Source organism: Globicephala melas, chromosome 10 (assembly GCF_963455315.2).
Source record: "Globicephala melas chromosome 10, mGloMel1.2, whole genome shotgun sequence".
NCBI lineage: Eukaryota > Metazoa > Chordata > Mammalia > Artiodactyla > Delphinidae > Globicephala > Globicephala melas.
In genome coordinates this window covers 57,065,703-57,190,970 of record NC_083323.1, presented here as the reverse complement: position 1 = coordinate 57,190,970, position 125,268 = coordinate 57,065,703, and the positions used below count along the sequence as shown (strand labels likewise).

Sequence of the window (125,268 nt, the reverse complement as noted above, 5' to 3'; positions counted from 1 at the left end):
AGCATTTTGCTGAAGACTCCGCTGACTCATGAGGTAAGGGATAGAGGGCATGGAACTCCCACGTCTCCAAAAGTGGAAAGAAGGATTCAATTGCTGAAGGAAGCTGTATGAGGCTGACCCTTTTCTTGCTGAAAGCAGTCTTGTACTTATTGTGCAAGTTATGCTTAAATTGTTTTATTTAAAAATGCAAATAGGTAGGCTTCTGAAACCCTGCTTCCCCAGATCCACTTGTGTATCTTGAAGGGAGAGACCTAAGACACTATCTCAAGTGCAGCTACACAGTCAGAATGCTAGATTCAAATCCTCACCCCTCCACTTACTATTAGTAGGGCCTTGAACAAGTTGTTTTAACTTTTCCAGTGCTATATCCTCATGGGTAAACTGGATAACTGTACTGGCCTTGGGCGGTTGTGAGGACTGAATGAGCTAACAGGGTGTGTTGTACTCTTAGCACAGTACCTGGCCCACAGGAGGTGTTCAATAACATAATAAACCAGCTGCTGAGTTCTGAAGAGACTAGATGGTACTTGGAGGCAAGAGTCATAGAAGGAATACCAAAAGCTGACCAGAAGCTATTTAGAATGGGAGAGTGGGGACAGGCTGGGGCAGGAGGGTTACCTTTGATTTGATAGGGGTAGAACCTTAACAGCATCAGAAAATGGAGTTCTACAGTTAGACTTAATTGATAGCTTCAGGCCACTACATCCAAAAAATAAAAACAAAAAACAATACACATTCTTTTTAAGTGCACTTGGAACATTCTCTAGGATAGACCACATACTAGGACACAAAATAAGCCTCAGCAAATTTAAGAGGAAAGAAATTATTTCAAGTATCTTTTCTGACTACAATGGCATGAAACTAGAAATCAACCACAGAGAGAGAAACAAGAAAAAAACAATTACATGGAGATTAAACAACATGCTACTAAAAATACCAATGGGTCAATAATGAAATCAAAGAGGAAATTAAAAAATACCTTGAGACAAATGACAGTGAAGACACAACCATACAAAATCTATGGGATGCAGCAAAAGCAGTCCTTAGAGGGAAGTTCACAACTATATAGGCCTTCCTCAAAAAATAAGAAAAATCTCAATCAACCTAACCTACCACTAAAAGAATTAGAAAAAGAAAGACAAAACCTAAAGTCAGCAGAAGGAAGGAAATAATAAAGATCAGAGAGTAAATAAAATAGAAATTTAAAAAACAATAGAAAAAGTCAATAAAACCAAGAGCTAGTTCTTTGAAAGGGTAAACAAAATCGACAAACTTCTGGCCAGGCTCACTAAGAAGAAAACAGAGAGGACCGAAACAAAATAAGAAATGAAAGATGAGAGATAACCAATACTGCAGAAATACAAAAAAACATAAGAGAATACTATAAACAATTATATACCAACAAATTGGACAATCTAGATGGAAGGACAAATTTCTAGAAACATACATCCACCAAAACTGAATCAAAACGAAATAGATAATTTGAAGAAACCAATCCCTAAGTGAAACAGAATCTGTAATTAAAAAAACAAACAAAACAAAACCAAACCAACCCCCTTCAAACAGAAGTCCATGACCAGATGGCTTCACTGGGGGAATTCTACCAAACATACATAAGAAGAACTTGTACTGATCCTTCTCAAACTCCTCCAAAAGATTGAAGAGGAGGGAACAGTCCCAAAGTCATTCTATGAAGCCTCCACCACCCTGATACCAAAACCAAGGACACTACAAAAAGAGAAAATTATAGGCCATCTCTGAGGAACATATAAGCTAAAATTCTCAACAAAGTATTAGCAAACCGAATCCAACAACACATAAAAAAGATCATGCACCATAATCAAGCTGGATTCATCCCAGGGTCACAAGGATGGTTCAACATACACAATCAATGTGATACACCACATCAACAAAAGAAAAGACAAAAACCATGTGATCATCTCAAAAGATGCAGAAAAAGCATCTGATAAAATTCAACATCCATTCATGATAAAAACCCTTACCACAGTAGGTATAGAGGGAACATATCTCAACATAATAAAAGCCATTTATGACAAATCCACAGCCAACATAATACTCAATGGTGAAAAGCTGAAACCCTTCCCACTAAAATCTGGATGAAGACAAGGATGCCCACGCTCACCACTTCTATAGTATTGGAGGTCCTAGCCACAGCAATCAGACAAGGAAAAGAAATAAAAGGTATCCAAATTAGAAGGACAGAGGTAAAACTCATTTATGCAGATTACATTATACTATATATAGAAAACTCTAAAGACTCCACACAAAAACTACTAGAACTGGGCTTCCCTGGTGGCGCAGTGGTTGAGAGTCTGCCTGCTGATGCAGGGGACACGGGTTCGTGCCCCGGTCCGGGAAGATCCCACATGCCGCAGAGCGGCTGGGCCCGTGAGCCATGGCCGCTGAGCCTGCGCGTCTGGAGCCTGTGCTCCGCAACGGGAGAGGCCACAACAGTGAGAGGCCCACGTACCGCAAAAAAAAAAAAAAAAAAAAAAAAAAACCAATCCCTTTTAAGATCATATCCAAAAAAAAAAAAAACTTAGGAATAAACCTGACCAAGACTTAACATGCTGAGCACTATAAAACATTGATAAAGGAAAGTGAAGATGATTCAATGAAATGGAAATATAGCTCAAGCTCTTGGATTGGAAGAATTAATAGTGTTAAAATGGCCATACTACCAAAGCAATCTACAGATTTAATGCAATCTCTATCAAATTACCCATGACATTTTTCACAGAACTGGAACAAGTAATCCTAAAACGTATATGGAACCATAAGAGAATTGCCAAAGCAATCCTGAGGAAAAAGAACAAATCTGGAGGCATAAACCTACCAGACTTCAGACAATACTACAAAGCGACAGTAATCAAAACAGCATGGTATTGGCACAAAAACAGACATATGCATCAATGGAACAGAACAGAGAGCCCAGAAATAAACCCATACACCTATGGTCAATTAGTCTTTGACAAAGGAGGCAAGGATATACAATGGAGAAAAGACAGTCTCTTCAGAAGTGGTGTTAGGAAAGCTGGACAGCTGCATGTAAAGCAATGAAGTTAGAACACTCCCTCATGCCATACACAAAAATAAACTCAAAATGGCTTAAAGACTTAAATATAAGCCATTACACCATAAAACTCCTAGAAGAGAACACAGGCAAGACATTCTCTGACATAAACCATAGAAATGTTTTCTTAGGTTATTCTCCCAAGGCAATAGAAATAAAAGCAAAAATAAAACAAACGGGACCTAATCAAACTTTGCACAGCAAAGGAAACCATAAACAAAACAGAGAGACAACCTATGGACTGGGAGAAAATATTTGCAAATGAGGCAACCAACAAGGGCTTAACTTCCAAAATATACAAACAGCTCATACAGCTCAATAACAACAACAACAAAAAAAACCTGAATCAAAAAATGGGCAGAAGACTTAAATAAACATTTCTCCAAAGAAGACATACATATGGCCAATAGGCATATGAAAAGATGCTCAACATTGCTAATTATTAGAGAAATGCAACTCAAAACTAGAGTAAGGTATCACCTCACACCAGTCAGAATGGTCATCATTAAAAAAAAGTCTACAAATAATAAATGCTGGAGAGGGTGTGGAGAAAAGGGAACCCTTCTATACTGTTGGTGGGAATGTATCTTGCGGCAGCCACTATGGAAAACAGTATGGAGGTTCCTTAAAATACTAAAAATAGAGTTGCCATGTGATCCAGCATTCACACTCCTGAGCATATATCCAGAGAAAACTCTAATTCCAAAAGATACATGTACCGCAATGTTCATTGCAACACTATTTACAATAGCCAAGACGTGGAAGCAACCTGCAGATAAATGGATAAAGAAGATGTGGGATATGGGGCTTCCCTAGCGGCGCAGTGGTTGAGAATCTGCCTGTCAATGCAGGGGACACAGGTTCAAGCCCTGGTCCGGGAAGATCCCACATGCTGCGGAGCAACTAAGCCCATGCGCCACAACTACTGAGCCTGCGTGCGCGCCTAGAGCCAGTACTCTGCAACAAGAGAAGCCACCGCAATGAGAAGGAGCCCACGCACCATAGCGAAGAGTAGCCCTGCTCGCCACAACTAGGGAAAGGCCGCATGCAGCAACGAAGAGCCAACGCAGCCAAAAATAAATTAATTAAAAAAAAAAAGATGTGGGATATATACATATATATGTATATATATATCTCTCAGAAAGAGAAAGACAAATATCATATGATATCACTTAGGTATCTAAAATGTGATACAAATGAAATTATTTACAAAACAGAAACAGATACAAAAGAACTTACTTACAAAACAGAAAACAAACTTATGGTTAACAGAGGAGAAAGTGGGTGGGGGAGGGATAAATTAGGAGTTTGGGATTAGCAGACACAAACCACTATAAATAAAATAAACAACAAGGTCCTACTGTATAGCACAGGGAACTAACTATATTCAATATCCTGTAATAAACTATAATGGAAAAGAATACAAAAAAGAATATATATATATGTAACTGAATCACTTTGCTGTTTACCAGAAACTAACACAACACTGTAAATCAATTGTACTTCAATAGAAAATAAAAATAAATAAATAATCAAGAAAATAGAGTTCTAGAGACCTCACTAGATTTAATCATTGTACTTTCAATAATAAATTCCTTTTTACTTTCCTTTGGCTTCTGGTAGAACTCCCAGCTGCGCTAAGGCACACGAGAGGAGGGGAGCAGGGTGTCTGGCAGATGGTAACCAGGAGGGGGTGAGGAAGAGGGGATGGCGAATGGCAGCAGGAATCCTGGTGAGGACACCAAGGGGAGCTGGGAAGATGGCATGGATGTTAAAGGGCAGCAGCTCCCCTTCAGCTCCCAGGGAGTCCCCTTCTAGAGTCCTATTCAGCTACAGTCTGGAGGGCTCAGTGTTCTGTCACCCCACCCATGACCACCCTTTACATTTCCCGCAGGCCAAGATGCAGCCCATGACAAAAAGGAGCCAGTGGAGTACTTAGTGTGGGGATTTGATGCGGGTGCTGACACCTTGACCACCTTTCTCTGGTAGGAACCGAAAGGAACTTCCCGCTGGCCTGTGGTTCCCTGAGGTCATTTCATTCTCTCCAGGGTCCTTGTTTCCTCCCCACAGTCTCTCACACTCTTGAGCTTCTGAGGAAGGGAGTGAGCTTTTGCCACCGAGAAGGAAAGTGGGGATGGAGTGGGGGAGTCCAGGGTCTCTGATGAAAGAGGGGAGGGGTGGCTGGGCCTTCCAGTTGAGGCTTCTTTGCTACCTGCCTCTCTTCCTCTTGTTTTGCCTTCCCAGACCATATGCCTGCATCTGCACCTGTTACTGCACCTGCAACTCTGAATCCACCTTTTCCTGGGTCAGGGTGCTGTGCTAGGTGGTCACCCAGCCTAGGGCCCTGTAGAACCCGGGCCTCCCATGTGAGTGGGATCTGGGCCTGTTCCTGCAACCAGCTCAGTGGTGCACCTGCAACTGAATGTCCCTCGTGGGGATGAGGGGTGCAGAGGACCAGAACCAACCTTACCGGAGGACGCTGGGCCACAGACTGGTTTGTCAAGGTAGCTGACAACATGTGTGTGGCTTTGCCCAGCCCGTGCAGGCTGCTGGCCCACCGCCGCCCGCCCGCCCCCGCGCCGGTCCCTCTACCAGGTCAAATGCTTTCAGCTGCACACAAGGAACAGCGGGACTGCCTATATGCTGAACCACGAGACGTTGCAGCTCTTGGCGGCTGCGCCGGCCTCAGGCTGCTGTGTCCTTGCAGTCCTGTGCATGACACGGGGGTGGGCAAATGTCTGCCTCAGCTGAACATGGAGTTTGTGACACCAGGGACATCTGTGATTGGGAGACCTTCCATCCCTTCCCTCCCTGCCAGGAGAGGGACCCCTACAATAAAGCTCTACTTCTGGTACCAGGTGCTCAAAGTGGGTAGGCTGGCCTGGGGCAGTCCTCCAGGACTGATGCTGGAGCCCCTACCAGGTGCCCTCTGAACAGATATTGTTCAGATTACAAATAAACAGATGCCACCAAGGTAACCTGCCCAAGATCACCTAACTATGAAGTGGAGGTACTGGTGTCAAAATCAGATCTGACTCCAAAGTTCCTGCTCTTAACCAAAGCTACTCTATCTTCTCACCCCTCCAGCAGCCCCCCTCCCCTGTCCTCTTCTCTAAGCTCCACACCCCAACTCCTTCCCAAAACAGGAGTCATCTTGGGAGTCAGTGACTTCTCTGCTCCCTGGGTCCCCACTGTTGCCCTGACCTGCCCGTCTCCTTCCACTACATGAACCTGGAACTGTTGTACATGATGGAGCATCTGACCTACTGCCCCCGCGCCCTTGGATACTGCCCTGACACCAGCCCCAGCAGGAGGCACCCTCCCTGGCCCTCTCCCACCTCCAATTCCCCACCTTGACCAAGGCCATTCCCTGACCCAACTCTTCAAGAACAGACCAGCAGCTCACCCCCTAGACAAAATCACTTCCTCTTTAATTGCTGTTGAAGAAGATTCACACCACCTGCCTTGGAGGAGATGAGGGGCGGGTATTCCCCCCCTGCCCCCGCCCCTCTCCTCTCCCCAATTACCTGGTCCTTTGCAAAATATTTTAGCCAGGAAAAAAAAAAAATACCGGAAACCACTGACACAGACGGCCCAAGGGCTGGGTTGACTGAGGGAGGCGGGGCTGGGCCAGGTAGATTCACCCCAGCACCCCCTTTCCGGAGATGAGGCAGGGGGCCTGGAGACCCTCCCAGCCACCTCACATTCTCTTAACCCTGGCTGGGAGGGATCCTGGGGTTGAGGGCTGGGTCTGGAGCTGCTCCAGTGGAAGGGAGGGGCTGGACAGGAAGAACAGTGGGGGAGGGGTCCCATTGTAGGGGTGCCGCCTACCCCAGATCACCACGGGCGCTGCACAGTCACAGGTACGCAGTCACGGTCACAGACACTCACAACCCGAGAGCACCCCACCCCACCCCACCCTCTGCCCACCCTTGGCTTCCCCTACCCTGAAACGCCCTCCCCAAGCCCTGCCCGCCCCCGCCCCCTTGTTGGGGAACAAAGCAATAAATTACAAGGCCCCTCCCAAGTCCCCCTTAGCCCGCTCCTGCTCCATCCCTTCTCCCTCCCGAGATGGTAGTGAGGAGGGACCCAGGCTTTAGGCTCCCCCGACCCTCTAGCTTCCATCCATGGGTGGATGTGGGGGGAACGTCCTGATTTCCACTCCTCATGGTCCCTTTCACGGAAAGGGTTGGGGACCCCCTACCCCCATGGGCAGCAGGGGTCCTGCCCCTCGCTGCCCTTCCCCCTTCACTGGGCAGTGAGATTAGCATAGAAAGGGTAGGGTCCCCCTTATTGGCCTCAAGTCCCAGGGCTAGCCCTCCCACTTACTAACACCTCCCTGTGGCGTGACGTCGCCCCAGGAGCCAGCCTGGGTAAGTGCTCGCGCGCCGTGGGACTGTCGAGCACAGGCAGGACTGGGTCTTTTCCCCCACCCCTAGGGGGCGCGAGCGGGCACATCCAAACGGCCAGGAGCAGGGACCGCGACGGGGGCGTCCCCTGCCGCCAACACCCAGAGGGTAGACCCAGAGCAATCCGAGGGTGCAAACAGTGGAGAGGGGGCGTGTCAAGATGGGGTCTCCATGCCTCGTTGGGGAGAGGGAGGTGAGTTTGTGTCTTCTGGGAGGCGTGGGGGCTGTGCCCTCTGGGGGGGGGGGTAAGAAGTGCTCCCATGGGACGGGGTGCGGATTGGAGAGGTGAGTGGGTGCATCTGTCCAGCGGTCCACCCAGTGTGGTCGTGCCCGGCCCGTGGTGGGGTAGGGGGTGTCTCTCCGGCGGCGCAACTATACCAGCGCGACGGGGGCGTCGGCTCGGCCCACGCTGGCGGCGCTGCTCCGGCGACGGGGGCTGGGCGTGGCGGTAATGCTGGGGGTGGTGGCCGCGCTGGGGGTGGTGGCTGTGCTGCCGCCCTCACCCGGGCAGCCGTGCTGGAGGAGGATGTCGGCGCACAGCTGGCTGCCAGCCTGGCGGGCGTAGAACAGCGCCGTGCGGCCCTGCGCGTCGCGGGCGGACACGTCGGCGCCGTACTAAGGGGCGGAGACGGCCGCGTTACGGAGCGTCCCCGGGGCCAATCCCCGCCCGCCGGCTCCCCGGGATCGCCGGGCCCACTTCCAGGGTCCCTTTGGGGCCCTCGGGCTCTCCCGCGCCTGGCTGTTTGCCAGACGGAGCCCTCAGAGACCCCTTTACCATCTCCCCGCTCACGTACCCATAGCAGCAGTTGCGTGATGACGACGTGGGCGAGTTCGGCCGCCAGGTGAAGTGGAGAGCGAAGCTGAGGGTCCTCTGGGCTGGTGTCGAGCGGCCCGTGTCGCGCATGGGCCAGAAGCAGGAGAACGGCGGCCACGTCCTGGGCCTGCACCGCGGCCCACAGCTGGCAGCCCAGCGGCTCCTCGGAAGTGCCCAGCGGCGCCAGGAACAGCAGCTGCTCGTACTTGGCGCGAATCCATGACTCACGCTCCTCCCTGCAGGACCAGGGATCAACGGGAAGGGCTCTAGGGACCCCGCGCCCAGGACCTCTGCTCCCTACCCAGGGGACCCTCTCGGGAGCCGCACACCCTAAGTCTCCCCTACCCCTCTCCTGCACGCGTACCGCGAAGAGTCCCGCGTGGGTTTGGCACGGCCCCGCGTGTCACTCTCCCACACGCGATTGGCCATGTCGTTGCCAATGGCTGTCAGCACCAGGGTCAGCTCCCGCGGCCAGTCGTCCAAGTCGAGCGAGCGAACGCGGGACAGGTGTGTGCCCAGGTTCCGGTGAATGCCAGAACACTCGATGCAGATGAGAGCGCCCAAGTTCAAGCTGGCCCACGTGGGGTCTGGGGACGGAATGCAGGGGTCAGCTCCTGGCCGAGCAGCACGGGAACCCCAGCATTCATCAATTCCAGCGAACCACACTCCCTCCCACGTCCCTCCACTGCTCCCTTGCGCTCACTGGGGGCCCCGCAGTCCACGCAGATAGAGTTCCCCTTGGCGTTCCGGATCGCCTGGATGGCCACGGCTTCGCTTTGGCTATCTGTGCGCAGCTGCAGGAAGGGTTGGGGTTAGTACTGACTCTCCCTCTGAGCCCTTATCCGGACTCCTCAGACACTCACCTCTGCTCTCCGCCCGACCCCCGACCCATTACCTTGACCTTGCTGCTCTCACAGCATTGCAGACTGGCTAGAATCTGACTTTCGATGGCCTGAACCCAGGCGTCCCGCTCCTCAAAACTGGCTGCCTCAAAGTGCCACGTCTGACCAGTGCTGGACACGATCAGGAACTCGAAGTTTTCCTCTGGGTGGGGGGATGGGATGGGGTCATGAGGGACAGAATTCCAACAGGAGCTGCCTTCCCCAAACCCTCTTCCTCCCTGATATCCATCCCAAGCCCCTGGGAGTGGGGCAGAGTCACTGGGGAAGCAGAGGGTGGGGGAGAGCAGGAAGCCCGAGCACATGCAGGGGAAGGCAGGAGCACCCCCGCCCCTCTGCACCCCAGCTGAGCGCCCCACCCAGCTCCCCGCTTGTTACCTGCTTTATAAATATTTCTTAAACTACCAAAGGATTTTAGTTTCCACATTTTGCGCTTGGCTGGTTTCCCGAAGCGAAGGAGATAGAGACAGAATGAAGAGCAGAAGAGAGAAAGAGACGAAGAAAGAAGAAAAAGAGGCAGATGGAGAGATGGAGAGAGAGATAGTGACAGACAGTTCCAGAGACAAAGCAGAACAGACAGATGGGGAGAGAAAGCAGAACTAAAGTCAGTGGCCCCGGAGCAGAGTAGAGCGGAAGCCAAGAGCCATGAGAGTAGGCAGATCTGGAACCCGGGTCTGAGCACCCGGCAGAGAGCAGGGGCGGTGGGGACTGGTTATCATGACCGGTGAGGAGCCGGGTCTCTGGGAGGGGAAGGGATGGCCAGCATCTGAGTGAACACGGGGAAAGGGGACAGGAGTTCACAGGCCTGGGGTGAGGGGTCCCTGGGGTTCAGGGGGAGTCTCAAGGATCTGGGGGGAGTCGCTAGGGGCAGGAATGGGAATCATTGTAGTCAAAGGCTGTTGGGGGAGCTTGGCAATCACAGGATGTTATTGAGAACAGGAGCTGGGTGGTCAGAGCCCAGGAGCTGAGGAGTCGTGGGGGACATAGAGGTCAGGGGCTGAGTCCCTGGGGGTTGTGGGGCCTTCTGGGCGCAGGGGCTGGGGTGACAAGCAGAGTTGAGGGCAGCAACAGGAATGAGAGGGTCATTAGGAGGGGGGGCAGGAGCTGCAGACATGGGGGGTCACTGAGAACGGGCTGGGGACTATTGGGGTAAAAGGCATTGGCTGGGGAATGGGAGGAAGGACAGGGGCTGAGGGGCATCCATCCATTTTTCACTAAATAATGTGCAGAGTGGTAATCATAGTCAAGCACTCAGCTCAGGCACTTTTCCTCCTCCTGCAGGAGTGAGGTCAGGGATCTAGAGTTTAGGGGTGAGGGTGCAGGGTGAGAGTAGAACTGTCCGCCAGGGCCTCACCTTCAGCCTGCCCAGCCGAGCCTTCAGTTTTAGACGGTGTTGTCAACTTTTTCCTCCTCTGCTTCTTCACCATGGGAGAAGGAGGGGGTTCCCGACTCAGGGGGCTCAGGTCTCCAGATGGGGTACAGTCTTAGGGAGGGGGACACAGCTGCCTCAGCTGCCCCCTCCATAGATTTCCTGATTTCTCCATAGCCTGTCTCCCCTGAACTAGATTTGGCATTTTAGGGTCCCCCTCCTCACCAACCCTCTCTAGGAGGTCCCCCTTGGTCATTCCTGGGGAGGAGGGCAGATGAGTGGTTTAGAGTCAGACCTGTACTCAGATCCTGGCTCTGCCACTTACTGGCCTTGACACCTTGAGCAAGTCACTTAATCTTCTGAGCCTCAGTTTCTTCATCTCTAAAATGGGGATAATAATCTTGACCCGACAAAGTTGTTGTGAGGACCATTTGTTACGATGTTACTCGCTATTTTTAAAAAATACGTATTTCCAAACATTCCAAATATTGATGGCTGGCTATGTGCTGCACAATGTCCTCAGTATAAGCCTCAAAGCAACTGTCTGAGGTAGAAACTATTATCTCCCTCTTACAGATGAGGAAACTGAGGTGTGGAGAGGTCAAGTAACTTGCCCAAGTGGCAAGCCAGGATTCAAGTTCAAGTTCAGGCAGCTTAGCTCTAGAAGCCAGTTGTGTTAGCCATTATGCTAAACATGCCTGGGCACCCAGTTGATGCTCAAGGTGTCCACTCACGCATTCAGCCTCCAAGCTCCCACCCCAATTTCACTTCCCACTGCATCCCATCTGGATCTGGAAGACAGTGCAAGGAGGGTGAGTCCTCACTGACCGGTGCTGAGCGCTCGGGCCAAATTCCGGTCTGGCTTCAGCAGGTGCTTAGATGTCTGGTCTGGTGGTGGCTGCAGGGAACTGGGGCTGGGGCTCGGGCTTGGGGTAGGAGTGGTGGCTTCTGTCAGAAGGGGAAGAAGATAAATCCTCAGTGAGCTACTCAGTCTCTGGGCCCCACTCCTTACATGGTCCCTCTTCATCACCCACCTTCCCGCTTAACCAATCCCACTCCCTTCTTCCCTACTACCCCTCCTTTTCCTAGCCCTGGCCCCTCTCCTGCCCCTTTGTCATCAGCCCCACTCACCAGGGCCTTCCCCCATCTGGACAGTGCTCATGTCCTTCACCAGCCCATTGATGCTGGCTGAGGGGCCAAAAGCAGAGATGGCCCGTGGCGGCCGCTTGCCGGGGACTTTGACTGTTGTTCGTAGCAAGTCCATCTCCTTGCCATGGGTACTGTGGATGTAATCCTGCAGCAGTATAGGGGTTGAGAGTATAGGGAAGGTTGGGGTCCTCAGTGGTGCTGGGAAGCAGCCAATAATATCGGCTAGAGAAGGGCTGGAGAGGGGGCTCTAGGAGCGGACTGGGTTGGGATGAGCTCTAGGGGATGAGCTCAACAGACCGGGCCCAGCACTGTCTCCTCCAGAAAGCATCCCCGAATGGCAGGCCAGGTGGAGGTCCTTCCTCCATTTTCTCCCACTGGACTGCAAGTCCTAGGGAGATGTATTCACATTTCCATCTCCTGCATGGGCATATGGTAGGTGCCTAACAGATGTTTGCTAAACTGAAAAGAATAGGACTAGTGCTTCCGAGAACCGATGTTGGTGTTTGTCAGAGGCACAGACTAGGAGACCTAGAAGTGCATCCAAGGCCAGCCGGTGTGGCGCAGCCAGTCTCTAGCACTTACGTTAATGCTGGGATGGTAGAGTAGGAAGCCGTTACTGGACAGGGTCACATATTTCTTCTTCCATTCTTTGTTCAAGGAGTTGCCACTTCGCTTCAGTAGGAAGCTCTGGAGAACGGAAAGAGGCATATGGGAGAAAACCAGTTAAGAGCACCTACCCCCAGCCTGCCCCCGGTCCCTGGGCCACCCACCTGTTTGATGGGGATGGCTCGCCCACTCCCCGTTGTCTCTCCCCGACTGTCCAAGCTCCGCTTCTCAGAGTCACTGCCCCGACGATTCTGGAATGGTTACTGGCATCAGTTAGAGGGTGGATAGAGGGATATGCTGACGGAAGGACAGGGAAGACAGATGAAGAAGGGCCCAACAGAGAGGTCTAGGGATGAGGGAAGATGGGCAGGTAACAGAGGACAGGATGATAGGAGGTTACAATGTCCAATACCGCAAAAAGGCTGGTCCTGCGCTTGGCTGCCCGGTGCAGGGACCCTGGGGTGCTTAATCCAGCCACAGCAGCTGCCTCAGCTCGGAGCTCCCGGTGACCAACATTGGGTGAGGATGGGAGGGAAGAAGAGTAATCGCTAGTGTGGCCCCCGTTACTAGCCTGCAGGCAGATGGAGGGGTCAGAACAGTTGAGATGCCCCCCCCACCAAGCTACAGTTACATCTAGTTCTGAGGAATTTGAGATATTCCTTCATCTCATCACCATTTATTTGTATTATCATTAATAATAAAACTCCTCACTAGCATTGCCACAGTGCTTTAGATTTTGCAGAGGCTGACTTCACAAGTATCATGCCATACAACGTTCCTGACAACCTTGGGACGTTTAGGTGAGTTGCTCAAGGACGCTGCAAAGGGTGTTTCAAGCCCGGTTGATTTCCAGTCCAACGCACTTTCTACAAATGGTATCACTGCCATTTCCATCTGCCCCCCGCAACCTCCTTGGGTTCTCTGTACCTGTCCTTGGATCACCAGCCCTTCCTCTGATTCCTACCGGCCCCTCTGTGGACCCTGAAACCCCAACTCACCTGCCCAGCTACAGGAGTGGAAGCAGCTGAGTGGCTTGGGGAGCTGGGCAGGGACTTGCAGGCAGCCAGAAGCTGTTGCTGTTTGCGCAAGGTCACCACCTTCTGGGCCACTGAGGGGAGGGGGAGGAGGAGGAATGAGCGGGGCAGACACCCAAGACCACCCTTCGTTGCCCAGCTTTGAGAACTCCCCAGGAGATAACATAGGTCCCAACTTCCTTGTCACTGTGGCCTTCATGCCACCTGTAGCCTAGCCAGCTCCTCCTGTCCAGAAGGACCTGTGGCTATGAAGCAAACCTTCTCTGACCTCCCTGGTCCCTCCTCCCTCCTATGCAGGTTAATTTCCTGTCACTCACAGAGAGAGGCCTGGATGTGTGACCTCCAAGAATATCCTAGTCCCCAGCTCCCTGATTCCCACATATGTGTGGATCGCCACACTCACCCTCTTGGAAGACCCGGTCCACGTTGAGCCCATAGGTCGCACAAGTCTCATAGTAGCTGCAGCGCTTCATGTCGGCACACAGAGCCCTGGCACGAGCATCGCCCACAACCCGAGGGGAGGAAGCACTGATCCGGTCTAAGGGGACAAGAAAGGGGGAGGACTGGATGAGGGGGGCCCATCCCCACTCTGCTGCTTTCCTTTCTCTTGGGCTCTAGTCCTAGACTGGGACCACTAGGACAGGGTATGAGAGAATATCCCTCCTATGACCCAGGGCGATGGGAGCATATAAGCCTTTTGTGAATGCCGAGCCCAGCTCACATGCCCCGCTGCAGCATGAGTAGGGTGGGTTAGCCCTGTGTGAGTGTCTTCAAAGAATACTCCAGAGGTGAACGGAACGTCCTGATAAGGTCTGAAATGGCCGAGACTCATGAGTGACAGTCACCCAGCCTTGCAAATTCAATGAACCCTGAGCTGAGTGGGAGGACACCTGGCATATGAACCAGGAAGAGGTTGAATGTCCACGGATAACAGGTGGACTGTTCATCTGCAGCAAGAAAGCAGGAGGCAAGCGACAGGTGGAAGCAGCCACCTGCAAGACAGGCATCCAGACAGAAAGTCCTGCCGGCTTCATACAGGTGGGTACCGGAGAAGCTTTTCCTGGCTCGGCTGGAAAAGATGGCCTGGTGGCCCTCTCTGTGTTTTCTCCATCATTTCATTTGTGTCTTCTCTTTGTCTTTAGATAAGTTCCTTTGAAAAGTGTCAGCCTGACCCAGCTGTAGCAAGGGGAAGATGCAGAAGGCTTTCTAGCCACACTAGGGCCTGAGGTTTTCACTGTATTTACCATGGTGGTGGCATCAGGAAATGGCAGCGTGAGAAACACAAGGTAGGTGGCATCTCAGAGGAATGAGGACTGCCACTGTAGCTGTCCCTTCCATCCTGGAGAGTCCTCTTTTCTCTCTCAGACCTTGGTAAGTTTATGCTTGCTTTAATGACTCTCTTATTTGGGAGATCAGGCTCCTTCCAGAGGGTTACTGAAGTTATTTGGAGACGAGGCTCCTTCCAGAGGGTTACTGGAGTCCGAGTAGCCGTGTCCACACATTACCAAGCTCTCACCTATGTTGGGTGATACCCAGTAGGAACTCCCCTGAAAGCAGCACTTCCCCAGCCCCTCCTTACCTTGTGTCCCCACCAATGCCAGGGCCAGGCCTCCTCGTCCCTCCCCCCGAAGGGAGCTCAGCTGCCCATGAAGACGGCTCACGGCCTGGAAACTGTTCTCATCCTCCAGGCTGAAGACGAAGATCACAGCATCTGCCCAGCCTGAGAACTTGCGGAGCGTGAGGGAGCAAACGGATGGTCAGACAGGTCCACTCCTCTGGATGCTATTCCCAAGGAGACCTGGGAAACCAGAGCCCTCTCCTTTGGCTAGTGCTGACCCCAGCCCACCTGCCTACCCCATCATCTCATCCCTCACCTTGGTATCAGGTGCCCCAGCTTCCTCTCGGATCAACACCAGATGAGTCTGTCCATCCACTAACATTTCTTTCTTGTGCTGCTCACCTGTCCAGAAGAGTTGGATGTGGTAGGAGGTCAGAGGTCACAGTCACCAAACCTCCCCATTCTCCGTGTACTTTAGCTATTCTGGCCTCATTCTTCCCTCTGGTCTCCATACCTGCATAGTCATTGATCACACTGCCTGGATCCCTGACCCCAATCCTTAGCTTACTATGGCTCCTGAGAACTCACTCTCTGTCTTCTCCAGCACCTGGTATGAACCGGTCAGGAATCGGTGGATGAGCGATGACTTCCCACTCCTGGCATCACCCAGCACACCCTGAGGACAAGGTTGTAGAACAGAGATTTCAGGAATTAAGAGGAAGGAGGATAATTGAGTCTGAACACTCCAGAGAACTCAAAGGGACTGGCAGTGTTAAATCATCCAAGCAGGGTCCTACAGGGCCTGGCTGACAGTCAGTCAGGAGACAGCATTTGGGAGGATCAGGCCATGCATGTATAAGAAATGATCTCAAGCTGGAAGTGTACAACAAGCTGAAGAATGTCAACAACTCAGTACCTTTTTTTTTTTTTTTTTTTGGTGTTGTGTTGTTTAGGAAACATACTAGATGCATGTCTGGTGGGGGGCATGTCACACCTCTGGGCACTAGTTGGAAAATTTTACCCAATTCTAGGCAACAGAACATGAAGGGCTAGAGGGGAGATGTCAGAAATAAGAAGCCTAGAAGAGGACCATGGACAAGCAGGAAGAAGGGAGACTATAGAAGAAAAGGTTGTGCGGATGTATCAAGTCCTAGGAAGGTGCCATGAAGGTAGAATCTCAGGAGAACTGGAAAACTATTCCCCATTCTCACAGAGAGGGAAGGGAAGAGGTGAAGAAGAGAGAGTTGAGAGTTTAGTGGCGGGCGGGGTTGGGGGGGGAGGTCAATCTTCATACAGACAAGGGGACTGGGTTACCTACCAGGCGCAGTTCAGGAATGGAGCGGCTCAAAGTCCATTCCTGGCTATTGACCACAGCTTCTGTAACGGAAAAGTTGTAAGAGGGGATGCTCCAGGCCAAGGAGGGCTCCCAAACCTCAGCTAGCCCTCCTCCTTTTGTAGCTGCCCAGCCTGGACTGGAGAGCTCTGTGGAAAGGCTAGGTTTGAGAGTGGTCCCCAGTCCTCCCATCCTAGCCACTCTCCCCACAGCTGTTGCTGCCGCTCAGTGGTTGCTTAGCAACGGAGCCAGCAAGACAAAAATACTTCGGTTGGCATCTCCCTTTAAGCACATCCCCAAACGTAGGTCCCTGCTCCAGACCGAGGGACCAAGGCTCTGACCGTGGCGGGTTCTTCCCTCGGGAAGGAGAAAAGGTGTCCTCTCCACCGGCCTGACAGATTCTCAGGGCAGATCTCAGGAAGAGGGGCTGGGACATAGAAGGGAGTGGGTCGTCCTCAATCTCCATTTCACAGGACAGAAACTGAGGTGAGGATATCCTTCCCCCTTTTCAAGGTCAACGGCACGGTGGCCCTGACCCCTCTCCACAGCCCAAGAAATGGAGCTTGGATTTTTTCTATACCTCCCTCTCCCATACCCTTCCCACAAGCACCCTCCAAGAGAACGGTGGGGAAGGGCTCCACTCCCTGGCCGAGAGAAGCCACAGGCCTGGGGAGGGATGGGGGGCACGGGGGAGGGAAGGATGCTCCTTCCGCCCGCCGGGTCCAGCCCCCGCGCCTGACACTAGCCGGACGTTCCCGGGGCGCCGCAGCTGCGGCGGGAACTCTGGGATCCGGAGCCATCTGCTCCCACCCGCACCAGAGCCAAACCCCGGGGGCCGCCCGCGCTCTCGGACCCGCCTCCTCTCCCGGGAGTGTGAGCTGAACCAAGACGCCCTCGCCTCTCTCTTCTAGAAAATAAATAAATAAAGACACCCCCCTCCCCGCAAAAAGACACTACTTTTTCCGCACCCTCTCCCAAGTCTCCAGGGGTAAGAATTGCCTTTGCAGCAGTTCCACCCCCCTGAGTCACTCCTGGTCGGTCCCCTGCGGGTTTCAATGCTGCTAGGGGGCCGGGGTGGGCGGTGGGGGAAGTGAGGCTTCCTATCAGCCCCTCTCCCTTCACATTCAAGTATTCAGCATGTTCCAGCCCCCACGTACTCCCGTACTGCCCAATCGGCCTTCACTGCCTGGAAAGAAACCCACTGCCTCCCTGCTGCCTCACTAGCCTGCTCTCAGCCCAGGAAAAGACCTGTCCCTGGCGAGGAGCTGCCTGCAAGGTCACGCTCATGCCACCTACCCCAAGTGCTCAGGAGAAACTGAGGCTTCCTCATCCCTTTCACCTTCAGTGTTCCTCTGGGTAAGGCAAAGCCCAGTTTCCATCTCCCAGAGTCCAGCTGAGGCTGGAAGTGGGGTCTGGGGCTTCTCTGGGAGCAATTTCCTACAGCCACGCTGACCAAGGGCATTATTTTCCCAGAAAGCTCTGAGGCTTTCTGAGTCCCTCTGAAATCAAGTCTTCTCTCATGTCTCGCAATGCCTACTCACCCCTCTCCAGGACCTCTCATCCTTTGCCCCAGTCCTTGGCAGAGAATTGAGCCTGGTTCATCCACCCACCCAAGAAAGAAGCTTCTCTAAGTCAGTCCTGCACACCGCTCCCCCACCCCAAGCTGAGCATTTCAGGTGCCCTCCCCTCGCTGTTCTCAGGCCCTGGTCCTACTCACTAGGGGAAGCGCGGAGCTCTGCACCCAGCAGCTCCCTAGACCCGCTGCCAGAAGACAGGACCGGGGGTCCGGGAGGAGGTCCGGAGCCAGGAGGGCCCCCTGTGCTCTTGGTAAAGATGCCGCTGATAAACTTGAGCATCTTGCGATCTCGAGTGGATGCTCGGCCCCCCTCCCGGCCCCGTTTCAGCCCAGGAGCTGGAGGCTCCAGAGTGATTGGAGGTGCAGGCCCAGTGGGCAGCGCGGAGGCGGCGGTGACAGCAGCGGCTGGAGCCAGGGTTGCTGGGACGGTTAGTGGAGGAGGAGAGCCAGCAGGCGGTCCCGGGTGCAAGTCACTGTTGTCCAAGGTCTTACTCTTGCCTTTCCGAGGGGACAACTTCCCGCGGGCTCCGGGCCCAGCCCCGACCCCACCTGCGGTCGTGGCTGCCGCTCCCCCTCCCCCGGCGGCGGCGGCGGCGGTGACAGCAGCAGCAGCGGCAGAAGCTCCAGTCCCGGTGCTGCTCTTTGACCCCTTGACCCTGGGCTTGCCCTCGCTTTCGGGCCATGACAGGCGGCTACCGGTGCCCTTGCCCCCGCCGGCTTTGGCGCCACTGGTGGTCACGGTCTTGCAAGGCTTGGGAGCCGGCGGAGGAGGCGCCACCTTGAGCCTCCGGCTGCCGGTGCCGGGGTGCGGGGAGGAAGAACCGGGGACGCCGCCGCCCGCCCGGCCTTCGGGTTCCGGACCTCCCCAGCTCGGGCTGCTGAGCAGGGGGCGCCGGGAGGAGGTGGGGGCGCCCCCGGGCTTAGGGTCGGGACTCAACCCCCCGGAGAGTGGGGGCCCGGGAGGGGCGGCCCAGAGGGAGAGGCGGCGGCCGGGAGCCGGGGAGACGGGGCGGGCCGGACTGGCCGGAGCCGGGGACAGGGCGGGGGGCTCGGTGCCCCCGGCGCCCGCGCTGCTCGTGCTGATCCACAGCGCATCCTGCCGGTGGAAGAGACGCTCGTGCCGCTTCTTGCCCGGCTCCTCCGCGCCTCGGGGGCTACCAGGATCCCTGGTCTCGGTACCTCTGGTCCCCGGGGCACCAGCTGCGGCCGCAGACGGAGAAGGCGGCGGCGGAGGCACCGACTCGAGCTTGACCAGGGTCAGCGAGATGAGGTAGGTCGTTGTCCGGCGCTGAAGCGCGCCCGCGCCCCGGCTCATGGGGCCCCGAGACCCCCGAGCTGGGGAGGGGAGGGGACTCCCCCGGACTGCCTCAGGGGGGCCCGGCCATGGGGCCGCCCTGCTCGCTGCCCCCAGCCCCCGGACCCCGCTGAGCCCCCGGCCCGGCTCCGCTGTCGCCGCCGCCGCCGCCGCCTCCGCTTGCGCCCCCCTCCCATCACACGGGGCGCCCCCTCCCCATGCTCCCCGCCCTGCCCCCCCACCCCTTTGGAGCCCCGGGACCTTGGTGCTGCTCCAGGGAGGCGCGCCGGACCCCGCACCCCGGCCTGGGTGGCGGCGCTGAGATGGGCGGGGGAGGGCGGGGAGGACTGTAGAGGGGCAAAGAGGGGAGAGGGAGGAAAAGGGGGCAGAAAAGAGGAACCCGAGGCTAGGGAGAAGAACCGGTGCGGGGGAGGCGGCGGGGATGGGGACTCAAGGGGCAGAGGCCGCGGATGGGGGGTCGGAGAGGGGGTCTTAAGGAGGGTGGGAAGCTAATGGGGCTGGTCGTGCGGGGGATTCGCAGGGGCGCGGGGAGGATGCTGGGGATGGAGATACAGGCGCCGGCGGGGGAGGAAGGAGGGAAGCCGGAGGGGGTGGGCACCCACGGGTCTGGGGTCTAGGAGAGGAGGGGCGTGAGATCCGGGCGCAGGGTCTGGGGGGCTCGCCGGGGCTCGGCTTGGTCCGGATGCGCGCTGTGTCCGGGCGCTCCCCTCACAGTGAGGAGGAGGCGGCCCCCGGCCCCCCTCCCCACTCTATCTCCCCCCGCACCTTCTCTCCCCCAGCACGGCTGTCTGCGAAGGCGGTGCAAAATCCAGGACTGGATTTCCCTCCCAAATCCTGGGCTGGATTTCCTGGAACTTGGACCCACCTACTCCAACACTCCAGCACCCTCCCTTAGCACACCCCGGTCAGGGAGCGCTACTGTTGGGTATGACATTTAGGCGCGAGAGTAAAGATCGGTGTATGGGTGGACAATCCTCGGAGAAAACGGAGCAAATGCGGGTTCACTGCCAACTCTGGGGAAGCTAATGTGGGAAAGTGGGGAGCCCTGAAATCCCTTTCCCAGGACCCCTTGTTTCCCCCAGGTACTTGCACGAGTCCCCTTCCCCATGACCCAGCCCCCTCGCCCACCCCCACCCTCCATACGCGGTGCATTGACTGGGCCGTACTTGAGCCTAACTGTCCCAAAGTGAACTTGGAAAGTGTTCCCTGGGGATGGGGACAAACATGGAACTTAGCAGGGTGGGTGGAAGGAGGGGGTGCCTCAGGAGAGGAAAGATCTGAGGAGTCGAGGAACACAGGCCGAAAAGTGAGTCAAAAGACTCGAGCTCGGGGTGGAAGGAGAAGGAATACGTCTACAGACTGACACCACCCCCCATACCAAAATTCATCCGGTCTCCATAGCAACCGTAGCTCCAAGAGTGCCTCCGAAACAGCGGGGATAAGCAGAGAGGAGGATCGGTGTGCGTGGTGGGCGGGGGCGCCCGCCAGGGGATTCGGGGTTAATGGAGGCGCCACCTTCACACCTGGCTACCCACGTGTGGGGTATTTAGCGCCCCGAATATAAAGACCGCCCTCAGTTGAGGCAGAGGGTACAGGCCTCTTCTGGGTTTCCATTCAATCTCCTGAGGTTTTCGGGGTGGGGCTTTTTTAGAAGGTTAAAGAGGAGACAGACAGCAAGAATGGAAAACGTCTGCTCTGTGTCCTCCACCCCTTTAGGGACCTTGGAGTTGAAGGCTTACTGTCCTCCAGCCCAGGGAGAAGGTTGAAGTGGGTAGGCCGATGGGGGACAGAGGCTGAGACCAGCAGTTGTGGGGTGGGCGTCGAGGGAGGCCTCCTCTCAGCCTTGGAGACCCCTCCCTGGGACTCGGGGAGTCTCAGCGCTCCCCTAATTTGGCGTCCCACCCTCCTGACGCAGCGGAGACTATAATAAGTGCTGCCGTGGGCGGCTCTCGGAGGCTGGAGCCAGCGGCATGCTCGGCCTGGTAGGGGGTAAGGTAGGGGGGCAGTACCAGGATGCTGGGTGCCCTTTCCCTCCGCGGACCTGTCCCGAGGTCAGCACCGCCCCCCAGAGCCCCCCTCCCACCGCAGCATCAGGATGACACCATCCCCAGAACAGAAGACCCTTCAGCAGCCTTTTCTGAAAGAGAAGGTGAAGATTTGCTGATTCTGGCTTAATTCTCCTTCCTTCCTTTGGTGGCCTCAGTTTTCCTTTAAGTTCAATGGGAACAGAATACTGACTCTTAGAGTGGAACAAAAATCACTTATGAAGAGTGGTCTTCTCAAAGAGTTCAGCCTCCACCCCTCCTCACTCCCTCCTCTCCAGAGCTAAACTGAGTTCCTCTACCTGACTAAACCTCTTTCCTCCCCCACCCTTTTCTTTTCCTACTGGGGTGGAGCTTGGAGTTCCTCCCTAGGAGGCCCCATGGGGCCACTCCCCCCTAGGTCTGCCTTTCCAACAGCTGTAGGGAAGGTATCAGCTATAGTTCTTGGCAAATGGTGGGGGACAGGAGGTGAGAGGGGCACTACTGGAAGAAAGGAAATGGGAAGGAAATCAGACTGTTCCCTTAGGAACCTGAACCAAACTGGTTCTTCCCCAAGTTATGCTCTGACGGCCTCTACTATCAGAGGGGTCTGGCAGGAGGTATCCTTGATGGAAAGAACAGTATCTTGCCCATCCCCCCACCCCAACCCCCAGGTAAGCAGCTAAGAATGGAGAGGCTGGAAGAGACCAGGATGTGATGGAGGATGTGCTTCTCCCAGACACCTTTCATGAGCAAAGCAGCCGGCTTTTATTGGCTCTTTGCAGCTTCGGGGCAAATTAGATGACACCAGACCAGAGGTGACCTCCAGTTCCACCAGTTCCTTAGTGGTGGGGCCTTGTGGATAGAGAGAAGCTGTTCCTGCCAGGGCCCCACCACAGGATTGAAGGCTGGGGTGGGCAGGAGGATGTGGCGGATGGTGTTGCCATAGCAGCACTTCCTCCCTGTGTTGTCATCACTTGCTCTAATGGCACTAAGGACGAAGGGCGGAAGGTGTGGGGGGGGCAGACAGGAACGTGAGCACGGGGAGGAGAGGGGACCGAGGAGAGTCCTGGGAACTTCTTTGCACTTCGGCTGTGCAGAGCATGCTATGTGAGCGTTAGTGTATGTCTGGGAGCCTGAGATACTCTGCGTGGTGTATTTCAATCTGTTGTGGTGTGTGTGTGCGTGTGTGTGTGCATGTGTGTGTGTGTGTGTGTGTGTGTGTGTGTTCTCTCTACAGCTGGAGAACAAGAGGTCACTGATCCTTCATGGGTCCTGGGAATGACCACGTTATCCAGTCCCAGAACCTCCTGCCCCAAACTGCTTCCTGCCCCGGACTCCCCAGGCAGGGTCCAAGTCTACCATGGGTCTGTCACGGCCTGTCTTCCCCATGCTCACCCACTTCTCCATTGTCAAGTTCAGCTCAGCAGTGACCTGTATTTTGATCCCCTGGGAGAAGGATCAGAGTTGGGGAAAGAGGAAGAATGATACCTCCCATGTCTTTTTCCATTCTTTCCAAATATATTCTTCCCCCAGAGTCCCAGCTCCATCTTGAGGACTAGAAAGTGGCTGATTGGGAAGTGCTGTATGATCCAGCAAGCCCTTATATGCCCCTGCTGGTCCCTAATACACCCAAGATGGGAGCTAATCCTTCTCTTACCTCGTATGCGGTCCACTGAGGTCTGAATGCTGTCCCGAAGTTCAGGGTCGCTCACCCTCTCTGCCAGCTTCCTGAGGCAGCTTAGAGCCTGCCTGGTCACCTCATGTCGTCTGACTTCTGCTCTCACTGCAGCTACAGCCAACTGCCTCTGGGCATTCATGTTGCCCAGATCTGTCTTGCTGGGCTAAAAGCAACCTCTGGCCCTGAAGCCCATGGCCCCACAGCCTCCAAACCCCAGAAGGCCTCTTCTGCTGCGCCCCAGAACTCCCCTCCCCTGCCTGCCCTTCCGTCTGTCGACTTCACTTCCTGACTGGTGAGTTTCAAACCCACAGCCTGGGTCGGCACTACCTCCTACACCACCCACCCCCTCTAGCGTTGGCCTATCAGCTCTGCCAGCTGGTCCCTGCTACGATTCCCCAGCCAGGTGGATGGAGAGACCTTAACAAGCATCCCAGGGCATCCTGCGGGAGGTGGCTAATTAAGATGGGTGTTGGTGCTGGGAGAATGTGGCACACCAGGTCCCAGGTGTAATCCCAAACTCTTGATGACCTACAGGTTTGTATTCAGTCTCAAACTCTTACAGGAATCCATACACACCCGGTCTGCCACCTTTAATGCCCTGCATTCCAGCTTACAGTTGTACTCCCCACCTACTCCGCACATCCAAAGAGTTCAAATACTTACCTCTTGCAATGTAACCCTTCCTTAGTCGGCTTCCCCACTGCAACCACCTCCTGCTTTAAAGGGCCAAGTAGGTACAGGGAGAACAGGTTATGGAGGACAGTAACCTATAATCAGACAAAACCACAAGGCTCCATGTTCAATTAGTTTCATAATAATTAACTCATCTATAACACTTAATAGTTTACAACACACTTTCACACATATAGACTTCACGACAGGCCCAAGGGGTAGGATTTTTATCCCTATTCTGCAGAAAAGGAAACTGAAGCTCAGAGAGGCCAGTAAGAGGTGACACAAGGATACCGATCTAGGTCTTCTGATTATAGTCCTGATACCCTTTTCACTACACCAGCCAACTAAGATGCTTGCCAACAAGTTCCCCTTATCCCTAATACCACTGTCTTGCCCTTGATTTAGGACCTGAGAGAGAAGAGGGTGGATGAGGAATTGAAGGACAGAATGAAGATGCAGGGGTGGGTGAGGGGGGAAATAGTGGATAGTTTGATGTAATCATTTTGTTTCAGAGCTCAAACCTTTCTGGCCCTGCCAAATGCCTCTTCTCCTGCGTATCTAACTGATACTAATTCGTGAAGGATAGCGGATTTTAATATATTAATGTGTAGCTGGAGAGGAGAATTAGGGTTAGGATTACCCACGGGCAACTGTAAAATAGCCCGAACAGTAATAACTAACAATGAGTGTTTACTATGTGCCGGGTACTGTTCTAAGCATTCTATATACATATATTAACTCATTCAATTTTCACAACAACCCAAGAGGTAGGTGTATTGTTATTTATCCCCATTTTACAGATGAGGAAACGGGCACAGGCCAAAGCTTAAGTAACTGGCCAAGGTTACACAGCTAGTAAGTGGCAAAGTTGGAACCCATGCAGTCTGACTCTAGCGGTAAGATGATGCCACTTACGCAGTCATAGAATCTAAGTACGCACAAATGTAAATCATTCTGTGGGTTTGAAGGGAGGTTTTTCATTTGTGTTCCTACTATGACTGCCTCTTTCTCTTGGGGGAAAGAGGAACTATGCCCTTTCCCATCCCCACGAAGAAGGCCGTGTGTCAAAGCACTTATTTAATAATAAACAAATATTGATCAACCACTATGGCCGCGCCTAGTGAAAATGTGGACTCCTCCTTCCCCTCATATTTATGCATATTCCAGACCCCTCCCTTTGTCTTTTTTTTTTTTTTTTTAACGCGCCCAGGATCAGGCATGTACTCTGAAGACTCCAGCACACTCATGTCTGTACCTGTGGCTTTGTCACATACAGGAATGCGCTGGCCCGAGGCTGCTGTTTTTCATATTGAATGTCTAGCATGTTCACACATCCCGTTAGGAGGGGATATGGAACAGACTATGTGTACCAGTGGACGCACTTGCAAACATGTATTTGCTAGGTGTCGCTGTGCCCAACCCGGGGCCTCTGTAGCCGGGGTAAATAGCTCAATATTTTGCTTCTCTGGGTGTTCCAGCGTGTGACGCAATAGCAGCGAACGAGGGCGTCATCATGAAGTCACTGCAGGAGAAGGGGAAAGGGGCGGGAGGGCACTCCCTTGAGGGGAGGAGCCCTTTCACCCGGCCCTCGAAGCGGCACCTTCTCTCTCTTCACCGGCACCTTCTCTCTCTTCACCGGAGTTTCTCTAGAGCCTCCTCCCTCGGATAAGACCTCTTCCAGCTGCCACCACAGAAAGCTCTGTTTTCAATCCGGGGTTTTGAAGTTTAGGCTCTGGTCACTTTGAGAATCTCTGGAAGCCCTGCCCCCAGTTTTAAGTTTCATCCAATAAAGAACCTAAAGGAGGGGCCGGCAGGCGGTTCAGTGACGCAATGCAGATTGATTGGCATTCAGGCCATCGACGTCCTGGATTAGCCCCGAGTTTCGCCAATGCAAAGGCAGGGGTGGGACGGTGCAGGCGCAGAGGATTGGGTTTGGCTGGACTCGATTTAAAGAGACAGAAGCTGTCGGGGTCCAAGAAGACGGTACCCACGACCCTCCCCCCAAGTCCTTGGGACCACTTGGGTCCCCAAAGCTGGGGAGATGGTTTGCGGAGGCTTTGCCTGCTCCAAGAATGCGCTGTGCGCGCTCAACGTAGTCTACATGGTGAGGTTTTGGAGGTGGGGGAAGCTTCAGGGCGGAAAAGCGAGCAGGGAGAATCTCTAGGGTACTTCCATGGGGAGAGGGGTGTACTGGGGATTCCGGGAAGATTCCCGGGAACTTCCGGCGAAGAGGGAATTCCTGGGGACTTCCGTGGGATGAGGGGAGACTTCCGGTGATCAGAGGGTTTGTCTGGGGGTGGGGGTAATGAACTGAAGGCTGTGGGCTTAAAGGCCCAGCCCTCCCTCTTGTGAACTTAAGTTTCTCCCAAATAGAAGTGATGGATGAAGCTAAACGTTCCATTTTACATTCATAGACTCTACTATCCCTGCCACCTCCCACCCCTATCCCAGCCGTTCTGACCTCTGATGGGAGGAACGCCCAGGGATGCTCCCGGCCCTGATAGTAGCACCTCCTCTCCTTCATTCACACAAAACTCAGTTCTTTTTTGTCCAACCTCCGGGCCCCGCCCCCCCTCCCCGGCCATGGCCTTTGGCTGTGGTGCACACTAGAATTCTTTTGAGATGTACCTGCTCTGTTTCCCATAGCTGGTAGGCTTGTTGCTCATTGGAGTGGCTGCTTGGGCTAGGGGCCTGGGTCTGGTGTCCAGCATCCACATCATCGGAGGAGTCATCGTTGTGGGAGTCTTCCTTCTTCTCATCGCGGTGGCTGGACTGGTGGGTGCTGTCAACCACCACCAAGTACTGCTGTTCTTTGTATCCTGACCTGAACTGATGGGGGCACTGGGGCTCGTGGGAGGGCCGAGTCAGCTAAGAAGTTAGTGACAAGGGTAGGAGGCCTCAGGCACCTTGGGGATATGCCTCCTTGCCCTCCCTTATACCATACTCTATGAAACAGAAGCTGATGATTTTATTGTTTCCAACTGACATAATTTTATAAGTTCTATGACTAGATCAGATAGTTATTATAGGTGGAACATAAAAGAATCTAGGACTTTTTTTTTTTTTCCCATAACTCTTCCTCTCAGTACATGATCATCCTTGGTTTGGTCTTCATCTTCCAGTTTGGAATCTCTTGCTCATGTCTGGCTATTAACCTAAGCAAACAGGTAAGAGGGTGCCCTTTCAGGTACTTGATTTTTTTCCGCCTCTAACCTCTAACTCTACTCTCAGTCTGGCCCCAAAGGTCATTCTTAGGTCCACTACTTCCAGCATCTGGAGCCATTTGCTTCCTCTGGGATGTCTGGCTAATTGTCCATGAGGACGATCCAGAGGAAGTGGGTAGCTATCATTGTGTCTGCACCTTTGCTTCTGAAGGATGTTAACTCCCTTTACTCGAACTGGGATCACGATGTAGGGGGTTCTTAAGGTTAGCAGCAAGTAATTTTCTTCTGCCTGTACCCTGCAGACAGATGTCATCAATGCTTCCTGGTGGGTCATGAGCAACAAGACCCGGGATGAACTGGAAAGAAGTTTTGATTGCTGTGGCCTGTTCAACCTCACAACCCTAGACCAACAAGATTATGCTTTCTGCACTGCAGTGAGTTGGTGTGGGAAAGTGTGCAGGGTGCCAGGGCGGGAATGGACTGACACTGGGCAAGGCCAATGCCCAAATTGGCAGATTTGAGTTTGAACGTGATTGCCTCTCTCTAGTAGCTCACTTGTATTGGGGCTGTGTGCTGGTGGGAGTGGTGGGGTGGATACAGAGACTAGAGAATTAGCCAAGTGAGATTCCAGTCTGTAGGGTACTGATCAGGAACTGGAAGATAGTTTCTAGGGTCATTCACCATAGATATTAGGATAGAGCACTGTAACGATTCTGCATCCTCAGACACACGTACGTGTGTTTTATCCTCAGATCTGCAAGAGCCGGAGCCCCACGTGCCAGATGTGTGGAGAGAAGTTTCTTAAGCATTCCGACGAAGCCCTGAAAATCCTGGGGGGCGTTGGGCTCTTCTTTAGCTTTACAGAGGTAACATTCTCTAGTTCCCTTATGTCCTTTCTCTGCATCTCTAAGGCTTAGCCCCAGAGATTCAGAAATGGTGCTTATCTCTTTCCCTTTGCTTCTACAGATCCTTGGTATGTGGCTAGCAATGAGATTTCGGAATCAGAAGGATCCTCGAGCCAACCCCAGTGCCTTTCTATGAGACTTTGGATCCTTCTGACTTCTCTCCTGCTGTCTGCTTTCCCTAAGCTTTTTCTTCCTCCCTTAGGGAAAACCTGGGGTCTACAGCCCTTTTTGTTTGAGAAAAAGGAAAGGCCCTTTGCTATGCTCCCTAAAGATGACTGAATAGCTAGGCTTTATGCCTTGGCATCTTTTGTTGGGAGTAAGATTATAAGGAATAAAGAAAAACCTTCCTTCCTCTCTCCCTAAGTGAATATGGGAAGCTCCTGGCAGTGCATGAAATGGGATGGGGATTGGAGTCATTCTTGGCTGTTTCCCCTCTTCTCCCTTCCACATACTAGACCATCTCAACACATCTTTGCTCCAAGAGTAAATCAGGGACAGATCCAGAGAGAAAACCAAGCACTCTTGTAATAAGCAGGACTCGGTTTGGGGAAGTTCAGTGAATATAAAAATAAAAACCATTTAAACTCCATAATCAAAGAAGCAACGTAAGTGCCTTTTCTTCTCTTTAGTTAGTTGAGGGGCTCCACTGACTATGTAGGCCCTGTGACCTAAGGAGAATGTGCGGGGAAGTTCCATCTTCCAAATGGTTTTTTCAAATCCCCAAACGGCAAAGCCAACCAGAGAAAGAAACATTAAAAAAAAAAAAAAAAAAAAGACCAGATTTCTTTGTTTTGTTGTTTTTCCTGTATAAAAAAGGATCCCAATATCAAGGTATAGGGAAGGGGAAGAACAAGGGACATACCCCTTAGCGTAAGGACACAGAGGGGGCAAGAGGAGGATAAGCCTCAAAAGGAGGGGTGGGAGGGGAATGTCATTAAGGCAGCAAAATATTCTCTATAAAAAGTTGGAGTCGTCTCCATAGCCTCAGAGATGAAGGCAGAGGATCACCTTCTTAGTGGGGGGCTCTCCACTCAAATGTTCAAAGGAAGGGAAATGTTGGCTTCTCTTCTCTTGGTTCTGCTGCAACCATTCCATGGCTCACTCTGGGTTACCTTCTGCCTTATGTAGATAGGAGTGCTGCAGGGCTCGGAAGGCAGAGATCCGCTTGTGTGGGTTAAAAGTCAGCATCTCCTGAGAAGGGAGGCAAAGGTCAGAAAACCATGAAAAAAGACTTCCGCTCACCCCCAACAATACCAGGGATGAGCTATTTTCTATATCCCTCTTTGTGGACAGCCATTCAAAGCAGCAATAAAAACTAGCCCATCCACCAACAAGTCTCAGTAACCACCATGTGTTTGGGTCCCTTTTATCCTGCTCCATTTTCCACCCCAATCTCACCCTATGCCCACGCCCAAGCCCAGTACCAGCAGCAGCTGTGCTCCAGACTCTTCCATCTCAGGTACCACCGACTGCACGGGGCGGGGCCCTCTAGGGGAAAAGGCTCCTCGGGGTAGAGACACATCTCGGGGCCAGTCATCCTCTGGGGGCAGTCCGATCAGGCTATGGGGAACAGGAGAATTCTGGTCAGGAGGGCCCTTCTCCAGCCCCCATCTCCAGGGGCAGAGCCAGTTGCCATTCAGGGCTCAGCAGAAAGAGAAGGACTCAGAATGGAAAACTCTTCCCCTCTGCAGGTCACTTACTCAAAGATTTTGCCTAACTGGTCAGCTTCAGAGTTTCCACAGAAGAGAGGCCTAAGGTGAAAAGAGACATTCATTTAGGTAGCAGTCATTTTCAAAGATACGGTAGTAGAACGACTACTGCTTAGTGGCTCAAAACATAGGGTAAGAAGAATAAAGGGTTACGAAATTCCTAATCCCACGACATTTCAGACCTGCTGGTTATGGACCAGGTGGCCAGAATTCAAGTGGAAGAGTGGGCAGGGGATGGATGTGGTTTACGAATATGAGATTTGGGAAATTCAAGATGTTCAGGATACTTGGGCCCCATACTTTCGACGAAACATCTCTGCAAAGATACAGCCAACACTCCACATGTCCACAGGTGTTGCGTATGTAGACTGCAAAAGAACTTCCGGAGCACGGTACCAGAGTGTAACAACCTAACGGGAATAAGAAGAGTGGATGAGGGCCCTACGAATTACCCTGAAGCACAACTGCTTCACTAAAGTCAAGGATGTGACAAACACATGCCTTCTCAACTGCTATGGGCAATCACTCTCCTCCCCCAGCCAGAACCCATTTTGGCTGCCATCATTCTACTGACCACAGGTGTAAGTGCCATCTGGTAGCTGTAGATTCTGGCCAGGCCGAAGTCGGCCAGCTTGACTGTCCCACCACTCGTCACCAGAATGTTCTCTGGCTTCAAGTCTCGATGAACGATGCAGTTGGCATGAAGGAAATCTAGGCCTCTTAGAAACTGGCGCATCAGATCCTGGTTTGGAAGGGGGAGGTACAGAGAAACTGAACTAGGTACCATACCTGAAATCACAACAGATGCTACTACAAAGGTCCCAATCTACCTCTCAGTGTCTGCCCACCTTACTCACCTTGATGGTCTCCACTGGCAAGCCTGGCGGGGGTGCCTTGTCCAGATATGTCCTTAGGTCTTGGTCCACATGCTCAAACACCAGGGTCACTTTGGTCTCCCGGTCAGTTCGGGCTGTGGCACAGACGTCCATCAGCCTGTCCGGAACAAATGGTAACTCACTGTGCAATCATCTTTGACCCAACATGGCCTCCTCTATTCCCTCAGGGTCCCCACTTCTCTCCTGACCACCACTCCACACCTATAGGTTAGGTTGTCTTTTCCCTTTTACTACCCACTCCCAACCCTCCATCTTCTCACCGCACAACATTGGGATGCTCAAAAGCCTCCAGCCGCCGCAGTAAAGCCACCTCACGGACTGTGCTGATGGGCAGGCCCCCTCCAGCACCTCCTCCATTGGGGACTCTTACGCTCTTGAGGGCCACAAAGTGGCCACTGTGGGGATCACGGGCCTTATACACCGTCCCATAGGCACCAACACCAATCTCAGCCACTGGCTCATATCGAGGGGTAGCCATTCTCAGACCAGAGGAGACCCTACAATCACAGAGACTCCTACCACCGAAATTCCTTCCACAGTTCGGATGGTATGAGCCTGCAGCAACAAAGTGACTCCCACAAAAGACATCACAAAGACAACACCAACAGCATCCCGTCCCTTTCCCAAACTTCCATGATGCCGACTCCCAGGTAACACAATGACCCTAACCCCAACCCCTCCAGCCGCGTGAGCTCCTAGAATAAAAAAATGCATTTTCCTTTGGGGCGATCGAACCCCGCACAAGGTAAATGCCACACGACACACTCCCTACATCGAAGACCCTACACCCAGTCCCTGAAATTGCACCTTCCTACGGCCACAAAGGCACATATCACACCCTGCCCCACTTCCCGCCCTCGAGCGACCCTTCCATAACCAACCCGCGTAGGAAGCCGTGGAGGGCGAGTATGGTCTCCATTCCTGGAAAGGGCTACACTTACCTCACCCCGTGTCTGGAGCTGCGGGGGCGGCCCGTTATCGGGGCCCCGGAGCCGGTTCCTGCCGCGCCATACACTAGAGCTCGGTTCGGGGCAGCTGGACGCTACGGGCCCGACCATAGACACAGGCCACAGGCTAGAGCGGCCCCCTTTACCCCCACCCTCACCATGTGACCAGCTGCCAAAGAGGCGCGCGGAAATCGAGGGGGCGGGGAGAACGCCGGACGTTCGGAGCACGTGACCATACTACTCAGGCGCAGAGGGGCAGCCGGGAGCGGCTTTGAACGGGAAGGGGGCGGGGAGGGGAAAGGGGCGGAGGGGCGATGGCAACCACGTGATCTGTTGCTATCACACGTGACCGCTTGACATTGCTTGGAGAAGCAGAGGTGTGGTTACGCAGCAGGGCACGTGACTGGCTGCCGTAACTCTGGATCGGGGCTGGGGCGGGAGAAGAGAGAGGGTGGAGTCCAACGCGATGCCATGGCAACCTGGGCCACCCAGGATTCCCAACACTGGGCTGGAAGCCGAGCCTGAGTGCATCTCCAGTCTCACTACCCGTCTCTCACTCTCTCTGCTTGTGGGGAGGTGGGTCGGGGGACGGGAGGTGGTGCTGTCGTCTTTCTGCTCCACCGCTATCGGAAAAACATATTCTCATTTGTGTCTTTGTTTCACTCATTCAACAAATTTTTACTGAGTCCTGCTTCCTGTATTTATGTGGGGGTTTTGTTTGTGTCCTTTAAACTAGTGATAAGGCTATCTGTAAAGATATAGCCACATATTTTATATGTGGTCATATAAAATAGGGAGTAGACAGTACCCATATGAGGGCGAAACTAGGATTAAAGGATTGATGGAAGGAAGATTAATACAGTAATCCAACAGGAAGAGTGGCAAGGTAATACCCTTCCCTCTTCTCAACTTTCACCTTTTCCTGGGAGTGTTAAGGCAGAGACCAGATACCTTCTGGCAGAGAAGTTATTGATGAGCTGGAAACAGGAATACTTGACCTTTAAGGTTCTTTTCTGCAGTAAGATGCTATGACATATGTGTGTATGTGTATATATATGTGTATGATACTATATACAGCACATATAGATGGATAGATATAGGAGTGAGCATGTGCAAGGAAGTTACCACCACGCTGCATGAAAATGACTGTGCCCTTCTGCAAAACCTTGTGACTCCTTATATGGGGTCATTGTGTTTCCCTTTTTTCCCCTATCGCAAGCTTTCTTAGCCCTTGCCCCTCCTCAGAACAGACTTTTCCCAAATAGCCTCTGTTCACAGACATCTAGGTAGACAACAGGCAAGTTTCTCTGACTTCCCTTGTCTTACCGGCTCCAACTTCTTTATCTCCCAACCCTTTGGGTGAATGGGAATAAGGGAAGGAAGGAATCAGTGTCTCATGTATGATAAACTGTCTAAAATCTGAAACCATTCTATTACTCTATTTGCTCTCCTTGTGCCCTAACTTCTATTCTCCTTAACCATCTGCCTGAGGATGTAAGAGTTCAGGCTTGAGATTCATATAAACCATGCTCCAGGGCAAAATGGAAGACATGTCAGTATAGATTCCCCCTCTTTGCATTCTGCTGGTTGTAGTTCTGGGCCCTTGCTGGCAAAGGCAACTAGGACACTAGTAAGAAAAATCTCAAGGTCCTAACTGGCTAAGGGGCTTGTGAGGAGTATGTTTCATTGGCTATTTTGCTAGGATTGGTTGGTTTGTAAACCTTCTGGAAGGCTAAGTGTCTCTTGAGTGTGTCAAACTTCCATCCTACACCAGCAGGGTCCACTTTAGCCTCACCCTCCACTCACTGTTTTTAAAATAGAAGTCATCCTCTATGTTGACTTGGGTTCCAGCCCCTTTTTCTGATTCATTCATCCACCATCCAAAATATTTGAATGCTTCATAAGAGCATTACTCTCCTTAATCACTTTCTGTTGAGGATCTTTAGTTTGACAGTCTGTCCCTGATTACATACCCTCCCTTCTCCTGTTAATTACTCTTTCAGTAATTAGTTTTTTCCATTGTGTTTGATACAGTGAGCTCCCCTGGAATTCCTTTTCTCTAAGCACTGAAAAGGAGAGGAGAGGGAGAATGTAAGTGTAAGGCAGAAATAATGTGATGAGGGGGTACAACTGGTTCTCAGGGTCAAGACCCCCATAAAAGCAAAGAGCTAAGCATGTGTGTGTGTTACGTATTGTTCACTTCAGTTGCAGTGGTGGTGGATCAGGAGAATACCAGGAAAGACACTCATCCCTTTAGCACTCCAGTCTCCCTTGCTCACTCACCTCCCTCACACATTACAATTACACACTTCTGTTTCTCTTACAATCCAATTCGATCTCTTACACACTCATCTCTTTTCCATAGTCACACACCGTGCACACTTTTCAGTCTTTTGTGTAAAAGTGTTTATTGCTTGAGTCCATCTCTTGCTCACTCACCTCTGACAGTTGCATAGCTTGCTTTCGTTGCACACTCCCATTTTGCACAAGCCTCTCCCTCCCTGGTGCACCTGCGTCTTTAACCACTCACCTTCCATCCTCACCCGCTCACCCCCCCCAACACACACACACCCATTCACACACCTATTCTACCCGAGCGCACACCCCTTTCCTTGGCCACTCCTCTCCCTCCACCCTCCCCCGGGCTCGCACACTCGCCCCCGCCTCTGGGGACACCTGCTCGTGCCGGGCAGGGCGGGGATGCGCAGCCGCGGCCACTTCTCCTCCTCTCCCCTTCCCCGCCCCGCCCCTCCCTCCATCCCTCACCGGCTCCCCGGCTCCCGCCCCGCCCGCCCGCCGCTCCGGGGGGGTCTCCGCCGCCGCCGCCGCCGGAAGGAGCCGCCATTTGCCACCGCCGAGCGCACGGGCCGAGCCGGAGCCGCGAGCCGGAGCGGGACTGGGGCCAGGAGGACGGCGATGGGGGGCGGCCCCGCCGCAGGAGGACCGGGGCGCGTAACCCCGGGAGCCCGGCCCGCCCCGGACCCGGACCCGCGGGGCGCGACACCCTGAGCCCCCCTCCCCGCCCACTGCCCCGGCCATGGCTGCCCGCCCCCCCGCCCCCGGGCCGCCAGCCCTCTCGGCCCCGCAAGCCCCGCAACCCCGGCTGTGGCAGCAGTGAACGGCTCTCGCAGGCCCCGAAGACCCCGGCCGGGCTCGGCTCTCCAGCGCGCGCCCCCTTCCCGGCCTTGTCCTCTCCCTTCCCCCAGCCGCCCGAGAGTCCCCCTTGCACGCCGCCCCCCGCCCCCCGGCGCCCGGACGATGCTCAAGTCTCGGCTCCGCATGTTCCTGAACGAGCTGAAGCTGCTGGTGCTGACGGGCGGGGGGCGGCCCCGGGCCGAGCCGCAGCCCCGGGGGGGCGGGGGAGGCGGCTGCGGCTGGGCGCCCTTCGCCGGCTGCTCGACCCGGGACGGCGACGGAGACGAAGAGGAGTACTACGGGTCCCAGCCGAGGGTCCGGGGCCTGGCCGGCGACAAGGAGCCGCGGGCCGGACCCCCGCCGCCGCCCGCGCCGCCGCCGCCGCCCCCGGGCGCGCTGGACGCCCTGTCGCTCAGCAGCAGCCTGGACAGCGGGCTCCGAACCCCCCAGTGCCGAATTTGCTTCCAGGGCCCGGAGCAGGTAAGGCCCGGGCATCCGGCGGCGCAGGGAGGGGTGGGGCGCGCACCTGGGGCGCCCGGGGAGACCGGGAACAGGGGGCGGGGCCTGAGGAAGCTGGGCGGGACCCAGCGCCCGGGGTGGAAATGGAGTGAGGTTGGGGGGCTTGGCTGGAGACTCCGGGAGCGCAGATTTGGCGTGGAGGGGGATCAGGGGTCCCCAGGAAGGGGTGGGGCTTTCTCCTGGGAGGGTTCAAAATCTCTCCCCTTAACCGAGACACCCTTTCTCGCCCACTTCTCTCACCCCAGGGTCTCTGTAGGCTGAGAGGGCCTATCCTCTGAGAGGTGGGCAGAGAGAATAATGCTTCTTGAAGGGAGGGGTCCAGCCGGTGCCCTTGCCTTCCTCGATAGTTCTCTACGTGGGGCACTTTTCTTCATTTCCCATTCCACAACTTTCCTTCTCATTCCGAAGAATATCCTCTGTTTAAATGTTATGGACAAAGTTGTCCCGGGATAGTATGGGGGGGGGTCTCTATGTCGTGAGAAATTACTCTTTGATTAAAGGGGAACACCCTCCACTCACACCCTTAGGATTTCCCCCTTTTTGATACGTGGAAACTGAGGACTGTAACCTATCCCAGTCTGCACCACATCTGTGAAATACTTTACAGTGATGAGGAGTGGGTTAGGAAGGCATGGCTCAGAAGCTCTGACCCTGCCCTCCTGTCTCTCCAGATCCTAAGTGGTAGCCTTCCATTTGGGAACCTTTAAAGAGCACCCTTCTCAAACTCTGGAAACAGGGAAGACCCAGTATTCACCGGCCAACCCTCCCCCGCCCCCCAGTCCCTTTCCATGTCTCTTCTATTGGGCCAGGGAAGTTTACCTTGAGCTCTAATTTTTTTCTTTTAGGGTGCAGCCTTAGCTTCTTGCCTTGTTTTGGGTGAAAAGCCTGATTTTTTTTTTTTTTTTTTTTTTAAGGTGGGAGACTGACCTGGAGAGGAGGTTTTCCTCTCCTGTAGTGGAGAGGACTGGGGTCGGGTGGCGATAGCTGACAGGAACCCTCCTCACTCTTCCTCCAGGGGGAGCTCCTGAGCCCCTGCCGCTGCGACGGCTCCGTGCGCTGCACGCACCAGCCCTGCCTCATCCGCTGGATCAGCGAGCGGGGCTCCTGGAGCTGTGAGCTCTGCTACTTCAAGTACCAGGTCCTGGCGATCAGCACCAAGAATCCCTTGCAGGTGAGGTGCAAGGGGAGAACTCTGAGACTGGGGCAAGGGCCTTTCAGCAATTAGAATCAAGGACCCTCCAGGAAGCCTATTTATCCATTTACTCTTGATTTCAAAGTCACCCTCCCTACCATTGCAATAATTTAGTATCTGTCTGTAAATCCTCCCTTCCTTCATTTACTCACAAAGACATTTATTGGGCGCCACCTGTGTTCCAGGCCCTGGGATAACAAAAGAAGAAAAGATGGTAGTGCTGCTGCTACTGCTGGTAGCAAACATGTAGAGTTTTCTATGGGTCAAGTTCTTGGTGTGTATTAACTCTTTTAATCTTCATAATAATCCTAATAGTTATGTTACTCAGCCAGTAAGTAATGGAGTAAGGATTTGGAATTCAAACCTAGATGGTCTGGCTTCAGAGCACCTGCTTGATCATGCCTTTCTAAAATAAGACAGAAAATGGTCTCAATGTGAGAGATGCCACATTCTAGATGTGATCAAGGCACAGAGAAGCAGATTGTTAATCCTGCCTGAAGGGTTTCTGGAAGGCTTCTGGTGTATCCTTCTATTCAGGGCCACCCTAATCTGGCCCTCTGTCTCTTTCTGTGACTTTTTGGAGCCTTTTCTCCCACACAGTGGCAGGCCATCTCCCTGACGGTCATTGAGAAGGTCCAGATTGCAGCCATAGTTCTGGGCTCACTCTTCCTTGTTGCCAGCATCTCCTGGCTCATCTGGTCCTCACTCAGCCCTTCAGCCAAGTGGCAACGGCAAGATCTGCTTTTTCAGATCTGCTACGGCATGTACGGCTTCATGGATGTCGTCTGCATAGGTGAGGATACCTCTCTCTCTCTCACCTGCTCAGCATCTTTCTCCAACTCACACACTTAATTTTCCCTGCCCATTCCCTCAGTTTCATGGCCACATTTTCTACCATTGGGGGCCTTTAGGGCTATCTCCCTTCTCTGCTTCTCCAGGCCCTTTGCAAATTCTGTCTCCTCCCCCTGGAGAAATGCTTGCTTAAGTACCTCTGGCCTAGGTCTGGGCAGCAGTTGACCCTGGATTTCTTATCCTCTTGCTCAGGCCTCATCGTCCATGAAGGCTCCTCTGTCTACCGTATCTTCAAGCGCTGGCAGGCAGTAAACCAGCAGTGGAAGGTCCTGAATTACGACAAGACCAAGGACATAGGAGGAGATGCAGGGGGAGGGACGGCAGGGAAGCCGGGCCCCAGGACCTCACGGACGGGCCCCCCCACTGGGGCCCCCAGCCGCCCCCTGGCCGCCCAGCGCATGCGGACGCTCTTGCCTCAGCGCTGTGGTTACACAATCCTGCACCTACTTGGACAGCTGCGGCCACCAGATCCCCGTTCCAGTTCCCATTCCGGCCGCGAGGTTGTCATGAGGGTCACCACAGTCTGAACTAAACTCCAGGAGTGGGGATCTTGAAACAATGCATCAGCCAGAGATAAGCTGTCATGGCTGCTGGAGGTACCACCTGGACAAGGTGTTTGGGGCACACTGCCCCACCACTGAGGATCTCTGTGGGCAGCCTCAAGCTGGAGACATTGGCTTCTACTGCCCACTGGGTAGAGGTGCCTGGATGACATTCCAGCCCCCACTGACAGCTCCCCACACTCATCTTGCGGCAGCCAGTGGGCAGGTGGGGAGAGCATCTTTTCTTCCCTAGAGAACCGTCCTTACCTCAGCTCCTAGGGCCTCCAGCCCCCCAGCTCCACTATGGTGACTTGGTGAAGGGGGTCCAATGCGAGAAGAAAGGGGCTGTAGACCCCCCCAATCCCCACCCCATGGCCACAGGGCAGCTGGCAATAAGACTAGTATACATTGACCTCCCATTCCCTGCATGAGGGTGGGGGTACTTCCCCTGCTCCACCCCCCATTGCATGGGGGGAGGGCATAAAGAATCATTTATATGCACGTGGAGACTCCTTTCTCATCTGGGGCTTTTCTGGAGGGTTGGGAGGTGTGGGCAGTTTTCTCTGCAGAGGCTGCAAATCCCAAATGCAGCAGTGGATTCTGAGTTGGAGGTGTAACTCCCACTTGGTGGTGAATAATTCACATTGGCTGCTAGGTGGCAGTGCTCAGAAGTATCTAAGGGGTGGACCTGACACCTGTGTGTTGTGTGATTTAGAAAAAAATCTCTCCACCGTGGTTTTCCTGTCTACCTCATAGGGTTGGACTGAGGATAAATGAGGGATAGGTTGAATGCCATTGCAAAGAAAATCAGTGATGGCATAAAAAGATCTCTAGACTAGTTGATGGTCCATTTATTTCAAATAATAGCTGGTTAACAAATTCCAAAATGTTTTTCATCTGGAGTTGCACAGAGCCTTGGAAATTCGTGTTAAATGTTATAATAGATATGGAAAATATGAGGGGAAATAGACACTGCACATGTGAAGGATCGTGGTTATTTGCAAGAATGAGAGCTCCTCCAGCCCCCCTAAACACTGGGGAATGGGAAAGGCTGGAGCAATCCTTCTAGTTCTGGGGATCTTGTGGGTTCTAGTAATCCCTACCAGGTAATGTGCTCACCCAGAGAAGTGGTATGCAGTGAATTTGGGCTCGTTTGGAGTAAGACAGACAGAATTTCCTAGAGTTATGAGTCTCCAACCCCAGTTTAAGCTACTGCTGTGGCAATTCAGGGTCACAGGTCTGATCCTGCTGTGCCCCAGCTAGTGATATTAACTGGAAGATGTGCTTGGAGGCAGCAGCATAGAGGGCTGTTGTTTATAGAGAAAAGGTTTGGGAAGGACTGGTTAATTGTCAGCCTAAAGCCTGGTCCCTTTCTCTCGAGGCCTTGGGGCTGTGTATTATATGAGTGATGTCTTTTATGTGAACTATCCCTCAGCAATTAAAATAATTACTTCATAACATTGCTTAAGTCAGATCCAGAGACCTTTCCTATTATTGGTCCTTCTCTCAGGGAAGATTCTGCTCTGCCTTCTCCCTGGAGATGTTTTGGGGACAGTGCTTCTCTATTAAAGGTCACATATCCTTGCCCAGGAAATGGTCTTCTCCATCCCTCTCCAAAACGGGTCTTGGTCGCTGTCCACGGTGCTGGCACCCAGACTCGCCTGGGAATATAGGAACCAAAGCTGTACTTGGGTTTGAGTTACCTGGAAGTGTTGAAGTGCATCACCTCCAGCCTTGGAGGGGATCAAAGTGGAGAGAGGACTGAGGCTGAGCCTCCCATTTTTCCAGTGGGAAATCGTTTCCCAGAGAGAGAACCTTCCACATTCCCCACCTGGGGAGACAGAAGGGCCAAACTTCACTGATTTGCCTTTCACAGAATAGCTGGTGGAGACCAAAAGGGAGACAGTAAATCCAAGTGACTCTTAGTTCTTATCCTGGCAGACAGGGCTTAGGTAGCTATGACACAGTTGAGGCTTGTGCCAAGCCTGGGCTGTCCCCTACAATGGCCGCACATGGAGGCTCAGACATGCCCAAGAGCATAGGCACGCTTACACACAAACACACCGCCTCTGTTTCCACCCTGCGTCCTAAAACGAGGCCCAGTGAGAAGGTATGTTCCCCTCCCCTTCAGGACCATTGGAGGTCTCGGTATGGAAGTTGGGAACAGCGATCTGTAGGGTCCTCTCTCCTTTCCTTTTTCCACCTTTAAGAGATTCTTGTCCAGGAGAGGGGTCATAAGAACTGCTGCCCTCCTCAAGTGAGCCATCCTATTTTCCCATGAGGAGTGTGGGTGTGCAAAATCTTCCCCAGTGATTCCAGGGGAAAGAGTCTGAGAGGAAGCTGGGCGTTACTTCCCCTCCAAGCTCAAAACTGCTAAATATCGGGTCACTTAGGTTCAAGTTGAGCTTAGTGGTAGGGAACGTGAGTGGAGACTGAGAACCCAGTAGAGAAGGAGCTGAGAGGAGGGGCAATAAGAGCACACAAACCTTGGTCTCTGCACAGGGCCTTGGGTATACCCTGCCCCTCTGTAGGTCTTACATAAATAGATACCTCCCAGAAGGCCAGTGGCTGACGGAGTTTCTGCAGTCAGGGAGCCATGTCTAGGGCAGGGGCTGAGGTGGTGAGAGGAGGGGGAAGTGTGAAGTGAAATCTCTGTCTCCATCTGCTAATTGGAGTGGAGGGGAGCAGGAGGAAGGGGAACAAGTCCTGACACGGGGAGGGTAAGCTAGGCTACAGAAGGAGCTGCAGGGAATGTGCTGAGAGATGTATTTGGATGGAAGATGAGTTAATCTATATACATCACAAGGGGAGAACGGAGCCCAGCCTCTGGGGGGCCAGATAATGCTGACTCAGGGAAACAGAGGCTCCTGCTGCCCACCCCTCTTCTCCTGCCTCGGTGCCCTAGGGCTCCTGGCCACCTCCACACTTGGCTTTCATCCTGTCTGTCTGACTTCACTTCTCTGTATCCCTGTCTTTCTCTGAAGGAAATTGCCTTGGAGCAACTTCTCCAGAGAGGACAGAGTGTCCATGCTAGGGTGTCCTTTGGTCCTGGCACTCCAGGTTCCAAAAGCACTCTTCTACCAAAGAGTCAGCCGTCTCTGGCCGTCTCAGCAAGTCCCTATCCACCCTTTTAACAGCCTAACCCTCGAAGCTACTTTTCACCACCATCCCCTTCATCTCTTACAGGGAGCCAGACTTGGCTGTTCCCACTACAGATAGAAATGTGTCTGGCAAAACTGACCAAACATAAAGAATAATTTAATAATTAGTCCTCTTCATGTACCTGTGATAGTCCCCCAAATTTTTATAAATCTTGTCCTCAATGATCTTCTCTATATTTTGGAGATAATTAAATGTAGAATGACAAGTGAATAGTAAGTTCTGTGGTTAGTCTTTAAGTTAAGATAATAAAAAATTAAAATTGCTAAATTACCTAGACCACAGTTCTGTAATTTAAATCACTGCCTCAACCTGTGATGGCCGTAATTATTAAAAGTATCTTCATTAATTAAGAAAAGAAAAGAAAAGAAATGTGTCTGGGTTTGTGATGCAAACCATTCTCCCAGGTGTCTAGACCTCCCACTGTTATGGGGTCACTCCCAGGACCTAAGAAACCAAAGTGGAGGATTTGTATGATGGTCTGGCCTCCAGGTCTTCTAGGAAATGAGAGTGGAAAATAAGTCAGTCAAAAGTCAAGGATGGAACATTCAATTTTTTTTTTAATTTAAAAACTGAATATTTAAAAACTTCAATATATAAAAGGAAGGCTTGGGCAGGGACAAGTCCAAAGATATCTCTGCCTGTGACCTAAGTGGTGGGACAAGCCAAACCTAATAGTGACCAGAGAGCCAAGGAGAGTTTTTTAAAAATCATACACCAGGTGAGGATAGACTCACCTTCCTAGGGGCAAGATGAGAAAGGAGCAGGGTAGACAGAGCCTGGTAAGCTCTTATCCCTTCTGCCACATTGCCCAAATACAATCTGAGAATCGATATGGTGTCAACCAGTCAGGGATAGGCCCTGGCAGGGTGTATAAAGACAGAATAAGACCTCATCCTTCCTCTCAAAGAGCTCACATGCAAGGAGAGAGGATCAACCAGGTGCAGACCAGATGCACAATTACTTAGCTCATGCCATGATAAGTGCTTAGCCAGCAGCAAGAGTGAATACTGTGAAGCCCCAAAAGGCCAGTGGTCGAATTCTTCCTCAGGCCACCCAGCATTATTAGTTAAAATCAGAGCTGGCCCTTGAAGGATGCATATGATTTGACCAGAAGGGCTAAGCAGGCAAATGGACCATGGTTTTCTCAGGGCTTGCTGGGTCAGGCCAAGTGCATATTTCACACCTCGATCAGGGCTGCTTCAAGCACTTTGCTATGGTCTTTTAACCAGTTTGGTCAGATAGGCCACAGGGGAATACACATATCTTGGTCTTGTGCCTGATAAACGCCTATGATGAGAGAAACGGTGATGATGACAGTGTGCTTCCACGGGACTATCTGTCCACAAACTGTAGGTTGATGCTTCTCTCAGGTACCAGGACAGTCCGGGTCATGGGTCTGACGGGGGCAGCACCTGGCTCAGGCTGCACCTCAAAGTGGATCAAGATCTGGAAAGGGAGGAGGAAGGCTATCACTATGGGAGGGGTCTACAATGGTGGGCTTGATTGGTAACGGGCATTATTAGTGTTAGGATGGTCAGTGTTGGAATGGCACCTGTGGCGGGTAGGGGATGTCTTAGTTAATGACGGTAAGAGATTGTGGTAGGGAAAAAGATAGTCCAAATACCCTCACTCACCCTCCAGGCCTATGATGGGATTGACATATTTCAGAGGATTAGGTCTCCCAAGTCTTATATATTTTCCTATGCCTATCAGGAGAAGAGCTCATGGCTTTAGAGCTCCAGTCTGGGGAAGGTAGAAGATCTAGATCACTCACCTGGGCCAAAGCCATTTGCAGCTCAAGCTCTGCCAGGCGTCTCCCCATGCAGCTGCGCTTGCCAAAGCCAAAGGGGAGAGAGGCAAATGGGTGGGAGGCTGGACCATCCCCTAGCCAGCGAGCTGGACGAAAAGAATTTGGCTCTGGGAACTGGGCGGGATCCCTTGAAGTGGCATAGTGACACAGAGTGACCAGCGTCTGGTGAGGGAGGAACACAAACTTGTCAATTTGGGCTCAGGAACAACGCCAGGAGGGAATTAGAGAACAGACTCTCTGGACTGGGACAAAGGCAGGCTCTGGTTGGTTGTGATGTGGAAGTTTTCTGGGGCTACTTTTCTCTACTGCCCCATTATATCCTAGAGAGGCATTGAGGCCAAGGAGAGGGTTTGAAGGGCTTATTGGGAGTATTTGAGAACAGGAACAGTCCCAAGGTAGTGAGGGTTGGCTTAGCAAAAGGGGCCCATAGGCTCTACTCACATTTTTGGGGATAATATATTCACCCACACAAATGTCTTTGTCTGGGACACGGGAATTTCCAGGTACCACAGGGTACAGTCTGGATTGCAGGGCACAAAAGGGAGACAACAAGATGAAGCTGGGGGCTGTAGCCTCCCTCTCATGCCCACCCCCCCAACTTCCAAACCCATTCTTGGCCAGGCGTAAAGTACCATTTTCCTCTGATCTCTCTCCCTGCTCCCATCTGCTAGCTGCTTCCCCAGCCCTTCCCCAGCATCTTCTCTAGCTCTCCTCTTCTGCCCCCTCACCTTAGCACTTCCTTGATCACAGCCTTCAGCAGGGGCATTTGCGACAGAGCAGTGGCTGAGGGGTGGGCACTGGAGCCGGGGCCCAAGGCAGCTGTGATCTCAGAACGGAGTGCCGTCTGGACTTCGGGGTGCCGAGAAAGTTCATACAGAGCCCAGGAGAGCGTGTTGGACACCTGAGGGGACAGGTGAGAGCGTCAGAGGGGTTGAGAGTGGGGACCCAGCATAGGGGGCAGAATCTGAGGCAGTCTGGAACCCAGGAGGTGCTAAGCCAGGCTGGCCTGGAGGACCATAATGGATCCCCTGCAGCAGGAAAATGGCCCCTGAGATTGAGGAGGTTAAGCTGCGGAAGTGGGACTCCCAACATGGAGGGAGGACCTCACCGTGTCCACTCCAGCTAGCAGCAGCTCCGTCACATTCCCTAGGATGGACGGGGCAGGCAACTCTTCCCGGAACAGGAAGTAGGTCAGGTGCGCCCCAAATCCCGTGTCCCCCTCAGACTTTCCCTGGCTCCTCATGGCTACTTCGGCCTCTCGCCGCTCCACGTGCTGCTGGGCTGCGGGCACAGGGGACAGGGACGCCTCACTACCGCTGAACAGCTCTATGCTCCCCCACTCCTACTTCATTTCTGTGCTTTACCAAATGCAAACATCTGGTCCCAGTCTCGGCAGAGGCGGTCCCAGGGTCCGGGCACGAGGCGGTGCAGCCAACCGGGCATCGCCATGGTCAACAGTGTGGACACAAACACCGATCTCACCGCGCGGATGAAGGTCTCTGTGTCTGGCGGCACTTCGGCCTCCAGGCAGCCGAGGCGGGAACCCAGCAGCACCGCAGCGATGCCTGGCCGGGAGGGGGCGCTGTCAGGGCACCGGGAGACCCGGACCAGGTGCTTCCTACACTTGCCCCTGTCTAGGGACTCACCTTCTAGTCCAAACTTGTAAAACTCTCCTGCCACGTCTCGAACCAGGGCGGGCGGCCCAGCGCCCAGTCCCCGCTGGCGCCGCAGTCGCCTCACAAGGTCACCGACCACGTCGTGCAGGGTCCCGGCATAGCGGGCGGCCGCCTGAGGCCGGAGGAGGAGCGGGGCCAGGAGGCTGCGGAGCCTCTGCCATTCTTCGCCTTCCCTGCGGGGGTGCGGAGAAGGGGCGCATCAGGGCAGACGGTGTTGTGTAGAGGCGGCCCGACGGGGCTGGCTGCGCTTGAGAAGGAGCGTGTTGGGCTGGGGTGGCCAGGAGGGGGGGCTGCGTCTGTTCCCTTGGGGGTACAGAAACCTGCCCCTGCCTGCACCCGCTTTCCATCCACTCTCCCCCCCCCCTCCTCGTTACTCATTTCCTGCCCCGGAGGGGCCTGGGTTCCTGGGTAAGCTGAGTCACAGAATCTTACTTTACATCTAGATCCTGGTGCCTCAGCCCCTTCCGTGAGTTCCCAGGATTCTGGCTTCAAAAGAAAAAGAGCGGAAAGCGAGGCGAGAGCCGGGCTCTACCTGAGCTTGGGCGAAACAGACTGGGGTGGAAACGTCGATTTGCCAGAAGGTTGGGGGAAACGACCGACCTCCCTCCACATCCCCAGACTGCCTCCAGACCGGCCACAAAAGAGCAACGCAGCTGGGCGTCGGGGCTTTGGGGCCAGAGGACTCACGCGGTGAGCAGTCCGCAAGCCCGCTGGCGGCGGCGACGGTGCTCCGCCCAGGGTGAGAAGCTGCAGCGTTCGGGCCGGGGTCCCTCCTGTCGTAGCAGCTGCTCGACGAGTGTAGGGGTCGCCACGTACACAGTGCGCACCGTCCCGAAGCTGGCCAACCACACCGGCCCAAAGCGCGCGGCGCCCTGCACCTAGGAGTACAGGAGCAGCGGACACTGGAGACCCGGGCCGGCAACTGCCACCTCGGCTCGTGCCAACGCCAAGGGCGTCGTTTGGGGTTAGAAAAGGGGAGCTTCTGCTCTCAAGCAGTGTAAGGCTCTGATGCTGCAAACCCCTCCTCCTCTTTCCCTCACTTCCCATCCCTAGGAAGTTTGAGTGTGTTTGGCAAAACGGGGGGCTGGCGGGGAGGAGGGACTTGGTGCAAAGCTGACATTCTGGATCTCTCTTTGGTCACCTGGGCGGAGAAACCCCTAAAGGTTCCTCACGTGGGCTGTCCATCTCAGGACGAGCCTCCACTGAATGTACAGGAACGCACTAACTTTAAGCCAAACGTGCCTCCCGCGCACTTGTCCTGGATCTACCGAGTCTCCAGAATTCTGCACAGCGAGAAGGCGCTCTCTGAACGCACTCCTCTGCTGGGTGTTGGGACAGACTCCGCCCCTGGGGAACCACCGACCCCAGTCCCAACTTGTCTTTTCCATAATTCATGGGCATCTGTTCTCACTGGCCCTCCCTCCTACGTTCTGCACTAGGGTGTTGTTAAAGCCAACCTCCCCAGCTTGCAGTCCCGAGAACGGTGCCCTCTACCTGAAGCTCGTGTAGCCGTGACAGTCCCCCCTTGCAGAAAAGTTCAGCAAGGAAGCCCGGCGTGGAGGGGCCTGGGATGTCCGCCAAGCCCCGGGGCGCTGAGTCCGAGCCTCTGGAGCCCAGTGAGGCGCCCAGCTCAGGAGGGCAGCGGACGCGATGGAACACTCTGGAAGCGAGCTTGAGGGTCTGGGTCATGGTCTGGCTGGGGAACCCGGGAAAGAGTGCTTCTCCGGAGCGCCTTGCCCCAGCCCCTATTTAACTCTTCGGCGCGACAGTGGCGACGCCCCCTCTTCAAGCTCCTCAGCCAATCCCCTCTCCTGAGTGGTCTGTGCTGGGGATGAGCACCCAGGAATCGTAGGCGGGGCCGGAGCTGCCACAGAGGCTCCCGTGGACCTCATGTTGCAATGACCATCTTGGGAGGGGAGGCTTCTCCTCCCGGGCTGGTGCCCTAGTCCAGCAGCCTAAAGATCTCTTCCTCGGAAAGGCTATTTGGTGAGGCTTAGGTGACCAAGATACAGGCTGGGTCCCTGGTATTCCCATCACTTCCTCAGGCCCACTGGGGCCCATCCTCAGGAATTCCCCATCCTCCAGCTCCTCCGGGAAGGGAAGCAGGGGAGAGGCACAGCTGTAGCTGTCCTCAGATTCCAGGCTCATCGGGATGCACCTTTTTGGTATGTGAGCACAATTTTCCTGCATTACATCTCCCCCTCCCCCGTACCTGACACTGGGCAGATAGCAGGTGGGTTAACGGGTTAAGATGGTTCCAGGAGCCTTCATCTTTATTCCTTGGGAAGGGGGCTGGGTCTCTTCTGTCAACAAGCCCTGTCCCTCCAGTCTTGGTAATTTGGTGCTTGAGGAGCACAAATGAAGGAACTTTTTGCAAATGAGAAAAGTTGAGAGATTTATCTGGGCTCCTGGACAGAGCAAGGGCTAAGCGAGTGCTCTGAATCGCCAGCTGACTCAGTCCCCTTTGTGGGGCTTTCTAGTCAGCAGCCCCTTTCCACTTTTAGCCTCAGAATCCTCCCCAGTTCACCTCTGCTCCTCACTCCCGCGCCCCCGGCCCTGGCAGGCTCTGTGTCAGCAAGACAGCTCTGAAGTTCTGGGATCAAAGCAAAGGTCAACATGAAGAAGGAGAGGGTCTCCACCACCACACCCTCCCAGGATCTCCAGAGACAGTAACAATAAACGGAACACAGATTCCCCAGGTCAAGTCTTAGGCAGGGAGAGGACAGGAGTGATACACACTCTAGCCTTTCCTGAGAAACAGCAGCATGGGATGTGCACACATACACGTTACCCCCTGAACTGCAAAGTAAACACGAGTGGGCAGGTGATTTGAGCTTAGAAGGCAGTTTAGATGGACAGTGGAGAACTGCGTTCTTCACTCCAGCTGAGAAGGAGAAATCCCAGGAGAAGGGACTGCTAAGGGAGAGCAAGATTCCACTCCCTTCCAAAGATCCCTTCTGGTCCAAGGTCTTGTGACCTTCCCAGTCAGCTGCTTTTGCTCTCTGCTGCCACTGGAAGGGTGAGAAGGTGAGAGGAGTCAGGGGTGGTCATGAACTCCAGGGTTCTGCCCTGGGCAGCTCCTCAACTTCTTTGAGAGACTGTTGCCGCTCAGCCCTAGGAGGCTCAGCTCGGAAGGTCCAAGGGCCCAGTCTTCTTTCCAGTCCCTGGAAGATGGGGTCCAACTAAGGCAAAGTCAGCAAAGGCAAAGTCAGTGATCAGGAAGGGTAGGATTGGGGGTCACTGCCTAGAAGGTGGGATCCTGTATTCTTCGGAAGATAGCTGGGAAATTCTTTCCTCCATTGCGTAGAACTTTCTTCCCCTCCTCGGTCGAGGTGCCCAGATGTCCCACAATGGGATCTTCACTCTGGGAGAAGGAAGGGTTCAATAAGTCCTTGCCCTGGTCCCCAGACACCCATCCCATCCTCCTGGCATTAAGCTAGATTCAAAGCATACAGAACCACTCTGGAAAGGACCTTTCCAGAAATCTTTGCAATTTCCCTTAGGCCCCCTACTTACCAGCTCCTCCAGAGGCACGCGCTCAAACAGGGGGTGCCCTTCAAAATGGGTGCACATCCAGTCATGTAGCTCCAGCACATCAGTTATGGTGTATACCAGCCCCTGCACGGCAAAGTCACCCTAGATGGGGGGCTGCATGCAACTGAGCAGCAGGATCACGGGGGTGGTGGTGAGTCCTAAATGCACCCCCACTGAATTCTTAGTGGAAGGTCCCTTATTAGGTCCCTGACCCCATCCTCCCTCCCACTCTCGACTCACCCCAACTCTCAGCACGTAGGCGTATTCTGCCAGCAGCGTGGGACTGATGATTCGCCACTTGTGCTTTGTCCGCTTGAAATGTGGGTCAGGGAAGAGGAAGAACATCTTTGTCAGCTGTGAGACAGACGTGCAACAACAGGATTGTGAGAGCCTGGCCTCCATGCCCCACCTGCTTACCAGCCTAACCCATGGGTGCCCCTCCCCACCTGGCCCTTGCGGAAGAAGTTAGGAAGGTGTTTCATGGCATTGCTACGGAGACAGGCGATGTTCTGGAAACCACCTCCAGGAGCCGCTCGTAGGGCCCGAATCCGGTCTTGCACATAATCTGAGACTTTCACCCGGATCTCCAGACCCAGAATCAGCGTGTCTGGGAACAGCGGTGACAGTTCCACTGGTCACAGAAATAGGAATGGAATCATCAACCTCATACTTGCAGGATATTCAAAGGAGTCAACACAGGAAAGGAAGCCTCAATCTGCAATTACCAAAATCAATAATGACAAGTGTGGCAAGAGAGCTACCTGTATGGATGGCTCTGTGCTGTAGGAGTGGGCTGGGGGAGACCCAAAAAAAGTCACCAGGACTGGAAGTGGAAGGGCCTGGGAATACATGTATCTTTGCATGTGCTTTAAAGTCTTCACAGTGTTTTCACACATGTCTCATTTAATCCTCATTACATTCTGTGGTAAATTGCAAAGATGAGAAAACTGAGGGTCAGAAACGCCCAAAGTCACAGAGCTAAGAAGAGGTAGAATCAGAACTTGAACCATGGTTTTCCGCCACCAAGTACCATGAGCTTCCTCTCTGTCATGCTGTTATTTCTATGGAAGATCTAAAAACAGAGAAGTCGGTCCAGCATGTATGGCTGGGACAATACAGACAACACAAGAGAAATTAGAAAATATGAGCATGGAGAAGGAATGAGTTCTGGTGAGGAAGGGGGGAGGGGGAGGGGTGGTGGTGGAATCCCTGAGAAAGACAGTTCAGGATCACTGGCCACAGTGACTAATCTCTGACGCTTGTGCTGACCAGCTCACTGACCCGGCACCTGGCAGGTGAAATGGCTCACGTAGGGACTGGGGCCAGGGGCAGGGCCAGACAAGACAACCCAATTTCTAAGAGGCTTTGAGGCAGCCCCCTCCCTTCTCCAGGGCAAAGGCCACAGACCCAGAGTGGAGGGAAAGTGGAGGTTCTCCACACTGATGTCACAGCACCAATGTCTGGTCCGAAGGGGAAAGGCCAACTATGCCCCCGCCCCAAACCTGCTGAGTTGGCAGAACCTAGGCGTTGCCTCTCCTTGCTCCAGAGAAAGGGCCAGAGTGTTACCTAACAGGCCGCCATAGCCACAGCCTATGTCTGCAAACTCCACTTGGGCTTCAGCTCTCTTTTCTTTCTTATCTTTTGGGTCATCGTGGCTCTGATTTTGAGTCAGTGGAGCAAAGAACTCTGGGTATAGCTCAGACCAATCCATGTCCTCTGGCTTCACAGGGCTATTGGAGAGAAGACGTGAGAAACATGAGAAGGTTGGTCATACCATTGCAGAAGCAGTACTGTGTGTGTGGGTGGATGGGTGAGGGTGGGAGATGGATGAGAGAAGGGTTTCTCAAAAATTCTGTCAGAGCGCGCCCTTTGGCCTCTAGGAAGCACAATGGAAACCACCCTTAACCTCCCAGTGTGAATCATAGGCCTATCAAGTGGCCCATTATTGCTGATCTGCCTGTCTCCATTTCCAGGGTTGATGTGACTCTGGCTGCGCGGCTCTCCTTTCTGGGGCTCAAGTTCCCCTTGTCCCAGAGACTGGCTTCCTAAGGCATAGGGACTTTGCTTTGTTGAAGTTCTCTGCGGGAAGAGGATGGAGTAAGGTGTGGGCAGATTGTGTATAAGTTTGTCTTCCTTTTTTTTTTTTTTTTTTTTTTTTGCGGTACGCGGGCCTCTCACTGTTGTGGCCTCTCCCATTGCGGAGCACAGGCTCCGGACGCGCAGGCTCAGCGGCCATGGCTCACGGGCCCAGCCGCTCCGCGGCATGTGGGATCTTCCCGGACCGGGGCACGAACCCGTGTCCCCTGCATCGGCAGGCGGACTCTCAACCACTGCGCCACCAGGGAAGCCCTGTCTTCTTTTAAAATTAATTTTTATTGGAGTATAGTTGATTTACAATGTTGTGTAAGTTTCTGCTGTACAGCAAAGTGAATCAGTTATACATATACATATATCCACTCTGTTTTAGATTCTTTCCCCATATAGGTCATTACAGAGTATCGAGTAGAGTTCCCTGTGCTATACAGTAGGCTCTTATTAGTTACCTACTTCATATATATAGTAGTGCATATGTCAATCCTAATCTCCCAATTAATCCCTCCCCCCAAGTTTGTCTTTTTTTAAATCCCACAGATGAAACTGAAAGATGGAAACGACATTCGGCCTCCATTACTCTAGTCTCGGTAACAATTTCTTTCTCTTCCCAGACTTGCAACCCTACCCAGCCTTCGGCCAGAACGCCACGCCCCCTCCCAACCCGCCAACTCCGCCCTCTGCCCAATCTCCCAGACCCACCCTCCGCAAACTGACGTCACCCAGCTGATCCTCCCGAGCCTACCCTAAACCCTCCAACCGTCGCAGCACAATCGCTTTTCCCGGCTACTCTGAGAATTCTGCCCTACTCTCCCTCCCCCGCTCGCCCCTGCCCTGCTCACTCACTAGCGCAACGTATGGTCCGCCATGGGGTTGGAGTGAGCCCGCTGCCGATAGTAGCGCTTCTGAGGCTGAGGGGCCTCGGCTCCTGCTGCGGCGTCCCCAGTCTCTGTTCCCGCCATGATCCCCAGCCCGGGTTTATCCACCGAACCCACGTGGACCACGACCGAGGCTCAGGGCGCACGAGGATGACGCACGAAGGCACGTAGTGAGCAGAGCCCACCCCTTAAAGCTCCAGGAGTGAATTCTAATGGGCTGGGCAGGGAGGAACGCAGAGGGGCCGCGCGGGAGGGCGCCTCCGGGCCGCTGGTCTTTAACTGGGCTGGCAAGGCCAGACCCCACCCAGCCTCTTTCCTTAGCCTGCTTCTGTTTGGTCTGGGTTACCACCCCGGTTGCAGGCCCCCGTGCACCCCGCAGGTGAGAGGGGTCCAGGGACCCCGCTTCCTACGGTGAGTTAATCCTCCCTCCTCTCCCCTTCTCCCGCTCTCCGAGCAGTCGACCGAGTCTGACCCCCGTGGTGCGGCGTGAGTCCCATCGTGTGTGCGCTGGGGACCGGAGCTAGGGAGGCAACTCCTCATTCCATCTCCAGGAAGTCAAACTGGAGGAAGGAGGGCAAACTCGGGGAGGCGGGGCTCGGTGCCACTGGGCAGCCGAGACGGCCCGCGGTCCTCAACCCCCACGCCGCTTCAGATCCGGGATCCGAGCGCTGGCCGGCGACCCGGCACTCTCGCGGCCAGATGGCGGATCCCCGCCCAGATCCTGAATCAGAGCCCGAATCCGTGTTCCCACGGGAGGTCAGACTCTTCGCCGACTCCTACTCGAAGAAAAGCCGGTTCTATTTCTGTGGTCACGTGCTGAGCATCACGGAGAACTTCGGGTCCCGCCTCGGGGTGGCAGCGCACGTGTGGGACGCGGTGAGGAGTGAGCGGCCCTGGGCTAGGGTCCGCGTAAGGTCAGACCCCGGACTCTCGCTTTCCCATATGGAGCCAATCCCCGCTGCAGTCTTATCTTTTCTCTCTTTTCTCCCATAGGCTCTAAGCCTGTGCAACTATTTCGAGAGTCAGAATGTGGATTTCCGAGGCAAGAAAGTGATCGAACTGGGCGCTGGGACGGGCATCGTGGGTATCTTGGCAGCGCTGCAGGGTGCGTGAGCTTTCCGGTGGGAGGGGGTGGGGGGGAGGACGGGGATGTGGAGAAGTTGTCACTTCCTGTATTCTTGGGAGAGGGGAATGGTTTGGAACCAGCCTAGTCCCTTTTTTTTAACTTTTTTCATGTGTGTGCCCCTACTTGCTCCTGTGTGCCAGACAGCGCTGATTGGCTGTCAGAGCACCCAAGGTGGTTAATTTGGGGGCAAGGAATAAAAATCGGCCAGGCCTTAGTAGAAGGAGTTTTTCCTAGCTTTTTGCTCTTTGTGATTTCATGGATATTTACAAGGAAAAATCTCCTTTGCTTTATATATGGTCTTCTGTCAAAATGCATATATGGGTATATCCTGTAGGGGGAGCAATTTGCAGGTATTAAACCTCATGAGTACTTTATGACTTCATTGTGAATATATTTTTGATTCTTTAGGATTTCATTGCTTGGGAGGAACAAGCTTATGAGTTTCTGAGGGTTAGGGTGTGTTTTGTGGGAAGTGGGGTAGGAATTAGGCACTGCAGACTTGGGAAAGGAAAAGGTAAGGAAAATTTTGCTCCATTTTTGTCAACCAAAAACTACAAAGGAAACGGTTCCTTAGTTTATAATCTAACGGGCAGGCAAAACTTCACACCGAAAACGTTCCTTTAAAAACACTTATGATGTCATCTCCCTAGGAATGCAAATTAACATGTCCTTGTTCATAGGGACATAACACGAAACACATTCAGGGAAGTCTTCCCAGAGGCAGGCATTCTTTCTTCTATTCATCCAGCCAACATGTATTTGGAGTCCCCTATGTGCCAAGAATCATGCTAGGTATTGGGATACAACAATGAGTAAGATAGATTTCCTCTCCCCAAGGAGTTTATGGTCTAGTGGTGAAGATGGGGAAAGATGTTACTGGATGAGAACTATGGCGAGGTATGTGCAGAGCCAGTGGACATGCTCTGGCCGTGTCTCCCTTGACTCTCTGGGAACCCATCAGGGAGAAGCTCTGTCAGATGAGGAATATGAACATAGCAGGATCAGAAAGAACCGAGGGAGTGTCAACAGCAGCTTTGCATGAAGGAATGGGTGGATGAGAAGTGGGCAGATATGCTAAAATGGGAGAAAAATGGGTGTAATATGGATGGAAACATCTTTCACTGGCTCCCAGACTGGCTTCTCCTTCTTTTGCTCCCTATTCTGCTGCCAAGTCGGAAATCTGGGTGTCATTCTCATCTGTTGCCCTCTCCACTCTCATCCTGGCAATCAGTGAGTCCTTTGGGTCATATGAACTTAATACTTCCCGAGTTCTCTATTCCTCTTCCCTCCATCTCTAGCTCAGGCCACTGCCATCTTTTCCCTGGATTTTCACAAGTGTCTTCGAGCTTCCCTATGGGGAAGTTTGGCTTGCCCAAACTAGATCTTGTGCTCTTCTGCCACCAAACCTGTTTCTCCCTCAGCCTTCCCCATCTCAGTGAATCAAATTACCATCCACCCAGTGGGACATCTAGACCCACAATTGACACGTCCCTTTTTCTCACCCCCAACTCCATTATCCAAGTCCGACGGATTTATCTCCTAATAATCTCTTGAATCTCCTGTTTTTCCATCCACACTGATGGCTCCCCAGTCCTTGTCACCATCACTTGCCTAGAAGGCTACAATTAGTCAAAATGGTCTTCCTGCTTCTACCCCTTGCCCACACCTAGACCTCTGCCCATTCCACCCGACTGGCAGAGTGATCTTTCGGCATCTCTTGCCCATCTTTCAATGGCTTCTTGCTGCTTTCAGGATAGAACTAACCCCTTTGGCATGGCCTCCAAGGCCCTGCGTCTCCCTCTAGCCTCTTTCTCTGCCTCTCCCTCTCCCTCTTGTACTCCTTGTGCTACCTAGTGCCCTCCTATCAGTTCCTCAAGCCTATCTCGATGTCCCCTTCCTTGGAGCCTTCACACTGGCTGCACTCTATGTCTGGAACCCTTGTACCACCTGGTTAATGCATATGCCTTCTTCAGCGCTCAGCTCAAACATCACTACCAAGGGAAAGCCTCCTGGACACTCCCACCCGCAGGCCCTCCTAGTATAATATACAACTGTGTTGACTGGTTTTATTTTATTTATTTATTTTGGCTGCTCCTCGCAGCATGCAAGATCTTCGTTCCCCAACCCGTGACCCCTGCAGTGGAAGCACAGAGTCCTAACCACTGGACCGCCAGGGAAGTCCCTGGTTTCATTTTAAATTTGTTGTCACTATCCTCAGATGCGTCCTTAAGCGCTGCCCAGCTAGCCTCTTACCCTGCCCTCACCCACTTATTCTTCTGCTCTCCTAAACATCGTTTCTTATCTTTTTGCCCTTCAAACTTCCAAATGTCTCCTCAGCTGATGACTTTGTTTCCTAGCTCTTCTGATCGCTTCTGTTTTCTCATAGCAGATATCCACATGTTCTTATCACAGCATCTCTTCCCCAGCTGTGTCTGTGTCTGTCTGCACTGCCTTCTCTCCTGTTACCATGGCAGACGTGCTGTGCTCCTAGTTAAGGTCAAGTGTGTGTCATGAGACCCCAAACCTTCTCATCTACCTAAAGACATTGTTCCTGCAAACACCCTGCTCTACCACCTCTCCTGCATTATCCGTTTTCCCTTCTCTCGGGATCATTCCATATGTGTGTTTGTGTGTATTATGCACCTAAATAGGCTGTAATGTCTCCTATCAGAGAAAACGCTTGATCCCACACATCCCTCCAGTTCCCACTCCATTTCTCTGCTCTGCTTTATGACAAAACTCAAAAGAGTTAATGCTCATTGTCATTCCTCTCTTCCTATTGTTTCCTCAATTCCATTCTAGATTCTACCCCCCTCCCCAGCCCAGCCTGCCCCCTCCACTCCAGTTGCTCCAGAAAGGCTGTGAGCCTCACTTCTGACTCCATGTTGTTAAGTACAAGAGTCAGTTATGAGCCCACCTTACTGGACTTGGCAGTGTTTGTCTCTCCCTCCTTTGGCTTCCAGGGCACCCACCTCGCTGGCATTTGTTCCATTCTCCTTTGTTGGTTCCTGTTCTTCTTCACAACTGAAAGTCTGAGCGTGCCAGGGTTCAGGAGCTGTCCTCTGACCCCTCCCCTTTTCTGTCTACACTCACTTCCAAGCAGTTCCGTCACCTCGTGGCTTTAAATGCCCTTTCCATGCTGATGACTCTACGACTCTCCCATTTGTATCTCGAGATTTGTTTGTGTAATCAGCTACCTACTCGATATATTCCTGTGGTTGTCTGATGTACATCTCAAGCTTAATGTGCCCAGAAATACACTCATGATTTTCCTGTCCATACCTGTTCCTCCTGCAGCCTTCCTCACCTAAATAAATGACGACTTAGTCTTCTAGTTGGTCAGGCCAAATATCTTGGAGCCATCCTCAACCTCCCGCTCCCAGTGTTTTGTATCTAATCTGTCAGCAAATCCTCTTGACTGTACCTTCAAAATATATTCAGCATCTGACCCATTTCCTAGACATTGCTGCCCTGCCTAGAATCTGGCCCTACTATTATTTCTCTCACTTACTCTGCTCCAGCTACTGGCCTTCCTGCTGGTCCTTAGACTTGCCAGGCACACTCCTGCCTCACGGTCTTTACACTTGCTAGTCCCTCATTTGGTACATCTTAACCTGAGAGACCCACAGAGTTTGCTCCATCACTTCCTACAGGTCTTTACTCAAACATAATCTGCTCCATGAGGCTTTCCCTAACTACCCAATTTAAAATGACATTCCTGCCCTGTCCCTCAAGCAGTTCTTATCCTCCTTCCCTGCTTAATGCTTCAGCGTAGCATTTATTACCATCTGACTTACAGTGTGTTTTGTTTGTCTCATTTTGTTTGTTGTTGTAGGTCTCTTGCCACTAGACTGTAAGCCCCGGGAGCAGAGGGATTTTGTCTGATTGGTTCACTGCTGTATTCTCAGCACCTGGCATAGAGGCACATAATGAATATTAATGAATGAATTCTGAGTATTTTCTCTTTCTGTAATAATCACCATGATCGTGATTAAATAGTTTTGCATTACCTCATTTGTCTCTACCTCTATAACAGAACTCAAGGGAGGCCAAGGTTTTGTTTTACTCATGCCTGTACCCCCAGAACTTAGTAGATGTTCAATAAATATATTTACTGCATGAATGAAGCTTTCTGAAGTCCTAATCTAATCATCTTCACCCTCTGCTTCTGCCCTTAAAACCTATTGCTCTCGGGATCAAGCCTGAATCTCCTTAGCATGTCATAATCATTTTCCTCTGTACTCTCCTGTTTTGACACTTTTCTCTTCCCTTCCACATCCTCTGAGATCCAGCCTTCCTTGAATACAGTGTGCTCTCTCCCAACCAGGCCTTTGTACTCTCTGATCTCTGCTTGGGAAGCTCCACTTGACTAACTCCTCCTTGTCCTTTAAGGCTTGCTGAGGTTATGTCTTCTGGGAAGCTTTCCAGATCCATGAGGGCTGGTTTGTGTCAGTAAGGGGTGGATGTGCAGCCCACCTCCAGCTTAGTCCTGCCCAGGCTTCTGCTGACATCTAATTGTCGTGTGTTGGGCAGAGAGGTTGAAGATTAGCTTAGAGAGAATGTTGATGTTGTAGAATGTAGAGTAATGAGATGGCTGAGGTTGAGGTTAGGGCAACTAAAATTCAAAGTGTGGACTTTGGGCTGTCCAAACATTATCCTCTAAGCCCTGAGGTCCCTGCACCTTCTGGGCAGGAGCCGAAACCCCTTGGTTGGTCCCTCTGACTTGCATTTCTTCTCCTTCCTCTCTCTCAGGGGGGGATGTTACCATCACTGACCTGCCCCTGGTCCTAGAACAGATCCAGGGCAACGTCCAGGCCAATGTGCCGGCTGGAGGCCGGGCCCAGGTCCGCGCCTTGTCCTGGGGGATTGACCAGCATGTCTTCCCTGGAGACTATGACCTGGTGCTGGGGGCTGATATCGTGTATCTGGAGCCCACCTTCCCACTGCTGCTGGGGACCCTCCAACACCTGTGCGGGCCCCATGGCACCATCTATCTGGCTTCCAAGATGAGAGAGGAGCACGGGACAGAGAGCTTCTTTCAGCATCTCCTGCCCCAGCATTTCCAACTGGAGCTGGCCAAGCGGGATGAGAATGAGAATGTTAACATCTATAGGGCCAGGCACAGGGGACCAAGACCTGCTTGATGTCACCCTTCTGCTCCTCTGAACGCCTTGTTCTAATGAAGGAACTGCCATATGTCCAGAGCCGTAAACATAAGGACCAAAAACGATGGATTTCCCTTGCCTCTGTCTTTCCTCCTTCCCTTTTTGTTTCCTGAGATACTCTTGGGCAGGTGCAGGGAGGTGCTATGTGCTAGGAATACTAGAGCCCTAGCTGTACCGGGCTAGAGTGCAAAGGAAATTCCCAGTTCCTGTTCTCAGCAGTGGAAGATGGGAGGGTATCCAGGATTTTACGGGGAGGGGAGGTAAGTGGGATGTGTGAACAGTGGCTGCAGAGAGACAGTCATGATCCCATCTAGTCCTGCTGTTGTCTTTTTATACAGAATGGATTTTTTTTTTCCAGATTCTACTGGAATTTTTTAAAAAGGAAAATAGGGCTTCTCTGGTGGCGCAATGGTTGAGAGTCCGCCTGCCGATGCAGGGGACGCGGGTTCGTGCCCCCGGTCCGGGAAGGTCCCACATGCCGCGGAGCGGCTGGGCTCGTGAGCCATGGCCGCTGGGCCTGCGCGTCCCGAGCCTGTGCTCCGCAGCGGGAGAGGCCACAGCAGTGAGAGGCCCGCGTACAGCAAAAGAAAAAAAAAAAAAAAAAAGGAAAATAAATAAGCATTAAAGATCTCTTCTGCATCCAGAGAACTCGGGCTTTTACTGGGGGGCTGGGAAGCAAGAAAACTCCGACCACCCACTTCTTGCTTCTAGAGATAGTCTGGAGGAACCATGGCTCTAACTGGGTTAAGTCCTCCCAGCCCGGAAGTTGGGGATAGGCAGCAGAGCTGTCCTTTGGACCATAGCTCCTTCACTCTTTCTGGAGTTGGACCCCTGATCACTAAGTACCAGGTTCTCTTTGATTTTTCTTTAGGTTTCCAGTCCCTATCAGTCCTTCCTTCCTAATGTGTTTTGCCTTCACCTCTTTTCTCCTCCCACTGTGGGGCCTCTGATAGGGGCTCTCCTGACTTACTCCTTGGGCCACACATCACCTCCTGGGGCCTCCTGGCCTCCATTCACTCCCCTTCAAACCATTTTGTAAACTCTGGTGATCATCCAAAATCAGCTCTGATTAGCTTCTGCTGCTGCCCAACAGAAGCAAGAATAAGCTCTTCTGCTTGGTACTCAGTGTGTCCCGTGTGATCCCAAATTATCCTGCTACTTCATTTCCTACTGGTCTCCTACATGTATGGCAACCTCTGGCCAAATTACAAAAGGTCTACTCTTTGTTCCCTAAATCCACACCAAGATTCCCTGGCTTCTTCCTTCATTCTTTTTGATGATTCCCTGCCTGGAAGGGCTATTTCTACCTCTCAAACTCTTCATTATTCTTAGCTTCTCTCCTGAAGAAAGCTTTTCCTGAGCCTCCTGTTTGAATGTGATTTCTTTCTCCCTTGAGACGCTTTAACTAACTGTTCGTCTTGTGAGGCTTACCTTGTCTCGTGTGATCATTTATCTGCTCCCTATTTTCTCACCATTAGATTACCTTGGAGGGCAGGGCTATGGTTCCTGGCACACAGTTGGTGTTCATCAAATATTTTTGTTCGTTCAACAAATATTTACTCCTCCTCCCTGTGTGACCTTGGCCAAACTTCTGAACCTCACCCAACTACCTCACAAGTTTGTCATGAGTCATAAATGGATAATGAATATGAAGTACATTGGAAATAAACATGAAGTGTTACCACGTGTCTTGTATTGTTATTTTGTGACACTTCTGTCTCATGCTTTCTGTTATTTTACCTGCGGGGGGTAATTCCCTTGTGAAATGTAGTCTCAATACGCCAAGTAGAGGAGGCGAATGCACCCCCCGGACAGCAGGTGGCGCCATCTCCTCTTGGCGCGTTCCGGTGGAGAGTTTTGGCCGCGCCGCTACGCCGTAGGCCCGTGGCCTCACGGGTGCGGCAACAGCGTACGGCCCCCGGAAAGATGTCGCTGCTGCGCTCGCTGCGCTCGCTGCGCCTCTGTTTGGTCGCGCGGGCCGGGAGCTGCCCAGTGAGTGCTCTTGGTCCTGGCCCCGTTCTGCCTTCCTTGCAGGTCTCCCGTGCGCCGGGCACGCTCACTCCCCTTCCGCTGGCTGCGTTCGGCTCCATCTCCCCCTTCCCCGCACCTCAGTCCCTCTTCATGGTGCAGCGTCCGGGCGCTGCCTTTCCCCCACCCCCGGGTCTGTCTCTACTAAGGTCGCCTCCCGGCCGACGTGCTCCCACCCCACGAGTTCCTTGCTGCTTCCTGCTTCTCATGCTTTCTTACTCCCTCCAGGTGGGGCCCCTTCTGCTTCAGTCGCCGCAGCCGTGGCATACATTTCACGCTGGGCCCTGGCTGTCCTCCTCGGCTTCCAGCAAGGAGCTCCTCATGAAGCTGCGGCGGAGAACGGGCTACTCCTTTGTAAACTGCAAGAAGGCTCTGGAGACTTGTGGCGGGGATCTCAAACAGGTGTGGGAGAGGAAGTAGAGGGGAGCAGGCGCGGGGGTGGGAGTGGGGTACTGGGGCCCGACCCCAGTGCGTTTGGGAGGTCGCGTAGAAGTCAGATCTGCTGCCCAGTGATCCATAACGATAGAGTCCTAGATAGGATTCTGACTTCAATGACAGTCTCACCCATTGACTCTTACCTATTTCGAAGCAATTGACTCAGGGTCGCAGGGCTAAGAAACTATTCCATGCAAGGCTGCTATGAGGTTTCCTGCTGCTTGGGGCTGAAAGGGCTCGTGGGAGCTTTGGAGTCAGACCGACGACTAAGACCCAAATCGTGGTATCCTCACACTAATCCTGTGACCTTGGACACCTTACTTAATATTTCAGAGTTGCATTGGTTTTTTTTATATAAAGAAAATAGTACTATCTTCCCCATAGAGTTGTTGTGAAGATTAAACTTATTCAAAACACCAGGCACAATGCCCACTGTTTGTCATTTAGTGGTAGGCTGCCAATAAATGGTAGATTAGTTTCTCTTGTAGGGCTGAGGGGAAGGAGAAAGAACTGGGGAACCTGAGGTATTTTAGAGCCCCATTCTGTTCTAAATTCTGTGCCTTTGTCATCTGCCTTTTATCTTTTTTATTTATAGGCAGAGAGCTGGCTCCACAAACAGGCCCAGAAGGAGGGCTGGAGTAAAGCTGCCAGGCTCCATGGCAGGAAGACCAAAGAAGGTCTGATTGGGCTGCTGCAGGAAGGAAACACGACTGTGTTAGTAGAGGTGAGTTGTCAGAGTTCCAGATGCCAGGAACAGCTGTCCCTTGGGTGTAGGCTTTGTGGTAGACCCTTTGCATTCTTAAAGAAGAGGTGTTTGAGAACCATAAAAGCTAGTTAGAATTAAGCCCGTGAGACCGCAGTTACTAGCTATGGATTCATTTAAGTATAGAAATGCACAGGTTGTGGGTGAGAAAAGGCCTAGTAGTGTAGACTGTTATTCCTAAATGTGAGTCAATTGTGGCCTTACACCTCGTCACTGATTGTTTCCTGGAATAGTTAGATTTTAAAGCTAGGAATTAGACTAATCAGATGATGAACAGCAAGCAGCTGTTTTAGAGGAGGTTTAGGAGCCCAGCTGGTGAAGAATCAGGTGTGGATTAGTCTAGAGCGAGAGAAGAGATAAACAAGCTGATAAAAGTGGTTTGGCATTGGAGGAGCCTAGGGAATGAGGCGATTATGGCATGTGCCACAGGCAGGTGGTGAACTTGTAGTGAATCCTTTGGGGGACGTTATGGAACCGTCCTGTGAATGCACAGGTTATTGCTAACTCATTGGCACAGCAGGAATCACTTCATTCAGTTTCTGGCCTCAAGCTAGTAGAGGAACTGTGGATTTAATCTTAGAGACATTTATTTCTGTTTTGTTGCGTCTGCTGCCTGTATTACCAATACCTTGCTTTAAGGCATTTTTGGAGACTATTAGTAAACAGCTTATACAGCAACATCAATTTCTTCCCACAGGTGAACTGTGAGACAGATTTTGTTTCCAGAAATTTAAAATTTCAACAATTGGTCCAGCAAGTAGCCCTGGGAACCCTGTTGCATTGTCAGAGCCTAAAGGATCAACTGTCTACATATAGTAAAGTGAGTTTGGGGGTTGTCTCCAACATGCTGGATTTGTTCCTCCCCTCTTAGGGTCTTTGCTATTCCATTTTTTCAGACATTCTCATGTCTCACTTCCTTATTTTATGTTTCTGCTTAAATGTTATCTCTCTGGAGAGGAGTACCTTCCTCCTATTGCTCTATCCCCTTATTTTGCTTCATATAAAATTTGTTGTTATAGTTCTTATATATTACGTTTTAATTTATTTATTTCTCGTTTGCCTTCCCCAATAGAATGTAAGCTTCATAAGGCAGGAGATTTGTCTTTTCACTAGTGTGTCTCTGGTGCATGAGGAGTGGGCCCAGCGCTTGCTAGGGGCTCTGTTGAATGAATGAATGAATGCCAGTGCAATACAGTCCATAAATCAGGTGAAGCTTTGTGTTCAGAAATCTAGAATGGCCTGAGGAAAGGATTTCTAAATATAGATACTGGAGAAGGCACAATTTAGGAGACTAAGCATATTCTTATCTATAGAAGGATCAAGGAAGGAATTGTATCAGTACGCCTTTGATCCATCCTTATGGCCAAGGCAAAAATGAACCAACTACTCACAACAATTTTTTTGTTTAGTACCACCCTTTTCCTTCTGTTTATCTTTCTTTTGAGATCTTGTGGTAAATGTTAATTATTACTGCCATTAAATAGTCATATTACATGGAAAACTATGTTGAGATTATTTTTTAGAATTGTACTGAATAGATGAGTCACTTGAAGTAGAAATTCTAATCTTGACTTTGCCAGTAGCTGTTTGTAACCCTGAGCTATTCACTTACTTTACTGTGTCTCTGTTTCATTATCTGTAACAAGGGACTTTGGTCCCTTTTAGCTTTATTAATTTTTTCCTTTTGGGCTTTATCTTTTTAAAACTTTTATTTTGAAGAAAATTCAAATTTGCAGAAAAGTTGCCAGTAGTAAACTAGAGAGTAAATTTATCTAGATTCACCATTTGTTAACATTTTGCCTTATTTACTTTATCACTTTTTATATTCATATTATCGTCATTCCTATTGTTTTTTTATCCTTTTGGGAGTATGTTGCGGACATTTAGAACCCTTTATCCCTTCAGCATGTATCTCCTAAAAACAAGGACATTTTCCTATATAACCACAGTACAGTGATCACATTCAGGAATTTTAACATTGATACAATATTTTTATTTAGATAATATACAATATACATTCCGTTTTTGGCAACTAGCAGTTTTCTTGTGATCCAGGATCCAGTCCAGTAGCATGTGTTGCAATTAGTTGCCATGTCAGTTTGGTTTCCTTTCTTTGTTCCTCAGCCTTTCTTTGTCTTTCATTACATTGACATTTTTGAAGGGTACAGGACAGTTGTGTAGAATGTCCTTCAATTTGGGTTCAACTGATGTTTCTTCATACTTAGAATATGGATTTTTATAAGAATCTTAAATAAATTACCCTCTGTTTTTCTCAGAACATCACATCAGGAGGCACAGGGGGTTAGGACTGTGGTCTTGTTATTGATGGTGCTAATTTTGATCTCTTGGTTAAGGTAGTATCTGCCAGGTTTCTCCACTCTAAACTTACCATGTTCCTTTTTTGTAACTAGTAAGTAATCTGTATGGGAGATTTTTTTGAGACTGTGTAGACATCCAGTTCCTCAAAAAACTTGTGCCTAAAAGTTTTAGCATCCCTTGATGATTCTTGTCAGGACCAGTTGTTACTGTGATAGTTGCATAATGGTTATTTTTCTAACCCTTATAGTTTCTTTCACATGGGTTAGTTTTATTAGGTGGCATTCTATTGTAATAAGGAGATATCTCCTTCTCCCTTTATTTAGGGATTTACTTAGTAGCAACACTGACTCATAGATTCTTTTTTTATACAATTCATTATACAATCCATTAGTCTTTTTCTTTTTTAAAAAAAAATATATGTATTTATTTATTTATTTTCGGCTGCGTTGGGTCTTTGTTGCTGCACGCGGGTCCATTCGTCATTTTAATGCTCAAATTATCCCCGGATTTGGCAAGTTTAAGCCAAGCCTATGCAAGCTGGCTCCATTGTCTTTTTGGTATGGCCGTATTATTTTCTGACTATTTCCGTACTTTTTGGCATAACAGAGTATTCTGGGTTTATGTCATACTTTCCTTGCCCCAGCCATGGGATTGGCAACTTCTCCAAGGGGTCCTGATCCTTTCTGGTGGGGGAATGGTTTTTAGAAACCAAGATCTGGGCAGCATTAGGTATGCTTAATTCTACTGAGATGTCATTGCTGCTCTGCTCTTTCAGCAGAGCTAGGAAATGTGTGTGTGTGTGTACGTTTCGGTTCTAATCTTGCACCACAGGCTTCTTTCTTTTCTTCCCCCTTTCTGTATTTGTACCTTCCTTCTCTCATAGTGAATACACTGGCTTCTAGCAATTTCAGTATGTTTGCTTATTTACTCTCTGTAGGGTACACACTTTGTTTCAGAGTTACTACCCCTGACCGCTGCAAATAACAAACCTACTAAGGAGTTCAGGATTTCTTTGATGTTCTTTTTGTCCTTACTTTGAAGTTATGTGGCCAAAGGATTGTATCGAAAGTAACTTGGATTAGTTTTTTCCCCTCTTTTGAGATTGTGTTATTCCTTTGAAATACAGTTAGAATCTCTGTTTCTGTTTAGTCAGTGTTTGTTTTCACCCCCAATCCTTGTTAATTTAATTTTATTTTTGTGGTTTGTTTTGTTTTGTTTTGTTTTTTTGCGGTATGTGGGCCTCTCACTGTTGTGGCCTCTCCCGTTGCGGAGCACAGGCTCCGGACATGCAGGCCCAGCGGCCATGGCTCACGGGCCCAGCCGCTCTGCAGCATGTGGGAACTTCCCGGACTGGGGCACGAACCCATGTACCCTGCATTGACAGGCAGACTCTCAACCACTGCGCCACCAGGGAAGCCCCTAATTTTATTTTTGAATATGTAAAACATTAACAAGGTTCTGGAAGTTAAAACTCTCCTCCCCCCTCCCCCAGCCACATACACAAGTCTTACTTCCCTCCTCTCCCTTCCACCCCATTCCTGTCCACTCCTGTGGATAACCATCTCCACTAATTTCAGGTTATCCTTTTTGCAAAAATAAGCATATTTACACAAATATTTATTACACAAGTGTTGGTATAATATGTATGTATTCTTTTAATTTGCTTTTTTCACTTAATATATCCTGGAAATACTCCATAGCAGCTCATGGAGACCATCTTTTTTTCTCTCTCTTTTTCCAGCTGCATAGTATTCCATTTTGTGACAGTACTGTGGTTTATTCAGCCAGACTCTGCCTGTTTGGACATTTAGACTTCCCAGTATTTTACGATTAGAAATAATTGCTCAATGAATAACTTTGTGCCTATGTACTTTTGTATTGTTGGAAGTGTATTAGAGTAAATTTCTAGAAATAGGATTGCAGGGTCAAAGGATAAAAGTATATGTAGTTTTTTTTTGTTTTGTTTTTTTATTTTATTTATTTTTTTAAAAGTGTATGTAGTTTTGTTAGCTATTGTCCAATTCCCTGCCATTGGATTTGCACCATTTTTCATTCCTACCAACAATCTACAAACCTTTTAGTTTCAACATTTTATGATTGTATGAAAATATTGTTTCTGATTTCTAGGAAACTGCATTCTAAGAAGTTAGGCCAGAGATTGGGATGGCATTGGGGTGGAGCGCTTAGCAATTTTTTAACGTTCTTGGCTTAATGAAAACAATGTCTATTTATACTTAGTTGTCTTAAATCATTTTCTGAGAAATAGACTATATTTTTGCTTAGTCTCTTGGTAATTTTAATTACACAGACTGACTCGTGTTCATTTTCTTTGTGCACTTAGGGCTTCTTGAATTCCTCTGAGCTCTCTGAACTTCCAGCTGGGCGTGAGAGAGAAGGCTGTCTCAGGGATCAGCTGGCCTTAGCAATTGGTGAGTATTTGTAAGGATCTGGAAACGGGAGATTGATAACTGGATCTCCTGGTATCTTTGGTATTCCTCCAAATCTAGATCAAGAATTACAAGGTCAAGTTCCTTCAGGGGTCTGATAATCTGATTGCGAGAGGTGGGTTGTGTGTTAGATATTAGTGAGCAGTGGACACCCTGAAAAGCTCACACTCTGCTGAAGAAAACCATTACCAAGCCACCTGTTATTACTTTGAGGGAAATGGGATCCCAGTGTCATCAGAATTTCTAAATTCCTTTAAAAGAATTTGGATTTGTATGAAAAAAAATTTAGTTACTAGCTGTTTGCAACTACTTAAAATTAGTAGGCATCACTGTGCTGACCAAACAAAGCATGTCTTTAGGCAGAGATGGCCTTTTGACCTCCGGTTGACTACCTCTCTGTACACTATGAAGGAAATAGTCCGTCAGAGGTCATTTCATCTTCTTTATGAAGGGATCCAGGAGTATTTCAGGGCATCATGTTTAGGAATTTGTCCTCTCTTAAAAAAAAAATCTGATCCTGAATTTGTGAAGGTACATTCTTTCAGAACCACTGGCTATAGGAGCCGTATCTGGATCATTGGCAGTGGGAGTAGTAGGGATTTTGCCTTCTTCGTACATGTCCTTGATGGAAGGAGGGAGGTACGGCTGGGGTTGGAGCTTGCTGGGAATTTACTGCTCATCTGATGTTTCCAGTCAGGACATCAATTCTGTTTTTATCAGGTCATCTTGAAGTATGTATGATGTTTCAGTGAGTCATGGTTGAAAAACTAGATAGACAGCCGTGTATGGAACTTATTAAGAAATTCTGGAAGAATTGGGTGTTTCAGCCTTGCCAGTTTCTGGGAATTAACTATTGGGTAGATGCTTTGAGCTGTTTTAAGATTCCTTTTGGTTTCTGGATACTTCCCTTTTATGACTTTTAGTTATAACAATGGCTAATTCAGGGATATTTACCCAGACCCCTTTGTCTATTCTCCTACCCCTACCTACCTTTTGGCTTCTTTGGACTTGTGTTAGAGGGGATAGCATCCTAGAATCTGTTTTTGGTTCTTATAAATAACTCTGAAAATATTATCTTTTAATTTTTGATGAGGGGAAGCTGAAACCACCATATGACACAGGGCTTTGGATTTTCTGGGGCTTTTAGTTTTGGACTTTTTCCTGTTACAATGGATGATCAGGAGTTGTCTGTGTCAGTTATAGTGGTTTTTGGGAGGGATGGTGATTTGGTGGGGAAAAAACACAATTGGTTTGGAGTCAGATCTGAGGGGGTTATTTTTGTTTTTTTTGTTTTTTTAAAGATTTTTTTTTGATATGGATCATTTTTAAAGTCTTTATTGAATGTGTTACAGTATTGCTTCTGTTTGACTTTTTTTTTTTTTTTTTGCGGTACGCGGGCCTCTCACTGTCGTGGCCTCTCCCATTGCGGAGCACAGGCTCCGGACGCGCAGGCTCAGCGGCCATGGCTCACGGGCCCAGCCGCTCCGCGGCATGTGGGATCTTCCTGGACCGGGGCACGAACCTGTGTCCCCTGCATCGGCAGGCGGACTCTCAACCACTGTGCCACCAGGGAAGCCCTGTTTGACATTTTTGTTTTTTGGCTACGAGGCATGTGGGATCTTAGCTCCCCGACCAGGGATTGAACCTGCACCCCCTGCATTGGAAGGCGAAGTCTTAACCACTGGACCTCCAGGGAAGTCCCTAGATCTGAGTTTTAATTCCAGCTCTGCCATACATTAGCTCTGTAGCCTTAGGCAGCTTCCTTAAGCTCTCTAAGCCTGAGTTTAAGGTAGTGATGATAGCCAGATTGGAGCACTCACTATGTGCAGATACTGTAATAAGTTCTTTTACACATCTTATTTATTTCTCCCAATAACCCTGTTTTCAGGTTATTTAAGTGGCATCCTCTCCATTTTACAGAAGAGAAAATGAAGGCTTGATGAATTAGTAAATGGGGTTATATCATTAAGTTACTTGCCTAAGGTCGAAGCCAGTGAGAGGCAGAACTGAGACCCGCGCCCAGAATATGTGTGACACCAGAGCCTGTGTTTCTGAATACCAGCATGGCGCCTAGTTGGTGTTCACTCCATTTCTCCCACCCTCTCCCCCCACACCCCTTTTCCTGTTTACGCTGAAAATGGTATCTCTCCCTCTGTGGCACATCCACGGTGTGAATGCGGAGGACCGTCTCCCAGACTTGGCTGCTTCTGTGCATATTTTGGTACTACCACGAGCATCATATTCTGGAAGTGTGTTTTTTGTTTTTGCTCTCTCACAGGGAAGCTGGGAGAAAACATGATTCTTAAACGAGCTGCATGGGTGAAGGTGCCAGCTGGGTTCTATGTTGGCTCTTATGTCCATGGGGCAATGCACAGTCCCTCGCTCCACAACCTGGTTCTGGGGAAATATGGGGCCCTGGTCATCTGCGAGACGTCTGAGCAGAAAGCAAACCTTGAAGACCTTGGCCGCCGCCTTGGGCAGCATGTGGTGGGCATGGCTCCTCTCTCTGTTGGCTCCCTGGACGATGAGCCTGGGGGAGAGGCAGAAACCAAGATGCTGTCCCAGCCGTACTTGCTGGATCCCTCCATCACACTGGGACAGTATGTGCAGCCCCAAGGGGTGTCTGTAGTAGACTTCGTGCGGTTTGAATGTGGAGAAGGCAAAGAGGCAGCAGAGGCTGAATAGTTTCCAGAGACTTTTGGCCCAGGAGAAAATGTTTATTCTTAACTCTGGACATTATTACAAAAAGGAGTTATTTCCTAAGCCTCTTCAAACCCAGCATTTGTTTTTCATTTGAGTTTATAATGAAATTATATACTTCATGGGTTAAGCTAATAAATAAAATTGTTATATAATAAAGAGAGTAGAATCTTTTCTTTGTTTGTGTAGTGCTGGGTCTAGCTTTTTTGTGCCTGACTTGTGACAGGTTTTAGAAAACAACAGGTGGGTCTCACTGAAGTGACTGACAGTGTCTGGGAGAACAGGCGTCACCAACTGTGCTGCTGCCCCCTTCAATGCAGATTTATTATGGTGTCCCTAAAATGTCTACCTTGTTCCATCCTACTCCTGTGACATAGAACTCTCTTGTTCGGTTTTGCTTTGTGACGCTTTGGACTATGCTTCTATCCTGGAACTTCCCCAGTTACATTACTTGTGCCACATGGATTCTTTGGAATTGTTGACTCAAACTTGGAGTTGTCTGGAAAATGTGGTTCATTTGTTGATGTCCATAGCGTGCTTTGAATTCTCTCTGCAGTGGTATACACATTGATTCTGTCCTCATTACTGAAATTAATAACACATGGCCTTGTTTCTCCTCTGGATAGCGGGGTGGGGATGGGTGGGGACTGAGGTTTCCTGGACAGCTGTAAGGCAGATTTTGGCATTCTTAGGTCAACAGGGATTCCAGTTATCCAGAGAGCTCACTCAGCAGTGTCTCTTTACTTGCCCAGTACTGAGACATTTCTCCCAGTAGAACAAAATGGTTATCATAATGGGCAGACCCAAAATACTGAAAAAAAAAACTCCCTTTTGCTCTTACAGGTATCTTTATTTGAAAATTTCAAAGTCTCTGGCACATACAGTTCTGAGCATTTAGATTTTGACTTCAGGGTGTATATGTGAATAACTTCAGTGATTTGTGGGTTAAACAGGAAATACCGATCTTAAGATTTAAAACAAACTTAGGCCCTTGCCCCAATATTAAATACTTTAAACTTAGTTTTTTTGTTCTCTTACTTTTGACTTCTCCAGATTCCTGCAGTTTTAGTGCTTTCTGCTGAGGCCACAAAAATTAAAAAGTGGGTAGCTAACATTTTAGGTATATAACAACGAAGGAACGCAGGGATGAGAAAAATGGAGAACATGCTGTGATTTGCAGAGCCTACTGTATCAACATTAAGTAGCTGGATGTTAGGCAGAAATTAGTAGAGAAATTCTTTCCCGGTACTGGCACTATCTGCTTTCTCCTGGGGTCTCGCAGTAGGCAGATGCCTTCTTGCCTCAGAAAAGCCCCTTTTCTTTCTTCATCTGGAGCTGTTTCCAGCCAGGCAGAGCAACAAATTGCCCTCTTGTGATGCCAAACACAGAAACAAAGTCCTGTTCAGAGAGGTAATTCTAAGAGAGAAGACAAAGTTTCTAGTTAGAAGGAAGACCTAACACCTGTCAGTGCTAACGGGGTCGGGGAAATGGGGCCAAGAGAGAGTCCCAGGTAGTTCCCTGAAAGGGGAAGTAGAATGATTTCTTCAGAAAGTTTTTAATGGACTTAAATTATTCATTGGAGAGTTCTTTGGCTTGTGGAGTCCCACCTTGGCCTCTGAAAGCCCTGGCTGGATTTGCGCACAGTCCCACCTGGCACCAGTGTCTTGCCAGAAGGACAAGAAATGGGTTATATATTATGTACAAGTTCTGAACATTAGGCTTTGGCTGAATGGAGAACTAAATCGATGGTTTTCCTTGCTTTCTGCCCTTATCTGCCATTTTTTATCTGGACATTTTCAAATGCAAGATCAGGTGGACCTTAATGAGAGCATAAAATTCTCCTAACATGTATTTATTAATGATTAATGAATATTTACTGTGCAAGTAAAATTATTAAGATATGGTCTCTGTTTGCAAGAAAGTTGCAGCCCAGATACTTAAGAGTTGGTTAGATAAGACACTGTGGAAAATCCAGAGGCCCTTCCCCTTCAAGGGGGAAATAAATTAGTTCATTCAACATGACTGTTAATTCAATCAGCTGAAACTTAAGGTGTGCCTGTGATCTGCTGGGCACCATTCTAGATGCTGAAAAGCTGAGAATGTGGGCGTGAACAAAACAGACAAGGTCCTTGCTCTTGAGGGTATCACTGGAGTGGGGCAGATAGACGGTGACCCAGTATAAAGGGACTATAGGCGGTGAGGGAGGCAGTGTCGGGGTGGTCAGGGGAGGCCTTCCTGGGGAGGTGGCATTGCAACTGAGACCTAAATAGTGAGGAGGAGCTGTTTGTCTGATGATCTGGGAGAAAAATGTTTTGCTTGCTCCTGAAGCAGGAGCAATAGCAAGCATAAAGGCTCATGTTCGAGGAACGGAAAAACAGCTACCGGCTGAAGGGCGGTAAGTGAAGAGGGTAGTGGTCTGTGAGATGAAGTCAGAGGTGGGCAGGGGCCAGATTGTTTGGGGCCTTGGAGGCCATCAGAAGAACTTTGGATTCTAAGTGTAGTGGGAAGCCATTCAGGGTGTTTTAAATAGAAAAGTATCATCTGTTGTAGAAGCCTATTGGTTGTTATGTGGGGAACAGATTGTAGGGCAGGGGTGGAAACCAGTTGGGGGCCTATGGCAGTGGTCCATGATGGCTGGACCGTACTGGCAGCAGAGAGGTGGAGAGCAGTGAATGGAAGCTAGCTGATGGATTGATGTGGGAGGTGAGGAAAAAGAAGCAAGAAGGAGCCCTGGGTTTTCGGCTTGAGCTCCTGGGTGACTCAGATGTCTATTGAGTGCTTTACAGTGTTCCAGATCTGTCCTAGGCTGTATACTGAGAAGGTGCTTTACTCACGGAGAGCTCCACGTACATCACATGCAGCCACTCACCTCCTTTCTGGCAGGGTTCACATCCTCAGGCAACTCCTGACTCTGATTTTTCAACAGAACTTCTACGGGGTAATATTTTGGCTCAGAATTTAGGGAGAGGGTTGTGTCCCTCATATCCTAGGGAAGATAAGAATGTAGACACTGGATAAGACTCTTCAGGTCTGTGCCGTTGAAGTTCTGTGTTTATAATATTTAAATTTTGGTTTTTACCACTTCATACTTTATAATCATCCTTTAGAACAATGGTCCCCAAAACTGGCTGCATGTCAGAATCATCTGGGAATCTAAAATATTCAGATTTTAGGGTCCTTCTTGGGAAGGTGGTTCAGTAAGTCTAAGGTAAATCCTGTATAGCCAGTTTGGCGTAGATGTTTTGCTTAAACATCATTTAAATACTGTGATCACATTCCTTCTATTGGTACTTTTACTTGGGCTCTACATTTCCAGTCTTCAAACGACTTCAAATTCAAGTCATACTTCTTTTAAATATTTTTTAAAGATGCTACATTGCCATTAGCTTTGGAATCTTGAGTTTGTACAGCACAAAGGACAAAACTGCCAGATGGTTCGGACAGTGGTGCCATGTACTTGTCCTGATGTTAAAGAGCTGTTGGATTCCTGGCCAGAAGCTCCACTTCTTTTGGCCATTAAAATAGGGGTAAAAGGGCTTCCCTGGTGGCGCAGTGGTTGAGAGTCCGCCTGCCGATGCAGGGGACACGGGTTCGTGCCCCGGTCCGGGAAGATCCCACATGCCGAGGAGCGGCTGGGCCCGTGAGCCATGGCCGCTGAGGCTGCGCGTCCGGAGCTTGTGCTCCGCAACGGGAGAGGCCACAACAGTGAGAGGCCTGTGTATCGCAAAAAACAAAAACCACCACCACCAACAACAACAACAAAAAAATAGGGGTAATGGCCTGAGTTTCTGTGGACGCCTCTGTCAGAAACTGATAAACATTATCATGTGGGTTAGAAGCTTATTATTTCTGAAAAATACTAACAGTAAGTTTAATCTGTCCTGAATGACAGAGTTGAATAATAAAATTTGGTTTTGTTTTCATTGTTTTTTTAAACAGCAAGTCTGTTCTAAATTCTGGAAGGCAGTAAAATAAGGAACTTGGCTCTGAGACCTGCATTTCTACCGATTAAAACAATCTTCATATCAAAATAGACCACCAGAGTCATGCTAAGAAGGACATGATAGGATTTTGGCCATGTTGCATCTGTAGCATTTACTGTTTCTCTCTGGCTCTGGTTGTCTGTGAATAGCTCCTCCAAGAAACTCACAGCAGTGATTCTCGTGATAGCAGCAGCGTCTCCCAGCTCTTCTTTTAACTGTTCATATGATTTCCCTGCCTGAAAAGAAGAAATAGAAAATACAGCATGAGATGCTGCTTATAGGGGAGGGACATGTCAGGCCTGGTCTGTACCCTCGAGAGAAGCAAAAAAGCCAGGGGACAGAAGACATTTCAGGATAAGCAAAAATGAAAATCCCCCCTTCTGGGTCTATGCAGGGTTGGGAGGTACTTAAACATGGTCTGCATTCTTTGCTGGTGGCCCCTCAATGCTCCATACTAAAAGCAGTTGACTAGGAGTCAGTAAACCTGGCTTCCTTCCACTGGTTAATTGTGACTTCAGACAAATAACTTCTCCTCTGAGATTCCTCATCTGTTAACACAGGAAACTGTTCCCTAGCTATCAGGATGTAGAGCTCAAAAAGTAATGTGTGTGGATACACTTTATAAACTTTATTACTTTTTCACACACTGCTTGTTCCTGAGGCAAGCTGTGAATTCTCTAACTGGACTTAGTGCCCTGGTGGGCGCGAAAGAGAAGGAAAGTAAAAAGCGGGGAGGGGAAAGGGAGTGGGGGAGATGCGGTCCTGGGTTTACTAAGCCCTTGAGTACCCCGCCATCCCACTGAGCTCTTAGTGCCGAGCGCCCTGGCAGTAAGAACATCTTCCCGGTCCTCTCTGTTCTTACGCTCCAAATGTGGGGGTCCCAGGCCAAGAACCAGCCTGTGAATATGGGAGGCTCAAACCCCTGTTTAATGATCAGGATTGGTGTGCCGGTGTCGCGGCCGCTGGGGTGAGTGTGCAGGTACTCCTGGGCGGTAGCAAGAGCGCTCTCCTTCTCTGTGGCGTTGGCCTCAGCCCCAATCCACAAGAACACCTGTTGTGGTAGAGATTGAGTATTTGTTATTGAGCTCATACCAAGGGCTAAGTATCAATACTAGATCATACGTGCTGCCCTGTCTTTACCTGTCAGCAGTTCACAGCCTCATCAGAGTAAAGCTTTTCTCAGATTCATTTTGATTTATGTATCTCCCCAATCTACATCTCCAGTCCTGAACTCTCTCTCTCTGAACTTTAGCTTCCTGGATCCAGCTTCTTGCAAAACACCTCCTCTTGGCTGACTCCAAGCATGTCAAGTGTAACACCCCCCAAATGTAGCTCTTTTCTAAACTTGTATCTGTGTCTCCATTCTTGGTGAATGGTGTCCATTCAGTCACCCAAGGCAATAACCTGGGAGTCATCCTAAATGCCTTCCATAACACCAGGACTTAGCTAATTTACCTCCTATGCTTTTGTCCAATCTGTCACCATCCCTCTGTCTCTACTCCACAGCTCCTGTGTGGGCCAGCAGCTGCTCTTACTGGACTAGGACAGTAGTCTGCTGATTGGTCTCCCAACATACAGTCTTTTTCCTCATAAGCCATCCCTCCTTTCCTGCACTCGCCAGAGTGATCTATCTAAAGCACAGTCTGACCATGTCACTCGCCTGCTTAAATTTCAGTAGCTTTCCCGGATGAAATTCAAACTTCTTGACGTGGTAGGTAAGGCCCACCCCTACTTCTTTAGCTCCACCTCTAGCATGCTCTTTAACTCTGTCTTATGCTCTGACGATACTATTTGTAGTTCCCTGTATACTAGACTATTCATGCCTTGGTTTTCCTTTGCCTGAATGCCCTCTACCTGATTAATGCCTGTTTATCCTTTGAGTCTGGGAGCCATCTCCTCCAGAAAGTCTTCACTGAGCCCCTAAACTGTGTTGAGTGCCCCTTATTTGTGCTCCCATGGCACCTCATACGTACCTCCCTCATACTAAAATGATGTTTCTATGTCCGGTCTCCTCCACCCCCGCTCAGCCTGTAAACTCTGAGAGTAGCATGAGGCCCTTGGCCTTGGTGACACCACACCCAGCACAGTGATTAGAACAGACAAGGTGTTGCGTATGTTTGCTGAGCCAAACTGAAGAAAATGGGATGTGGCGAAGGGGTGGCCTTGAAGATACGCTTTCATATCCCTTTGTTCCCTAAAAGGCCCATATCCCTGGGTGTGGAGCCTGCTGCCCTTGGTCCTGAGAGAATGGGGTGCATGATGATAGGATGGCGTGATTTTCCTAAAGCAAAGTGGGAAAATTCCCAGGATGGTGAGTTTTAAACAACATTCTATTCTCTCCAGGCCTGGCAAAAAGCAGGTTCTTCCTTTGGTCACCACTGACAAATGTTTGATTGGCTTGGGGATGGTCCAGGGCTACCCTGGCTTTATCTGGGGGGGTTGGGGAGAGGTACTACACAAAAAATAGCCTAAAGCTTGAGGATCTTTGTCATTTGTTCCAAGCTCTTTGGCTGTCTTACCTGGTCCCAGGTATCCAGGAGCATCACGTCATCTGGGTTCAGGTCATCCTGGGTGAAGTCTGTGATCTCAGTGACAGTGAAATGGCCAGTCTTATTGGAACATTCAAAGAGACGGGACTGGACATCTAGGATTTCCTGCTGTAGTCTGCAATACAGTCCATTTAGTAGAGGAACTGAGCTGCTTAGAAATCATGTGCAGTTCACAAGTCTGTAGGCAGGGGGAGCCAAGAGGAGGGGATGCTGTGGTCCTGTACCTTTTGTCATTGGCATAGGGAGTTTTTCCTCCCAGCAGGTCCCAGAACTCAGCTGGCTCCTGGCCCTCAGCCACTGTGTTCTCGGAGCCATCACAGAGAAGCCCGGCCAGCTCCTTAGCCATTGCCCGCTCATCCCCACTGGACCCCTGAGAGTGGGGTGGGGAGAACACAGATGTTAGCTGCACACAGGCACGTTGATGTGGGAAAAAAGTGTCTGAGACTAATAGCTCAGTGCAGCCAGGATCATCTACCAAGCCACAGTACCTCAGGACGGGGAGATAGATAGGTTTGTTCTGGTGCTGGGAAGGGCAGGGGGCAAGGGGCGGGGACACGGAGGAAAACAGTGGTGGCAAAGGACAAGACTAAACTCTGAAACCCACAGTGGATATTGACAAGTCACCTTTGTTTTGCTTTCAGTTGGAATTTTAGCACCTACTTTTGACTATTTTTTAAGAGAAAATTTAAGTGTATTTTAAAAATTATACACAGGAAAATTCACTTTTTTTGCCGTGGAGTTCTATGACTCCTGACGAATGCATAGAATCATGCTACCACCACCACAACAAAAACAGAACAGTCATCTCACCACAGCAAAAAATTTCCCTCGGGCTACCTACCCCTTTGTAGTCAAACCCTCCCTGAATCCTTAACCTCTGGCAACCACTGATCTGTTCCCCATCATGATAGTTTTGCCTTTTCCAGCATGTCATAAATGGAATCATACACTATGTGGCCTCTGTGCTAGTGCACTGTGCACTTAGCATAATGCATTTGAGATTCATCCTTGCAGTTGTGAGTATCCACAGCTTGTTTCTGTCCATAGCTGAGTAGTATCCCATTGTATGGATGCACCGCTGTTTTTTTATCCATCCTCCAGTTGGTTTGCTTCCAGTGTTTGGTGATTACAAATAATGGTGCTATAAACATTTGTGTACAGGTTTTTGTGTGAAGATAGTTTTTTATTTCGCATGGGTACATACCCAGGAATGGGGTTGCTGGGTCATACGGTAAGTGTATGTTTTATAAGAAACTGGCAAATTGTTCTCCAAAGGCCATATTTGCATTCCCACCAGCAGTGTGTGAGAATTCCTATTGCTTCGCATCCTCACCAGCACTTGATATTATCTTTTTTTTTTCAGTCATTCTAATAGGTGTGTAGTGGTATCTCATTGGGGTTTTCATTTGCATTTCCCTAATGACTAATGAAGTTGAGCATCTTTTCCTGTTCAATTCTCTTTTGCAAAACAATTTTAGTGCTTTCTAATACAGATGCAATCTAAATTGACAAAAATCACATTTTTAGTGTTTCTGTTCAGTGTTCATGGCCGTCCTGTTACAGTCCACCAAACTGGTGTGGAAAGATTGACTTATCCAGCCTGCATCCAGCCTCCATGTGTTCAGAGGTTTATGGAGGGTCTCCTGGATGTAAGCAGTGTGTTAGTGAGTTTCTAATTGGAGGCCTGATTGTGGGGAACATTGTCAGTCCCTTTGAAGATCCTTTAGGAAAAGGCTTCTTTTTCTGAGGACTGCTCCAGCCCACTCTTTAGTTCCTTTGCCCTTGCTGACAGGAGGGTTGGTACAGCGCTGGGCTCTGAGGGGCTGGTATGACCACTGGGCCAGCCATCCTACCTTGCCATACCACAGGTAGTGCTCTGCCTGGGTCCGTAGCAGAAAGACATCATTGGAGTTCAGGGAGGAGGTGAAGGCTGGAACCTCCACCGCTTTGGTGTTAGATTTGTCATTTCCTTGAATCTGGAAGAGGCTTACCGGAGGATCGGGCTCGGCATTTCCCTTCCTGGAAGTCCCACCCTAGAGAGAGAGAAAAGCAGCGTCTGGAACTAAGGTGCACCATATGCGCCGGGCACTGGGCTAGCATTGTGGAGAACATGGATGTGTTTGACACGGTCTTTGCCCTCAAGGAGCGTCTAGGCTAACTGGGAGAGGTTGAGGTGAGCTGGAGTTATGGTACCAATAGTATTAGCTTTCATTATGAGACCCTGGTTATATGCCAGGCTCTTTGCTGGTGCCTTATCTACATCATCTTATAGATCCTCATAATAACTTTGTGAAGTGGGTATTATTATCCCACAGTGCAGATGGGGAAACAGGCTTAGAAACTTGGCTAATAAATGACAAGACTAGGACTTGACCACAGACTTGCGTATATCAAACATGTGACATTATACATTTGGGGTAGTGCTTCAGCCAGGGCTTCATGGAAGAAATGGAACTTGAATCTGAAGGGGCACATTCTCTGGGGGAGGTGGACAGGTAATGATATGGCACATGTGAGGTCTAATGAGGACACCCACCTGACTGGCGTGGAGTGTGTAGGCTAGGGAGCTGAGGGTGATGTGCCTGCACAGGTAATACGGGTCAGATTATAAAAGACCTTGAACATGAATTAGGCAGTGGTTTGGACTTGAAGCCCTAGGCAGTCGGGATTCACTTCAATGTCTTAGAGAGATTCACCCGCTTCTTGTCTATGTCTTCCCCAAGCCCTGCTCTCTACCCCTCCTCTCCTCTACTGTAGTCTCCTGCTGACCTGCTGGTTCTGAGCATTCTGCTTATGGTATAATTTTATCTGAGGGCTCTCACCTCAAAGATAACCAGCTTTCCTTTGAAGATGGCCATGAAGTGGCGTGGCTCCTTCCCCATGGTAACCCGAACCTGCACAGGGGCCCCATCAAACTGCCGGTCCACCGCCACCGCCTGGTATGCCGAGGCTGCCAGCTCATCCTGTGAGGCGTGGCGGCCCTGTAGTGGTGAGCGGGTGCGATGGGTCCCTGCTACCCCCGGCCCTAGCTCAGTGGCCAGAGGAGGCGCCAGGATCCAAAGCTGAGAGGCTGCCCCAGGCCTACCTGCCAGATGTACAAGATGTAGTGCGGCTTCCCGTGCACCTCGTACGTATAGAGAACCAGATAGCAGTCTCCCCCATAAAAGAAGCCATACTGCTGATGCTCCACGGGGACCAGCTCTAGGTTTTCAATTCTCCAGACCTAGGCATAGAAGGAGACACAGTTCCCCAGAGATGGGAGTCCCGTGAAGAAACAGCTACCTGGAGGGAACTGGGCCATGCTTAGCAGAGAATCCAGGTGGGTGAGGCACTAACGTCCATTCAAAGTATACCTTCCCGCTCTGGTGCTTCTTTCCAGTGGTGAGGGCTTATCACATTTGCATGATTTGAATCCCAAGAACTGGATCGTCCCTGGTCAGATGCATCCCCATCATGGCTCAGAGATGATTTGAATATGTCTGCCAGGTGAGTTATTGATAGCACACTGGAGTATCTACCTTTCACTTATGTGAAGAATTGTGGGAAAACCCTGCAGACTCAGACACCTCTTTGAATAGTCCTGAGGTGCCAGAGGTGGAAAGGAAAGCAAAGCAGACACGGAATCACGTGTCTCTTCTGTAGAGCAGAGCAGCCAGGAGGGCCAGTGCTGCCGCCTGCCCTGGGATGTGGGTCACTGGGCTTACCTCAACGTTGCCGTTGCCGTCGTCGACCATTCTTTCCTGGGCTGCCACCTCTGGTTTGGTGTGCAGCAGAGTCACATCAAATTTATCCTGGGAAACGTTAGCTGCACGGAAGGGGTTAGGAGAAGCCAAGTGAGCAAAAAGCACCTGTGCCTGCCTTTCTACAGAGTCCCGGCAGTGAAAACACGATCTGGGGGCAATCTTACCGATTTTACCAATGCTGCACGTTTTCCCCAGACCCACGGTCTGTTCCTTCACTGACCACTTCTGGAACAGCTGCTTGAACATGGCTGACTCGGCACCGTCACTGACGGTCTCCACGTTGGTACTGCTGGGGTAGCCCTTCATCTCGATGAAGTTCTGCGGGTGCCCCCCTGCCCCCAAAGGACAGGTCAGTCCGGGAGTGCACTGGGCTCTTGACTTGGCTGGTGATTCAACCCTGTGAAGCCAGTTGGTAGGACTGTTCCCTTCTCAGAGTTAGAGTCAAATTCTAACTCACTTCTGTCTAGGGACCAAGTTACCTGCCTCAAGGAAAGGACTGAGTAGAACATTTTGACATCTCTTCATTGGCCTGTCATGGTTATTACTGATTTTTTTTTTTTTTGTAAGATCCTCTATTCTGTGTTCCTTCAGCACTCCTGTACTCTACTGACTTTGTATCACCTTCATTTGCCCCTTTTTTGCTTTGTAAGTGCATCCTGCCTGGTTCATCTGCATGGGTCTGCACAATGTCATAAGCTCCTTGAGGACAGGGCCATTGACCTTGATATGTGATACCTCCTTCAATAATAACAGCCACCTTTTACTGAGCAGGTGTGTGTGCCAGGTATTGTTCTGAGTGCTTTATAAATGTTACTTAATCCTCGCAACAACCCCAGGAGATGGCATTAAACCTGGATTTGAATCCCAGTTTGTCTGTCTGACTTTGAAGTTATGTATGTAACTGCGATGTTCTATGCTCTGGTGCCTAATATGGCTCTCTGAGCACATCTGATGTGTTATGGACAGAATTTTTTGGACAATATTGCACATCCATAGCTCCTACCAGAGCTTTAGACATGGCCATCTGTTTCTCAACCTTTGTGGCTCCTCTTCCTTTCCACACATAGATCTTGGTTCCACTTTGGTCCAGGATGTAGCAGTCCTGAAGCAGACGGTCAGGGATAAAAGTGGTTACTCCTGCCCAAGACCATGAGGAAGGCCTTTCCCTAGAGTCTGCCTCTGAAGCCAGATCTGGCTACCCCAAGCCAAGCCCACCCAAGCTCTACTTACATCATGGTTCAGTAAGCCCTGGACCAGAGGCCTCGTTGCTACATCTGTGACCGCCAGCTGCCCAGCTGAGTCTGAGACACTAGAGAAGGGGAGAGGTTAGCCTGTACCTTCTCTTCTACAAAGCATCGTGTAGTCAATCTGATATTTCATGGTTTTGTCTTAGAATGGAGTTTCTGGGTAGAGTTCAACTTCTTGTGACAGGCATGGCTTGAATGCAGACAGGAATGTGATGGACTCTGTTCTGTGGAGGAGACTTTTGTGCATCTCTCTTCCGAACGTTATCCTGTCCACATCCCTAGGCACGTATAGATCTGAGCAAAGAAATGGTCTCCCCCAGAGACGAGGAAGAGTTGCTAACAAGAGCAGATGGTAGCTGCTCAGGGAACACCGAGCTCCTTATAGAAGCTGCATTTGAAAAAGACCGAAAGAAAGCCAGTCACTTGCACCCCAAACGAGGAGCGAAGCAGAAGTTTTCTGGGGGGACACCTTTCCCCTACCCCAGCTTCCAGCCAGCAGCCAGGCTTAGCTACTCACTGATACAGCGTGATATTTGATTTCTGCTGCTGATCTGTGATCTCATCGGGGACCGCAGGCTTGATAATGGAGTGCTGCCCGAGGGTGTCCTGAAGGACCTTCATCAGCTCTGGACTGGCCGCCTCCTTGTCTCCCTCGATCACTCCTATTTCAGCACGGCCCCCTCGCTCCCTGTCCCGAATATGCTTTGCCAGGAGCATAGCCTGTAAAGAAGCCCGAGGACCGGAGGAGCAGCCTGGATCCCAGACACAGAAGTTACCCTGATGCTGAGTCGCAGGCTCACATACGTGGCCTGTCTCTGAAACAGATGCTGCTCAAAGGCAGGGGTCTGGCTTGAAGGGCAGGAAAGAGCCAGCGAGGAAAGAAGAAGGAAAGGGCAACTGAGGGAGTGCAAGCCCGTGAGGCCCCGCGGCGGGTGGGGGAGGGAGCAGCAGAACAGGCCACACCTTCAGACGCTCCCTGCTGCTGCTCTCTGGGCCATTCCACTGGATGATGACCTTCCCAAGGTCCAGCAGGAAGACATCACCTCGGTTAAAACTATCCCAGCTCATTTCCACCTGCAGGAGAGAGGTAGACATTATGTAGGAGGAGTTCTTAGGTGCTAGGCGGAGAGGCCCTGGGCCCAGGACAGACAAAGGGCAGGACTTACCTCGGTGGCCCTGATGTTTCTCTTCCCCTTCACGTGCAGCAACCGCTTCACATCGCAGGTATTGGTCTCCACGTGCTTCATCCCGGAGGCCACACCCCCCTTCTTGTAGCTGAGGGAACATCCGTTATTTATTGAGCACCTGCTATGTGCTAGGTACTGGGGAGACAGTTGTGGATCACACACATGCAACCTCTGCCCACGTGGGTGACGACAGTAAATGAGCAGGTAAACATAGATGCTGGTCACCACTGCCACAGAGGTGCACTCAGACAGCATGTTCAGGGCAGTCTTCTCCGAAGGACTGACATTTGAGCTGGGATATTAAGAGTAGGAACCAACCACCAGAGGACTAGTTCTCCAGACAGAGGGTGCATCACTGATGAAGTCCCCAGAGCACAGAAGAACTTGTTTTGTTTCGTTCTAGAAACTGTGTGAATGTCGCGTGTGATGGGGAGAGGGGCATAAGTCAGGCGGGAGCAGAAACATTAATGACACCGTGGCCTTAAAAACCATCTCACTCCAAGAATCCGCTCTCCCGCCCCTGGCCCTCACCCCAGCCCAGCCTCCCCCAGGGGTCCCATACGTGAAGGGCACGCAGAAAGCCACGGGGAGCAGAGGGTTCCTTGGTGACTCAGTGTGGTGCTCTGTGCCCAGTAGGTCCTCAGTGGGGACTGCTGACCTGCAAGAAGCTGGCCTTGGACCAGCCTCAGAACTCTCAAGCTCATTGGAATTCCTTTTTCTTTTCAATCTCAAGTGCAAAGTTTTGAGGTAATCAAGCTCCTCAGTTCGTGGAAGGTTTTCACCATTGGCCTTTATTGAGACCCCTCTCTTGTAGTAAGTATTTATGTGTTCCCTTTTATCTGCATACCCTACCCCGCTTTCTCTCCCCGCCATAAGCATCCATTCTAACAGTTTAACATCAGTCTTTTTATTTTCATTCTGGTAAAATGTGGCCTGTTGTTTTGAGTTTATGTACTTTTTTTAAAACAGAAATTGGCATTCTGTTCTATATTTCAAGCCTGTTTCTACCTGTGCTCCCTAAGCCCCATGTTTTTAAGGTCTGTCCACATGTCAAATGTGCCTCTAATCTGTTGCTTCCAGCTGTGGCATTGTACTCCGCTGTGTCGCGGAGTGTTTTTCCTGTCCGCATTGCCTGCAGCTTCCCACCACCACTAATGTGAACGTTCTGGTTCATGTGCCCTTGTGGACCTGGGAAGGTGAGCGCTCCTTTGGGTCACACGCCGGGGGTGAGATCTGCCCCAGTGGCAGCAGACTACTCTCCGGAATGCTGGGCCAGTTCTCACTTGCACCAGCAGGGCACCTGTCTCCCCAGAGCTTCGAGGACACTTGGCGCCTCTCAGCTCTCTGAGTTACTCTGCTCTAGTAGGCGGAAATGATGGCTTTGTTTGGATTTGCATTTCTCTGATGACTTTCTTCATATACATTTTGGCCCTTTTGGTTTCCTCTTTGGTAAACTGCGCTTACGTCCTTGCTCTGTGCATAGCTACTCACATGATGCCCTGCTTGAAGTAGCCGTGGAAGGTGTCGGACTCGTGGCACTGGACCTCCCGGTGCTGCACAGGGCTGCCCCCCAGGTAGTCATCCAGCTGCGTAGTGTAGATGGCTGCGCAGCTCTTCTCATCCTGCGAGGAGTCCTTCCCAATCCAGAAGTGGATGTCCTGGGAGAGGATGCTGCCCACTCTCCGGGTCTGGGATGTAGTCAGAGAGATCAGGTCAGGGGCCAGCTCGCCTCCCCTTCGCTGCTGGCCCTTCTGGCGTGGGAAGAACGTGGCCTACGGTGACTTGTGTCCTGCCCTTGGCAGGCTCGGGGCCTCTCCCTCCCTGCAGTGGCCCGGGTGCAGACCTCCTCCGTGGCTCAAGCCCTGGCAGCGCAAATCCCTCCCCACATTTGGGGAATGTTGACAGCTTATTGTTCTCAAAATAAACAGAGACCAATGGGGATCTTTTCCGGGTTGGACTGCAGGCTTTTCTTGCTGCTCTTTCGCACCCCTGCACTTGCACATCTGGCACAGCGCTGCTGTCCATCTGCATGGCTCTGTCAGTGCTGTCCACGTGGGAGATTGTTTCCTCCGCTAGATGAGTACTTTGAGGCTAGAGGTGGCCTTGTATCCACCTGGCCTTCCTTCACAGCACTGTAATCTGGGGTCTGGGTCCCAGAGGGAGAAGTGCTGCTGTAGGCGACTCGCTGAGGTTCAGACTGAGGGCCACACCCATACCCTCTGATGCAAAATTTAAAACCCTGGCCTAAGAAACCCTTTGATAGTCAAACTGGAGGCCTGTTCTATATAAAAGCGAGGAAGAATCAAGATGGATACCAGATTAACCTCACGGGCAGATCTCCCAGTGGGGCCCCAGAGCTGGCTCTCAGGGGAGCAGCTCACGGGAATGGGGGGCATGGTGCTCACCGAGAGGATGATGTAGCAGTCCCCCTCATAGAAGGTGCCGTGGGCATTCAGGGGCACCAGTGCCAGCTCCATTTTCTGGAAGGACAGGGGGTGTGTATAGGCTGCATTCTCTCCCTCCTCCCCCGACCCCCCCAGGCCTCCCCCTGCACGCCGTCATTTGACACAGGCGGCAGGGGAGAGTGGGGAGATGTCCCCACGGGGCGTAGCGGCCAGCCACAGGATTAGCGCGGTCACCCCTCTGGCTTCTGCTGAACTCCACCTGCCCGGCCCTGGGTCTGGATCCGGGTGCCTGTCCTCACCCCATCCTCCTCGCACCGCCTGCCCGGCCTCTTCTTGCTACACTGTGAAGAGCCTGTGCGCCGCCTCAGTCCTTTGCAGAGTTGGGTGTAAGCCCTCAAGTAAAAGCCCATCTCTGAGCCGCTGCACCAGAGTGCCTCAGCGCTGACTCTGACCACCCAGAGCTGGCCAAGTTCTGACAGAATGGGGAGCCAGGATTCTGTGAGGCTCTGGGGGGGACTGCCGGCCATGTGCAGGCTCCCTGCCAAGGGCTCTGTATTTGGAGTCTGGGTGGGAGCCCTGATGCACCTGTCACCAGCATGTGTGGCTCGTCCCAGGAGAGCCATTCCCATGGCCTCAGATGTGGACTTTCATCATACCTCCTAGTAGGTAAGCCTGCAGTCATGTTTGAGTGTATTCTGTGTAAAATACGTGTTAAATGTAAAAATGTTAAATATCCCACAGTTTGCGTAACTCTTCTAGTACCTATTAGTTTTTAAATCAACTGGGAGCCTTAAAACAGTGGGAGTGACCTGGGCTCTCACAAGCTCTGAGCTGCTTGCTAGGGGGCTGTGGCCCCCCTCGTGGTGGAGGATGGTGAGGTGGGGCATCACCTCTGGGTTTTCTGCAGCAGAGCCACTCACTGGGCTCAGAGCAGGGAGGTGGGGTGAGGCTGCCAGGCCAGGGCGGTTCCCAACTATAGACCGCTAGAGCTCGAGGTCAGCCAGAGGGGCTCAGGCCCCGAGTGGGAGCAGGGCACCGATCTGTGCTGTACTCGCCAAATCTTCCTACCACCTTGCAGGAGCCAGAGTGCCCCGTGGAAGACAGGTTCCATTGTCCTGACAGAAGCGGCCAGGTGTCTCAGGGCTCCGTGGGTGGGCCTGGGCCCCACCCATCTCTCCAGGGCATTTACTAGAAGTGCAGATGGCTAGATAAAAGGCAAGCCTATTTTTGCTTTCCTCCACCTGTCACCCGCCTGCTCTGAGCACCCAGGAGGGGTCAAGGATCGGAAAATGTGCCCTTTGGAGCTGCCTCTCACTGTTGATGAACCACAGACAGGAGATCGAGGCATGTGGAGGGCCTTCAGCAGACCACAGTCTCCTGCCCCCATCCAGCCCAGCTCACCTCTATTCTCCAGGTGATGATCCCAGGGTCGTTGCCCACAGCCTGAAAGGCACTGCTCAGAGACATGGCGCTTGTCTTCCTGGGACTGAAACATCACAGAGCAAGCACGGAGATGACGCCTCTCACAGCAGTCATCCAGCCAGTTTTCCTCCTAACTCACTTCCCAATCTCTTGTCAGCCATCCTGCCAGGTCCTTGTGGTGCATCCCTGCACTATCTCACAGTGATGCGGAAAATGACTTGTCCAAGTTCATGTCGTAAGGCTGGCTGGCCCAGGGATCCCCACCGGAAATTCTGCTTCCCACTTGCCACTTTCCTTGTTAAGAGCTCTGATAACACAGCCATGACTATTTACTGAAGGGGTGACAAATATGCTAAGCCCTGTGTGGGTTCACTTTATGTTCTCTCATTTAATTCTCATGAGCTGAGTATATTTTCTTTGTCTTACATTGTGCGAAAATTGAGGTTCAGAGAGGTTAAATAATTTACTCAGTATCAGTAGAATGAAATCCATACCTGATCTTAAAATCTGTGCTCTTTTCTAGTTTCTGTGATGTACTGCAGCCCTTCCTAACTTACGTAAATTTAGTGGCACATGGGATTGAAAAGCTTATGTCGGAATAACTATTTCCAAACTGGGTTTCCTTCTTTCATTCCCAGTCCCTCTAACTCTCCCAGACTCCCTGCTTGCCAGGTCCTCTCCACAGTCAACAATTTGAGCTTTTACTTCCCAGACTTTTTTAAGTAAACTATCCTAAAACTCAGACAACCCATTCTGCTTCTGTCACATGACTAATATATTCCCTGTGCCTCACAGAAGAGGGAAAGTAAAATGGCAGGGCTGGGCCCGGGACAAAGAGTGCAGGGTGCCAGCAGGGGCAGGTGGGCGTGGCCTGTGGGCAGATCCTCCTCCCGGCCCCTCCCACACAGACCCAAACAGTCGTGCTGTGGCCGCCCACAGACAGGGTGGGGAGAGGGAGGAAGAGGTAAAGAGAAGTATGGATTGTGTACCATCTCTGTTCGAAGTGTGTCTAGGGTTATTAAGCACCTACACATGTCCATGGCCACACAGGCTTGAAATAATGAAAATTCCTGCCTGGTTCTTTTTTTTTTTTTTTTTTTTTGCGGTACGCGGGCCTCTCACTGTTGTGGCCTCTCCCGTTGCGGAGCACTGGCTCCGAACACGCAGGCTCCGCGGCATGTGGGATCTTCCCGGACCGGGGCACGAACCCGCGTTCCCTGCATCGGCAGGCGGACTCTCAGCCACTGCGCCACCAGGGAAGCCCCTCCTGCCTGGTTCTTGCTCTCAAGGGGCTTGCAATCTGATTGATACACATCACTGATGAATGTTTCCAAGAGGCAAAGGAAAAAGGAAGGGCTTGACGAAGTTACATAGGATAAAGAAAAAGAAAAATAAAGAAAAAACAACCCCACCCAGAAAGGACTATCTGGGGTTTTGCTATTTGGAGGCATATTGTGCTTGTTAAGAGGAGCATGTCTGGCCATTCTTTCTTAAGCCTTGGTGGATGAACCCAGGTTTGGAGAGTATGTGCCATTATCTAGTATGGACGTTGGCAAAAAAACAAAAGAAAAGACAAAAAACTCTCTTTGTCTACTGCTACAGCAGGACTACAGCAGAGCAGTGATGTGGAGCTGCCAGTGTTTAAGGATTTAATTTGATAATTGGCACTGCCCCACCCTGTGCTGCTTAGAATTGCCAGGAAATATTTGTTCAGGTTTTCTTCAGACCCTAGATTTCAGTCATTAAAGGCAAATGCTGTGACCCAACTAGGGGAAGGGGACAAGGAATTCATTCCTTGGAGAGAGGTAAGAGTAAACCTGGTAAAAGTCAAACCAGCTGGCACTAATTAGAACTGTGAGTCCAGAGGCCAAAAGCAGTCCCATTTTCCAGCAGGGACTTGGCAATCAAAATGCTCACTGGGCCAGGGTCCCTGAAATGCAGGAGAGGACATGCTCAAAGCAGGGACTTTGCCATACTGGAAAACCCAGGAAATGTGATTGGGGGACTGAGCAAAGTCCCCCAAAGCTCAGTCTCTCCCTCCCTCCTCCTCAAGTCCTAATTTATCAACTCAGCACCCTTTGAGACCACTGCACAAACCGCTGGGCGGGGTGCAGTTTTGAAATCCCAGCTTAAAAGCTGGTGGCCCTTAATTCTTACCAATACTCCTAGGAATGGACCCCAAGCAGAGGAAGCTGGTGTAAATTTCTGCCTTGCCCCACACCATCTCTTTGAGATGGGTGAATCTTTCCAAGCTTTTGAAACTGTGTCCTATGTTTAGTGGTCTCTAGAAAGCACCTCGACTTCTCAGCAGGAAGTTTGCAAAACTGGCCACAAACTCCTGGTTCAACCCTTTAAAAGCCTCATCCGAGAACACAAAGCCAAGGAAATTTTAATCTCCTCTCTTTTGTTTCTTTCTAGTTCAAGTAAAATTGCTCTATTGACGTGCATCCATAAACCATATAGAACTTACCTTGCCTTCGCTCTCAGCGGTCTTCCCAGTTTTCTGGCGGGTAAGCACTGTTGAGGAACCACCCAATGCTGGAGGTTCCAGGTCCTGCTGCCTTACCTTAGTAATGGCTGCACATACACTGGGTTATATTTGCTTGCATTTGCATCCTAACTGCATTTTCCTAGTCCTGGCCAATCACAGCCAACCTAGCCCTGGGCTTGACTTATTCAAACCAGAGAGAAAGCTGTATCTGTTCCTATTCAAAACAGCAAAAACAAGAGCAGACTTTTAAAGGCTTCTTTTAACTCCAGCTCCACACCCTGATCTAATTGATTTTTTTAAAGTGCACAGCCCATCAATAATGCAGGAAAGAGGGTGGGAGGATATGAAATTTGCCATATTGTAGATATGAATGCATTACACCGATGACAGGAAGCAGGGGCTGGGGCTGCCCCCCGCCCTCCAAGTGCATGGGATGTCCAGGCTGGCAAGCACCTCCCGAGAAGCTCCTGGGCATTTCTCAGAGGGGAAGTCTGGGAGAAGGACCTGGAGTGAGTTATTAGGTCATTCTGTTTTGCCCCTTGGGATCTCCCTTGGGGTCATAGATCAGCCCAGTCAATATCTGAGTGCCTACTATGTGCCAAGAACCATGCCGGGCTCTGAGTTTCAAGGCTCCTAGTTTGGGGAAATCAGTAAGGGGCACAGAAGGAAGACTCTAAATCCCTTGGGGCTTCTGGTTCCTCCCCAGAAGTCAACAGGACACCAAGCATATGCTTATTAAGCACCTGGATGGCAATGCGGTTGATTCCACATGGGGGCCAGGGAAGAGCTAATGTAGCCCGACTTCTGTAACCTTGAGCAAAATCCCTGTGCTGAGTGTGCGGCTGGTCCCCCAGCTTGGGCGCTCCAGCCTCGTCATGACAGAGGCGTTTTAAGGGAAGAAGGGGGGGGGTAAGTGCCCGAATGAACAACAGGAGGGTCAGGAGGCAGTGCCCATTCACGGATGGGTTTTTTAAACCCACTTTTATTCATTAATTGTAAGTAGTACAAATATTCCAAAAATATAAACAGACACTTAATGGCGTCCTACATTTCAAGTTTTTGAATACAAGTTTATCAAACCATGAACCTGTGAGCAAGGTAGTCAGAACCCCACAGCCCAGTCACATTGGGAAGCAGATCTCCCCCACCCTCCAAACGGTATCTTGAAGGGGGTTACGTGGCACGACGTGGAACATGTAAAATCTGAGATACAAGCAAAGAAGCTCACGGGGCGCAAAGAGGAGGGTCTGCTCCAGGGGCAAACCCCACAGCAGTAAAGGAATGGTGCAGGGGGCCAGACCCCTGCCTTCCCTCCCCTGCTTGAATGCAAGTATTTACCAGTATTAAAATAAAAGGACAAAACTAAAACCCCATTTTACAAAAAAGGCGACTGAGGGACAGTAGTGGCAAGTAACTGACTGAAGACCTGAAGGGGAAAACAGGCTTACTTTCCACAGACACTTGACCTTTCTGGGACATGGGATACAGGACAGCCTTACGGGGGGGTTGCCTTATTGAATGAGGCCTCATGAACAGGGTAGGGGTAGCAAAACAGGACGGGATCCATTTCCCAGGGAATGACTGCCTTTAGACTTCCCATGCTTTTAGCACAGAGAAGTTTCTGGGCCACTGTTAACAGAGGTGAATTTGTAAAATGGTCAAAATCTTTGGGAGGCAGGAGGGAATTAAACAGAAGGTCCCAGGTTAACTGAAGGCAAATTTACTCAACCTCGCTATAGTAAGGGACCCATGGACCTACAGAGTGTCCCCTCTACAATGTGCAGAGTGGAAACTCTTACCTGACCCTTTCCAAACCGGTCCTGTGTCCAAAGCTCCCCCTATGAGAGGGACACGAACATCAGGCTTTTGATTTAGAAGCCCAATCAGAGAGACACACTGTGTCCCTGAAGAGGCACCTTAAAGAACTGAACCTGGCAGGTGGGCAGATTCCTGGCACGGCGTGAACTGGGGTCGACCAGGCCTGGTGGCCTATTGCTTCCCGAAGACCAGCCTCAAACAGGAAGGGCTGGTAGGAAACCCCGGAAGAGATCCTGGGGTGAACTGGCTCCCTCTCAAGCTTGCCTTCCTCCAAAACTGAGTCTGGCCTGATTCCTCTAAGGAGCACGTCTTGCAGTCATCTCTTGCCCCTAACACACTGTGAAACTGGAGACCAGAAGGTGCATAATGACTTCAGGCTGGCTCTGGTCCACACCGATGGACCCTGCCTAGACCTATTTGGCTGAGCTGCCTCTCCAGGGAAGGGAGGAGAGGGTGAGTGGGGGTGTGGCATTTCCGGTGAGGAACTGCATGGGGGCAGGGCAGGGTTCTGGCGAGAACGAGGCCTATGGAGCCAGGCTTCATGCAGAAGCAGCGGGGACACTCCCACCAAGCCATGCTGGGCTCTGGTCATGAGTCCCTTGGAACACCTGGACAAGTCTGATAGGAAAGCGGGTGGCACCAGCTCTTCCTTCACCTGGAGGCAAGGAGACGCAAAGCAGGGCAGAAAGGGGCCTCGGAACTGGATCAGCTTAGAGCCTCTTATTGCTTATTTAGTCAGAAAAGCATAGCTGGACCCCATGGCAGACTTGGCCCAAGGGCTAATCCTTAGGATGGGGCTTGGGAGAGAGGCCCCTCCTGCAATATTAGGATAGAGGCCTAGGCCAGGGCCTCAGAATCAGAAGCTCCCACTTTCCTTCAGGAGGTGTCGCTCCCGGCCAGCCCTGGAGCCCTCTTCCCCTACCTGCATGAAGCAGGATCCCACAGGCACCAGGGAATGATGCCTGGGAAATGATCACATGGGCTTTGGGGACCCTGTTCTACTCATGTGACACCAAAGGGAAAGACAAAGCCTCACAACCTTGGGACAAGGAGGGGAGGTGGCATCACAATGCTAGAGAAGGATGCTAGGCGCTCAGAACGCCACGCTGCTGTTCCACCACCTGGTCCCGGCTAGCTCCTCACACTGCCCTAGTGTGTGGCCAGTCTGAAAAGGATAATGGGGGTAAGTCCTGAGTGGGCGGTGTTCTTGCACCTGAAGCAACTTACAAATGCTTTGTGACATCTGCCTCCAGGGAAAACAGAGAGGGGGATAGGAACCCCCTCCCGCCCGACGGAGGGAGGGGAGGCCATGGCTAAGGCAGTGATGCTGAAGTGGGGCTCCCTCTAGGGGATCCCTTGTGCTCCCAATTACAGCAGCACTTCCCCTTTTGTTTTCCATCCTGGGGAAACTTCCTTTGTGTGACTTATTTTTTAAAGCATTCACTATTAAGAAACTTTGAAAGCAAAGAGACACGCAAAGCGCAGGTGTGTGAAGAGCTCACTCACACCTGTTACCATTGGCAGGAGGCACGTGCGTTACGTTGGCAAACTAAACGGTGAGAACACCCAGCCCCTCAGCCCAGGAAACGCAGGAGTGCCTGAGACCCTGGAGAGAAAAAGCAACAGCCAGGAAGGACGAAGACACCTGGCCCTGGGGGAAGACACGAGAGAAAAGAGCCCTGCCCAAGAAACACGTGGGTGGGACCCAGAGCGCCCTTCCCAGGCTTGGGGACAAAGTCCCTGCGGCAGCACCAGCACAGAATGCCTGAAGAGCAGACTTCGGGACACATCCCGAGCCCAGCTGACCTACAAGCCAAGGGGACACACACACTCATGCCCTTGGGATTCTCCTCTTCCCTGCACCACCAGGGCCTCCCACGTTCACCTCAGGCCCAGGGCTGTAGCTCTGTCAGAAACAAAACAGCCCAACACTCCATATTTCGAAAGAGAATTTTAAAACAGAGTCAAAAGAACGGAAATCAGTTATCTGTCCTCTTCCAGGGCAGGGAGAAGACCTCCTTCCCCACAGGTTCAAGACTATGGCTAGGTGGTGAGGAAGGCAGGCCTGGCACCCAAGCCTTGGGGAGACACAGAAAGAGCCCGAGCCAGGCACTCGGCCAGAGGCTAGTGCAGCCCTTGGGCCACAGGACCTGATGGCCACTGGGGCTACCAGTTCTGGATACAAGCTTTCATCTCCCCAGAAGTGTCGTCTTTCTGTCTGCAGCAGTCGGCGAGAGAAAGGCTTCAGGAAGATGTGTGCCTGGGGCACCCGAAGGCAGCCTCTGACCCTACCTTTCTCCGTGGCATAAGCCTTACAATGCTGAGGAAAGGCCATAGGTTTGGCGACGGAGCTTTCAATGGTCTTCATCCCTATAGAGCTCGGTGGCTCTCAGGGTGACAGGAGAGGAGACAAACTAACTTGGGGAGAGTCTTGATCATTCACTTTCTCCCCCAACCTGAAACACTTATATCCCGGGACCACAGTTGAACGCAAGACACACTCATACACACACACACACACACAAATACACTTACTCACATCTCGGGAACCCAACTCAGGGAGCAGGCAGCTCTGGTATCGCTGGTCTGATATCTGCCCACTCAGCATCTAACCTGTCCTAAAGCTCTTTGCAATCACTTCTATTTCCAGGTCTCATTTGGTGAGATGCTCCAGATTCCGCTCTGTCAGGCTGATCATAAAGGCACAGTGTAGGAAAGTCCCCTACTGGGATGGCCATTGCTTGGCAGCAGGGAAGGCTAAGGGGCCCGCAGCTGCCCAAGGCTGGTGTAGACATCCTCTGCTGCGCTCAGCTCCTCAAAGATTGGGATCAGGTTCAGCAACTCAGTGTCTGCCATGTCATCAAACCAAGACTGCACAGGCACCTGGAGAGGGAAAAGGCAGCGTTAAGTCTCCCGACCGCCACTGCTTCCCTCCCTTGCCCCAGACCCCCGGAGGCTGGCTGGTCCACCTGGGGTGGTGCCCTCCTCTGGTAAAGCCCATGGTTCCACCACCATCCCCTTCTCCCTCCTCCTTCCAGGGCAGGGACTCTCCCAATCCCTGCAATATGGGTGTATCTGGACCACTCACTGCATTCTCTGGGTGGAAGATGTAAGAAGCAGGCGAGTTGTCCAGAATGAGGGTTTTCCTCAGGTCCCTTCCCAGGCGGCTGAGGTCCTTGACATAGCAGCCCTGGTGAAACACACAGGACTCACGGAACAGGCGGGCCCGGAACACCCCACACCTGTCCAGCAGATCCGTCACAGGGTCAGCATACTAAGAAGAGAGCAGAAGCTTTTTGTTTGGATGCAGTCCTGGTTTCCCCGTGGCATCCTGTGACCTGCAAGGAGCTGCCACACCTGCTCCCAGTTCTTTACTCCCCTCCTGCCCCCAGGTACCTTGGCTAAGCTGGCAGTGAAGAGAACACATTCAAAGAGTTCCCCCATTCGTCTCAGGAACTCATCCACGTAAGGCCTCTTGAGCACGTACACCTGAGGAAAAGCAGAAAGGCTTGTTGGAGGCATCCCTACGAGGGTGAAGCCTCACGGCATCGGTCACCATCACCACCTACACAAAGAGCAGTAAGTCGGTTCAGACCTTACTCTGTCTGGACTCCCACACCCCAGCCTCTGGGACCACCTGGCTGGAAGCCTTCTGCCCCGCAGACCAGGGCACGAGCGTCACCTCCTCACCAGGCTTCTGCCGGCTCAGTGGTCCCAACCTTGACCCAGCTCAGGAAGAAACAAAAACACCTAATGTCCCAGGAGCCATCTGTTTCCGGCGGCGAACCATCAGCTGCCTCCAGAAACAAGTAATCAAGAATAGGCCTCACAGATGGAAACAGCCTATCCTGGATTACTTGAATCCAGCCACAGCCTCTGTGGGAGTTTCCTGTCCTTGGCTCTGACAGGACAGTTAGTCCAGGACCCCATCAGGCAGGGTCGCAGATACTTCCTGAAACCTCATGCCCTCGCAGAGCTTCTCTGAAATGCACCAGGGGAAAGTGACTTTTTCCCCTCAGTGACCACAGATCTGACACCCTGCAGCATCTCGCTCTAGTGACGCCCCCATTTTGTGCTTGCCCCTGACAGCCACCCCTAACCCTGGTGTCCACCTTTCATAACCTTGCACATTATGGCCTAAAAGCTTCACTGGCCGCATGTCCCTCATGGGCCTGCTGTCTGTTGCTTCCCTGTCTCCATCCAGGTGTTCTCCTCTCAGCCAGCCTACACAGGGGCTACTGGAACCACTCCTTCAAAGTTCTTTTCATCCAGCTCACTCCCTGCTCAAGTGTATGTGCCTGCCATGACTCTCCCTCCTGGAGACGGCCTGGACTGGCCATCGACTCACCAGACCCCTCCCAGCTCTGCTGCAGGAACCCTCTGCTCCAGGTAGCCACAACCGGGCCTCCTTTCATTTACCATTTCTTTTTTTTGGCGGTACACAGGCCTCTCACTGTTGTGGCCTCTCCCGTTGCGGAGCACAGGCTCCGGATGCGCAGGCTCAGCGGCCATGGCTCACGGGCCCAGCCGCTCCGCGGCATGTGGGATCTTCCCGGACAGGGGCACGAACCCGGGTCCCCTGCATCGGCAGGCGGACTCTCAACCACTGCGCCACCAGGGAAGCCCTCATTTACCATTTCTTTAACCTTCAACAAGTCCCTCCCTCCTCCTGGCTATTCATCAAGCTTGGCATCGTCTCAACACTCTTTGCTGAAAACGCACCTTCTGCAGGTAGACACCTCACCCCCACCCCCCACTCATGTAAATGTCATCCCTTTTCCATTATTCACACCTCTCCTTGTTAGCCAGGAGTTCACAGTGTTTGAAGATACGCCTTTTTAAAAAATCTGTGGGTTCTGTATATTTCTCTATACCCTCAACTAGACTGTAAAGAGCTGCTGTGCAGAGTCCAGCACTGGGACTGGGAGAGCACCTCAGCTGGGAGGAGGGTGGTGGGGTGAAGAAAGCTTCTAATGGACACAGGATAGTGCTGACCACCCATGGAAGCCTCAAACCCCATCTCCCTACAAGTAACTCTTCTATCTGACTATCAACACCACAGGATCCTTAACCCTGGACTGAGCAGGTTGTGTAGGGCCAGAGCCTCACCTTATTTAGATTCAAGCGCTGTTTGATAGATGTGTACTGAGTATGTATTGTGGCAGAATCCAGTGTAGGGACCCCAAGGGGAGGGGAATTGGAGAAAGCTTTACAGAGGAGGAGATGCCTTTTCTGGGGAGAAAGAAATTCACCGGCTAGATGGAATGGGTGGGCAGGGGAGGAGAGAAAACAGCTAGTACTGACTTCCTTGTCTGTAACAGGCAGATACACCAACTCTTCAGCTTTAGAGAAAATGTATTAAGTCATATAACAGTGCTGGTCACATTCAGTAGGACCAGGGGAGATAAATAAATGATAGCTATTACTACTATTAAATAATTTAATTTTAAACAGCTTGGCTGCAAAGAGAAAAAAAGTGACAGCTAGAGGGGGATGAGGGGCTGCATTTTTTAAGATGCGAAAGCCTCGAATGTGAAAGGTTACCAATAAAAGCAGAGAGGCTAAAGTTACAGGAAAGGATCAACTGATGGAACACAAGCCCCGAGGAGCAGAAGACCCCGAGTTCCTGGGCTGGGCGTGGCCTGGCAGCAGCTCACCTGGTGAGTGGTCCCTTCGATCTCTACAGGCACTATGAAGTCAGCGTTGTTGATTGGCTGGAAGACAGAAGAGTTAATGAGTCAGCTAGTGGGAAGGGACAAGAGCCCAGCCACACCCCAGTCCCTGCCACAGCCAGTGCTCCACCCCCTGGGCGGGGTGGGGAGGGACAGATATCAGAGGCCCTAGGAAGCTCCTGCTGTCCCAACTAAGTGGCTCTCACCCAAGTACAGGCTGCGACACCCCTTCTGGTTTTCCCTACTTACCACCACCTGCAAATTCTACCTGAGCTCAGACAGTCTCTGGGCTTTCTTGAGTTAACAAACATCCTGATAAAATGGATAGGGGCATGGCCCAAGGCTGACTTAACCCCTCTTTTGTACCCCTGTACAGAGCCCTGGTGGCTGTGCTGCGACGGGGCTGGGGGGCAGCTGTAGCCTGTTGTCAGCAACTGCGGAGAGCAGGGGCTCCCACTCAACATCATTCTCTGGTGGGGCCTCCAGGTATCTGTGATGCGACTGTGGCCAAATGCCAGAGGCCGGCCCTCCTACTTCTGATCACTCTTCCATCATCAACTTTAGGCCACTTCACTGGCACCTGCAGTCAGGCTTCCAAGACAGCCCAGGACGAGTGTAAGAAGAGCTCCAGATGTCCAGTTACCTTAAAGGAGCTATGCACAAGGGTTTCATCCAAGTCAATGACCACGCAGATTCTTCCTTGATCTTCCTCTGTCACCTCCGGGAGCAGACAGGTCCCTGGAATCTAAAACCAGAGCCAGGCTACTGAATCTGCCACCAAGAAAGACTAATTTTCCCCAATAGAACTCTGGGAAGAGCTGGGCCCACTGAGGAGATGGAAGCCCCCTACTTCAACCCAAGAGAGGCGACACTTAAAGGCCAAGAGGTAGAGAAAGAAGAGACTGAGCTGGCTCCTTCCTTCAGCCTGGGACTGTGAAGTGATCCGGATACTGGAGCTGGAGGCCAGAGCTGGTGATGGATACCGGCTGTCCCCCGCACAATCTAATGCCTTGCACGTGGTGGGCCCTCAGCAAATATCTGGGACAAACAGCTTCCAAGGGCAGGGAGTTAGCCAGCCAGACACAGAGGAATGAGGGCTTCACTGCATGGGGCATGGGGTTAGAAGGTATCACTGGGTGTTGGGGCTTCTGAGGCCATACCCTGTGAGATTCACATACCTGATAAAACTGGTACTGGAGACACTGGAGCAGGTCCGACTACGGGAGAAAAGAAGGTGGTCAGTGCCAGCCCACTAATGCCTTTCCTGGTTGTCTAAAGCCCACTCAGGCCTGGAGGGGAATTTTCTCCCCAAGACCCCAGCCCCCTGGAAAGCTCTGACACGACAAAAGTGACTTTCCTTAAGAGCTGGGCAGGAAAGGGGCCAAAATCTTCTTTCCACACTCGGCCTGATGCAGGATGGAGAAGGAAGTGTCCCTGTTCTCAGCTGCCATTGCCTCTCCAAGGAACAGGGGACTCAAGCAGCTGACGCAGGGACACAGAGTCAGAGGCAGAATCAAAATCGGAACTCCTCACTGTGGAGGTCTGGCCTCTTGCTTAGTCCCGAAACCCAGGCTTCTCTTTGAGAACATGTGTTCTCTCCATCCTCCTTGGGGGCCTTGATTAGGGGGAGGTGCACTGAGCCCCTACAAAGCACAAGTAAGCCAATGTGAGCCCACACTGTGGGTCCTGAAACGTGAGGGGAGGTAGAGTGCAGAGAGCTCAGAAAGCCTCTTCCCGCCTTCGGCTAATAAGTAAAACGTTATAATGTAACAAGTAAGTGATCTTAATGGAAACCCTGAAGAAAAATTAAAATCCTAGCACTTAGAAAAACTTAATGTTGGCATTTCAGTGCATTTCCTTCAAGCTTGCTTTGGCAAGCAGTCTTTTTTCTTCATGACATATAATTTTGCATTCTGCTTTTTTTTTTTTTTTTTTTGGGGGGGTGGTACGCGGGCCTCTCACTGTTGTGGCCTTTCCTGTTGTGGAGCGCAGGCTCCGGACGCGCAGGCTCAGTGGCCACGGCTCACGGGCCCGACCGCTCCGCAGCATGTGGGATCGTCCCGGACCGGGGCACGAACCCGTGTCCCCTGCATTGGCAGGCAGACTCCCAACCACTGCGCCACCAGGGAAGCCCTGCATTCTGCTTTTTGACTTAATGTTGCAACTCAATACTCTTCCACATTGTTGTGAACTCTTAGTAAAAATTAATAGTTCGGTTAATACCGTCATGTTGTACTTCATTTAACCATTGTCCCCTTTTGGATAATGAGGTGATTTTTCACTGATGTACGTATCTTTAGCCTGGTTTTGAAAGAGAGGAAGGACAGCTAAACCTTGGTGTTTCAGAAAGAAGTACAAATGGCACTGCAGAAAGGAGGATTTCTGTCCCCCGCCTCTGAAATGCCAGACGTATCTTCTGGTAATTATAAGAATCAAAGACACCCACACATTTCCAAATGTCTCTCACAGGTACAGGTGATAGTGCTGGAAGGGGTTATCAAGAATGTGATAGAATTTCAATTCCTTGGTTCCCTGAAAGCCTAGTAACTTGGAAGGTATTTTTGCTTAGTTAAAAATAAAAAACAACAATCACAGGACTTACAACCAGAGAGATCTGAGTTCAAACCCTGATACTACCACTTATTAACCATTAACTACTCAGCGGCTACACACACCCTCTGAGTCTCAGTTTCCGTCTGTGAGGGGAATCCTGTGGCTCTCCTCGCAGGGCTGCTGTGGGTCACATGAGACAACCTACGCAAAGCACCCTGCACGGTTCCTGGAACCTGGAAGGATCTGGACCGCGGGGCCCCTCAGAAACCACAGGGACACCCAGATGGCCCACACCACAAATGGGAATCAACAGGAAGAAGATGGACCACTATGGGAAGGACAGAGGAAGGGCCTCCTCCGGGCCACAGATCTTCCAACTCAGGCAAGGCTGCCCTGTCTCCCTGCCGTGGTTGCGGGGACCCCCACTCACTCACAGCAGTCCCGTCCTTGCTGGCATCACACCACCCTGGATCCAGCTACCTTAGCAATGGTGTTGGCTTCCTCCTTGTATGCGGAGAGCTCAGTGGAGGAGCTTGACTGGCCAACATGCTGGGCGCGAAAACAGCAGAAAAGGGCCTTGAAGATGTTACGTCCACGAGGCTTCTTAGGAGAGGACTTGGAGACCAGGCCTAGAGTGGAGGGAACGACAGAGGCGTTAGCTACAGGGCGTCTGTCCACAAATACCCACCCCCATGCTATATCCCCTCTAGTTTATAAGCTCCACTGGGGCACAAGTCACGTGCTTGGCGAACAACCAAATACAGTCAATGGTGAAATGTACATGTTTATTCCAACATCTTCTCTGTAAACTAGAAACAGCAGGAATGCCCAGTCCCTGGTTTGGGAAGTGAACTGCAGAAAACTTGCTCTTCGTTCCGTGGGGGTGAAGGGGCACTGAGAGATGGGCCAGCTATAGAATCTACTTTGGTAGCAGCACACTGAGGGAACACTCCAAGGTAATTCACAAAAATCCTCCCTAACACCAGTTCCCAGAATACTACCCATTCTAGAGAAGGGAGTGAGCTAGACCGCTTCAAGTCGGTGCAGCTACAGCCCTGTTCTAGGTCAGCTTCCTTCAATCCGTTAGTTGGCAGCACTGAGCCCAGGCTAGAACAACAGACTAGAAAATAGAACAGCTTCAGCCCCAAGAAACTACAAGTTTCATTCACACCCTTGCGTCCATCCCACACTCCAGTCACTTTCCTTAACACTCCCTCCCCTCAAAGACCACAGGCATATCACTCTCTTGGGACACATACATCCAGCGCTGGGTTCTGCGTTGACGTCCCTGCTTCTCGGCTACAGCTGCTAAGTCCTGCCTTGACAGTTTGGGCTTTGGAAATACAAAGCCATTTTAATAGAAGGCTTGGCAAGGCAGCCCCAGAATGGCCAAGCTGATAGAAAAAGCTACAGGCATTTACAGGATCAACCAGAAATGGACTTCGGAAAGTCTTTTTCAGGTTCCTTTTATTATTATTATTTTTTAATTGGAGTATAACTGCTTTACAATGTTGTGTTAGTTTCTGCTGTACAGTGAAGTGAATCAGCTATATGTGTATATACACCTCCCTCTTGGACCGCCTTCCTCCCCTCCCCCCACCAAGCTCCTTTTATTTTACAGGAACTGTGCCGGCAACTGTTGAGGATGAGCAGGGAGCCAGGATGGGTACTGTGGCCAGGAGGTGGCGCCGCACAACCGCTGCCAGAATGGTCCTCAGCCACAGGTCTCCTCTCCGGGGGCCAGGGCGGGGGCCAGGCCTTGGGATGAAATCCACCCCACTCGGCTTTAAAGCACAGGGCAAACTCCTGTGCAGGGAAGTAAGTGCCAGAAATGTCTCTGCCTTTATGTAGGCGGGGGGGAGACAGAACGTGGCACTGAGGATAACCTTCCCCGTGCTGTTGGGTTTAAGAAGGGAAAGGGGGGGCAATGTGGTGAGCCCCCCACCCCAGCAAGGCCAAGCTCCCTGGCTCAGTCCTCAGAGTACATGCTGTACCTGCACGGAGGCGGCTCTGGCAGAAGAGGTGATGGGAGAGCCATTAAACACCCAGTTACTGGGCTGCCTGAGCCCCTGGAGAGGAGAGAAAACCAAACTGTTCCCTGGACCAAAGGTGAGGCCGCTGACCCTCAGTCAAAGGGCAGCCAGCACTGCCCCAGGACAACCGACTCAGCTGTGGCTCAACAGGAAGGCTGAGGGCTTCCTGCAGGTGCAGGCTGGGCACCCCAGTCCGTCTGGTCCAGTGCTCTCTCCTTTCCCTCCCTGGGTCAGACAGATCCCTTGACACTGGTATGACCATTAGAAACCTTTTAGAAAATGTTCAGGCTTCCCCAGCAATTAGCCTAAAAACCTGGATATCACTCTCAAGCTCCTGGCCCTGCTGGAAGAGTCAAGATTTCCAGGGACTGGGGATTTTGCCCTGAAGGAAAAAGTTGCGTTGGAGGCCTCGCCCAAGGCCCCTGAGTCCAGGAGACAAACTTGAGAGCAGAGCCCAGTACTTAAAGACAGCAAGATGAGAGGTTCCTCGGACCCTCTCCTACTCTGAATAATCTATCCAGAAATCGGAAGGAAAGGACAGCTTCTCCACCTGCCTGTACGGCCCACCCTCAATTCCGAGCCCAGGGACGCAAGCAGACGCTGACACAAAGCTCTAAGACCAAAGCTGAACCATCCCTTTTCCTTTGGTTTACGGTTTCTTCATGCAGAACCACAATCAGAGGCTTAACCCGGGCACTGAGCCTTTCTTAAAAGGCCACACAGCCCAAGCCTTTCCTGAAGAGAGGCCATCAAGAACGCACTCAGCATCTTAGTGACAGACGCTGTGAAGGCTGAGTAATCCTGAGAGGCAGGGGTTGAAAGGGGCAGCTGGCTGGGGCCGTGGAGAGGCCTCGCCGGTGCCCCCTGCGGGAGGCCCAACAGGCAGGAGCGCTCCAGCCTCAGACAGGGAGCTTGGGAGGGGGCAGGGGCGCTCCTCAACTGGTTCGGACTCTGCAGGGGATGAGGTCTTCTTAAAACACAATGCAGCCAGGCAGCCCCTGGGCCTCAGAGACCACAGATGCCTTGACCCTGGGGGCAGGCGCTCAGAGCAGAGCAAAGAGCTGTGGCGCCTGGGGAAGGGACCCCAGACCCACAACAGCAAGGTCAGCACCCCAGGTGTTCCTCACTACCCCCTCCCCCACTGGGGCCCCACTTCCCTCAGTCCTTCTCCAGGCTGTGTGTCCTCCTCACCTTTACAAACACTGCCACTGACAATCAGTGGCCATCAGGGCCTCTTCAGCCTCCCCCTAACATGGCTGCCTCCTGACGGGGCCTGCAGTGGCCTCAGCTGGGTACATTCACTGGCCTCTGGCTTCTGAGCAGCAGGTGCTCGTGACTCTGGCTGAGTGAATAACTCTGGGGCCTCTAGGGCCTTTGTTGCTTCTACAGAGCCAGGACCTGTGGAAGCCTTTGCTGGTCTGCAACCGCCCAGAAGAGTTAGAAACAGAAAGACTCCCTCCCTTACGAGGACAGGGAAGTGGGCTATGACGAGCTGGGCACCTGAGGCAAGCCACTCGGTCTTTCTGGGCCTTGATCATGTTTACTGAGCACCAGTGATGGGCCAGGCCTGTGTCAAGACACTTGACATCATTACTTCATTTAATCCTCACTACAAACCCATTTCTAAGCACTAATCCCCCATTTCACAGAAGGGAAACCAAAGCACAGAGAGCTTAAGTAACCTGCTTGAGGTTACACGGGTAGTAGGACAGCAGAGCCAGGATCTGAACCCAGATCTGCCTGAACCCAGAGGCAGGGCTCTTAACAACTACTCTGTAGGGTCCCCTACAGCTCAGGCATCGTGTACGATTACTCCTGCAACAGGTGGGAAGTGGCAGTGCACTCTTAAGATCTCTCAAGTGTGTGCCCTACTCCTCTCTAGGCTGGGCTGGTGAAGGATCACTTTGGGGTCCAGCCCCCCTCCTTTGCTGTCCTCTTGGGCAGTCCATGAAAGGTGTAAGGGGTGAAATAGTACAAGGCTCCCTTCACCGCCACCCCGGCCCTGCACCTGCTCCGACTGGCAGATACCTCTGGGAGATCAAGAGGACAATGTGGGTGCGGGGGGAGGAACGTGAACCAGGAGATTTGGTCCAAGAGCCACTTTGTTGAGGGGGTTTAAGGATGAGGGGATACACCCAGAGAGGGATCTGAGACTCGTATCAAAGAGCCTTTCAAAGGACTCCTTTCAACCAGCGCTCAGCACTGTGTCCCTGACAGCCAGGTGCAGGTCACCCCCACCCCTCCGTGTGTGACAGGAAGGGGCAGTGGCCCCTCCCGGGAGACGAACACTGGCACAAGAGGGTTTACAGGCCGGTGAGGATTTCATTGCACAGGTTTCCCCAGTGAGGGAGGGCAGGATTCCAGTGGGTACCACAAAGCTCCATTACTGATGTGCATCTGTTCTCCCGGCTCCGAACATCTGGTTTGGGGCTGAATGTCGGAAAGGACCAGCACAGACCTAACGGGGGGAGCTCTGGCTCAAGAAGCAAGTGCGCAGGTTGCTGAGAACAGGGAAGCCAAGCCACCCCTTCATCTCACTGCTGTGAGGCTTCCTATGGAGGCAGGATGTGAAGAGAAGTGGGGATGTGGGAGGTATTCCCCCTCCCCCTCCCCCCAGGATCACCTGGGCTGGGGTCCAGGCTCTGCCAGTTACTACTCAGCCACACAGCCTCTTTGCGCCTTAGTTTCCTCATCCGTTAACTGGGATAACAGCAAGACCACTCTGACTGAACACAGTAACGCACTGTGCAGACTAAACTTAAATGCCGTGCTCATTTTCACATTATCTAAGGGGAGATGACCACTCCTTGGCAACACTGTGGCCACCCACCCAGCATGTGGTTGAAGCTCAAGAACAGAAGATGAGAAAGGTGCCAGAGGAACTCTGATCGTGAGCAGGTTTCAGAAAGTCAAAACCACCCCTATACCTTCTCCCAAATTCACCACAAAACTTGTTTTCCAGTTGCAAACTCCTTGGCTGGTCTCTGCAAGTAACAGGAAAGCAGGTGAGGTTGTTCCACTTGAGACAAAGAATGCCCTCTCCCCTTGTGTCCACCATCACTGGCCCCCAAGAGGCACCAGGTGGGGATACTATTTGCCTCTGACTCTCAAGGAGCCTGTGCGCATACATGTATGCGTGTACACACACATGCGCGCACACACAGATGAAGACTGGCTTTGCCTGGACAACACTATTTTTAATCTTCTTCTGAAGGTCAGGTTGAGATATCACTGTTGCCAACAACACAGCTTTGTGTCCCAGCAAAGGAACTCCTCACACATCCGCCTGGGATTCGGCAGAAGGCAAGCTCTCAGGCTGTCGGATTTTAACAAGCCCATTCATGTAGAAGGATGCTTTCTTGGTTCATCTCTCAGAGTACTTCTTTCTCCACCATCTCTCATTCCCCCCACAGCAAAGGATTTAGTCTGGCTATCACTATAAAATGGCCTCCCGGAGGGGCCTCCCTCCCCTTAGCTTTTGGAGGAAGGAGAGTATTTGGAGCATTTCTGGCCTTTCTTGGCCAGCTGCCTGGGCCTTGCAGCCAAGATGCATGTGATTGGGGCTCCCCGTGGAGAGGAGTCCTCCCAGGTCCTCAGCAAGCGGCATCTGTGCCTTGGCTAAGGACAGGCCCTAAAGCGCCAGGTGGACAGAAGGACTCTTGGACCATCAGGTGAGTCAGCAGGGGAACAAGAAGGTGAGAGATGCCTAGACATCCCCCACACAGGAAAGACTGGAAGCCAGACGCAGGGTGTACCAGTTTCCACAGTGCGCAACTGCTGACACTGCTCTCTTCAGGTGACAACGCAGGGGGGCCTCACCCAGCTCGGCACCAGTTCCTGAAGTTCCAGAAAGCAGCTGTGAAGTTGACATCATGGACTTTTTTTTTTTTTTTTTTTTTTGCGGTACGTGGGCCTCTCACTGTTGTGGCCTCTCCCGTTGCGGAGCACAGGCTCTGGACGCGCAGGCTCAGCGGCCATGGCTCACGGGCCCAGCCGCTCCGCGGCATGTGGGATCTTCCCGGACCAGGACACGAACCCGTGTCCTCCGCATTGGCAGGCGGACTCTCAACCACTGCGCCACCAGGGAAGCCCAGCATGGACTTTTAAAAAGTAGTTTTAGCCATGTTGTTTGGCTCACACCAGCATGTTCTACACTAGCACCCTCCCTGCGACCAGCAGCCAGGACGTCCTACCTACGCAGACGTCCCCATTAGTTCCCCTTCCCTGGACAGGACAGCTCCCTGCCTCTACCTGTCTTCTAAGAGAGGAGGGCTTCTTTCAGTCCTGGGTCCTTAATGCCACTTGTGGGGTGAGGGTGGGGGACCCGGTCACTCACTGCCTAGCCTGCCTTTTCCCTGCCCCTCCAGCAGTCGTCACTGATCTCAACATAGGGCCTCAACTTCAGGACCTTCCCTCAAGAAGCACTAAGTTTTGGAAGCACGGGATCCCTAGCAACTTCTAAAACAGGATCAAGATACTCTGTCAGTTTCCAAATCAGCCTTTAAAAGAGTTATTGGCAGAACACCCGCCTGGGCAGCTGTAACATATTTTAGAAACATGCTGGGGCTGGGGGTGGGTTCCCAGAAGCAGCAACAGGCCCTGGACCAGAGCAGTTTCCTCACGGATACGTCAGCAGCAGGCTCAGCCCCCAGCCCCACACCAGAGTGCTCTTGGTGGATGTCAGGAAGTGATCTGAAGTGATCTGCTCACAGCAGCAGCAGGGATAGACCTGAGATGCCATCCAGGAAAACCCAAAGGGCTGGACCCTGCCCTTGTTTTACTGTATGCAATGCCTGCTAGAGCAGAGATGTCATTGTGGGGGACTGGAAGCCATACTTGCCCGCCTTGAGCCTCCCGCTCCTCCTAAGGAGGTGCGGAGCAAGGCCCTGTGGGAGGCCGGGAGGCTAAAAGAAACCTGCCAGCAGGACACAAACACCCTCTTAGTGGCTGTTTCAGCCCCTGACTTGGTTCTCTGCCCGATTCCTGAAATGCTTGGGTCTGGTGGAAGACCTGAAGAATCTAGTGCCTCTTTCCTCTCCAGCTAAGAAGCCTGCTTTAGGTGACATATGCATGAGAGTGAGATGGAGGAAGAAGAACGAAAGCTCAGGACAAAGCAAGGGACCCTCAACCGTCTCTCCTCTGACCAGTGAACAACAGAGTGGTTACATAGGTGCCATGGACTTAGGCTTAAATCCTGGCTCTGCCACATATAAGGTGTGTGGCCTTGGGCCTCAGTTTCTTCATCTGTAAAATGGAAAGACTAACATTACCTATATTACATAGAGCTGTGAGAATTACAATGCGGTCTGGGTGTGTCCTGACCCTAGTAAAACGCTCAGTAAATCTCAGCTGCTAGTCATTCAGTACAAAGCACTTTCATACCTTTATCTCACTCAGTCTCAATCTCAAAATGTTCACAGTGAAAGAGAGCACAGAGATTTCTTCTCATTCCAGAGGTCACAGAGGAGTAGTGGCAGGGTCAATCCTGGGAAATGGCCTTTTCCAGGACTCCACAAAAACCAATCCCAGTCACACACACACTCTCTCTCTCTCTCTCTCTCTCTCTCTCTCTCTCTCTCTCACACACACACACACACACACACACACACACACACACACACGCGCGCGCTCGTTGAGGGTGGCCAACCGGTTCCTTCCGTCCTTCCTCTCATGGCTGGCCCCTGCAGAAGGAATGGAAGCAGCCTGCCAGGGAGTCTGTCCCACCTACAGGGTCACTCACCTACTCCTCCCACACCCCAGCTGCATCTGGGACCAGCCCACCAGTATAGGTGTGTCCGCTGAGAGAGCGCTGAGCTGGAGTCAGGAAGCCTGGCTCTTGCCCCACTTCAGCCGCTCAAGCAGCCTTGTGGTCTCACCTAAGGCACCACCACCCTGGGTTGTTTCCTCGCAGGCCGATCAGAAAAGGTCTACACTGCATGGTGTCTTACAAGGTGGCTTCAGATCCCCTGAAAGCTTGAACAGGCACTCTAAAAAGTGGAATGCGCAACGCGAATGAGAGGCAGTGCGGGTCAGCGTTAGGTTTGACTCTGAGCCAGTCCTAGCTGACACGAACCAGCCACGTTCCTGTGGACAAGGTGCTTGGGGTTTCTCAGCGGAGGTTTTCCTCACTTGTCAAGTGGGGATCATTCCTATCTCACAACGTCATTGTGAGGCTCAAGTGAGACACTATCAATAGATATAAAAGGCTAGGGCAGTGCCTGCCCCACAGTGAGTGCTCTATAAATATCACGTGATCATTACTGGTAAGTGGGGATCACGACTCTGTCCATTCACACTCAGAAAACTTTTGGACTCCCCTTTAGGAGCCGCAGGATCTTTAACAAACAGGAAAACTGGATCCCTCCAGGGACTCTTCCTGCTCAGGGCTAAACAGGCAGCTGGGGCCGCTGCTGCGCTCACCTGGCTCTTCTCCAGGGACACCTGTCAGAATCACAGGGAGCATTTGGAACACACGGATGCCCGGCCCACCTGCTCATGCTCTGATTCAGTTAAGACCCAGGTGGGGTCTGTATTTTTAGTAAGTGTCACAGGAGTTTCTGATGTGTGTCCCTGGCTGGGAGCCAATGTCTAAAGGTTGCCAGTGGTCCCTGACTAACCCCTGCAAGACTGGAGGGTGATTCAGCCAGAGTCCCCGTGGCCCCTTTCCCCACCACATCTCACTGGCTCAATGTCTCTGCAGGTCTCAGGGGACTTGCACCCCAGAGCCTGATTTTCCTTTCTAGGGGCACTCGCTCTAATCCGTCACAAGGCAAAACACCCAAGCCTCCTGTCTCTTCCTGCAGGTCCCTGTTCCTGGGAAGGAGGAGCCCTAGCCCCATTCTGCCATGGAGGCAGAAGAGCTGGGACCCACGTCCTGGGAAGGCACTTCCACACACCAGCGGTATGTGCTCTGAGCCTTCCCATGAATCTGCTTGGCTCTCATTGGGGTTGGGGCCACATTTGTTCCCTGAGAACTGTGTGGGTGGGAAAGAGCAAATTCTACAGGATGCGAAAACTATTCATATGTCAAGAGAGAAAAAGAAGGTAGTGAATAAAGAGAGAATAAGAGCAAAGCCTGATTTGGGGTGGGGGGCAGGGTGGGAGGGGAGGACGGCGCACCTGGGAAAAGAAAGGAAATGCCCGCAGGTCCACTGAGAGATCGGGTTTAAGGCTATAACCCTTAGAACAGCTGACGAATATAAAACAGGACATCCTTGCACCTCCTGCCCAGAAGGCCATGTGCTCGCTGGAGTACCCATTCTGTAATAACAGACCTGGTGCAGGCACACTCAGACCTGAAGGGCTGGGCACTCTGCCAGACAAAGAAACTCTGTTCTATTTGGCCTCTGGTCCAGAGAGGCTTCAAGTTCTAAGTCAACTTCTCCACTTTGATTTCTACTAGTTCCTTCATAAGATTTGCACGTTAATAAGCTCATCTGCATCCCAGTTGGGAACTATTCCTCCATTTCAGAAGAGGGAGGGAATCATGACAGAGCCACACCCAACCCGGTGTCAGCAGGACAAGTGAGTTAATTCTGTGCTTCCCGAGCTGGCTGGCCTGAGACAGGGTGAAAAGCAATTTAATGCTGAGTTTGTGCTTTCTCAAGGTTATACCCCAAAACCACAGCAGCAAAGACATAGCTTAAGAACATCTATTTCTCTTCAAAATCCCAGCTTCTCTTTCTTTCCTTGTTACTAGCATTCCTTAAAGAAATCTGAATCTCACTGGGTTCTTTAACTCTCAAAACAAATGCAGACGGTAAGAGAACGCAGCACACAGTTGTCTCAAGTCTTCATTACATCCACTTCTGAGGGGCCGAGCAACTGCTCACAAGGTTTAGACTTCAGAGACTCTTCATAGGAGGTGCGTGGCTCCCCGGCCTCCTCCCATCCCAGATGCCCAGGCGCCAGGCAGGATGGCAAAAGCCCCAAGGCACATGCTACTCACATAAAATCCCATCCTATGTAACAGGGGCACAAAGAAGGGGTCTGTGCAGCAAGGCTGTTTGTCAGTCTCAAAGGGTGATTCTTCCAGAAGGCCCAAGCCCTCACATTAGTGTCCCCTCTGACCCCCGGCCACCTGTCTTTAACAATAAAACCCACATGACCGTGTGCTGTTTGCACTATGTCCTTGGGGGAATGGAGGAGAACCGGAGTGGTGGTCTAGCTGTCTAAAAAGGAAGGACATTAACATCTATCAATTATCTGCTAAGTACAAGGCATTGGAGAAGGGTAGAGACCGATACTCCTATTTTATAGATAAGTCACCCAGCACAGTAAAGTGATTCGTCAAGTCTCACTGCAAATAGGGATTTGCATCCAGGCCTGAGGCAACCAATTTTGCTCCTGGAGCAATTCTTCTGAACACTTCTAACTGCTGCCCCTGCCCCCCAATCCCCTCTTCACCCTGAGAGACAAACTTCCCAAGATGGTAATAAAAGATAATAACCCAACTTACCCAAAAGCTAGGAGGAAGAAAGTTGAGGAGAAGGGGAAGAGATATATACTTACATATAAATACGTATTGTCTTTCTCTTGCTTAGTTATGAACACATGTATTAATTTTCCACAGAAAGGCTGGGAGCATCAACTCACCTTGGCTAGAAATGTGACTTCTATCGTATTTACCGTTTTAACAAAGTCCGTGTTCATGAGGGATTTGGAAGGTCCCACCGAGAGCATGAAACGGGACCTCTCTTCCACCCAGTTTCTTTAAGACCCCTATAGTTGGGAAGGAGGAGACAGGATTCAGGGACACTACCACCCCTTGCCGTGTCTCAAGGGGTTTTCACAGCACTTCCTGAGTCCTGGTCCGTTGCAAGCTCTGCAAGTTAAACTCAGCAGCAGAACTGCGAACTCCCAGTCCCGGGATGGTGGGCATTTACAAACGTTGCTGAGTTAGCAGGGCTCCCTTGGGTTGCTTCGGGAGAGAGCAAACACAAGCTTAAGTCACCACACAAGCCCCTACCTCACTCCAAGATGGGGGAACAACTCCAAAGGAGACAGAGGAGCGAGACTCAGCAGCCACAGAGGCCAAGGCTGAGGCTGCGCAGGGAGGGGAGAGGCTCCAGTGGGGCGGGAGGAGCCAGCTGCGCACACACACCCTGGATGCTCACAGAACAAGCTAAGGAGGAAAGCCCCAGGGAGGCTGAGACTTGGTCTAAACTTTTCAAGGTAAGGGCCTAGCTACAACCACAGCGAAAGGTGTTTAAGCTTTTACATGAGAGAGAGAGGCAGAATTTCTCCCTTATGGGGAGAAAGCAAGAGTTAGAAAAACCTGCCACCTGCCTAATTCTTAGGGGTGCTCAGTTACCAGAACCTGTTGTTCAGTTCTACATGTGAAAAGACAACTCAAGGCATCATCATCCCCTCCCTGAAAGGAAGGGGCTCAGGCCTCACAAAACAAAACAGGTCCCAACTCCCCCAGAGGGGCTGTGGGTCACTCAAGCTCTGGAGGAACTTGCCTCCGCCCTCTCATTTCACACGGGGAGGTTATAAGGTGGGCCCACTTCCCTGGTTTCTCCCCATCTAGCCTCGAAGCCCGAGGCACAATCTCCCAGCAATGGGGCGACACCCTCGTATGGGGCTGCAATAAATGGCCATTTTCTGGCCACACTGATATTAACTTTTCTCTTTTACTTTGGTATCGTACACACCCCTATCCTTGCTGTACCAGGAAGCCATTTCACCCTTCTGTTTGGGAAGATGATCCAATTTGGGTCCTTTTATCATCAATGCTTTCAGCAACTTTGTTTGTTCTGCTTCCCCTACTATAATTACTTTTGAATCATCAACACACCCAGCCAGCCTTAAAGCTCCCAGAACAAAATGCTAAAAAAGAAGAAAAAAAAAACCTGCAATGGCAAACAACTGCACTAAAAAACCGCCCATGCTAGGAGCAATTTGTATTTTTCTAGAAATTTACTGATTAATAAACTGCCTCAGTACTCCTTCCCCTTTTTCCAAAGGGAGGCAGAGCCTAGAAATGGGACACTGTGGGGAGGGGAGAGGGCACGGAACTCCAAAGGAGCTAAATAAAACATCTGCTCCCCACCCCTACTTTTATTTTATTTTATTTTATTTTTTTAAAGATGCAGGGTTTGTTTGTAAGTGATGAGGGATTCAGAAAGTTGGTTTGCTGGTTGCTGGATGCCCAAGCAGCCTAGGAAGAAAGTATGTCTTCTCTGGAATGCAGTCAAATTACACAGGGGGGAAAGAGAACCCCAAGCTGTCCGCTTGAGAATTCAGATTCCTCCAGGGATAAGTCTGAAGGACAAACCACACAAAAAACGAAAAACATAACTCTAAGAAAAATCCAACCAACATCAGCAGCTGAACACTGTCAAGAAGCCAGCTGCTTGCCTTCTACTGTCATCTATTCTGTTCCCTACCACTTGCCCTGGTGGATGAAACTTCCAACTCTGATTTGTAAGCTGTCCCTTCAGAAGTCCAGCTTTCCCTCATTCCTGGTGTGGTCCCCTCACTGGGAAGGCACCCTCCTGAGCCCCACCAGGAGGAGAGGACCAGAGTAGGGAAGCTCAGGACTCTTCTTTCCCTTCTCATCAACACTGCCCCCTCTGGAATCCTTCCACATCCACATTTCTTCCTTTCTGGCTAGCACTTGGAGTCCCTTCCTGAGATGAGGTTAGGAAGAGAGCGGGAAGAGTCCGAAGTTAAGTTATAAACACAGAAAGCCTCCCTTCTTCAGCCCTCAGCACAGCTGAGCAGGCAGTAGAGGGGTGAAGTTGTAGCCTGGTTAGTGATGCAGTCAGGAGAGCATCGGGTCAGGGTCTTTTGCGGGGGTTGGGATCTGAGCAGGCAAGGCTTATTGAAAGTAGGGCCAGCGATGCAGGAAACACACACTACACCCTGCCGCCCCCTCCCCCCCCACTGCACCGGGGAATTAGGGAATGGCTGAAACCACCAGGCCAGCCCGTTTGCCCCTAGGCAAGTTGGGGGAGCTCCTTGGGACCGGGAACCCCTGAAATAAATGATCTGCTGACTAATGTTGCCAAATACGGGGATGTGGGGCTATACCCAGGCTCCACAGCTGGGCCCCCCCCGCAGGCTCTAGGCCTCAATATGTTCAAGTGCAGCACTGGCCCTTCTTGCCCTCTTCTGGGGGCGTTGAGGGGACGGGCAGGGACGCTCCGAATTTGGGCCCAAGAGCGTGATCTCCCCAGCCTCAGGCCAGGTGGCCCCAGTCTGGGAAGTTCTCCAGAAAAAAAACGCTAGTCCTTACTCCCCGCGGAAATTCTGTCCACTATTTTAGACACATTCCTCAAGGCCCCGAAGAAGAACGTTCGGGAGGGGAAAAGAGTTTCGGGGCCTCCACCGTGACCAAACTCAGAGATTCCACCCTCAGGCCTCAACCTTTCCCCCGCCCCCAGGAGAGGCCTCGGCCTCATCACCCTCCGGTCCCCAAATCCGCCCCCGAGAGGGCCCGCGACCCCCCTCGTGTCTCCACCCGACCCGCAGGAAGGCGGGGGCCGCGAGCCGCTGCCCACGAAGAACTCGCACTTTTTCGCGGCGCGATTCAGAAACACGCCGGGTCTGATGCCATCCGGCGAATTATATAACCAGGGACACCAATCTCGGGCTAAACAAACGCGGCTGTGTGTGTGCGGCGGCGGCCCCGGGGAAGCGCACCGGGGCAGGGAGGGGCTCCGGCCGGGCCTCGGGGTCGCGCTTGTTTGCTCAGCGAAAGAGGCAGGAGGCGTCCGGGCCAGAGTCCCGCGCGCCGAGGTCCCAGGCCGAGCGCAGGGCCGCGCGCGGACCAAGTCCGGTCAGCCAGAGCTCGGCCCCTCCCCCACCGCGGCTGCCCCCGCCTCCGGGCGGTGAACTTGGTCCCAAGTCCCGCCGGACGCCGTCACCGACCACTGCCTGAGCAACCTCGGGCTTGGGGGCGGGAGGGGTGGGGGCTGGGAAGTGCTGGACTCCAGTCCCGGCTCCATTCTAGCTCGGGATCGTCCGGGACCCCCTCGTTCCCCTCCCCTCCCCACCTCTCTCCCCGCGGTCCTGGGGCAGCCGCGCGCTCTGGTGCGGGAAAGTGACGACCCCACCCCCCAACTCTGGAGAGGATGGGCGCGAGTGGACTCGCGCTACGAGCGCTTACCCCTCTGTCTCTCTGCCCGGGGGGAGGGAGTGCAGGACAGAGTGACAGCTGCGCGGATGACGCCCCTCCCCCTCGGGCGCTGGGAGCCCGGGGCCCCGCGCAACCCTCCCCGGGGCCTGGGTGCGCACCAGGTCGCAGAGGTGGATGGAGTAGGGGGTCGGGTGGGAATCCCCCACTCTGAGCCCCGGGAGATCTGGGGCCGAGACTCGGGTTCTGGGCTGTACTAGCCCCCTCCCCGCCCCGGGGGCGACGCAAAGTTTTGGGAAGTTGCTGCCCCTACCTTGCTTGGTGAGCACCAGGGCGTCTTCCCTCCGCGCCTGGGTGATGATGGAGCCGTGTTCCATCTAACAATCCCGCGGGCCCGGGCTGGCTGGGCGGGAGGACGCGCGGGCGCACAGGCTGGGCTGGGCTGGGCTGGGGGGCCTGGGCGGGGGCCCGCTCCGGCTCCGGCTGCCGAGACTCGGACTCCCACTGCTGTTCACATCCCTGCTCTTGTTCCTCCCCTGGGCCGGGAAGGGAGGCGGCCTGTACGGAGAGCGGGAGGCCCGGGCAACGGCTCCCCCGGTTGCCCCCGGCCCCGATCCCCCGGCAGCAGCTCCGGGCTCCTCAGTTTGGGTCCAACATGGAGAATCCGGAGCGAAAACAAGAGGAGGAAATGGGACACGGGGCGGTTTCCAGGCTCCCCCCTCCCCTCCGTACTCCAGATAAACAACCCGCGGCTGCAGCGCCCACCCCCGCGCGCCTCCAGGATCTCAACCCGGCCTCTCTACAGCCCGCTGGCGCCTCCCGCTCCGAAGCACCGTCATAGGCCCCGGGATCCTCCACCTGTGAGCGGCCCGGGTTGCGGAACATCCGGAGCTTTGCAATTTTGTTACGGAAAAAGCGAATCCCCGAGGGGGGTGGGGTAGCGGGCGGGCAGGCTGGCAGGGGAGACTTGAAACCGCTCCGGCGTTCCGATTGGCCCCCTCCGAGAAAAGGGGCGTGACCCCTCCTTACTATGCGGTGCGAGGACCCAACAACATTCCAGACGCTACGGCCACGCCCCCGGGCCACTCCCCCCCTCACCGGGCTGCGGCCTCCCAGCCTCCTCGGCCACACCCCCTTCCCAACTACTTAAAAGGACACTCCAAAGCTCACGTTTCCCTACTTTGTGCTGGGGTGTTCCCGTCTGTGCAGTTCTACGTGGGTAAGGTAGAATGGTTCCGCCCTTCCGGTAACCGAGCAAGCCGCGAAGCCTAACTCACGTCGGGCCAGGATGAGAGAGAGGGTTCGGACAGTTGTTTTACTTACTATTTGGCGCTCGAATTGTGGACCCACTGTTTCACATAAGAGTACAACCATCGAACCCTGAAAGGGATATGTGTGTGTGTAGGCGGACTCAGGACCTCAGAGAATGAGAGCTGTAACTGACCTCGGGATGGTCTGACCCCCCCCCCCCCGCCCCACTTCAAATGAGACCTAAGGAGCCAAGCTTTGCTCAAAGCCACTCACTTATTCCCATTCAAGTCTTCCCCCGCTTTCTTCCCCTCCTCCCAATCCAGCCCTGCCCGCCTCGCTCCCCCTCCCTCACAATCCCAGCCTCAGTTTAGATGGATAGAGGTCTTTAAGGGTAGAGCTTCAGCTCTGTGGACTCTTGCTGCCCTCCCTCCTTGCTTTTAGGCCCCAGGCACCTTTCGCTCCTGGGCTCTCGTGAGCCTCCGGCTCAAGATACTAGGTGAGGGATATACATTTGTTCCCAAGAAGTGGGAGCTCCAGAAGGGCAGGTTTCAGCTCAGTATCAGGTCTTTTCCAGTGAGCTACAGCTGTCCACAGGTGACACGGGCTGCCTTGGGAGAAAGGGAGCTGTTCACGTCAAGGCTGGTGAGAGTATTGTCCAGTGAGATTGCACTGGGTGACTTCTGAGCTACTTCCAACCCCCGTAGTTTATGATTCAATGGAGCTCACCCTGCCAAGGAAGGAACTTTCAGGAAGGTCAGGATTTTTCTGGTCCCTGGGGGGGTGGGGGCAGCTGATGGCCTTCCTGCTGCAGTTCCCATTGCCCAACATGCACCAGGTCTCACTGGGGGTTGGAGGACAAGCAAGCGGGTCACATCTTAACTCACCAGGAACTATCAAACACCTGCTCCCCATAAGGACAGGTGAGGTTGTGATGTGTATGTGCCTGTGTGCCTTCACAGTGCTCACGTGTACCTGTTCCTTCTGTTCCTACACATACATACATAAAACCTTTTTATATAACACCATTTTAATGGAAATGCAGTTTTTCCAAAATGAAAGTAGCTGGTACAGATCTGAATGATGCTTATGTAACTTTAAACACTGAGTTTGGGTAGATCCTAATTCATTAACAGAAGGGGAAAGGGAGGAGTTCTCACATATTTACCTCCCATCTTTGTCAGAAGGTCAAAAGGTCATGAATAGAAAAGGATTTTTGAGGTAAATCTTTAATAGGTTGCTAGGGGGCCTTTTGGGGCCCTCCCCCCACCCTCTAGTGGGGTAGTTAAGCTGCTGCGGTGGGAGGAGGGGGGAGTGCAGGCAGGAGCTGAGGACTGAGGATTGAGGGGTACCTGCTCCCCCCCACCCCTCCCATCCCACTCTGTAGTGTTGGGCGGGACACTTCACCTCTCTACACTGTAATTTTCCTCCTCCATAGAGACAATCCCTCCCCCTTTTATAGTTTACAAAGTACTTTTCACATACATTTTCTGTCACATTTGATCTCTTATTGCTTCGAGGTTGACAGAGCAGATATGCCCATTTTGTAGATGAGGAAACAGGGTTTGGAAAGGTTAACTGACTCACCTAAGGTCTCACAGCTTGTTAAGAAGAGGAGGCAGGACTAGAAGTTGTCTTTTTATTTATCTATTTATTTATTTTTGACCACGCCACGCAGCTTGCGGGATCCTAGTTTCCGGACCAGGGACTGAAACTGGGCCCACGGCAGTGAAAGCGCTGACTCCCACTGGACTGCCAGGGAACTCCCTAGAAGTTCTCTTTTGACTTTAAGACTTGAATCTTGACACTTCACCTAGTTCCTTTCCTATCTATAAGATGGAGGAGATACCAGAACCTAGTCACTGTCCTTTCTTTTTTTTTTTTGGTCACTGTCTTTTCTTGCTAAGAACTCTGACTGCATCACCTCCTCTGGGAAGCCCTCCCAGATACCCACTCTCAAGCCAGAGCTTTATAGCCTCCTACGTACTCTCTCAGAGCACTTAGCATCATTTCTTGCAGATAGTTTGCTTACAGACTTCCCCACCAGAAGATGGATTAAGACTGTATTATTCATTTTGGATGTAGCATAGTGCCTGACACAGAGCAGGCAGACTTTCTTTATGTATTTGTGAGTCTATGTCTTAACCAGTGCTCTGAACCAGGGGTTCAGTAAGACACACAGCAAGAAATACATTTTTTGTTGTGAGATAACTGAAACAAAAGTTCCATGGGACAATACTTATCCTTGCTATGTGCATGCACTCTGATACTTTCTATTTATTGTATTCTGTTTTTTTAAGATGCTGGTCATGACTCTCTAAATGGATCTCATGACCCACCACCAGGTTGTGACCCATAGTTGGAACCACACTGCTTTCATCTCTGTGTGCTGTGGACGCCTTCCGTGTGTACGGCTCTAGCTGTCCCTGAAAGATACAGAGGAGGTGGCCCTCAAGTACCTCTTGCTCTGAGGTCAAAGAAAGGTTCATTTTTAAGAAAACACACAGAACCCTTCTAAGACCAGAGGCACTGGGGTGCTAATAGAACCAAGGGCAGAGGAGTGAGACAACGGAAGGTCCCTGTGAAGCCTGGTGAGCACCTCTGTGCCCCCAGAAACTACAAAAGCAATGGCAGCTTTACTGGAGCCTGGAACACAGACAGGCAGGGCTTGCACTCTTGATGCCATGGGCTTCTCACTGCTCTGTCCCCAGATTACAGGTCTTTAGCCCAGAAAGCTGTCTGGGGTCATGATGGGCATCTTTCCTACAGTTAAGGGGGTTGGGGAAGTGGGAGGCCTAACTTCTGCCTCAAACAGCCTCAGAAATACCCTCCTCCCTCCAGGCCCTGGGCCAGTTGCTGGTTGTGTGACTTTGGGTGGGCCCCATTTAATTAGGTTCAAGGGTGACAGCTGAGGCCAGGGCTCTCAGGGCCTAACACCTCTCCCAAGAGAAAGCTTACAAACTATCTCTGGTCACCTACCTGTGTCTTCCCCGTATCTTACCTTTACCTCTACCGGAAGGCTGTTGAGAGGCAATCTGGAAGCAACGGCCCCTTCCTGCCCCTACCGCCACCTGAATGCAGGCAGTGGGGTAGTGAGGGTGTGGCTCAAAGGAGTGCCATTCCTGTCTCCCATGGCTCCTCCGGTTGGACTGGCTGTTCCTGAGCCAAGGTTTGGGAAAGGGAAATAGCTGAAGGAGCTTCCTCCATGGGAGGTGCACGCTTACTCCAGAGCCCTGCCCCTTTCCCCACAGAAAATAAACACAGGGTTGGGCGGAGACAGACCTTTCCTGACCCTCTGATGTCATTGAAATGTTCCATTAAAATGTTTTAAGAAAATTTTTATTACAAACAGAACACATCCATGTTCTTGCTTTCTCTGATTGTTCCTGGCAGAGTCTCAGTTCCGTTTTGTATTGTAACTGGGAAGGTGGGGTCTCAGCACCAGGGTTCCGGACCCCTGTGCCCTCCTGCCACAAGGCTTTTGCCTGGCTGTTTCAGGCAAGGTCCTGGGGGTGAGGTGGGGTGGGATGCAAAGACAGATCTGGTGACAGTGACTGAACAGTTGTGGGGGGTGCCAGATGTGGAGGCTGGGGAGGGAGGGAGGAGCCAGTGGTGGTGAGTATAGCTTCTAGGTAGAGTAGCCGGGGGAACCTCACTGGGGCTTCAGATTTGGGATGATGCATTCTGCAAGGTGCAGGCATGTTCATCATCCCAACCCTACCACTTAGTTATTGAACCTCTTGATTTAGTTTCCTCATCTTAAAATGGGGATAATGTTAGTACCTACTTCATAGAGCACTGTGACGATTAAATGAGATAATATGCAAAGCAATGAGCGCCTGAAACACCGGAGGTGCTCAATAGATATCACTCTCATCCTCATCAAGCTTGCCTTCTGCATCCATCATCTGCCCAGTTCCCCACGCCAGAAACCTGAGGTCACCCAAGACTCCTCCTCCCCACTCATACCCACCCCCACAATCCATCCTGAGGCCAAGTGGCTCTTCCCCTCGCAAGTATTTGTCAGGCCTTTTCATTCTCCCCATTCCCACTACCTCTCTCTCAGGGGACGCTGGCATCAAGCTCTCTCCTCCTCTAGGGCCCAAATCCAAATCCATCCCCAGCTCTCCTAGAAGATGATGCAAATCTGATCCTGGCTATATGGAATGATTCAGCAGTTCCCCACGACTTTCAGAACAAGCACAGATGCCTGGCTCTGGCTCCTGGTGGCTTACCCCACCCATCTCGCACACCTTCCCCACACTCACCCGTGATTCCGTCCGGAGGAAAGAGGCACCTGTGATTCTTTGGCACCGTGTGCTTCCACGCTTTTGCAAAGGCCGGTCTTTCTGCCTGCGTGCCCTTCCCCCTCCGGTGTGTGATGACTCCTCAACCTTTAACATACAATTCAAGTGCCACCTCTTCCTCAAATCCTCCCAGGTCCCCAGCGGGACTTAGATGCTTCTCTGTGCTCCTGTATTTTCATTCTGGTTTACTTGACGGTTGCCCCCACTCCAGAGTAAGCTCCTTTGAGGGCAGGCACTGTCTTTTTTCCTCCACTCCCCTCATGCCCTCACAGAGTGGCAAACAGTAGGCTCTGTTGGAAGCCAGTCCCGCTGGGCACTTTCCTCCCCGGGCACTGCCGGTCTCCCGGGCCAGTGAGCCAGGGAAGCTCGGAGGCAGAACGCCAGCCTCCTAGACACTTTCTCCACCACCCAGGACAGGGAGTCCCAGACCCGGAGCGGAGCCTCGGAGCCTGACGGCCACCACAGGCACAAGAGTCTGGAACTCGGAAGTCTGGTCACATCTAACCCGGGCTTTGCAAACGAGGCCGGAGCCGACTGAGGCTTGGTGAAACCGACAGACACACCTCGCCCAGCACTCAGAAAGGGCGCGTGCCGTGGACGAACCCGCAGCAGGGTAGACCCTCGACCCTCCCACCCCACAGGCAGTATGTGAGCGTGTAAGATAAGGACAAATGAAACTATTTGGGACAGGAGCCGCCGGGCCTGGCCGGGATTTCGGCCTCCCTAGATCCCGGTTCCTCGGGAGCACTGCCTCCCCTCCCCCCACCTAGTCCTGGGAGGCCACGTGACCTGCGCCCCCAGGAGCCACTAATCGCCTGGCTCCGTCCCTTCTCCTAAATAGGGAAGCGACAAGAGTAGATCGAGTTTCTCGGCCCGTATTTACAGGTTTCCTGGACGAAGCCAAACCACCTCCTTCCCTCGCTCCCCCAGCGCGCGCACTGGGGAAAGGAGAGAAGGGCCCCCTCCCGCGCCCCACCCCCACCCCTCCAGTCCTCCGAGCCGCGGGTGCGGCCACTACTTTCTCCCTCCCTCTTCCCTCCCTCCCTCCCTCCGCAGCCGCTCCGCCGGCCCCTCTGGGGGCAAAGCAGAGGTTGCCGCATTCCAAACCCCGGACGGCCCTTTGAGGTCACGTGGCGCGATGGGGGTGGGGCGGCAGGACGCCCCTGACCTAGGCTGGCGACCTAGAGGCTTTGCAGTGAAGCGGATCCTGGTGCCTTCTCCCCAGGCCTCTTGGAGGCCAGCTTCGTTTGGGGAGTGATGCAAGGCGGATTTTTACCCTCCAGCGCCTACTGTGTGCCTGGCCGGTGCTGAGTACTCACGCTTCTTACCTCCAGGCCTCCCTGCACCCAGGCAGGGGGCTCACGCCTTTCCCACTGGAAACACTGGCCGGGAGTCACCAAGGCAAAATGGATAGGGAGGTGAGAGACTGGCTTAGTTTATGCCAAGGGTCTTTGTTAGGCCCAAGTCCAGAGCTAACCGTGTCCCCTCTGCGTAGCCTGGGACCCAGCCTGACCTCTGAGAGCTGTACTTAGGGCCCCGGGGACAAGAAAACTTAAGAGGGGTGTGCTTTCCTTCCGGGCTGTGCAGACAGTCTCTGAAGTGCTCCGTCAATTTTAGTGTGAACTCAGTTGGAAATCCCTTTCCTGGAGCTAAACCTGGTCCCGTGAAGGGGCCTTGGCTGCCTTATGAGGTCAAGGCAGGAGTGGGTAGACGGGAAGTTGAGGCACTGGCCACAGCCAACTTGCCTGAGAAGTTTGACCTTGTAGGGGAGGGAGAGTATGGAGGGTAGAATGGAGATGACAGGAGGGAGGCATATTTTGGATGGAGGGGGAGGTCCGCGTCTGAATATTTATTACTCTTTCAAATCTTTATTGAGCCCTTACTAAATGTGAATCACGTGTTTAGCCATTGGCATGATCATCGGCTATTTTACCAGTCACAGGTCCTGACCTGGAGCTAGAGTGATTAAGAATGAATTCCTGTCCTCATCGAGCTTACAGTCTAGCGGGAAAGCTAAACAAGTGAGGGACATTTACAGAGCAGTGTGCTAAGAGCGACAGTGGGGACGCAGAGTTGTAGGAAAACACAGAGGAAGAGCATTTAGCCCAGACTAGGTTGGGAAGGAGGATGGCTATGGAGTAAGTGTTATCTCTGCCGAGGGCTGAAGTTTAAACTATCCTATATAGGTTGGGGTGAGAGTGGAATAGGAAAGAGTAACCTTACAGGTAGAGGGCACGCACGGTGCATGTGAAGTCCCAGAAGCTCGTTCTGGACCGTGGAGTACAGCCACCCTGTGAATGGCTGACAGAACAGGAGGAGATGGAGAGAGTGCATTTGGGAGAAGAGGGCTGAGCTGATGAGTAATGCCCATCTGGGGGGGGATGAGGTTGGGGAGACCCTTGCTCCTCTGAGTATACAGAGTTCCTCAGGCATTCTGTAGTGGAGGATGTGACACCTCCTTTTATAGTTGCTTTATAAAATTAATTTTTTTTTATCGAGCTAATACAAACACATCGCTTACAAATCAAGTCATTCTAAAGGGCTTGGAATAAACACAGAAGTCCCACTGGCGTTTCTCCCAATTTTAATCCTACTCCCCAGGGGCAACCGCTTTCAACTCGTTTAGCTGTGTCTTCTGGTATTTCCTTCCTTATTTCTAAATAATATATGTACTGCCATTCTGGGTTCATTTATCTAATTTGTTGACTCCCTGTCTTGGTAGATGAGGGTTTTGATTCTCTTCCTTGCCTCTTTCCCTCTTCCCACTCCCATTATGTTTATATCACAATTTAGGGTTAAATCCATGTTCAGTGATCTCGTTATTGACTTTGAAAATATTGTTTACTTTTGAGGCAAGTATGCTGGTTCCATTTCCTTTTCTAATATAACTTTTTGTTGTGTGCTCTGTTTACATTTCCTTTCTTGTACTACTTTTTTGTTTTTCCTGGAGTTAATTGCCTCATTTTTTATTTGCTTGGTTTTCTTTGAATCTCTGACTCCATCTTCCCACACCCTTCAACAGCTCTGTAAAACATCTTCTCAGTACAGTTTTGCATATGGCCAAACCTGTCATATAATCTTATTGGTTCTGTTTTGTTTCTCCTTGGAGACATTTGTCCTTTGGTGCTCCATCCTTCTGCTTTTCTCTGGATGCGTTGCTCTTGAGGCCTGTAGCACACCTGTCACCCTGGGACTTCTCATGGCCAGTAATTAAGAATTCACTTTGCCCTTTTCCTCTTTCAGGGACCCAGTGTCTTCCTCTTCCTCGGTTTACTTCGTTGTTTGGATGAAGCACATCCTCCAGTAGCTTCCTGAGAAAGAATGCCTGGGAGGTAACAGTTTAGAGACTTTTGCCTACCTAAAATGGTTTTATCCCACCCTCACTCTTTCTTTTCCTTTCCTTTCCCTTCCTTCCTTCTTTTCTTTCTTTCTTTTTTAATATTTATTTATTTGGCTGCGCCGGGTCTTAGATGCAGCATGCAGGATCTTTGTTGCATCATGTGGGATCTTTAGTTGGGGCATATGGGATCTTTAGTTGCAGCGTGCAGGATCTAGTTCCCTAACCAGGGATTGAACTTAGACCCCCTGCTTTGGGAGTGCGCAGTCTCAACCGCTGGACCATCAGGGAAGTCCCTCCCTCAGCTTTTTTTTTTTTTTTTTTTTTTTTGGTGGTAAGCGGGCCTCACTGTTGTGGCCTCTCCCGTTGCGGAGCACAAGCTCCGGACGCGCAGGCTCAGTGGCCATGGCTCGCGGGCCCAGCCGCTCCGTGGCATGTGGGATCTTCCCGGACTGGGGCACGAACCCGTGTCCCCTAAGTCGGTAGGCGGACTCTCAACCACTGCGCCACCAGGGAAGCCCCCTCCCTCAGCTTTTGATCCCACTCCTTCTTCTCCCCCTGACCCCCCGCAAAGTCCAGAATCTCTCTGTTTCAATACTGTATCTCCAGAATCGATCTTCCTGTCTCCTGCATGAGTGGGGAAGGGGACACAATAAATCACTTCATTGCGCTGGGTACCACTGAGTTTCCTGACGATCAAATTGCACTTTAAGTAGGTCTTTGAACAAGCCCCCAGCTTTTAGACCCCTGCCTTCTAGTTTACTCACTCCTTCCAATTCCTAGCCTCTCTGAGGGGAGTGTCCACTTGCTTCTCGTGGGTGTTCTGGGCCTGCCTTTCTTGCCACTCTCCCATACACTTTCTGTTTTCATACGATGTAGTTCAGGATTCTTTTTTTTAAAAAAAATTATTTATTTATGGCTGCATTGGGTCTTCGTTGCTGCGCGCGGTCTTTCTCTAGTTACGGCGAGCAACTATTCTTCATTGCGGTGCGCAGGCTTCTCGTTGCGGTGGCTTCTCTTGCTGCGGAGCACGGGCTGTAGGCGCACAGGCTTCAGTAGCTGTGGCACGTGGCCTCAGCAGTTGTGGCTCGCGGGCTCTAAAGCTCAGGCTCAGTAGTTGTGGCTCACTGGCCTAGTTGCTCCGCGGTATGTGGGATCTTCCCAAACCAGGGCTTGAACCTGTGTCCCCTGCGTTGGCAGGCGGATTCTTAACCACTGCACCACCAGGGAAGCCTGGTTCAGGATTCTTAATGTCTCTTAGTTTAGTTGAAGGTGAAGTTTGGGTTTCTGTTTCTGATTCTCCTTGTTTTGAGGGTGATGTTTTGAGAGAAAAAGGGGACAGAAAGGGCTGTACTCCACCATCTTGTGACCACAAGTCTGTGATGTCTCCCTGAGGTGGACAGTAGAGCCAGTCTGTGCCTGACACTCCTGCTGACAGAGAGGGAGGGGCTTATCTGTAGGAGGAGGTGAGCAGGGGAGAAGAGGAGCTTCAGAGCTTAGAAGAGCTGCTGTGGGAACCTGATTGGGAGGCCCCCAGAGATAACAAGGATTACTGGGCCCCAGTGAGGCCTGGGTGAGGTGAGACTGAGAATCAGCAGAGAAGGCAGCAAGGAACAGGGATGGAGGTAGTGAGAGGCAGGGAGTAACCCCTAGCTGGGAGGGAGAGAGTGAGGGGCTGGGGGCCGTTCTAGAATTGGAGGGTAGGGGGGAGGGGAGAGGCAACAAAGTGACTGGCTTTGAGGCAGGCCATTCGCCAGGAGGCAGAAGAGGATGAGGTAGTCTTGATAACCACTAATCAGATGTTGATTATGTGCCAGGGGCTGAACCAAGTTCTTCAAAGCAGGCTCAGAGGAGTGGGCAGCCGAGAGGAGGGGATAGAAAGTTTAAGGTCAGAGAGGGCAGGTCTGAGGCTCAGGTTTGAAGGTGAGGCAGGTCGGAGTGACAGTGGAGTCTTGGGTCCAGAGGTGGGAGAGCCCCTCAGGGCAGAACCACCAAGCGGCACGTCCCTGAGGAGGGTGAGATGTGAGGTGGGGGGAAAGGGCTGTGTGATTGCTCAAGACTTCTGCAGGAAACGCGGTGGGTGGGAAAGGCCAGTCATTTCAGTCATCTACATGGATGGCCTCTTGGACATCGAGGAAGGATAGAGTTTTTAAAAGGGAGGGTGGTCACTTCAGTCCACTTCAATATTTACTGAACTTCCATGTGACCCACCTTCCCCAGGTTACATAGCCTGGGGGTACAATCAGAGTAAAGTCACTTGAAGTATACAGCCTCTGGCTCTAAGCCCTAATCATGCAGCTCTCAAAACCCCACAGGCTGTTTCCGGGGTCTTAGAGCTCTTTCCCGCCTGCTCCTTGTGTGGCCATTCTATTCCACCTCTCGGCTGTGTGCTGACATCACTCCTCCTGGCCATGAATGCCACTTCTGTCACTCCTCACTGTGCAGCCCCAGAGCTGCACCAGCCAGGATTCTGTGGTTACAGGCCACAGAAACCAGCTCTGGCTAACTTCAGCAGAAAAGCAGTTGATTGGAAGGTTATTGGGCAGCTCACAGATTCAATAGCCACTCCCTACCTTTTTTTCTGGGCTGGTAAGCCTTGATTTTGTTCTGGAATTAACCTGCCCTGTACTCAGGGAAGGGGACCCCCCTCAGCCACAGGAGTTGAATGTTGATCAATCTAAGCAGCCAATCAGGGTGCTTCTGCCTCCCTGCCAGTGATTGGTTTAGGCCTAGGCATGTGATACAACCCTGGTCAATGAGACATGAGGTGGGAAGCCCACTAGGCCAGGGGTCTCCACAGAATCACAGAGAAGCTGACTGGAACCTTGACCTTATTGAAGGTGGAATCAACCCTGTGTGCCTCTGAAAAATGATATACTTTTCTTTTCTTTTGCGGTACGCGGGCCTCTCACTGTTGTGGCCTCTCCTGCTGCGGAGCACAGGCTCCGGACGCGCAGGCTCAGCGGCCATGGCTCACGGGCCCAGCTGCTCCGCGGCATGTGGGATCCTCCCAGACCGGGGCACGAACCCGCATCCCCTGCATTGGCAGGCGGATTCTCTACCACTGCGCCACCAGGGAAGCCCGAAAAATGATATACTTGTTCATTGTTTAAACCACCTTTAGTTGGTCTTCTGTTGCTTTCCACCAAAAGGTCCTAACCGACACATAAGACACTGCCAAGTATCTTTCCCTGGTAGCCTGGGGTGAAGGAGGAAAAAATAAGCTGATGGCTAAGGAGTAGGATTGATAAGTTTTCAAAATAAAGGAGACTGATGCATCTTTTGAAGATACAAGAATTACCTCATAAATAAGAATTGACTAAAAATGCTAGAGAGAAGGGGAGTAACTCTGAGAGGGGACCACCAGTTATTAAGTAGACACTATACACCAGGCATCGTGAAAGGGGCTAAGGTGTGGTGATGAGCAGAAGACAAGATCCCTGCTCTTACGGAACTTTCAGTCTGAGTGGAGCAGAGAGACAATAAGCTTGTAACTAACACAATAAACAGGATAAGGTAATGGAAGGTAATCTTAGGGGGGTAGTTAATTTTGATAGATGGAGGTCCAGAAAGTCTGCTCTGAAGAGGAGACCCAAAGGGTGGGAATGAGCCAGCTACGTGAAGAACCATATGGAGATTCCAGAAAATGTCTCAGGGAGCAGCAGTTGGCTCTGTCCTGGCTGGGAATTCCAGAAAGGGGAAGACATGGCGGCAAAACTTGCCCTGGAGGCTCACTCGGGCCAGGAGTGACAGAATAGCTGAAGACCTGTATTTTCCCGGCTCTGCCTTGGACATTAGCTCCCCTGTGACAGGACAGGCTGGGAACTGAGGTGTCGTTGACTTTCTAGAGGCTGAAAAAGTTTGAATGCAGTATTTTGAGAGACAGCCTGTGGGTTGAAAGAAAGACACCTGGGGCCAGCAGGTGACCCTGGTGCTACCACGTGTCTCCTCTTGTCTCTCCAGTCTAGAGTCCCAACCTGTTCCTCTGTTTTAACATGTCTTAGTTCAGACTGCTATAACATGATGCCATAGACTAGGAGGCTTTATAAACAAGAGAAATTTATTTTTCACATTCCCATTTCCAGATCAAGGTGCAGGAAGGGTCAGCGTCGGGTGAGGGCCCGCTTCCTGGTTCCTAGATGGCTGGCTTCTAGTTGTGTGCTCACGTGGCAGAAGGGGCAAGAGAGCTCTATGAGGCAAGAGAGCTCTATGAGATCTCTTTTAAGAGGGCACTAATTCCATTCATGAGGGCTTATGATCTAATCACCACCCAAAGGCCCCACCTCCTAATACCATCACATTGGGAGTTAAGATCTCAGCATATGAATTTGGGCGGGGCCGGGGGGGAGGGAGTGGGGGTGGTGATGGATGGACGGGGACACACACACACACACACACGCCCCTTTAGTCCATAACAAACAGCTCAACCAAACCAATAAGCACTTCCAGAGTGTTTACTTTTTGTGTAGCTTCTCCTGGGAGTTTCTGTGGGGTGGATACCACGACAGAAAGATAAAACCTAACCTCAAGGAGCTTGCTGGTAAAGGATTCAAGAACTCTGCCTATGAAACAACTAGAAAACAATTTCTCAGCAGAAAATCAAGGATACCTCATAGGGTTATATACCATGGTGACCATCACAGTCCCCTCACTGTCTACTGCGGTGGTGACACCCTCCCAGCCTAGCACCAATGGTCCCGTCTCCTCACCTACTGTTCCCTTCTTCCCCCAGGGTTAAGGGTGACCTATTTCTTACTGAGCTCCCCCCACCCCATCCCTTTAAGGTGATTCATCAAGTTGGAGCCTGATGTATGATTTCTGTTCATCCTGTGCTGCCTTCCTCCAGTCTCCTGGGGATGTGAAGGAGGAGATGGGAGGGACCAGTTAGCTGGATTGAGATCCCTTTGCCCAGAGGTGACAGTGCCACAGTGGGGCTCTTCAAGGGCCTATCCAGCAAGAGGTCCTAGTTTGGGGGATCCTGAAGCTGAACAAATAAGAAAAACATTGAACACGTTCCTTGTTGATCTGTTGGAGAGGCAGACCACTAACAATTTTCTTGTGCTATCTCATTAAATCTACACAACAACCCCTCAAGGGCGGCGGAGGGGGGCGGGGGGCGGTTTATTCCATTTTACAGTGGAAGAAACTAAGGCACAGAGAAGCAAAGTCACTGTCCTAGTCAAACAACGAGTGGGTCGTGCAGCCAAGATTTGAACCCAAGCCGTGTGACTGCAGGTGTCCATCCCCGTTTGACACCACAGTCCACACTGCCAAACTGGCTCATTCTAGGAATTTCCCTTCTCCTTGCCACAATATTAAGAACTGAGCTAGAGGCCATTCTGAGCAAGGACCAGTTCCCCTCCTCCCTGTGTGAGGAGAAGGAGCTGGGATCCAAGAGAGGAATTCCGGAAGAGACACTGCCATTTGGGTTATTCTTCCTTAATGTTCCCCAGGCGGGGAACGCTAGCTTTTGATTTGCCAGGTGTCTCTCTGTTCTTCTAATTAATGCCAGGGTCAGCTTGTAGCTGGATCCCTGCCTGTAGCTGGAATCCGTGCCCCTGTGGCTCAGGGGCCAGTCCCCTGTGAGAGCAGGAGAGGACAAAGCAAGCCCTCACTCGGGGTGGAGCTTCCTGTGATGATGTTCCCTTCGCCTCATCTATAAA

General features: G+C 51.6%; 10 protein-coding genes and 1 long non-coding RNA gene across 22 annotated transcripts; 4 read left to right on the top strand and 7 right to left on the bottom strand.

Moving 5' to 3' along the window:
- Nucleotides 1-7,074: 7,074 nt before the first annotated feature.
- On the bottom strand, nt 7,075-23,012 carry AGAP2 (ArfGAP with GTPase domain, ankyrin repeat and PH domain 2). 3 transcript variants are annotated; one of them, XM_060305671.1, is made up of 19 exons: nt 17,983-19,881; nt 16,251-16,309; nt 15,521-15,608; nt 15,249-15,334; nt 14,954-15,101; nt 13,778-13,912; nt 13,339-13,448; nt 12,753-12,911; nt 12,505-12,591; nt 12,317-12,421; nt 11,717-11,879; nt 11,414-11,533; nt 10,571-10,699; nt 9,595-9,654; nt 9,213-9,361; nt 9,021-9,111; nt 8,682-8,904; nt 8,298-8,553; nt 7,075-8,118 (listed from the first exon to the last, which is right to left on the bottom strand). In XM_060305671.1, exons 1-19 carry the CDS (start codon nt 19,154-19,156, stop codon nt 7,876-7,878), a joined length of 3,585 nt encoding a protein of 1,194 aa, XP_060161654.1. In that variant the 5' UTR covers nt 19,157-19,881; the 3' UTR covers nt 7,075-7,875. The 3 variants fall into 3 exon arrangements, with proteins under 3 accessions (XP_060161654.1, XP_030722318.1, XP_030722317.1); XM_030866458.3 differs by lacking the exons at nt 9,595-9,654; nt 17,983-19,881 and adding an exon at nt 22,838-23,012; XM_030866457.2 differs by lacking the exon at nt 9,595-9,654 and having other exon boundaries at nt 17,983-19,883.
- A 1,727-nt stretch (nt 23,013-24,739) lies between these two features.
- TSPAN31 (tetraspanin 31) lies at nt 24,740-28,376 on the top strand. Its single transcript, XM_030866482.3, has 6 exons — nt 24,740-25,637; nt 26,180-26,347; nt 26,620-26,700; nt 27,000-27,131; nt 27,450-27,563; nt 27,664-28,376. The coding sequence occupies exons 1-6, from the start codon at nt 25,575-25,577 to the stop codon at nt 27,736-27,738; spliced, it is 633 nt and encodes a 210-aa protein (XP_030722342.1). The 5' UTR covers nt 24,740-25,574; the 3' UTR covers nt 27,739-28,376.
- A 3-nt stretch (nt 28,377-28,379) lies between these two features.
- On the bottom strand, nt 28,380-31,367 carry CDK4 (cyclin dependent kinase 4). 3 transcript variants are annotated; one of them, XM_070046403.1, is made up of 8 exons: nt 31,149-31,367; nt 30,468-30,722; nt 30,169-30,304; nt 29,886-30,053; nt 29,612-29,721; nt 29,303-29,353; nt 29,027-29,162; nt 28,380-28,793 (listed from the first exon to the last, which is right to left on the bottom strand). In XM_070046403.1, exons 2-8 carry the CDS (start codon nt 30,683-30,685, stop codon nt 28,701-28,703), a joined length of 912 nt encoding a protein of 303 aa, XP_069902504.1. In that variant the 5' UTR covers nt 30,686-30,722; nt 31,149-31,367; the 3' UTR covers nt 28,380-28,700. The 3 variants fall into 3 exon arrangements, with proteins under 3 accessions (XP_069902504.1, XP_030722333.1, XP_030722336.1); XM_030866473.3 differs by having other exon boundaries at nt 30,468-30,704; XM_030866476.3 differs by lacking the exon at nt 30,468-30,722 and having other exon boundaries at nt 31,149-31,365.
- A 2,890-nt stretch (nt 31,368-34,257) lies between these two features.
- MARCHF9 (membrane associated ring-CH-type finger 9) lies at nt 34,258-40,730 on the top strand. Its single transcript, XM_030866466.2, has 4 exons — nt 34,258-34,769; nt 35,824-35,979; nt 36,601-36,793; nt 37,045-40,730. The coding sequence occupies exons 1-4, from the start codon at nt 34,413-34,415 to the stop codon at nt 37,377-37,379; spliced, it is 1,041 nt and encodes a 346-aa protein (XP_030722326.1). The 5' UTR covers nt 34,258-34,412; the 3' UTR covers nt 37,380-40,730.
- A 455-nt stretch (nt 40,731-41,185) lies between these two features.
- CYP27B1 (cytochrome P450 family 27 subfamily B member 1) lies at nt 41,186-45,731 on the bottom strand. The gene is made up of 9 exons (XM_030866462.2): nt 45,537-45,731; nt 44,730-44,920; nt 44,013-44,215; nt 43,731-43,931; nt 43,475-43,647; nt 43,095-43,267; nt 42,808-42,886; nt 42,331-42,528; nt 41,186-42,002 (listed from the first exon to the last, which is right to left on the bottom strand). Exons 1-9 carry the CDS (start codon nt 45,729-45,731, stop codon nt 41,889-41,891), a joined length of 1,527 nt encoding a protein of 508 aa, XP_030722322.1. The 3' UTR covers nt 41,186-41,888.
- Nucleotides 45,732-45,815: 84 nt separating this feature from the next.
- On the bottom strand, nt 45,816-50,656 carry METTL1 (methyltransferase 1, tRNA methylguanosine). Its single transcript, XM_030866477.3, has 6 exons — nt 50,514-50,656; nt 49,143-49,306; nt 48,023-48,207; nt 47,817-47,930; nt 47,559-47,660; nt 45,816-47,406 (listed from the first exon to the last, which is right to left on the bottom strand). The coding sequence occupies exons 1-6, from the start codon at nt 50,627-50,629 to the stop codon at nt 47,287-47,289; spliced, it is 801 nt and encodes a 266-aa protein (XP_030722337.2). The 5' UTR covers nt 50,630-50,656; the 3' UTR covers nt 45,816-47,286.
- A 109-nt stretch (nt 50,657-50,765) lies between these two features.
- On the top strand, nt 50,766-57,412 carry EEF1AKMT3 (EEF1A lysine methyltransferase 3). Of its 2 annotated transcripts, none has more exons than XM_030866481.3 (4): nt 50,766-50,956; nt 51,198-51,421; nt 51,539-51,650; nt 56,424-57,412. In XM_030866481.3, exons 2-4 carry the CDS (start codon nt 51,245-51,247, stop codon nt 56,813-56,815), a joined length of 681 nt encoding a protein of 226 aa, XP_030722341.1. In that variant the 5' UTR covers nt 50,766-50,956; nt 51,198-51,244; the 3' UTR covers nt 56,816-57,412. The 2 variants fall into 2 exon arrangements, with proteins under 2 accessions (XP_030722341.1, XP_060162384.1); XM_060306401.2 differs by having other exon boundaries at nt 51,097-51,421.
- Nucleotides 57,413-58,684: 1,272 nt separating this feature from the next.
- On the top strand, nt 58,685-95,983 carry TSFM (Ts translation elongation factor, mitochondrial). Of its 7 annotated transcripts, none has more exons than XM_060306396.2 (7): nt 58,685-58,828; nt 59,093-59,266; nt 59,895-60,023; nt 60,760-60,882; nt 64,723-64,810; nt 92,578-92,762; nt 94,532-95,972. In XM_060306396.2, exons 1-7 carry the CDS (start codon nt 58,763-58,765, stop codon nt 94,583-94,585), a joined length of 819 nt encoding a protein of 272 aa, XP_060162379.1. In that variant the 5' UTR covers nt 58,685-58,762; the 3' UTR covers nt 94,586-95,972. The 7 variants fall into 7 exon arrangements, with proteins under 7 accessions (XP_060162379.1, XP_060162381.1, XP_060162380.1 ...); XM_060306398.1 differs by lacking the exons at nt 92,578-92,762; nt 94,532-95,972 and adding exons at nt 80,971-81,050; nt 86,483-86,533; XM_060306397.2 differs by lacking the exons at nt 92,578-92,762; nt 94,532-95,972 and adding exons at nt 80,971-81,050; nt 84,057-84,892.
- AVIL (advillin) lies at nt 68,404-84,187 on the bottom strand. Its single transcript, XM_030866459.2, has 19 exons — nt 84,044-84,187; nt 82,643-82,717; nt 81,729-81,925; nt 80,217-80,325; nt 80,014-80,124; nt 79,568-79,770; nt 79,034-79,112; nt 78,807-78,905; nt 77,968-78,121; nt 77,765-77,865; nt 77,146-77,283; nt 76,883-77,041; nt 75,914-76,093; nt 74,285-74,430; nt 74,031-74,175; nt 72,374-72,562; nt 71,679-71,747; nt 70,398-70,514; nt 68,404-68,944 (listed from the first exon to the last, which is right to left on the bottom strand). Exons 1-19 carry the CDS (start codon nt 84,107-84,109, stop codon nt 68,831-68,833), a joined length of 2,451 nt encoding a protein of 816 aa, XP_030722319.1. The 5' UTR covers nt 84,110-84,187; the 3' UTR covers nt 68,404-68,830.
- On the bottom strand, nt 88,765-111,660 carry CTDSP2 (CTD small phosphatase 2). The gene is made up of 8 exons (XM_030866465.3): nt 111,027-111,660; nt 97,079-97,227; nt 95,224-95,262; nt 94,689-94,790; nt 94,031-94,087; nt 91,770-91,862; nt 91,462-91,647; nt 88,765-91,256 (listed from the first exon to the last, which is right to left on the bottom strand). The coding sequence occupies exons 1-8, from the start codon at nt 111,088-111,090 to the stop codon at nt 91,131-91,133; spliced, it is 816 nt and encodes a 271-aa protein (XP_030722325.1). The 5' UTR covers nt 111,091-111,660; the 3' UTR covers nt 88,765-91,130.
- Nucleotides 111,661-111,872: 212 nt separating this feature from the next.
- On the bottom strand, nt 111,873-116,660 carry LOC132597972 (uncharacterized). Its single transcript, XR_009565526.1, has 3 exons — nt 116,230-116,660; nt 112,417-112,568; nt 111,873-112,093 (listed from the first exon to the last, which is right to left on the bottom strand). It is a non-coding gene; the product is annotated as an uncharacterized lncRNA (long non-coding RNA).
- Nucleotides 116,661-125,268: the final 8,608 nt, after the last annotated feature.

Bases quoted from the DNA above. Each gene is read 5' to 3' on its own strand.
- AGAP2 (XM_060305671.1), bottom strand. From the start codon at position 19,156: ATGAGCCGGGGCGCGGGCGCGCTTCAGCGCCGGACAACGACCTACCTC. The intron at 15,335-15,520 runs GTGAGTTCTCAG...TCTTCTGGACAG, and splicing joins GGTGCTGGAGAAGACAGAGA to GTGAGCAGCACAAGAAAGAA. The intron at 11,880-12,316 runs GTAAGTGCTAGA...ATACTGCTGCAG, and splicing joins TCTACCATCCCAGCATTAAC to GATTACATCCACAGTACCCA.
- CDK4 (XM_070046403.1), bottom strand. From the start codon at position 30,685: ATGGCTACCCCTCGATATGAGCCAGTGGCTGAGATTGGTGTTGGTGCC. The intron at 29,722-29,885 runs GTCAGTAGAATG...TATTCCCGTTAG, and splicing joins AGATGGCACTTACACCTGTG to GTTGTTACACTCTGGTACCG. The intron at 29,354-29,611 runs GTATGGGGCCCA...TTTTCACCTTAG, and splicing joins GCAGAGATGTTTCGTCGAAA to GCCTCTCTTCTGTGGAAACT.
- AVIL (XM_030866459.2), bottom strand. From the start codon at position 84,109: ATGTCTCTGAGCAGTGCCTTTCAGGCTGTGGGCAACGACCCTGGGATC. The intron at 77,284-77,764 runs GTAAGCCCAGTG...TTCTATGCCTAG, and splicing joins ACGGCAACGGCAACGTTGAG to GTCTGGAGAATTGAAAACCT. The intron at 74,431-75,913 runs GTAGGATGGCTG...CCCCACTCTCAG, and splicing joins ACTACCTGTGGTATGGCAAG to GGGTCCAGTGGGGATGAGCG.
- TSPAN31 (XM_030866482.3), top strand. From the start codon at position 25,575: ATGGTTTGCGGAGGCTTTGCCTGCTCCAAGAATGCGCTGTGCGCGCTC. The intron at 27,132-27,449 runs GTGAGTTGGTGT...TTTTATCCTCAG, and splicing joins ATTATGCTTTCTGCACTGCA to ATCTGCAAGAGCCGGAGCCC. The intron at 27,564-27,663 runs GTAACATTCTCT...TTGCTTCTACAG, and splicing joins TCTTCTTTAGCTTTACAGAG to ATCCTTGGTATGTGGCTAGC.
- CTDSP2 (XM_030866465.3), bottom strand. From the start codon at position 111,090: ATGGAACACGGCTCCATCATCACCCAGGCGCGGAGGGAAGACGCCCTG. The intron at 95,263-97,078 runs GTAGCTGGATCC...TTTCTCCCGTAG, and splicing joins AAGCCAACACCATTGCTAAG to TCGGACCTGCTCCAGTGTCT. The intron at 94,088-94,688 runs GTAACTGGACAT...TCTGTCTTCCAG, and splicing joins TTGTGCATAGCTCCTTTAAG to CCAATCAACAACGCTGACTT.
- METTL1 (XM_030866477.3), bottom strand. From the start codon at position 50,629: ATGGCGGGAACAGAGACTGGGGACGCCGCAGCAGGAGCCGAGGCCCCT. The intron at 49,307-50,513 runs GTGAGTGAGCAG...TCTCTCCAATAG, and splicing joins GCGGACCATACGTTGCGCTA to CCCTGTGAAGCCAGAGGACA. The intron at 47,931-48,022 runs GTGGGGAGGGGC...TCTGTCTCACAG, and splicing joins ACTTCTTCCGCAAGGGCCAG to CTGACAAAGATGTTCTTCCT.
- EEF1AKMT3 (XM_030866481.3), top strand. From the start codon at position 51,245: ATGGCGGATCCCCGCCCAGATCCTGAATCAGAGCCCGAATCCGTGTTC. The intron at 51,422-51,538 runs GTGAGGAGTGAG...TTTCTCCCATAG, and splicing joins CAGCGCACGTGTGGGACGCG to GCTCTAAGCCTGTGCAACTA. The intron at 51,651-56,423 runs GTGCGTGAGCTT...CCTCTCTCTCAG, and splicing joins TATCTTGGCAGCGCTGCAGG to GGGGGGATGTTACCATCACT.
- CYP27B1 (XM_030866462.2), bottom strand. From the start codon at position 45,731: ATGACCCAGACCCTCAAGCTCGCTTCCAGAGTGTTCCATCGCGTCCGC. The intron at 43,648-43,730 runs GTAAAGCACAGA...CTGTGCCCGCAG, and splicing joins GGACCAGATGTTTGCATTTG to CCCAGCAGCACGTGGAGCGG. The intron at 43,268-43,474 runs GTGAGGTCCTCC...CTGTCCCCTCAG, and splicing joins TGCTAGCTGGAGTGGACACG to GTGTCCAACACGCTCTCCTG.
- MARCHF9 (XM_030866466.2), top strand. From the start codon at position 34,413: ATGCTCAAGTCTCGGCTCCGCATGTTCCTGAACGAGCTGAAGCTGCTG. The intron at 34,770-35,823 runs GTAAGGCCCGGG...CTCTTCCTCCAG, and splicing joins GCTTCCAGGGCCCGGAGCAG to GGGGAGCTCCTGAGCCCCTG. The intron at 36,794-37,044 runs GTGAGGATACCT...CCTCTTGCTCAG, and splicing joins CATGGATGTCGTCTGCATAG to GCCTCATCGTCCATGAAGGC.
- TSFM (XM_060306395.2), top strand. From the start codon at position 58,763: ATGTCGCTGCTGCGCTCGCTGCGCTCGCTGCGCCTCTGTTTGGTCGCG. The intron at 58,829-59,092 runs GTGAGTGCTCTT...TACTCCCTCCAG, and splicing joins CGCGGGCCGGGAGCTGCCCA to GTGGGGCCCCTTCTGCTTCA. The intron at 60,883-64,722 runs GTGAGTTTGGGG...TTGTGCACTTAG, and splicing joins AACTGTCTACATATAGTAAA to GGCTTCTTGAATTCCTCTGA.